Genomic DNA, 135,115 nt, shown 5'->3' with positions numbered 1-135,115 from the left:
CTTAAGGACTGGAATTGATCTTTTTTTTTTTTTTTTTTTTTTTTTTTTGCTTTTAAGGGCAACAGTATTAAATATTCCTCTTGGATTGTCAATCATCCATTAAAGAGCCCAAATACCACCTAAATAAGATAAACAACAAATTAGGCTTTAATTTTCTTGCACTGTTATCCATGAGCAAAACATTCGTTAGTGGTAATATATAAAGAGATTTGGTTTTTAAAAACAAAAAAGAAAATGAACATCAACACAATGTTATTTTATGTGACACAGAGTCCTGAAACCTGGATGATTATTGTTTCTTCCTTTTGTCAGCACATACACATTGTGCGTACCAGCTTTTCTCCACATCCTTTCGATCTGCTAGACAACAGCTTGCAAAGGACTGTTTTTGGGAAACGACAGTGAAACATGGAACTCTGGATTAAGAGGAATAGACCTCCGGCTCGTTAAACCCGATAATAAAATAAAAGTATTACTATCATAATGGGCTTTAAAGATCTGACCCACATGCAGAGAACCACTTGGAGACCAAGGGTAAAAGTTTAACAGGTTTATTGTAGGTTAGCAAACACTGATGAAGATTGAAACTCTGTGGGGAAACAATGCTGGAACTCAGTGGACTGGTGAACCGGAAACTTTGAAGGGGAGATCACAGTGATCAGTTCTGGGACATTGGGAAAATAGACTGAGGCTTGAATATTACTGGAGAGCCACCACTTTTGGGGTGCTCTTGGTTTTTCATTGGATCCAGTTTGTGGGGGTTTAATCCAGAGAAGAGGAAACTCGTTGGAGAGCAGACAGGCAGACATACATTGGACATACCCTTCCTCAGTGAGACTAAGTTAATCCTTCCAGGAATAGAAGGTCCAGGCTTACCCAGTAACACAGGAAGTCTTCCTGCCGAGGAACAAAGACAAAAACAAGTCCAGACTCAGAGAAACAATGCTAAGGTTAGACTCTGCTAATCTCAGTTTGTCTAGAGTACCCAATACTGGCAAACACTCTGGCGTCAAGGTGGTGACAGCCCGCTGCTCTAGTACTCCTCTGGTAATGACCCAACGAGGCGCAGGTGTATAGTGGAAAAATTGCAACTCTTCTTTTAGAAAGTAAGGTTGTATGAGCAATGCAAACAGAAACTTTTTAATAGAGCGTTCACAAGGACAAATGGGCTCGTACTTGCCCTCGCACTTGTTTATTAGACGTTCCCTCTTGGGAGCAGGTACCGGGGTGTGAATGTGCTTTTTTTTTAAAACTGTATAGGGTCAGTCTTTTCAAAAATTCATGAAAATACTTTATTACACCTTTAAGATAAGAGATAAGTTAAAACTTTATTAATCTCACAATGGGGAATTTGCACAAAATAAACTTTATTTAAAAAAATAGCCTGCCAATCAGTATGAAGACAGTATTGCTTTTGTGCCATTTCTGTGCTATTACAAATAATTCAGTAAAGAATGAGCAACTTCAACAAAGATTTCACCAAAACTTGATATGTGATTATTTAAGGAAAGTTTTGACGTTATAATTTTTTTTATTTGGGTCCAGTAGTAGGAAATATGTAATTTATATCATTCTATTAACTTTATTTGAAATGGGTCCATTTGTACAAAGGTATCACCAGCATGGTAATGTCCTTGTGTCTCTATGCTTTTAATGCTCTTAATGATCTGTGTACATCTCAGATCTCTGATGTTCCACTGAATGACGGTTTTGTAGATGTGGATAAAGCTGGGGAGCCAAAACCATCTGAGTGTTGGGATCTGGAGGTCTGTCCACTTTTCTCCACCAGAGGGCGTTCTAAGTCTACTGGAGCTGGAGCTGACTACACCACCTGCGGCTCGTTTGCTCATCAGGAGACCAGTACTTAAGGAGGCGGAGAGCTACACTCCGGCGCCAGAGTGTTTTGCCAGTTATGGTTAGCAAGCCTGAGCCAACCTGCCTGTCTGAATCTCTGACTCCCAGAAAGCCTGAACCTGAACCTAATCTGTTTTGTCCTCTCTGCTTCCCAGATTGAACCTGCCTGAAACCTGAAACCTTGAAGAGTTTCTCTGTTGGAAACCTGTCAGTCTGATCTCTGAAGAACCCTGGAGAATCAAACCTGTCAAAGACCTGCCTGCCCGCTCTCTGAAGAACCTGAAAGAGAAACTCAAATCATAACCCGCCAACTCTCAAACCAAGCTCTGCCTCCACCAAGCCCTCAGCCTGCCGACAGCCTCTGGACCCTCCTGGTTCCCCCTCTCTGCCGCTCTGCTCAAACTCCAGTACAGGTACAGACCTGCACTATCTCATCCTGCAAATTACCTGGACTTCAGCTAACCACTCTGTCCCCCTCTGCAGTGAATCCAGTCATGACCAGTCCTGGATCTGATAATCCCTTGGATCAGTTCTTTATTCAACTGTGTTGTTCAATAAACCTTTGAACTTTTTCTCCTGTGTCCGTGTGTTCTGCATACGTGTTAGAAACCTAAAACCAAAGATGACACTGAGCCACTCTGGTGTGATTAAGCCACATCTAGTGTTTGTTCAATCACAACAATCATCAGTCATAGGTTGCTGACTTATACCAATCTGTTTCGATTTCTGCTTTCAACCTGTTGACATACTGAGGCAATATGTAAAGGTAGCACTCAAAACAAGTATCAAAACAATGTGGGTAAAATAAGCACTTAACACGCAACCACTTTTCTCAGTAAATATATTTCTAGAGGTGCTATTGACGTGACATTTTCACCAGATCTTGGAACCGAACCATGCAATCTACACATACAAAAAATAAAATAAAATTAAAGCATAGATGTGACACAGGGAAAAAGTACTGAACACACTTGCTGAAATGTATTCAATACTTTGTACAAAAGACTTTGTTGGGAATGACAGCTTCAAGATGCCTCCTGTATGGAGAAATTACACATGTATTGCTCAGCTGTGATTTTGGCCCATTCTTCTACACAAAAAGTCTTCAAATCTTGAAGGTTTTTATTGGCCTCTTCTATGAACTCTGATCTTTAATTATTTCCATAGATCTTCTATTGGATTCAAATCAGGTGGTTAGCTGGGCCATTCCAGAAGCTTTATTTTCTTTCTCTGAAACCAAATGAGAGTTTCCCTGGCTGTGTGGTTGGGGTCATTGTCTTGCTGAATGTGTCATCTTCATCGTCCTGGTAGACGGCAGCAGGTTTTAATCAAGGATATCTGTAAATTTTTCATGTCATCCTTCTTCAGTTATTTGAAGTTTACCAGTATCATATGCTGAAAAACAGCCCCCCCCACCTCCAAACTTCACTGTTGGTATGGTGTTTTTGGGGTGATGCCGTTTGACCTCGAAACATGTGTTTTATGGCATCCAAATAGTTCCATTTTGGTCAATTTTGTTCTATATTCAATAAATGACTATTTTCTAAAAACTATATAATGAAGGGAGATATTCAATTAATCCATGGATTTTTAACATTTTAAGTGTTCCTCAAGCTTGACTTAATGTTGTGCAGCAAACTTTAAATGAGCTTCAACATGCTTTTTCTTCAGCAATGGAGTATTGCATGGTAAGTGTGCATACAGTGCATGGTGGTTGGGTACTAATTACTTAATGTTTTCTTTGAAATAATTGTAGCTACTAATTCAGGGTCTTTTTTAAAGCTCTCCACAAGTGGTTTTTGGTTCTTGGACAACTCTTCTGATAATTCCTTTCACTCTGTCAGAAATCTTGCAAGGAGTACCTGGTAGTGGTCACTTTATAGTGAAATTATGTTCTTTCCACTTCCGTAGCATGGCTTCAACAGTGCTCACTAGAACATTCAGAAGTTTAGTAATCCTTCTGTAACCAATTATTTTCAACAGTAAGGTTAAAAAAGGTCTTGAGAAAGCTCGTGGGATGTCTCTTGTGGGGCACCAGAGGCACCCTTTTATAGGCCATCATTTAGGATTGAACCAGCTGATATTAATTTGCACTAATTACTGAGAGAATTTAGCTGGTGTCTTGGCTTTCCGTGCCTTTTTGCACCTCCCTTTCTTCATATGTTCAATACTTTTTACCTGTGCCATTTCATTTTATTACACATAACTTCATTTATGGACATCTATGGATAGATTTCTTTGTGTGGGTTGCATGGGGAGTGGCGGCCTAGGGGTTAGGGCAATAGAACTTGGAATTCAAAGGTTCTGAGTTCGAGCCCCACTCCCACAGACTGCCACAATAGCTCCCTGAGCAAAACCCTTAACCCCACGCTGCTCCCCGGGCGCCCCACGATGGCAGCACACTGCTCCCCAAGGGGATGGGTTAAATGCAGAGGTTGAATTTTGTTGCGCTGTACTTGTGACAGCATAATGACAAGAAATTGCTGACAAGAAAACGTTGTATTGTTACCGACAACTGGTGAAAATGTCATGTCCATAGCACCTCTAGATATATATTTACTGAGAAAGATGGTGGCACCTTCAATACTTATTTTACCTGCTGTAAATATACTGTTTTTTTTTTCTTTGTGTTTTACTGTGTAAAAAAAAAAAAATATTATTATTTTTTTTTTTGCAGTGAGAGGGTCCTGGTTCTAATTCCTTATTCTTGTTGGCCTCTGGAAATAGGAGCTGGCCCTATGAACAGTACAACGATAACATTAGGAAATGACTGAATAGGTGCAAGACCACACCACCAAAAGTTTTACCTTAAGGTGATTTCTACCAAAATAACCAATAACTTTAGACAGCTCTTTATATAACAGCATTGGTATGTTATCTAAACTGATGATTATTTCATTTTAAAAACTCTAACCAGGTTTTTGGTCCAATGAGCAGCTTTATGGGATTGTTTTAATTTGTAAAATAGCTTGGCAAACAACTTCCATCTAAAAAAAAATGTAATAAAATGCAATATTCAATTAAACCATGGATTTCTTAACATTTTGTACCCCCTAGAACACCTTTCCTAAAAAAAGTATTCCCTACAGACCTTGTTCCTAATGGTAACCTGTTATGAGCTTTATACTAAAAAATAGTCAGAATGCCCTTTCAATACATGTCAAAAGACATCTTGTGTTTGACTTAATAAAAAATACAGTCAATCTTTGAAGAAAAAATATATATTACTAACGCTAACTAACTAAAAAAACATTTTTATTCAATTTTTATTCAATATACTTATTATTCAGTTCATTTCAATTTAGTTTATTTATATGGCGCTAATTCACAACACATATCAACACATATCAAACCAGTTGATTGCATCCACTCATAGACACTCTGCAATCCCTCACACCAAACATGCTTGTAGCAAACGTTGAGAGGAAAAACTCCCTTTTAACAGGAAGAAACCTCCAGCAGAACCAGGCTCAGGGTGAGCAGCTGTCTGGAGAGGCTGACTGGGGTTCAAGGAGACAGAAAAATTGTTTGAAACCTTAAATGTGAGCTCCAGTCTTAGTTACAGCTCTATGAAAACTGCAATTTTTGCACTTGTAGGAGAGGGGCCAAATGTTATCAATTTTGTGCCCGAGTAAATTTTTTTTCAACATGAATAGCATTTATTCTATATATCTTGAATAATATCCAAATGCAGGAAAGTAGTTTAAGTTGTTTTGGTTAAGAGTTAACAATGACCGGAAAAATACAAATATAACATGAGCCTTTATAATAAGGCAATATATTGAGACACTGGCTCTCCCCTCGAACAATAATGAGGCCATCATGGTCCAAAATGACTTCCTCAACGCTTGCATAGCCTATAGCCATGTCAAGTGATGATGAGGTTTATTTACATGTATAATTTTAGAAATACAATTTTGTTTTTATTCTGTGCCAGAAATAGATTGCATATAGGCCTAACTTGCTACAATCACATTTGAACTAAATGGCGATCTATGCAGTCACCATTTAGTCAGCTTTGTGCAAAAAGAAGATAATGCATTAGTCTAACTATGGCCTTCCCTGGGGGTCATGAAAGTTTTTTATATTGCCCCCCTGCAGTTTTTTCCACTAATTTGAACATCATTAGATACACATTAACATGAATTCAACACACTGAAGTAAACAGATAAATGGAGGCAGAAGATGTCTTCCAGTCATCAATGCACACATTCAGTGACACACAGGAGCTCTTTCAAGCTGGGCACTGTTTCATTCACAATACCCGTTACATCAACGAGGAATCAGAATTAGAAATACTTTGATAATCTAAGGGAAAAATTACTTTTGTTACATGACTCTCTGTCCAAAGTGTTTTGAATCAGGGAGTTAGTTACTGATGGTTCAAAACCTCTTTGGACAACCCCATACCAAAAAACAGGAACTTTCCCTTTAAGAAACTGAACGATCAACATTTGGGAATCTTCACACATTTAAAACCATTATTTTTTGTCAAAGAAAATCGTCTATTGCTTTTTTTGTGAAATTTGTAGACCACAACTTGATACTGTCACCGGATTTTTTTTGCTTACCGAAATACATAAGCGGTTTGAGGAGCTTCTGGGACTTAACTAGCGTCAGTTAAAAATGTCATGTGGGAAGTGGCATCTTCCTGTGACTCTTCATTAAACTACATCCTTATTCTGTTCCCCATTTCCCGACCATGAAGTTTCACTAGCAGCAACACATTAGTTTGAAAAAGGTTCCGACAAAAATAGAAACCTTTTAACTGACCAAATAACCCATAGTTTCTGTGCTACTTCTGAGAACCTATAATTGAAGCGGTTAAGATGGCAGAGACACGTGGATCAGGGAGGTTGACAAAATTCTGACAGTGCAAGATTATTTCCAGTAAGCAATTTACAAGCTGTACTTTTTACTTGCAAAGTAAACAGTCTGTACCACTATATAGTTTCTGTTTGTGAGTAAAAATTTTTGGGAAGCCACAACATTTTTCTAGCTTTGTACGAAGAATTTAATTTGTGTAACAAAAGCATTAAGATATGAGCAACACAATGGGATTAAAAATGTTGAGTTGTTTGGAGTGGCTATTAGTAGTCAGTGTTCGACAGCTTCTAAAAGTTAAAATAGATTTAATTTAGGAGAATCCTGAAGATGAAACTGTTTGAGTCTCGATAGCAGATCAGTTCTGGCCTCTAATGTGAAGACACGTAGAGGGGAAATGATAACAGTTTGCTATGATGAAAAGCTAACGTTGTATATTCATTATCAGTTATGTCATCGAGTTACCTATAATATTATTTATACTCATTTGATAAAGAAAAGCTGGGCGGTTGGTGGGGAAATATGAAATATATATTGTTTGGTGATTAGATTTTGTGGTAGATGCAGATGCTGTTGCAGTAGAAACTGAAAATTTTTAGTGTGCAGCCTGATTAACTGCTCTCAATCTAATAAAAAAAAAAAAATCATCTTAATTTTAAGATATATTCTTGGTCTGAGTAAGAGCCAATTATTGTAAATGGGGTTGAAAACGGAATGAAATAATATGAATAATAATGCTATTTATTTATTTATAAACCACTTTACATTTGCAGATAAAAGGTACAATAAAGCTGTAAGCTGATGGAACAACCGAGTCATTTTAATACCAGACGTGATCAGTATGAGTGGAATCATTCTAATTATTGAGTTGTATCAGAACTCAGAGGGACAGATAGTTAAAAACTCTTGGTATTAAAATTTTCAAAGTCCTCAGATGCTACATTGAATGTACAGAAATACCTTAATAAATAAAACTTTGTGGCATTTCTGTTTCAGTCTCTGTCATGATCGGTACACTAATGTGACCCAATTATGCAGAACACCACGACACAGGAAACAGATGAAAAGTTAACAGAGTTTATTGAAGACAATCCAACGATAGTATGTTCTGGTTATGGTCCTGGGCAAACGGGTTCACCGGAGTCTGTGAGGAAGACAGTTAGTTAGCTGGGCTCTTAGCGGTTTGTCCTTTGATAGTCTCTGGTTTGTACCTTGTGGGTCCTTGAATTGATCTTGGAGAGGAAGGTTGTTGGAACTGGAGAGAGTCTGACTAGCTGAGTCCGTTAGCTGCTTCAGCGTCTTGCTTCTGAAAGGTAGCTGACCTTGACTTAGGATCTCCAGCTCTTGGTCCAGAGCTGCAAGAGAATCCAGGGGAAGTCTTCAGGTTTGGCTCTGAGGGCAGGCTCGGTGGGTTAAGTTCTTCCAGAGCTTCACGAAGGAGGATCAGATTTTCCTGGAAAAACAGAGACAAGATTAAGATCCTGTCAGGATCTCAGAGCAAGCAAAGTTCTCAGAGGTTCAGGGCTTAGGTGCTAACCAACTGGCTCAACACTGCGGCGTTGAGGCAAGGTCTGAAGACAGCTTAAGTAGAGGGTCCTCCTGATGATGGTAACGAGCAGCAGCTGTGCAGAGGGCTCTGCTCAGGAGGATCCACAGCGGACTCTGCTGGAGAAGAGAGGTACTTCTCCAGCTTCCAACAGTACCCCCCCCCTCAACGACCGCCCCTTGGCGGTCCGGAGGAAGTAGATGGGCAGGAACGCTCATACTCCTCGATCAGGGAAGGATCGAGGATGTAAGAGCCGGGAACCCACTGACGGTCTTCAGGTCCGTAGCCCTCCCAGTCGACGAGGTACTGCCAGCCGCGACCTCGCCGACGGGAGTCCACGATGCGACGGACGGTGAATGCAGGGTGACCATCGACTTCCAGGGCGGGTGGTGGGGAGTCGGATGGCGGGCACAGAGGGCTAGAGACTACGGGCTTGACCTGAGACACATGAAAGGTGGGATGGATGCGTAGACTCGGAGGTAGCTGGAGACGGACTGCGGAGGGACTGATGACCTGGGAAACCTTAAACGGACCGATGAATCTGGGAGACAGTTTCCGAGACATTCCCTTGAGGGGAATGTCCCGGGTAGACAGCCATACCTCCTGTCCGATGGTGTACTCAGGAGCGGGACGTCTCTTAGAGTCGGCAAAACGTTTGGAGGTTTCTGATGATCTGTTGAGAGTGGTGATGGTTTCCTTCCAAACCCTTTGACAGCGGCGGATGTGTTGGTTGATCGTCCTGACTGATATCTCCTTTTCATCTGCGGGAAAAAGTGGTGGTTGGTATCCATGACTGACCTGAAATGGTGACTGGCCGGTGGAAGCGGATCTCTGGGAGTTATGGGCGTACTCAATCCAAGGGAGATACTGGCTCCAGTCGGTGGGGTTGTTGGAAGTTAGGCAGCGGAGGGTGGATTCAAGGTGCTGGTTCATGCGCTCGGTCTGACCGTTGGATTGTGGATGATAACCTGAAGTCAAAGCAGACTTACAACCCAGAGCTGAACAGAAGGCTTTCCAAACTTGTGAGATAAATTGAGGACCACGGTCTGATAGGATTTCCTGGGGAATGCCATGTAATCTGAAGACGTGTTTCACGAGAAGCTGAGCAGTCTGGAATGCCGAGGGGAGCTTCCTGAGAGGGACTAAATGACAGGACTTGGAAAAACGGTCAACGATGGTGAGTATTGTGGACATACCTCGAGAGACGGGGAGACCAGTGACGAAATCTATGGCAATGTGGGACCATGGACGTGAAGGGATCGGAAGAGGTTGAAGCAGACCAGAGGGTGGCTGATGCGAGGCCTTGTTTCTAGCACAAATGGGGCAGGCCAGCACATATTCCTTTACGTCCCTGTGGAGAGTGGGCCACCAGAAGCGTCTGGTGATGAGAGCGATGGTTCTACTGACTCCAGGGTGAGCCGAGAATTTGGCAGTGTGCATCCATTGAATGAGCCTGGACCTGACGGAAGACGGGACATAAGTTCTGTTAGCCGGACCGTTACCTGGGTCGGGTTCCGTGGCCAGGGCGGAGTTAATGAGATCGGAGATCTCCCAGTTCACGACTCCCACAGTACAAGAGGCCGGGAGGACTGGCTCTGGAGTCTCGGGTTGATCGACGGAGTATAGGCGCGAGAGGGAGTCTGGTTTCACATTCTTTGATCCGGGTCTGTAGGAGATAACGAGATTAAATCTGGAGAAGAAAATGGACCACCTGGATTGACGAGGATTGGCCTGTTTGGCAGACTGGATGCTAGCAAGGTTCTTGTGGTCAGTCCAGACTAGAACCGGGTGCTCAGCTCCCTCTAACCAGTGTCTCCACTCCACCAAAGCCAACTTAATGGCTAATAGTTCTCGATCTCCAACACCGTAGTTCTGTTCTGCTGATGAGAGTCTGCGGGAGAAAAAAGCACATGGATGAATCTTTTGATCTGAGTCGAGTCTCTGGGAAAGGACGGCTCCGACGCCAGAATCCGAAGCATCAACCTCGAGGATGAACTGTTTAGAAGGGTCAGGCTGAATTAACACCGGTGCTCTGGAAAACAAAGATTTCAGTTTGTCAAAAGCAGACTGAGCTTCGGGAGTCCATTGAAAATTCCTCTTAACCGAAGTTAAAGAGGTCAGAGGTTGAGCCGTCTGGCTATAATTTCTAATGAAACGACGGTAAAAATTGGTGAACCCCAAAAACCTTTGAAGCTGTTTTCGAGTTTCAGGAATCGGCCAGTCCAATACCGCCTTTATCTTGTCCTCAGCAGGCTTAACCTGCCCGCCCTCGAGCACAAACCCCAAAAAGGTCACTGATGGTTGGTGGAATTCACATTTTTCTGCCTTGACGAATAACTTGTTCTCCAGTAGCCTCTGTAACCCCAGGCGGACATGTTTCTTGTGATCAGTTAAGTTCCGTGAATAAATGAGTATGTCGTCTATATAGACAAAGACAAACACATTTAAAAAATCTCTGAGAACATCATTCACTAGTGCTTGAAAGCAGGCGGGGGCGTTAGTTAAACCAAAGGGCATCACCAGGTACTCGAACTGACCTAATGGTGTCTTGAAAGCAGTCTTCCATTCATCACCTTCTCTGATTCTGAGGAGATGATATGCGTTTCTCAGATCCAGTTTGGTGAAGACTGTTGCCCCCTGAACTGGTTCAAAAGCTGAGGCTAGGAGAGGTAGAGGGTACTTATTCTTTATAGTGATTTGGTTCAACCCTCTGTAGTCAATGCATGGTCTTAATGAACCATCCTTCTTGCCAACAAAAAAGAAACCAGCACCCAAAGGAGAAGAGGACGGACGAATAATTCCAGCAGCTAAAGACTCGTTAATATACTTCTCCATTGTCTCTCGTTCTGGTTTGGAGATGTTGTATAAACGGCTGCTGGGTAACGGTGCTCCAGGTAACAACTCAATTGCACAGTCATATGGTCTATGTGGTGGAAGGGACGTAGCACTGACCTTACTGAAGACCGGGGCCAAGTCATGGTACTCAAAGGGGACTTAAGATAGGTCAGGGGAGTCCATCTCCTCCCCCCCTCTAGGAGGCCCCACCACGGGGGCTGCCGACCGAAGACAAGTCTCATGGCATGACGTAGACCATGCTTCCACGTGACGTTCGATCCAATTAATGCGTGGATTGTGTTTCTCCAGCCATTCGAATCCGAGCACCAACGGGGAACATGCGGAGGGAATGACAAAAAATGTGATAGTTTCACGATGGTTACCTGAGAGGAGGAGCTCGAGGGGTTGAGTTTGATGAGTAACTTGGTGGAGATTTTTCCCATCAATGGCAAAGACACGGAGAGGTTGAGAAAGGGGAACAGTTTCAATCATCAACTGTTGAACAAGGTTAGAATCTATGAGGTTCCGTTCACAGCCTGAGTCAATAAAGGCAGAAAAGGAGAGGTTCTGATTATCACAAAACAAAGTGGCAGGAAGCATCAATCGAGGAGATTTCTTAGAGTTGGTTTGGCCCGCCAGACTCCTCAGATCCTCTGGCGGGCCCTGCCTTTTGATTTAGCCGGGCAGGAAGCAATGAAATGTCCACTTTCACCACAATAGATGCAAAGTCTGCTCAAAAAACGTCTTTGCCTCTCCTCAGGAGTAAGCCGAGTGTGTCCCACCTGCATAGGTTCGACCTCCATACCATCAGAATGTGAAGCCTGAACAGGCAGAGGGAGGGCTGGGCTTTAGGTCGCCCTGTGGGAGGAGAAGAAACAGTCATAATATTTGAAGCAGATGTAGAGGCATGAGACCCAGAATTTCTTAACTTGGAGCTGCTTCTGGCTCTAATTCTGTTGTCCAATCTAATTGTCAGTTTGATTAGATCCTCAAGGGAGGCTGGCTCGTCGAGAGTTGCCAGTTCGTCTTTAATATTCTCATTTAAGGCCATGAAATAAGCTCCCTTCAGAGCACTTTGATTCCATCCGGAAGCCGCTGCCTTAACCCGGAAGTTGATCGAAAAATCAGCCACAGATGAGTTTCCCTGCTTAATACTGAAAAGAGCACGAGAGTCAATTGTTTGATCAGTTTCTTGATTAAAAATCTGGGAGAACTCAGAAATGAAATCAGAGTATCGGCAGTTGAGACTTTCATCTGAGGGGAATCTGGCCTGGGCCCACTCCAAAGCTCTTTCTGTTAGTTGAGAGAGAATAAAGGTTATTTTCTTAAAGTCCGTCGAAAAACTGTTGGGAGAGTTCTGGAACAATAATCTGCACTGAAATAAAAATCCTCTGCAATCCTTCATATTACCGGAGAATTTTTCAGGGAGGCTTGGGCGGAACTCTGATGACGTCACTGCTGGTGACCGCGGAGGTGGAACTGGACCCGGAAATGGTTGCGCTGCCGGTATGGCGTTAGCACTATTAAAGTAATTAGCATAGCCTTGAATTACCTGGTTCTGCATTTCAATGCGGGTGTTTAGCTCACGTAAGGCCAAGGCATGTCCATTTAGTTGGGCCGCCTGCTCTTCCAAGTGGCGGGTGAAGTGATCTGCTGGGCCTTGTGTTTGGCCGCAGTGTTCTGTCATGATCGGTACACTAATGTGACCCAATTATGCAGAACACCACGACACAGGAAACAGATGAAAAGTTAACAGAGTTTATTGAAGACAATCCAACAATAGTATGTTCTGGTTATGGTCCTGGGCAAACGGGTTCACCAGAGTCTGTGAGGAAGACAGTTAGTTAGCTGGGCTCTTAGCGGTTTGTCCTTTGATAGTCTCTGGTTTGTACCTTGTGGGTCCTTGAATTGATCTTGGAAAGGAAGGTTGTTGGAACTGGAGAGAGTCTGACTAGCTGAGTCCGTTAGCTGCTTCAGCGTCTTGCTTCTGAAAGGTAGCTGACCTTGACTTAGGATCTCCAGCTCTTGGTCCAGAGCTGCAAGAGAATCCAGGGGAAGTCTTCAGGTTTGGCTCTGAGGGCAGGCTCGGTGGGTTAAGTTCTTCCAGAGCTTCACGAAGGAGGATCAGATTTTCCTGGAAAAACAGAGACAAGATTAGGATCCTGTCAGGATCTCAGAGCAAGCAAAGTTCTCAGAGGTTCAGGGCTTAGGTGCTAACCAACTGGCTCAACACTGCGGCGTTGAGGCAAGGTCTGAAGACAGCTTAAGTAGAGGGTCCTCCTGATGATGGTAACGAGCAGCAGCTGTGCAGAGGGCTCTGCTCAGGAGGATCCACAGCGGACTCTGCTGGAGAAGAGAGGTACTTCTCCAGCTTCCAACAGTCTCATACGGACTGTTTGCTTTACATAATCAATATTCCATTTCACAGTAACTTTATAGAATTCTTAGTGTTTATTTATTTATTTTAAATATTTTTTTACCTGCTGGTTTACATTAATCCCCCATCGGTGCAGCTTCAGTGTAACATTTCCCCTTCTCCTTTAGGGGATATCCCTTTGGCTTACTATTTAGCTTCATATCAATTATACAAGAAACAAGCAATGTCAATGGTGCATGAATACATTATACAAGAGAAAAAAAATTAAGAATAGTTAAAGGTTGCTATGTGAAAAGGAGGAAAAAGAAATAAATACATTGAAAACTATTCAATTTGTTGAGAAAGTCTTTTGTTTTAACATCTCAACGTGGGATTCTTATGGTCTCTGATGTTAAGTTACCTGTCTACACAACAAGTCTGTGTCATTCAGGATTTAAATGAGTCTAGTGCTGAACCAGAAAGGATGGCCCAGCTTCCCACTCTAATAAATTAGTGTGATCAACGCTGTTGAATGCTGCACCAAGGTCTAATAATACCAGCACTGTTGGATTTCATTGAACACATTGACAAGGACAGTCTCTGTACTGTGGTGAGCACAGAAGCCATGGCTGGAACACACTGAAGAGGCTGAGCATTATTAGGAAGGTGCAGTGCCATCTCTGACTAGTGACCTTTCAAGGACTTTGAACGTTCCAAAGTAACCAGCCTCGGTGTCACTGTAGACAGAGAGAGAAACAAATAAAAGGCGTTTTAAAATCATGCTTTTTAATCATCTCCGTCTTTTATCTAAGGTGTAAAACCATTTTTATCTTATAACCTCTTTGAACAGGTTTTACACTCTTTAATTTCTATTTGTCTGGACTACTGCAATGCAGTTTATTAAAGCACTAGCCAACAAGCTCTTCGCATCTGCAGTTAGTCCAAAACTCAGCTGCTCCTCTTTTCACGGTAACCAGAAAACATCAATACATTAAACCAATTCTTGCGTATCTGCACCTGCTCCCTGTTCATTTCAGAATTGATTTTTAGATTTTATTTGTCTGTGTTTAGAGCTTTAAATGGGATCGCTCCTCATTACATTACCGACCTCCTCCAGATTTACACGTACTCTGAGGTCTGAGGGCCATCTTTAGCTAATAATGCATAACACAGGCTTAAAACCAAAGGGGACAAAGCCTTTTCTGTAATTGGCCCCAGACTTTGGAATATTTTGCCCCCCCATATATGAACAGCCTCTACAGTGGAGTGTTTTATGTTTCGTCTTAAGACCCACTTTTACTCTTTGGCTATTAACACTGCATAGTTGTATGGTCCTTGTGTCCTTTTTGTTTATCTGCTAATTTTAAACTCTTACTGCTTGTGTGGGTGGGGGTGGGGGGTGGGTTCTTGTTTTACCTACAATGTGTGAGAAGTATTTTGTAAAATATCCTACATGCAACAACTTACAAGTACATATGGGGACATATAACTGGTCCCTATATAGTAAAGTTCTGTTCTTAGAGTTGGGGTTAGGTTTAGGACTAAGGTGTGAAGTCAGTTTAGATTAGGATTATGTACATCTTGGTAATATTTAGGGTTAGGATGAGAGTAAGGGTCTGGGTTAGGCCATATAAAATGAATGCAAGTCAATGAAATGTCCCCATATGTCATGAAAACAAAGCTGTGTGTATGTGTGTTGTTGTTGTTGTTGTTTTTTGCTTGTTTTTCTGTACAGCACATTAGAAACATTTTTTGTTGTAAAGTGTGCTATATAAATAAAGTGGATTGGATTAGGTGTTTAATAGTTGAAACCGTTTTTTTTACTGATCTTACTGATGTAAGGGTGGTTTGAAATGTCAGTTTAATTTTGCAGTAGCTAATTGTTCAAGTTGCTCTTTTTCAACAGATATTTGATCATTTATATTTTTAGGGCTTTGGGGTAAAACACCTAACCAAAGTGATGTGTTTATTATTACAGAATAATGGTGTTTGGGATTGCCTTCAAGTCAGTGAGTCGATTGGCAATTTCATCCACTGCATATCCTATATTGATTGTAGCCAACAGAAAATTAAACTTATTTGTCTACTTTTAATTCTCTATTGTGGTCTGATAAATAAAGATTTGCCCGGGCATCAAAATATCCAATAATAGGCTGGTCTTCCTAAACCACTCTGATAAATTTATTGATATATTTTATTAGTATTAACTGGTGTGCTTTAACCCCCTTAAAATCTAATTAACTGTTCTAAATGTGATTTAAAAATGTATTGATTGATTGATTGATTGATTGATTGATTGATTGATTGATTGATTGATTGATTAGCACAAAACAGTTGGAGAATAAGAGCTTTTTTTTTTCAAAACGACAAGAAGCCTCCACCTTGTGGGGAGTTTATTTATTTTTTCACCAATCCCGTGTCTTGCCACCAGAGGGCAGTCTAAGGTAAAGTTTAGAACTCAGGGCTCTTATCTGTACATTGAGTAAAAACGTCCTTATTTAAGGTCCTAGTAAAAAAACAAAAAATGTCTCTGCTTTTTCTTGAATAGGCATGCTTTCACTTAGCAGACAATGAAAAAGATACAGATATAAGCATTGTCCAAATAAGAAAATTGAGTTTTAAAGTGAGCAACAGGTTTTAGGTTAGCCAAAGGGAAAAGCCAAATGCAGTTGAAAATCTAAATGATCAATCTGGAAAAAATACTCTGTTTAAAACACACTTTGATTTAATTTCAGCATTTACTCTTTTGTCTGAGTCTACAGCATAGCAATTCTGGATATTAGCCAGCTCCTCCTTGCAGATATCTCAAAGAAGTCTCCGATTGTGAAGATATCTCTTGTCCAGAGCACTCTGCTAGTTTACAGTCAGATTAGGTTCTAGCCTCTGTCATAGTCATGCTACAATTTCAATTTAGATCAAATCAAATTTAAATCCATTTTTTATATATACCGGTATATATATATATGCTCTCACCCATTGACAACTGGAGATAGGCACCAGCACCCCCTGCGACCCCAGCAGGGATAAGCGTGTCAAAAAATTGATGGATGGATGAATAAGGGTATGCTTGGACTCACTGAGGAGATAAAACATATAATTCCTTTTCATAGTTTTTCTAAAAGATACAAAGGTCAATTTTTACTGCAATTTGGAATGCATTTTCTTCCACCCTGTCAAAACCCTCAGTTCTATCTATGGAAAAAGCAATCACAGTGCATGATGCTGCCAACACCATGTTTTAAAGTTGGCACAGGACTTCTTTGGTGTTTCTGTATTAAAATACCTGATGAATTTGCAGTCCTTTAGATGTGCACCATATGTTTATTTTGTTCCTTAGTGCTAGTTTTTTTAACACACATGCGGAACCAAAGGCCGGACACATGGCTCCAAGCTGCTGTGCTGAATCCATACAGCTTTTAGCAGCTGAATATCATTCTGCAACAGAACGCACAGAGATGAAGCTTCTAAAATTGAGACCACAGTCTTCTAGAAAATTAACAGAAAAACCAAAGTTGTACATATATAATGGAAAGCTGAAGCTCTCCATTCTGAAATCCAATCTTCATGTGTCAAACAGAAAACACAAGATGAAAAATTGTATTTTACTCCTTGCTGTGGCCTATGCTTGTACTGATACAGCAAAAAGCAATGTTGGCAACTGCCTAGCTCCTCCTTGGTGGATATTAACACCAGGAGGTCCCTATGGTAACTGAACTGTTGATAGGAACATTCCTATCCTATGTTTCCTCTTTTGACCACTTTCCTTACAGCCAGCACCATTCAGATAGCACCATGCCAACCGCAGATGAACTTCACCTTTGGTTTAAATTTTCTTTCTGATTTCCACTAATTGGATGGACCTTCAGATTCCACACAGGATAAGAAGCATCTACAGCAGAGGCGTAGCCAGAAATTTTTTATAAGGGTGGCCAGGCAATAACCAATGTACACTGAGGGGTGGCCGAAAGTAGATAGGCACCAGAAACTCAGGGTCAATCTACACTGTTCCAACAGGAAAATTAATGAGCAAAACATCCATATTTTCTAAATAAAGACAAACTGTACTTTCCCACAGCCTTTGCTAACAAATAGATGAATATATTCAAAGATCCGTGCTTTGTAGATAAAATTGTCATTCGTTACAGTTTTTGCTAGCAAGTATTTTTTAACATATGCAAACTTTAAATGTTTTGATTATTCCACTTGAGAGTATTACTGTTGCCACCATCTGTATTAGAGGGAAATAAATGGTAGGGGTGGCCACAGGGGTGGCCAATGATTGGCTAAGGGTGGTCATTGCCACCCCTGGCCCCCCAACTAGCTCCGCCGCTGATCTATAGAGATGAAGATACTGTTACTTGGAGCAACAGAGGGGTGTTTTTGCACAACCACCAGAAAAAAAAAACCCAAATGATTTCTAAGTTGCCCCTTTATTATGTTGCTTAGTTAGGGGTAAGACATTTTATATATGACTTAGACTTAGGCAACTTTTATGGTATATATAAGTGTATACAAAACAAAATGTCGTTTCGATCAAATGTAACTATATATATATATCTATATATATATAGAGATATATATTTATATATATAATCTATATATATATATATATATATATATATATATAGATATATATATATATATAGATCAACAGCATTGGCTGATTTATGGAAACTGATTCACCAGCTTCCTTTATTTTTTGCTTTTTTCCATTTGTTTAATTTTTCCGTAAATGTGGGCAGAATTTTAGAGGTGCAAAATGAAACCGACTGTTTAACTCCATTGAAAATCTGGGGAAATTTAAAAAAGGTATGATTATATGCAGGAAAAAGTACTGTCATATATTCAACCGCAACGGATGTTGTCTTTATAGCACCTCATAATAACGGTTAATTTTAATAAAACAAACTTGAAGGGCGAGAGGAGAATGGAAAATTCTTTTTGTTTATCAAGATTATGAGAAGGAAAGACAATGCTTTAAGGGACCAAAATAAAAATAGCAGAGCAAACCAAGGCTACAGAGCGGCATGGTCCAGGAATGGAGTAGTTCATCCGAAGAAAGACTGTTTATAGTGTAGGCCATACAGTAGCTAAGTGATGCAAAGTGTTAAATTAAAGGAATAGTACACCCAAAACATGATTAGCCTTCATTTTCTACTCACCCCCATGCTGAACAACACTCTGGAGTACTTTTTTGATATCTCAAATGCATCTGGAGATCTGGGAGGCTTCTTGCTGTCTGCTGACCTTCAAATAATGGAGGTCTATGGCGCCCGAGACAGAAAGGTCCATAAAAGTCAACAAAAAACGTGTCAATATTCCTCCATACTGCTTGTCCAATGTATTCCAAGTGTCCTGAGTGGGTAGCGTCCATAATTTACTCGAAACGAAGTCATTTAGAATGTTTTTAGAGCCTAAACAGTAATGTATAGGATTTCCTAAAAGCGCGCGCCTGCGAGTTCACGACTCTACGGAAACCGCGGCAGACCAAACCAGATGAAAGTTTTTATACCTCTGCGACTCTCTGATCTTCTGGTTTGGACCCCTGCTTCGTCAACTGCTCTGGATTCAGCCTCTGGACTCCTCTGCTCTTCAATGTCTACTGGCTTTCACCATACGGCTGTTCTGCATGGCTCCGGGAACTCTCTGGGCAGCTCCTGTCGTGTGTGGAGAAGTCATCCGACTGGTTCCCACTCCTTCCTCTGGACACTGACTAAACTGAGAACCAGGTTAGTGTTTCAAATGCTTGTTATTGTTCCCTGTCAGAGTCTATTGATCACTAACCTGGGAACCTGTCTATAGAAAGAATCCAGCAACTCGCTCCCAGCTGACGAGCCGCATTTAGAGAGCTATCAATAAAGTGTTTTTTCTTTAATCTAACCTGTTCTGTCTGCCTGAATTAATCTGAGCCCTGACAGAAATACCAATATGTGCATGATCGTGATGAAGGAATAGCATTATAATATAGTAAATAGCTGAAAAAAAGTTGATTTGGCATTTTATTGACTCTTTAACTTTCATTTGGTTTTGCTATTTGCAGCATTTCTGCTTTGCATGTATCATGTGTTTGCGTATTGGCCTCATTAATGTGTTTGAAGTAGGTTTTGTATTTGAACCACATTTATGGATTTGCAGCTCGTTTTTGATTTCAGTATTTCTCATTTTGCAGTGTTTTTGCTTTGAATGTCCATTGATTTAGTTCTTTGGTCAGATTTGTGTTTATGCTAGCCTTTTGTTTTGTTTATTAGTACTTTATTTGCTTTGCGTTAATTTGCAGTGTGTTTCCACCTTTTTGCCTCTGAATTAAAGCTTGGTTGCCAGCAAGGCAAGCGCTTTATTTATTCATTATTTAATTTGGCTGCATGAGGATAGATGTATTGATTTTTCCAAGTGCCTCAAGGATGTATAATTGTTTTATAACGTGCTAAAACCCTTAGAATGAAACATCCTAAAGATGTTGACCAAAATCCGGCTCTGGACAAAATTGAGTTAAGTTCATGGTTTTATATATAACAATAAAGAAGCATTGAACAAGTTTAAAAGTAAAATATAATATAAATAAAAAATAAATAAAGAAATACTCTAAAGAAAAAGTATTTTTATTTATATTATTTCTTCTGATACATACCATTCATTTACACAACAGCCTGACATGTGAAAATAGTTTACCTCTATTCACTGCAGTTGTTCAATTAATCAGTTTAAGAGTGAATGATTTTATGGAAGTGACATTTTTTTCTTCTTTTTTTTTATATAATAAATTTGATTAGGAAATACAATGCAGTATAGAACTATGTGATACAGTGAAATGAAAACAAATAACATCAAGGGACTGCAAGCATTCAGAGGTAAAATTCCAGAAAGTTAAATTACATTTATACATTTAAGAGAGAGTGTCATAATTGAAGGTGACTCTGAACGAGAGCAACTACAGAGGCAGGTTGTAGGTTAAGAGGTTTATTGAAAACAAGATAGTGGGTAAGAACAGGAAGCTGTATGGTCTGGTCAGGTTCTTCTGGGCTTCTGTAGAGAAGATGAGACTGGTGAATGTATAGAAACAGTGCTGGGCTGACACTCGCTGTAGAGAGGCTGTGGTCTGATCTTGAGGGGAGTGTCCCCCAGTGGTCCGAATGCTGACCAGTACTCTCTCCCTGGTTGATGTTTCGAGGGTGGACAGGCAGGTGAGAGCAGGTAGGAGGGCTGAGCGGTGGATTAACCCGAGATCCCTCTCAGGTTCCTGGTTGTTTTCAGATGGGGATCCAAGGTCTATGGTTCCAGGCTGGGTCTCAGGGTCAGAGACAGGGGTTCTGCAAGAAAGTTTCAGAGCAGGGTTTAGGCAAGGGTTAGAGTCACAAGGACAAGGTTTGGGTTTGGTCTGTACTAACGCAGTTCCAGCTCCTTAAGAAGGGTGGTAATCAGCTCAGATGTACAGTAGTGCACCTGCCCATCCATCCCTGCTGAGGAAACAGAGAGAGAGAGAGAAAACCTGGCCTGCACCCAGAGCCTGGAGTGTGACAGAGAGTTCATACATAAAAGTCTTTATTGGTGGAATATGTAATTACTGTGATATATTGTTTGACTTCATTAAAATGAGTTTTTCTTGTTTATTGTTAAGGCCTATGTAGATATGTCCTTTAAATACATATGTAATGAGGTTAATCATATGAAATTGGTTTTCCTTGCAGAAGAATATTCAATAATAGACAAAGATATGCTTTTCTACAAGTTGAAATTAAGAGGAAAATATTGTTCCATAAAAATATAATACGAAAATAATTGGATAAATATCTTTAGATGTCCTTTACTGAAAGAGCAATTTACATCTATATATTTTTAATAACGCTTTAAAAAAATGTATTGGTTCAATATGTGAAATAATATACAGGATACTTTTTTTTACCTTACCATTTCATATATATTAACTGGTTAATATATATTTCAGTAAAGATTGTAAATGTTCCGATAAGATATCAGATATTAACACCATCTGTCCCCCGGCGTGAACAATATGTCACCAACAAGCCAAGAAGTGTAGAATTGTACCTTCCTCTCCCATTAGGCTGGCATGAGGTTTGCACACATCTTCTCATTAAGTTCATTTTTCATCTGATTTTGCATAACACAGGCATATGGCATGTTTTATGCATATGCACCATTTGTAGGAGGCCCTATGAAAAGGAATCAAATTTTGAATCAATTTTTTTTCTGGGAACTTTGTTTTCATTAAATCAAATGATCATTTTTAATAATTCGAAAATAATGTAAATGAACTGTCCGATAGATATATAGAAAATAAAAATTTTACAATAGTCAATTTTGTTTTTTCAGTGTCAATAAAATAAGTTTTTGAATAAAGAAGTTATACAAAAATATGCAATGACAGTGGGTATTTTGGTAACCATAGGAACCCTTTTTTTTCTCTCATTTTCTTGAAGAAGTTGAACTATATTGTGGTTTAATACATCTAAGCAAAGCAAAACCACATTCAGACAGAGACAAGCTTCAGTTTGTTTCCAACTGAAAAAAATAAAACGGAACCCACAGCAAACCATATTTGCAGCCAAAGCCATTAGCCAGTCAAGGTTTCAGTTCATCAGAAAGTGTTCTAAAAAGGAGGAAACAAATATGTCTATAAAATATATTGAGCAATTTTGAGAAAATGAGAGATGTGTAGAAACTTGTCCATTTTTAAGCTCTACCTTGTGCTTTCTGCGGAGGTAAAACAGGATCTGAGTATATATTTTACACTTTAAGTCTAGAGAAACAGTGAATAAATACAATATTTTAGCATAATTGTTATTTGCTGGGTTCAATACAAAACATGGGTTGGTTTAACAGGCCATTGAGAGAATTCCCTTTGATGGTTAAACTCCATTATTGAAGAACTCTCCCCACCTGCTGTACTTCAAAGGATACAATCACATTGCACTTTTATATGGCTCATCCGGTAAAATTATTCACACCTTTCAAATGACATGATATGACCTATCAATGTCAGCATCTGAATTATGGAAAATTGCAAATTATCTCAAAGAGGTACAGCTCTCACCTGCTGGAAGGGAGAGTTTCCATTGCAAACGCATGGTGGTAGTTTCATGTTTTACAATTGTTATGCTGCAGCATGGGATGAGGCACTTTATAAAATGGTTTGCATAATGATGAAAATACGTGATGTAAAATAATGAAAGAGCTTTAAAAGACATCAGTCAGGAAGTTAAAGATGGGCCAAATGGTTCTTTCTACTAAATAATCATCATAATCATACCACAACATACTGTAAGTAACAAAATGTCTAAATGAAACAAAAGCCCAAAGCTTTTGAGAGGGCTGGGCTTTTCAAAGCCCATGTAACATTTCTATATACATTTACTCTGGTAATATCACATTCCTTGGGATTTAATCCCTCCAGAGAGCTACAGGAGGTCTAAGGAAGCTTTGTTGCTGATGGGTTGGTGTTAAATTTTGTACAGAAGTTTACCATGCAGTGCCCTTTTTCAACAGCAAAAGCAGAAACTGAAGAAGCTGAGTGTGCTTCCTGCAATCAACAGTCCGATAATCACTCAAACATCTGTTATAAGTTTGTTGGAGCTTGGGCAGCTTTATATACAGTGTCCTGTAAGTATTCATCTAGACTGCTTAAAACTAATTTAAAAAACTGGCATGCAATTTATTTACAGTGATGTGATTTAGTTTATATTTTTTGGTTCCAATTGCAACAGCACTGTACAAAAAAACATACAGTGCAAGAACAACAACAAACAAATAAAATAGCTTTAATTTTATAAAAACAGACATAGTTGAAAGAAATGTTTTCTAAAGAGGGGTTTGTTTCTATACTGGTCCTTTCTTGTCGGATTGTTGTTTTGGTGTCCAAATTAATAATTTTCATGAGTGATGAAAAAAAAAAAAGCATACCGGTAACTTTATGTTAAAATTGTGTGATTTTATTGCTATGTTTATATAGAAATAGTTAAACACAAAACCCAGATAAGTAATTATAGTTAGGGGGCCTCTACCTGCCATGGGGCCCTAAACAGCCACTGAGTTTCCCTATGCCTTGGGCCGGCCCTGTTTACAATTATTTTCTTTCATTGTTTATTTTTGCACAAAATAAGTTGGGTTTTTTTATTTTTAAAATGAGAAAATAGAACTCCAAACATTATTTGTGCAGTTGATATTTTGAAAATTAGCCTTCTTTAAAATCTGTGTCAGAGCTTCCAAAGCAGCAGAGCTCTGTGCAATCAGGCCCCTCTGGCTCCTGGCTTAGCTGGGTATGGGATACAGAAAGATATTTCCCCTTTATCCGCTGCTTTAATGTTGAACCGTCAGTTAGTAATTTCTGGTTAATACATTTGTCACAAAATTAATTTTGAGATGCTTTTAAGCAATAAATTACTCATCAAAACACTGCAATCAGATCTTCAAGATTATAATCCTACTTTTAAATGTGCTATATTTGTGGCCACAAAACTCATCAAACGGTCAGAACTGGCTGCTAGGTTGCTGAATCTAATAGGGAAATATAGCATTTGCAATCCCCAGTTAAATAGCCTTAACTCAGCCAGGTAAGATCTCCCACCTTTTAAGTTTGCAGTGTCTGAAAGTCAATATAAAGTGGGGAGTAGGTATTTGATCGAAAAAGCAAATCCTGAACATAAAACTTGATTTTTTTTTTTTTTTTTTTTTACGTTTTCACATGTTTACTTAATGAAGATAATAATAATAATAATAATAATAATAATAATAATAATAATAATAATAATAATAATAATAATAATAATAATAATAATAATAATAATAATAATAATAATAATAAGTTTGATAAGAAAACTATTTTAATTGGGTGGTCAAACACTGCACTCTCCCTTTAGTTTGTGTGCTGCCTCCCAGCTCCAGGAGATCCTTTTTTAATTCCTAGCAAAGTCAACTTGATGTGCAAAACATCCATAAAATGATATTGAGAAGCTTCTGGAACGATAGCTACCCACATTTTAAAGGTCGTGCCATCAGTTACAGATGCATTTCAAAATGAAACTGTAAAATGAAACCTATGACACAAAAAACTTTCTTAGTTATTAAACCATGAGCATTATGGTTAATGGATGGTATATTTTGAGATATGTTTTCAGAATAGGATACTCTTGAAGGATAAACTTCAGGTCTCATAATAAATAATAAAAATAAAACTGGAGTTCAATCAGAAAACTGCTAGAGATGCTAGAAGAAAACACCTTCCTGCTTTTATTCAGGAAAATTGTCACAAGGCTCATGTTCAATGGAGCTGCTTCTTCATGCCCCACAGATGGTCTGTGTTGAGCCCTGTGGAGAAACTCATGAAAAACGTCTACATTTGTTTGAGGAAAAAGCAACATCCCTGAAAGCTCAGCTCCCCCTTTCTGACTCCTCCACCCCACCCTTTGGTCTGCTGTCTTCCACATGTTCAAGTCAGTTTCTCTTCTTTCTTTACAGAAGAATATTTCCCTCTGAAGCCCTCAGTTTCTCCATAGGATGTTATTCTTCCTCTTTAAAGAGGTTTTCCTCATTATTGAACCACCTCTACATTTAATATAGTAGTCTGTCTTCTATCGTTGTTCTTTTTAATCTTAAACAGGAAGTAATTCATCCTCTTCTTAAGAAACCTGGTCATTTAAAAGCTTTACGCAGCACTGATACTGCCCTTTTAAGCATTTTTAAGTATTTAATTTTACCAGCTGACTCAGGGGACGGTATTATCATTGTGCTTCTAGAATTAACTGCTGCCTTTGACACAGTTTGTCATGAAATTTAAAATTTTTCATCTGGAGCTGTGAGTAGGTGTCAGGGCTACTGCATTGCAGTGGTTCAGGCCTTATTTAGAAGAGCAAATTTTCCTACACTGCAAAAACAATCCAGAAATAAGTAAAAAATTGCTTAAATTAAGGATATTTAGCCTTAATTTGAGCAGGTAAATAAGATGATTTGCCAATGGAATGAGTATTTTCACTCTTAAAATAAGATAGTTAGATAATATGCACTTGAAATAAGAAGAAAAAATTGTTTTTTCTTATTTTAAAAGGAAATTGTCTTGTTCCATTGGCAAAGTGTCTTACTTACCTTCTCAAATCAAGGAAAAACACACTTATTTTAAGAAAAAATAACTTATTGAGATTTCTATTTTTTGCAGTGTACTTAAACTTGGTGACTTTGTGTCCTCTGGTTCTATATTTTAGTAAATATGGGGTTACCTTCCACTTTACTGTTGTTACGACCAGTGGCCTTTTCTGTGTTTGTGTTTATTTTATTTTTTTTCAGAGGCCTGATCAAATTGACTGCACCTGGAAGCGGATGTTTTTCTGTGACACACCTTGGGGCCTACCGTGATTGGATCACCAATTGCCGGCTCCACCAATCATTGTTGAGACCTCAATTTAAAACCAAAGGACTTCCTAGGGGACGGCGTGGCTGATCCTTTGTTCAGACAGCTTGCCATTTTGCGGGGTGTAGGTTTGACTGCTGTAAAACTTGTGTTAGCTTTGATAGCTTAGTCCGCTCTAACAGATTTTGTCAACCTTGATTTCTTGTGTAACTTGCTTTGTCCCGGTGGGGGAACTTTGAAACGCCGTTAGAGATTTGTATTTTAGTTTTTGTTTAACTTGTTTTGAGAGGTCAGTTTTGTTTGGTTAAGTTCTTTGATTTACACCTCTGTTTTGTGGATTTTGTTTTAGTGAATACTCTGTTGGTGAGAGTCCCTATGTTTTGATTAATAATTGTTACCCTTTTTTGTTTATTTTGAAAAACTCCAAACAATAAATCCTTAAATTGTTAAAACCTTACCACCAGGGTTTCTTTAATGTTACTTCCTTTTTCCCTGGCTGAGCCAGGTCGTAACACTGTGGATAACTCCAAGGTTTAACTCTCTTTTTAAAAAGCAAAGGGCTTCTCATTAGATCCATTGTTGAAATTACTTAATGATATAAGTGTTTGGATGGCTTCAAACTTTTTACATTTGAATGAGTGAAAAACAGAGGTGATGGTTTTGGGAGGAACACCCAACATCTCCAACATAGATCTTGGTTCACTGCTACAGTATGTTAGGCCAGTTATGACAAACCTGGGATGATGATGAAGATAATTAGGGAAGTCCCAATACAACTTTCTCAAATACAGATATTACAGCTTTGAGACTGATACCGATATTGATCTGATATGATATCAGCCTATTCATACATACTATTCATATTTACTTTGCAGTGTGGAATGTCAAAAACAGTTTAAGTCATATCACTCAAACAGGGAACAACTGTTTTTTTTGCTTGATACTGAACCGATATCTGATATTGATATCAGATTGGGACATCCCTAATGCTGACCTAAAACATGAAGCTAGATTAAAGCGTTTGCTAAATCATTTATTTACTTTGATTCATCTAGCTAACATAAAGCAATTTATATCAAGGAAGCACTTTGAAATAGTTATTTCCTACATTTTATACCATCTATGCTGCATCATTGTAACTCAGTCCTTCTTAGGGTTAGAGAGGAATCCATCAGATCTATTGAAATTTATCACATAAATGTAACTATGCTTTACGTAAACAGAAACTTTACCTACATTTGCACCATAAACTGCAATTGTGAGGAAGTCGCACATATTCCTGATTTGAATCTTTCTCAGTGCAGAGGATGCAGCAGCTCAGTTATGGTAAAGGAAGGTCAGGCTTTTGTTTTTTTTATACGAAACCTTGATATACAACTAAGGTGGGCGTTAGGTTGATTCTGCAAAGTGCAAGCACATAATTTGCTTGTGTTCCTGTATAGGGTGCAGCATCAAGCATGCAAAAGAGAGGAAACAAAGCTTATTTATTTCTACACCGAGGTTGGGCAGCACATCAGCAACTAAAGTCAATTATTTCTAAACTCTTTTCTCCAAACGTGCAAAAATATTCTTGCTTCTTTTTTTTGTCAAACCGAATCTGCTTCACAAAGTCCTTCTCTACACTGAAACAACTGTGTTTGTGGTTTGATGCACAATGCATTATAAAATGGTTAATGTCACTTTGACTTTATCACATTGTCTACTGTTGCAGCTAAAAACCTCTGCATTTGACACTTTTATTTCACACACCAACATAAACACATTGATAACTGTGAGGTGAAATGCAAACGATGTATGACTCTTTTTTTCTTACAAATAAAATTCTAAGATGTGTGGGAAGTTTGGGGTTATTACATGCTGGCTTTGCACATCTTTACACATTTTGCTTGATTTGTCTTTGCAAAAACACTTTCACTCCTGCTGATTTGGGAGCATAAATGTACAAGTCATCACACTGATTGACAGTTGGATAGAATAGATATCTAGGTGTTGTCTTAACTATACAAACTCATGAATTTGCTTTGATCTAAATGCCTCATTTAGCCTAATTTTTCTCTTATGATTGTCTTGTATTTAGCTCTGTGCATTCTTCCAACACTTGACCAGCTTCTTGTTTCCAGCTAAAGAAATGCTCCCTCACAGTATGCTGCTACCACCTGCATTATGTACTGTGGGGAAGGTATGCTGAGGTGATGTGTTGTGTGATTTTTCCACCATGCAAACTATAAAAGGGAGTTGAAAATTTGAAATAATTGTGTGTGCGGGTGTAACTAAAACAAAGATACTCACTCTTTCAGACTAAGACAAGTTTAACTATTCACCCCCCCAAGCTAGAAAAAAACTGCAATGTTAAAATAACAAAAATGTCAACATGTTGCCAACAAAATGTTTAACAAACCTTTGACACAATGTCGTGTTTTTGCTGGATGGTTATTTCCATAACAATAATAAGTGAAGAAGCTAACAGCTTCATCCACGAAGGGTTGAACCTTCACAAGTCCAGGGGCTTCATGCTAAAAAAGAGTCAACTGCTTTTATACCAAAACTTTGCAGTAGCAAGAAAATTCAAAACTTGTGCCCCACAGAAAAAAAGTTAGATAAAAAAAACAATTTGTAAATGTCTCACTGTACACTTTACTTTCATAGATCCCAACTTGGCTGGAAACGATTCACAAGTTTGTGTGCATTTTGTCCATCCTTTCCCCACCCCTAAAAACAATGTAAATCAGTATAAACACAGTATAAAAACCTAAATAACTATAAATACCCAACCACATGTCGAACTATAGAAATGAACAGAGACACCTGCTGTCAGTAACATGTCCAGTCTCCTCTTACCAATAGGATACAATCACTTGGCATTGTTGCCCACTTCCTGGTGATGTAGTTGACATTTTTTTAATTGGATTTTAGAATTTTTTTTTACCAATTTAATATTTTATAATGAATTTGATCTGTTTTTATTCTCCATAATTTGTGGTTTTAAAGTTTGTACTCTTTCTTCAACACGCTTATTTACTATTATGGGGGAATAAAAACCCTGTCTCATTATTCAGTCTCAGAAAACAAAGGAAATATTCAGGAATAATTAACGCCTTGGTGTCTGCTGTTTCAGGATAAACATTGAAGAATTTGATGGTTGTGTAGTGAACCATATCAGCATTAATTCTGGTTTTATTACTAAAATACTTATTCATCATTAATCTGTTTTCAGTTCTCTGGCAAAGGCCACTAGATACAGTATTTGTTCAAAGTCGATTCCTGATATTTCAGAGGGTTCATGATAATGATCACTTATACAAGCTTCCCAGAGAATTGCAAAGAAAAACAGCACCTGAGTCAGTCTGCGTCGGACAGAAGACCTCTGATGTCATCACTCTAAGCAGAGTGAGTGTCATCACTCTAGGCTCCCCTCAGGGCTGCATCCTGAGCCTCCTGATTTTTACTCTGATGACACATGACTGCGTCCAAAGGTTCAGTACCAATCACATCGTGAAGTTTGCAGACGAAAACCACAAGAAGTTTCACACTAGAGTCACCTTCTAATGTGAGCCCGCTAAGTTTCTAATTTAAGCCTGTTTTGTGGATGCCATAATCCGGATGACTGAGAATTTGCACGGGCGCATTAATTCATTTATTTTTTTATACTCTAACAATCTCAGACGGAAGGTACTTGACTGCATTTAACCAGTCCCCTTGGGGAGCAGTGAGCTGCCATTGTGCGGCGCCTGCGGAGCAGTGTGGGGTAAAGGGTCTTGCTCAGGGTGGCAGTCTGCGGGAGTGGGGGATCGAACTCAGGATTCAAAGCCCTATGCCCTAACCACTCCTCACTCACATCATACGTTTCTCACCAATTGCCCATGTAATTTGGACATAGTTAAATCAAAAAGCAAGCATGTAGTTATTAATCAAAAAGTAAAGAATCAACCTATTTTTCATGGAGTAATAAAGGCTGGATGATGCTGTAACAGAAACCCATTTCAATTAATTTCAATAAACAGAACTATCAAGTGTGTCTAATTTTTTTGATTATCCTTTTTTTTATCTGTGCATTATAGTTTTGGAAAATATTGAAAAGTAACAGCATCTCTGGATTGCATGGATAATGGCTTGGAGGCCAAAATGTTGCCTTAAAAATTAAGCATTTCTATTTTCTTTTATTTTCCTGACACTCTGTGATCTTCTGATATAAACTCTAGATACAAACTACTGAAACACCAATCATGAAAAGTACCTTGAACTTTTTCTAAGGAAAACAGAAAATAGTTATTACTGAGAAACATGAAAAAAAGAACAGTGTGTTTTTCAGTTACAGCTTTAGGATGTTTTTATTACGTCTACAAAGTCGCTGAAAGTTCTTAATATATATTAAAGTCATGACACTGATTTACAGTTGCATAGAATAGATATCTAGATGTTGTCTTAAGTATTCAAACTCATGAATATGCTTTGATGTACATTATTTTGCTGTAGCTCTAGTTTGTCTTTGTGTCTCTTAGCTTCATAATTCTCTCATGCTTGTCCTGTATTTGGATCTGTGCATTCTTCCAACACTTGACCAGCTTCATGTTTCCAGCTAATGAAATGCTCCCTCACAGTATGCTGCTACCACCTGCATTATGTACTGTTGGGAAGGTATGCTGAGGATGATGTGTTGTGTGATTTTTCCACCATGCAAACTGTTAAAGGTGTTGGAAAATTTGAAATAATTCTGTATCTAACTAAAACAAATATACTAACCCTTTCAGACTCAGACAATTTTAACACTTCAGGATGTTATTATTAGGTCTACAAAGTCCAATTTAAGCAGGTCGGATTTGAGCCTATCTGAGTGACACTGAAAGTTCCACATGTCCCTTAACTGATAAAGCATCTGCTGCTGGAGACATGTATGCAGCCTTACCCATGTAGCACAAAGAAAGCAGTATAGTAAAGCAAACCATTAAATATGATTGCAGAAGTGCAAGAGCTGCACCTGAATTCATCATTTAGTCTGAATTTATATTTAAAAAAAGAACAGAAAAAAGCAGAAAGACAGAATCATGTACAGATAAGTGGAGCAGCAGCTTTATTTAAGGCAGTTTTAAAAACTCAGCATGGATATTTTTATAACAAAACACAGGGATACAGTACATTCTACTTTTCTTTTTCAATTTAGTTGTAACCTTGCGAAAAAGGTTTCACATTGTAACGTGTGACCCTCCACGTTCGATGCATTGTCTCTGAGACCTCTCGGTTAGAAAATCCCAGTGTGGCTGCCTTACACACAGTCAATGAGGTGTAAAGATCAGTCACTGTATGACAAAGCTATTGAAAAAAATATGGAAAAAAAATATCAGCACCAGCAAACAGAGAACTTTCAAGACCGTCCTTGGGGAAAATGACAGTGAGATAGTGTCAGATAGCGGCTGCATAAATACATGCTGCTGTGGATCCAAAGAGAAGGTGGAAAATGATACCGTTGAACTGTAAAAATTAAGTTGATGGGCTGTACTGTCATTCTACACACAGTTTGCGTTCCTAAAATGGTTTCATTTCACCACAGATCTTCAGTTCTGATCATTTGAGAAGGCAAATAGAACCGCCATCACAGCAGTGTAGGAAACAGTGACTAAAGAGGTGGTTTTATGAGGCCAGACTGTTAGGGTTGTTCTCTTTATTATTCCGTTTTCTAATCTACATCTAGAAATCTTGAACATTGTTTTAAACTAAATAGAATATATCATTTTGGATGCACATAAAACATTCATTGTAGCAACAGATATCTTAATTGCTGTTCTGCCTGGTATTCTTACCCTTGTTATAATTGACTCCACCTATTTGTCTTTGCCTTTCTTCAAAAGCTGTTTTTTTATTAGTTCACAACTTAAAAATGTTCCACCAACCATTGACGTATTTTGGGGGTTTTTTGTATTGTCAGTCCTGATATGGTCTGGATCAAAATAAATACTCAGAAAACAGCCAAACTTATCAGCACACCTGCTAAAGAATGATTTGTCTTTTAGTCTCTGTAGTGTGAGCTCATGCTAAAACTATATGTACATTTATACATGGGTTTAAAAAATACAAAAACGCATGCTAAGACCACAGTGATGGTAGCCCAATTATCCTGTTAGAATAAATGTAACCAAACAATTTAATGTACAGTATAATTTTTCAGTCGATTAGACTAATCTCCTCCTATTTCTTGGGGCATAAATAAATAAGACAAGACAGAGATGCCAGTCACCCATCATGTCTAAAAATGAGAAGGACAAGAGAACATAAAAGTCTTAATGACAACCCCATGATGCTGTTTGTATGCCAGAGAAGACCACAGGTCTAGGAGTTATGTCAGCAAACCTAAACATGAGATTAAATAGAATTTACGGACAACCATGCACTATGGCCAATGATACAAAAGATTTAGATTTTCTGCTATAAACACTCCTGGGGTCCCATCGTTAAACAACATATTAATATGTAAGGAGAAGCAAACCCTACCCACTGATAAGTACGCTGAATATAGGAAAACCTTCTAATAAATTCCTTAAAATACTGATATAATTTGATACAAAATCTTGTGGTGTTTTTTGTTTTTTTAAAGAACTATACAAAATATACTGCTAAGTCAACACAAAAATGGTTCCAACAGTCCCAAAATAAGCCTTGAATCCCCAGTTATAAATCCCATAGAAAGACTGGGAAGCTGAAAGAAAATAGCAGGCAAGTCAGGCGTCCATTTTTTTAGACAGGTTGTGCAGTACCAAAGGTTCTTAGTTCACTATCTATGAAAGCTCCTAAAAAAGAAAGAGCTCTCCAATTGGGAAGGGGGCTTATATCAAGTATAGCTTAGAATTCCACCCACTGAACAAATGTTCTCAAATTAAAAGGTTGGATTTTTCTAAATGTTTCTGCACACAAATACGCTACTGCAATTAGATGCTGATGTTTTTCCCTTTTTAATGTCTTTCCAAAAAAATATAATACCTGAAGAAGGATGTTAAACTTACTTTTAGTTGAGTTAGCTTTCATAAGAATAAAGTAAAATTACATTTTGGGTGCTGCGTCTGAACCAAATCTTTTTGATTATAGCAAATAGTTGGTAAAGGTTTTAAGTTCTGCTTATTCCTATGTGTTGATAATTATACACAGTGACATCTTTTATACATATTTTAAACAAAAAAACATACCCTGTGCAACATTGCACTTACAGCACAAGGTATCATATATACATGAAATATATTATTATTTTCTGGGGTATTAAAGTCTTTCATTGAAACTGAAACAAAGCATCTTCCAATTTAAACCCTCATTTATTTTTGTGGGGCCTTGGCTTCTTTTCTGGGAGGTAGCTGACAGTGGCGTACTCTGTATCATTGGGAGCAATCTCCATGGCTGATGGGGGTCTCTTTGGGAAGTCTAGGACACTGTAGACCAGTGACGGTTCGGGGGTTGTAACTGACACCTCTACTGTTTCCTGTAAATAATAAGAAAAAATATTTTTTAAAAATGTATGTGGACATCTGACTTATTAACTTTGACCTGCATGTGTCCTGAAAGTGTAAAAAAAAAAATCATACCTGCATGGTGGGATTTGAGGTTCTTCGTGATGCGTCTTGAGTTTGCGCTATAAAAAAAAAGGAAAATTAGAACATTTTACTTTTTAAGATTTTCTCCTGTCTGTTTAAATAATCAAAGGTATTTTCAAAAAAAAATTAAAAACATTTTCTCCTTATTAATGCTGAATTTTTCTTTTTAATATCTAAAAAAAATCTGTTAACACATTATTGTAAAGAAAGTACATTTTAACGGTGGCGGCTGGTCAATAGACAGCACCAGGGCACCACCCCACCTACCCAATGACCTTGATTAAAACATAATGTTTATTTTAATAAAATTCTAAACTTAAAATATTTCAAAATATATTGATATATAATTTTTTTTAGATGTGCAATATGAATATTTAATGTTTAACCACAAGAAAAGCGTCATTTCATTTTTCGGCGGATTGGTGACATATTTCCACCCTGTGGGGCAAAAATATTTTCCCATTGACGTTAAAAGTTGCAGATGTTCAGTAGGTCCTCTGCGACACAGAAGCATAGGAGAGGTCTGAGGTCTGAGACCTGGTTTAGCTACAAGGCTTGGCTAACTGCATGCAGCGAGGCTAAAGCTCTATCCTCTTTCCTTGATTGAATGCCTCCTTTTTTAAATGTCAGGATCTGACCTAGCATGTATAAAGACAAGTAGGACTGATTTAAAGCACTTTTTAGAAAAGGCAAAGCAGCATAATTGGTGAATGTACGAGCATATGTTGGTCCCTTCTCCCACTTAATCAACAGGGAAGACTTAGTGCTGTTTATAATATCAAATTGGTTTGGAGCCCCAACAAATACACAGCCAACCATGTTGACATCTAGTCATGATTTGAGCACTTGATTAAAAATACCATTAATTAAAAATATTGTTCTTTGGAAGACTTATTTATAGGGGAATTCGACAGGAAAAGAAGGAAGAGGAGGGAGAATTTATAGGAATTAATCTCAAATATACTAGGAAAACAAGATTTTAAAAAGTTGTTTTTTTTAGAGGGAAGGGGCGGTTATTAACATCAATCAATACACCAATAGTTAATTTTGATAAAGTCAAAAATATGCACCAACATTTTAAAGAGATTTAAAAGTTTTTTTTCATGATACACTGATTCTTAAATTGAAAGTTTTACCTGATGAGAGACCTGTAGAAAAAGACACATCATGCCCAAAACCAGCATGGTTCAAAGTCTTGTGGTCATTAATTAAAACATGATTTCGGAAAAACTAATTAAAGGAATATTACTAGTTATTCTCACCCGTTGAAAGGAAGATTAAAAAAGGAAAACAGAAAAGAATCAATAGAGCTTAAGGCTTGTTGTTTTCATTCTTTTAAACCATTCAACCTTAAGCTCCGTCTCTCGGTGGGATTCCTCCTGTTCAGCTCATAAAGTACATACGAATCTAATCTTTAGCTGGTTTTAAACCACATTTCTTTTTTTAATTTCTAAGAAGAACTAGTAAAAATTGTGGTGGCTAAAATAAATGTACTGACCCTCTTATAATTGGTAAAGTATGGTTTTGGTTTTGTTTCATGCATTTCTAGAATTTCTTTTTATCTCAGGAAAAGATTTGTTCTTTTTGAAACAATAAAATAGCTAAAATAATATTTACACTTCTAATTATTTGGTTCTTTTAAAGATAAAAAAAAAATATTTACTGTCAGGGCTGACTGTTGATCCATTTATAACGTTGGAAGAGTTTATTTCTTGTTTCCAACTTTATATTCTCAATTCAAGAAAAACGGTCAACTGAAATTATCTTGCTGCATGGACAAATATCTTGTTTTGGATACCCCTTCCCTTAAATGTAGTTTCTTATCTTGATTTTAGACACCCCTTTTTTGCTTTGCATGACCCTGAGTCGGAATTGGACCTGTGACAGCGGAACACAGAGTCAGCAAAAGCTCGCATTTGTTCGCACTTAGGAGAAATGATGATCATCAGTGGTTTCTGAGGTTAAGATATCTCAAAGCTGCAGTGCTCCTACTCAAAGTAGGCCAGAGGGGCTTACCTCTGAAATGAAAGCACATGCACAACACAGCCGTTGTTTTTTTCCACCCATATCTCTCTGTGATAGTACGTACAATTACATTTGCATGCAGTGAGACAGAATTCCTTTTCGAAATATATGAATCATCGCTTGCATTAAAAGGATGTGAAACTGCAATCTGGTTTGCATTTTTCTGCATCTAACCACACAATTGCATTTTTTTTTGTTTCCATCAAATAAACATTATCTTCCCATGTGATGGTTAAAAAAAAAAGACTCTTGTAAAAACATCCCTGTAATTTTCAGGTCTTTATGCAGATCAAGCTTATAGTATATTATCAAGAGATCTTCCAAACAGCCCAGGTCTGATTCCCAATAACATTAGAATAAAAGAAGGAAGATAAATGTTGGTTAATAAATTAGGCAAATGATATAAATCATGATATGTTAAAAATATACCTTTTGGTTTGGCAAAACAGATGACCATGAACAGCAGCAATGCAGCAAACAGAAGAAGAGGGGAAAGCGCTACTACTGTGACAACACGGGAGGAGAAGAAACTGGAACTTCCATCGGTTGTTGTTTTGGTGAAGGTGCACAGCACCGGAGGATCTGTGGGAGTTAAAAGAATACGAGAATATTTACTCATCTACAAAAAAAGAAAAGCGTTTCATTATCGAGCTATTTTTATCAGAAAACACCGAGTAGTGGTTTTACAGAAGATGATGTGGGTCCACGTGAAAACAATTGGCAATGACTCATGAAAGCCGAACCTTTTATTTTTTTAAATGTGTTCATGAGATAAGACTTTTAATATACCAAAAAAGTCATTATAGTTGCTGCTGTGATTGTTAAGGTTTTCCAAATGTTTTTTTTTATTTATTTACTTCTGGGAAATTATATAATAATGGAGGACAGTAACCCTGTTTACCCAAAGCATCAGACATCCTCCAGCTGTGTATATCACACAATCATTCTGCATATAGTCCGTATCTAATGGTCGTCAGACAAACATGGTGACCCCAACAATTATAATCATTCATATAAAGTGAGATTTGGAGTTTATCTACCTCCTTATTTTACTGTTATGCTCGTTTTGTTTGGAGGCAAGATAACATGGGTCTTCATCCAGTTTTGTCTGTCACTGTTCCAGCTGTTTTAAGCTTTAAAACAGTTTGTTATGAAATCAAATTAGTGAATTATCCATGTTTTTACAGACATGAGATGAATGTCAAATCTATTTGAATTAAATGACATGCTCGATTGTATTTCCGATTTTAAGAAAGTGGCCAAGAGTCACTACGGTAATATAGTGTATCTGTGTCACACTATATTTATTCCTAAGGAAACAAAACGTTATTGATTACTTATTCAAGTTCATAGCAGTAAAAGAAAAAAAAATAAATAAATAATATGTATATATATATATATATATATATATATATATATATATATATATATATATATATATATATATATATATATATATATATATATATATATATATAAGGTTAGGTGTTCTGATTAAAAGGCGTAGGGAGATTGTTTCTCACTACTTGATTCTTTTCTTCACTAAATAGATTTACTCAGAAAGGTTGGATTTTTTTAGTGTATAACTAAATTATGACCTATTTTTAATGAGGATTAACTGACATGTGAGAATAAGCCACATTTACCCATGTTTTAACCCAGACTCATACACAGTTCAGGAAGTAGCAACACTTTCTGAATTGTGGATTGTGGACAGAGGCTGGAGTCAGCATTTTGTTAAAGTAACATGGAGGAAATGATTGTGGAGGGGTCAGAGTGGAAGTTTCACATATTGCACTGCATACTGTTATATGAAATAGTTCTAACAGATCTTAACAAATCGGTCATTAAGCATAAATGTAGGAAGATTTAAGCAGGACCTTACCTGTTGTGCTACGGTCGTCCTCTTTAACAGTCAGATTCACTTTATTACTTAATGCTGGAAATGAATCTAAAAAAAGAGTGGCCCAGTATATACTTGCATCATCTAGACTCAGATTTTTGATGTGAAAACATATGGAGGAATTTACAGGATAAATCTCAAACTTCTCTTTATGTCTTGGATATTCAGAGATCTTTTTTTCACGTAGTCTATAGATACCAAATGTACTGTTTTTACTGATGGTAGTGTTAAATGAGAAGTGAAGTGAGATGTCTTGGCCGATGAAAGCAGTAACATCCGCATGGCTGGAGCCTGTGAAAAGACATAAGATTTACACGACATACTTAGAAAGTAAAGAAACAATCACAGCAAAGCAATTAAAACAGGGTTGGTGTAACTAGCTATATAAAGGTATGTATATAAATATGGAGGCAATTCTATTCTTTTATAATACTCAGAGAAATTACCACTTAGTAATATACTTCATGGTAAGTTATTGGCCATCAATTCATCGTGTGCATCTATTTTCTCTGGAGAAAAGTAAAGTTAAATAAAATAAAAGGAAATGTTGCACAATCCAAAACTCTAACATCTTATAGAAAACTCCAAATGAAACAAAGTTGAAGATTTTCTTTAGAATTATCTGTATCTATGTCTGTTTCCTATTTTACACCAAATATATATAAATATGGTATCATATTTAATATATAATACGGTATAATATAATATGGTATACTATTTTATCTTGGCAATCATCATTTTTTTTAATATGATTTTAAACTATAGGAATTAAAATGGTATGTCAAAGATCTGATGAAAATGTGGTTAAAGCATTTTATGAACCACACATTTATCGGACCTCATAAAAAAAAAGAAAATCAATTAAAATAATTAGTGGACTTCTCCTAAGTGGTTTTTGATTCCTGTTAGAGTTGACAACATGAATATCAACTATTTGCACATAAAACTCCTGAGTCTGGAAAGTAATAATTATCATCCCCAGTACAATTATCGAATAGATTTGAAGATATGTGACATTTATTAAACACAGACTGTCCCACTTTTAAATATATTCACAGAGTTATAAAAAAAAAAAACAGCAGCAGAAACCACATCCAAATTGTTATCACATCCCTTCAAATCTACAGTGAGAAGTAAAACTTTTGCACGAGACTATCTCCACGTAAACATGTCACTAAATGTCAATAAATATCTCATCCTCATAGAAAACATATAAAGGATCATGTTAATCTTAAGACATAAATCAAAACAATAGTCATGAATAAGATGTCTTACCATAGAGAACCATGTGAGCTGTGATGATAAAAACTAACCCTATAGGCTTAGGGAGCCTGTTTTCACCCATGATGAAAAACCTGTTCTGTTTGCAGGCCTGGCGTTGCGGCCTTTCCTGTTCTTGATCCTATTGATACTGTGATTCTTGTTGATGTTCTCAAAACGTAGCTTTTCTTGTCAAGCAGAACATTTTTCTCCCTGACAGGGAGGAAGCTGTAGGCAGGAACTTGCACAAACACCAACAGATATCTACCTACAGCATCAGAAGCGCCTCCTATGACGAAGACTTCAAAGAGGTTCATGGACATGTGGTGTAGACTGTGTGGAGAGGAGCTAAAGAGGATGTCTCGCTCATGATGCAGGCAAATTGAGGAAGAGTAACTACTTAGTTCAAATTTTAAATAAGAAACAATCAAAAATGTCTTACTAAAAAAAAAACTCATCTTGTGTGGTCATTTTTAAATTGGTGTTTATTTATGATTCTTATTTTTTTGACTTCACCAAAAAAGCTGCTAGTTGTTGAGGGATTTATCCCAATTTTGTCTTTGTTTAAAAAAAAAAAAAATCTAAGTTAAATCTGCCAGAAATCAGCCTATGTCCATTTAACTGCGTTTCTTTAAGATCTGATAAAACAGGACAAAAAAGTTATTCATGGTTTATTTCCTATGTGAGCCATGGTGTCACATGGCTCACATAGGAAATATGTTATCAGAGGTTTGACTGAAAAGACGAACTTCAAATCAACTTTTGTTTCCTTTCATTTCACTCCCTTGGAGCCAAACCAGTACTTGTCATAGATTTTTTTATTTTAACCTTTCAAACGTGTTTCAGTGTTCATTAATCTAAACATTGGCTCTCGTATCTCACTTTTAGTTCCTCCAAATTTCCAGAAAATATTTTTAATAACTTTGACATTTTGAATCACTTAGACTATTAAACAAGTGATCTACAACCATGATGACTATGAATATCAGAAAACGTAGAAAATAACCACTTATAGATCCGTCTTTAGGTAAGTTAATGTCATGATGAGTTTGAGTGATCATGCAGAAAACACACTCAGAGAGCTAGTTAAAGTTAAAGGTTTATTGGTGAGGGTTACAATGTATAGAGAGAGAGATAGCAGGTATTTCTAAGCAGGGAACCCAGCGGTCTGGTGAACTGGAAACTCTAAGGGGGGGATCACAGGATGAGTTCACGGTCCGTAGGTAAACTAAACAAGGGCGATGAATAGTTTTGAGTTGACTCACGTTTGGGGGTTCTTGGTGATCCTTGGGTCCTGTTTGTGGGGAATAAGGCCAGAGGTTACAGTACTCAATGGAGTAAACATCTGCTGAAAAAATGTACAGTGGTTGATGAACTGAAGGGTAATGCTGCCCTCAGGTTCAGGTTGGCCAGACCATACAGCATTTTTCTTGTGCTGGAGATTTCTATTTGCTCTGACCCTCCGGAATTTCTCTTTTGCTTGTCCCCTTTTCCCATGTTTCTAATTTAATGTTGCAGGTGCACAGGACTGAAACAGTTATAGAAACAGCAATCTTCAGGAAATTACTTTAAACAAATAACCTTTCAGACATACATAAATAAAAGGGTAAAAAGGGATCGGTTTAAAAGTTTTGCTCAGTTTAAACAAATAGGCTACTATGGACAAACACTTCTATGATCCACCGGTCAATGTTTAGATTCCAACAACACCACAGAATGATGGATGGGTCAATAATTTGCATCTGAGTTGGACTCTGCTTTAGAGGCTGGGTCTCCAGGTGCTGAAAATCATCCATGTTCCAACTGCAGGTTGTAAGGGATAGAACAGACAAAAAATTCTGAATAGGGGTTGGAACAAGTCGATCTATGCAGGATGGGTCTTGGTCTCTTTCAGAATCTTCTAATCTACTGAAATGTACAATGACAAATATGGCTGATCCTGGACAGGAAATGTCTGATCAGTGGCAGCTGTCTGAGCAATACCACCTGGTCTTTGCAGGAGTCACAGCATCATTGTCAACTCCACAGTCTCCCTAGTTAGCATTGTTGCTGACCATGTCCATACATTTATGAGCACATTAAACTCATCTACTAAATGCTTCAAAATCACAAAGCTCTAACTATTTCAAACTGTTTTTTTAATAGGATAGGGAGTTCATAGTAATCCAATGCCTTCTACACTCTGCAGGTTTCATTTTGGTGGATGGGAAGCAAACATTGCAGATGTGCAGATGGCATAATGTATTTGTAGTAACAGGGTGACCAGAATCTCTGAGGCAAAAGAGGAAAAGCAATCGCAAAGCGAGGTTTAACTAAAGCAACTGAGCAGAAATCAGTTCCTCTTTCACAATCAACCTGGAGGATTTCATTCAGTGTACAATTCTGCAAACTCTCGAAACATCATCAGAATCCCACAAGTCTTTACGTTATGATACAGGAAGGCCAATATCATGTTGACAATTCCCTTTTCTAGCATAAACTCTTAACTTCACTAGAGTATTCTAGGTGGAGTCCTTACACTTGGTCAACCTGACTTAATAAGTGCAAAATGTGCATGTTAACTTAGACACAACAGTGCAGTTGCTTTCCTCTTCATGCCGAAGCTGTGGGCCAAGTGCTCATTTAGTATTGCTAAAGCAGTTTATCTTTCTAAAATCGTGAAATCTTGATCCTGACTGAAAGAACACAGGGAGGCAAGGGTTCTCCCCTAGTGATGGAGTGAGGAGCTCGGCCATCTGGGAGAGGCTCAGTGTAGAGACACTTAACCTCCATAACGAGAGGAGCCAGCTGGGGTGGCTCAGACAGATGCCCTCTATATGCCTCCCTTGCGAGGTGTACCAGGGTCATTCCACCAGGAGGAGGCCCAGGGGACGACCCAGGACACGCTGGAAGGACTATTTCTATTTCTCTCGTCTGGCCTGGGAGCACCTCAGGCTTCTCTGAGCAGAGCTGGAGGACGTGTCAGGGGAGTCTGGGAGTCTCTGCTGAGATTGTTGCCCCCGCTACCCGTCCCCTGATAAAGCAGAAGATGATGAGTAGAAATACTTAATGTGGAAATAACAGACATAACAGCTACTCATTCTATGCTGAACTCCTCTTATTTGTATTCAAGAAGCCCAATGTGGTAATAGTAAGTTATACCATGTAAAAATGTGTAAAAATGAGGATCCTGTAATTCTTGTTGCAAAAAGGAGATACAAAACCATATATTATTGTTGTTTTAAACCCCAAAACATCTGGGTACCTTTAAGACATATGCCCTTTAAAAGTTATGAAACTCCAATATTGTTGCGTCTCAACAAAAGAAATGGTAACATTAAAATGTCAAAACATTAATCAGATTTGATAAACTATGTTTTTTTTTCTCCCCTTACTAAAAAGGCCCTTTCCCTCTCTGCAGAAAAAAAGCATTGACGTATATTTTTATTTCTCATTATTAATTTTATTTCTCTGGTTTAACTTAGGTGATTTTTTATCGTGTCTTTAAAATCTACAGTTAGTATTTAGGACTCAAAGGGGTTTGCCTAGTGTTCATTTCTGTTTCCACCACCAGAAGTGCTTCTAGGAGTAAATCTGATTAAAAAACCACACATGCAAAGGTTGATCTCAACGCACTTGGCCAAAAAGAGTATGCTCAAAGTAAAAAACGAGCGTTGATATCTTGAAAATTGATCTAGATCACACTTTGCTTTTGTGCTCATTTTCTGTCCTTGTGTAGATTTATTGTGTTGTTTTTACAGATTTGTGGTCATGTAGCAAAAGTTTCCTCAGCAAGTGATATGGCCAAAAATCTCTAAATGTCTCAAAGAAAAAAAAGCTACATACTGTAAATCACACATACTACATTTCACCACCACACAGGAAGTGGGGGTCTTTGAAGATAAAACACTTTCAGCTGCCTGAGGGGGAATTTGTCGGTTGGATGTCTAGTTTCACAATCACCGCACTGGAGGTCGTCTCATTGTGGAGGAGGAAGTAGAAACTGATTATTCAGCTGCAAATGACATTAAATTTTCATGCATTTAAGGGTTAATTTGTGCAGATTTCTTTCAGCTGGGTTTAAAATTGACAAGGGCTCCATGGTAAATTACATTGCAATCTTGTAGTCTGTTTAGCTAGTGATGTATACAGAGTTTTGCAAACGTAATGCCACGTGGTTCTCCATCAGTTCTGTTAGATTATTGTTTTGATTTGGACCTTTAGATCTTGCCATATCCTCTTATTTTTGCAAAGTGGGGTTTTTCACATAGATTCTGTTTGCCAGGTGTTTTCTAGTTTATTTCTTTTGTTTTTTTCTTAGTACTTTTGTTGGATTTGTCTTTAATTTCTCAAGCCATTTATTAACTCACTTTGGTTCTTCTATGAAAATTTCCATGTTAATTCCTGTTTAATCATTTCTTCCTGTGCCAGTCATCAGATAGTCAGTAGATTCCATTCTTTCTCTTTTTGAACTTTTGTTTGCACCGGTTTTCTCCATTATGTCAGGCTTCACTTAGTTGTTAGTATTCAATGAGTCCTCAGGTTTACTGCATGTCTGTATGCATATTTCCTTGTTCGGTATACTGTTGAATTCTCCAACTCACCATGTTGTTTCCTAGCATCAGTCTGCACTTTGGTCTAAACCTTGAAAAGGCTGGAGTTTGAAGGCACAACTCCAGTTACTTAGGGCCAGTGACCTGGATGTTTTTAATGTCTTTCGACTATTGTTTTGTAGAGGCATGCTACTGAACCATCATTTCATGCAGGTGTGTTTAATCAGGGTAACAGCTGAAATATATTAGGACTTGATCCAAATACCTCAAATTGTAGCTCATAGCTCCTGTTTCTAGCTGCTAACCTTTCATCTTTTGCAGGGTCAACAGTAACTATACATTGTAGGATAGGAGCTCCAAACCCCTGTACTGAATCCAGACACCCTTCAGCTTTACGGCACAGTTATGAATGTTGCTGGTCAAATTGGGCCTACAGCCTTTGGGAAAAGAACAACAAAAAACAAAAGTTGCAAAAATATATCAAGCGGACAAAGCTCTGTATCATAAAACCCAAAATATATGAAGGTGAATAGGTGTCACTCACAGTACATGTTATGAAATCATGTGGGGGTTTTTTTAACTCTGTGGTGAGCTGTGGCTGTAATATGGTGTTAAACTGCTGCTAAAAATTAGAAGAGCGTATTAAGCAATCACGATAGTGCAATTATTAATCACAACTGCACATTTAATAACCGAAAGAGCGCATAGCAGGGATCGCGGGCATGTATTGTTATTCAAGCACTCTTGAACGCAGCACCACATGCAGAAAAACGCCCCCCTCTACCCATCTGTCTGATCTTGTAGAAAAATTATGCTCCCTCTCTCTGTTTGTGGGGGTGTTTCTGTCAGTCAGGGGGAGTGAAACCCTAAAAACTTTGTGTGTGAAAGACATGTGTACATATGATGCTGCTAGGGACTATACGATTGCCCACAAGCCTTTGCATGACAGACCTTACAGTATGGTGTTAAATTGCTGCCAAAAATTAGAAGAGCGTATTAAGCAATCACAATAGGGTAATTATTAATCATAACTGCACATTTAATAACCAAGAGAGGGCATAGCAGGCATTGAAATGTTGTGACATGACACTAAAGGTCCTTATTGCAAATGTAAAGGATGCAGTTAGATAAAAGTTAGATAATATATTATAACTTCAAGTCTACTCTCTTTGACATATGCAAATGTACACACCTTCACATGTTTTGGGTTTTGTAATGGAGAGCTTTAGCAGTTTCTTACATTTGTGTAACCTTTGTTCTATGTGGCTCTTGACTAGAAGACTGTATCCCAATTTGACCAGCAGTTAAGGACCACTGGTGGTATCTTTGCAAGCTAAACACTAGCAAACATCATACTTCCTGAATCCAGCTCCTTCCTAACTGCAAGCACTATTTGGATATTACTTCTTATGATGATCATGCCTTAAGTGTCCTTACAGATTTAAAGTATTCAGATTGAGTCTATGACTTAAGTCCCTGGGGACTTACTCTGGACCCACCTGCTTTATGTAGGTAGTGATAGCAGAAATAAATCGTGTAGCAACTAAAAAAAACTAACATTGAAATATACCAGTCTTCATGTAAAACAGACTATTGCTGCTGTTTTATTGCTTTTATTGCTTTTATTGTAATGTCTATACTTCATATTTATCTTATCACTGTTACCTGTCATGTCCCGCACTTTATGTCAGATTTTAAATGTCAGTCTTGTATATTTCTTGTATATTTGTATATTTCTAGAGAGTAAACATAATTTGATTTCCCTTGTATGTCTTGTACATATGAAGAAAGTGACAATAAAAGCTAACTTGACTTGACTTGACTTGAAATCGCAGATATTAGCATGTTGATAAAAACACTCCAATTCCGCTTTTGTTTAAAGTTTGTGAAACCCATTAGTTAGTAATAAATGGATCAGTTGTTCTCAAATATATTGCTGCTGACAATTGTTCCACTTTGAGTAATATCGCTTGATCAAGCCTTTTCTAATAGGTCACACTGCAAAAATGTGTGTATAATGTGTGTTTATTCATGAAATGTATTTATGATTCAACCTGATGTTTTGTGAGGTTAATATGGGTATTGGTCAATATGCAAAGCTGCAATATCAGTTTCATATTACTGGAAATGAAAACGTCGTATCCAGGCATCCCTAACTTATATAACCTGTTTGTAAAGTTTTAACAGGAGAAAGAAATGTTTGTATAAAGTGAATTTGGCAATACAACTTACTACGTTACCAACTGCTTACTGACAGAAGACATTCATTTGGGGTTGGTCCTTCCAAATACATCAAAATGTTGCTTCTACCTCCTTTTCCTAGCTTATATCCCTTCATCTTTCATGGGATAAATAGTAACACTACCCAGGGTAAGAAAAGAGCTCCGGACTGCTGTGCTGAAACCTTCAGCCTTAAAAACATCATTGTGTGACAGACATGTGCACATATGATGCTAGTAAAATTGGGACTACAGCCTTCTAGTCAAGAGCCACATGGAACAAACGTTACACAAATGTAAGAAACACCTAAAGCTCCCCATTAGAAAATCCAAAACATATGAAGGTGTGTACATTTGCATGTGTGAAATACAGTATACTTGAAGTTATAATGTATTATCTAACTTTTATTTAACTGCATCCTTTACATTTGCAGTAAGGACTTTTAGTGTCATGTCACAACATTTGAAAGCCTGATACACATTCTAGGGACAAGATTTGTGAATTTGACTTTGTGTTGCATTCTAACGCCATCTTGTGGACTGATTTGAACAGTCACAAAAATTAAAAATGTAACCAAAACAACCTCATGTTTTTATCCCCTCCTCTGACACTGACAGTGTTGGGCACGTTACTTTGAAAAAGTAATTAGTTATAGTTACTAGTTACTTCTCCCAAAAAGTAACTGAGTTACTAACTGAGTTACTCCACAATAAAAGTAACTAGTTACTAGTAAAAGTAACTATTGCGTTACTTTTGCGTTTCTCGCCCCCGTAAACCTCACCACCCAGCCCCCACCTTCTCACCGTGTGTTTCCAAAGCCAGCTGAATAGAGCGGACGACAAAGACAAGAACCTGCAGAGAGTTAAGCATTTATTGCAACTCAACGTAAATGACATCAGGGGGGAACGCGATGTAAAGTTTTATAACAGGACATTCAGATCCGGTGAGTATATGAAATTAATAACTGGGGATGTCTAATTCTGAAATCCTGTGTGTTTGGGTTGTTATAGATACTGCAACATCTATCTATCCATCTATCTATCTAGATGTATACTCTGTGTGTGACATAAAATATGGATCTCCATCCCTGCCACAAAGGCCATCAAATAATGTTTAAAATAAAAAATACAGTAGGTTGAGAAGGCAGAGTATCCATCCATCCATCCATCCATCCATCCATCCATCCATCCATCCATCCATCCATCCATCCATCCATCCATCCATCCATCCATCCATCCATCCATCCATCCAGATTTCTCCCTTTCTCCATATAGGCTATCATTTCTGGCTGTTGTCAGGTTCATTTGATCGTTCCCGCTCTCCACAGTTCTCCTGTGGCGCGAGCACAGAGCGACTGTTGCGCGCCTTTAGCGAGCATGCGCGTTTCATGTCGCTTGCGCGGTGACTCTTGCCGCCTGCGCTGTGTGGAGATGCAGAGGAAACCGTTATGTGATGGGGAAACGCAGCTCTACGGTATTTCCATGTGGAAAACGCTGTTTTGCTGCTGGAGTCATCATCACTCTCCATCTCTCTGTGTGTGCTGTACGTTAACACCCACCAGCAGAAACACCAACCTATTCAACTGACAGACGGATTCTCATCCTCCCCTCTCTCATGACAAGGCGCGCACCTCTGGATGACCTAAAATAAATCTTTAATATCTCTTAAACAAAAGTAGCACAAACAATATTTTTTTCTGCACAAATCTGCACTAACGTTGCACTAACCATTCAGTCTATTTGCAGAGTTTTTTGACGTGGGTGGGGTGTCAGCTTCACGCAGCTGCGCAAGAGTCCTATCATGAAAAAAGGTTCATTGTGCGACCTGAGTAACGCGCAGTAACGGGGTGTCTGCAATGGTAACTGCGTTATAGTTACAGTCAAAGTAATTAGTTAGATTACTCGTTACTAAAACAAGGTAACGGCGTTAGTAACGCCGTTAGTTTCAACGCCGTTAGTCCCATCACTGGACACTGAACAGAAACCTTTACATTTATAACCAATGACTTCCTCTGTTATTTTGCACACTGCAGTGCAGGATACTAAAATAATGTCATACTTTGGATTCTTAAATGAACTGTTGTTGTTTAGACGAATTCAGTGTTAGAGACAACATTTTAAGCAAATTATTGACTTTAATTAAAGCAGCGGCTTAGTTTTAAATAATTGTCACATTTCTTTAACTCCTCAACTCAGCACAATGTTTTTGCCCATTTTCTACACCTACTGTTAGGGCATTGCATCCCTGACACTGGATTTAGATGGACCTTATGCTACACACTTTGGTTGTTGTCTTTCAGTACAAGCAATTCAGTTTCTGCTTTTTTTTTTTTTTTTTTTGTGCTTCCAATTTGTTCATGTCATTTATCTCTAGAGCTCAGCAGCCGGGTTTTCTCCTCTCTTCCTGTGCAGCAGCACTGACTGAAACCAAACCTCGCCCCTCACGTTTCACAGGTTTCGCTGCACAGTGAATCCTACTCTCAAAGATGTCTGTGGCTGAAAGTTTGCACATGTGTAAATATACATGCATTAGTTATATTGAAACCTCCACTTTTGATGTCTGGAAAAAGATGTCTTAAAAGTCTTACAGGAAAAATCTTTCTGTGGTCATAGTGCAGCTGTTCTGCTTAGCAGCAGAGCTGAAATTAAAACATGTCAACAAAAGCAGCTTGGTCTGTGCAATCATGTAGTGCATTCAAACAACCGTTAAAAAACAAACGATTGGAGTTTATTCTCACATGAGAGGTTTGGCATCGCAGACTAAACAAAGGGTGATGTAATGCTGAGAATCTGATTCAGATGCCATTTGGTCGTGCTTTGAGCATTTAGCTGAGCTCTATCTTGTAGAGGGGAGGTGGGAGGAAGAACACAGACTGATGGGAAGGGAAGAGCAGGAAAGCCCTTATTGCCATGGCAACTGAGAAATACAGACTCTGTTGTTAAACGCTGCTTTAACAAAACATTCGGGGTATGGGATCGCTCAACCATCACTGTAAGCCACCAGCAATTACCCAAGGCGCACAAAAATAAAGATACATAGCAGTTTGCAAAAAACATGATGAAATAAGGAGTCAATGGGTTAACATGCTGCTGCAGAATCACACCCTGTGTTATCACAGTAAAATATGTGGTATGCATGCTCATGTGACATCAAAATATTGGCAGATTGAAGATGATATTACTTAACTTGAAATACACCACTGATGATGAGTTGCTTCTGTTCAAACTCTCACCTCACCCACATCACCTTTTGTCTTTGTGCAAATAGGGCTTCATCTGCTCAGCAGCAAAAAGCACACAACTAGTCTTGATAAAAGTATTCACACCCTTTCAATCTATTCAGCTTTTTCCTTGCATAAACTTCAGTATTTGCAGATTTTTTTTTTTGGTGATAAAATCCTAAAATTGAATTATCAGTGTCAACTAACTGCCCTCTTAAACCATGTGATAAATGCATTTATCACAGGGTTTCTAACAGTGGACTAAACCCAGCATAGAAGGTTTGGCTAGAATTGATCACTTGATGATCACATTGAAATAATGTGTATGTGAAAATAGAAATGCTCCACCTTGTGTCAATTGAAGGACACAGCATCCTAATTCAACTCTAAGAGGCATACAATACATCATACTATTTATACAATGAAATCAGACAAATCTATTTCAATGCTATCGCTTTAGAGAAAGGCAATATAAAAACAAATAATAACAGCTCTAAAGAGAACAACACAGGATGCTTTTAGTTAGGTGTGCAGGATAGATTTCTATGCATGTCTTTGAACTCAACTACAGGTTAAAGTGGGACAAACCAGCTTGGGTAAAAAACGGTCAATCTACTGATCACTCTGACCCAATATATGTGGTTGGAAAATGTTGTTTGCACGTTCAATTTGGAAACATCGCTTCCTTTTCTGGTTGTTAGGATCACAGAGAAACAGAATGATGTCCTAGAAAGTGGTGGATGCTGGACTGTGAACGTGCACGCGCAGAGAAGACAACCATCTCTGCTCGCCGTGTGCACGTGCCAGGCTCATTCCTATAGCAACTGGAAGGGCACAGGTGCATGCCTCATCTAAAACGAACCGGGCGGGGGAGTAAACATAGAAAAGGAATTATAATTCCCACGGTCTTAAAAAATGCATAATCGCAGCATGTTAGAGGGGAACGCCAATTCTTAACAGTTTCTAAATGCCATTCTGAGTTTTTATCAAAAGGGAAATACTCTTTAAGCATGGGGTGCCTATGGAGGTGCAACGTGCAATTTCCAACTCATGCAGTATTGCGCGCGCAGGATCAAAGCAAGCGCACGCACGCGCTCAAGTGAGAAGCGCATCTGTCACGTTTTCCAGTGAAGGTATTCCCCAGCTTCTTCCTGAGCAGCAGTGGATGTGCACACATTTAAAGCTACAAATGTCTAAATGAATTAAAACTTTTAGGCGTATATGCTTCTGTTTAGAAATAGAAAATACATTAGAAATATTTTCTGTGAATGAATTTGGATGCGTTATTTATCAAATATGGATGCTTTAAGTCTCTACTAACGCTTCTCGCCTCCACTGAGTGTCACCCAGCAGATTGATTTGCTCCCCCTCTTCCCTCCCTTCCCACCAGTCACATGGCGGTGACCCGCCGCTCCCTTGCTTTCAGCGGCAGTCTCTCCGCGATGCGCTCTGAGCCCACATAGAGACGCGCTTCCCGGGTTTACAACTGCGCTTTTATCCTGTCCTGTTTTTGTTTTTACTCTTTTATTTTTTTCCTCCCCGCTGAATCCGCTGAAGTCATCGGTAAGCGATACAGCCGGTGTATTTATAGTGAGCCACGGCGGCGATGAGAAGCTGGAAGCTGTCGGTGAATCCGATCGCTGCTGCGCTCTGTGGGAACTGAAGCTCCAGCTACGACAGAATGAAGTCCAGGCGAGATAAACTGAAGATCCCCTCTCTGACTTTAGAGTGAGTTCCGCTTTTTACTATTACTATATTTGTCTTTGTGGTGCAGCGGTTTAAGAGCTATGAAACTACTATAATTAAAACTTGTTGCAAAAAGGGGAAATAGGGGCGCGTATTAAAAAAAACACCAACATGTTCAGTTTAAACCAACAAACATTTTTATTCCAAATCAATGAAAGACAGAAAAACAGATGTTTACATAGATAGATAGATAGATAGATAGATAGATAGATAGATAGATAGATAGATAGATAGATAGATAGATAGCATTTCTGCATTCCATAAAAACTTTAGGATAACAGGTTGATGATGCTCTACTTTTTCTTTTTTTAATCTGTAGCCTTTTTTTTCTAACACAAAAGTAAAACAGAAACCAGATTAAAAAAAAAATATGAAAACACACCAACGTATCGGTACTCAGACACTTTCAAATTCAATAAAAGTTTACCTAAAGGTTTTTGCAGAGAGTTTCAGCTACAGAAAAAATAAGTGCTTTATGAATTTATGGTGAACATTTCTCCAGTTGTCAGGCTTTTTCATTTGAAATCTGGATGGATGGATGGATGGATGGATGGATGGATGGATGGATGGATGGATGGATGGATGGATGGATGGATGGATTGATGATGGTTGGATGCATGGATGGATGGATGATGGATGGATGGATGGATGGATGGATGGATGGATGGATGGATGGATGATGGATAGATGCATGGATGGATGGATGGATGGATGGATGGATGATGGATGGATGCATGGATGGATGGATGGATGGATGGATGGATGGATGGATGGATGGATGATGGATAGATGCATGGATGGATGGATGGATGGATGGATGGATGGATGGATGGATGGATGATGGATGGATGGATGGATGGATGGATGATGGATGGATGCATGGATGGATGGATGGATGGATGGATGGATGGATGGATGATGCATGGATGGATGGATGGATGGATGGATGGATGGATGGATGATGGATGGATGGATGGATGGATGGATGATGGATGGATGCATGGATGGATGGATGGATGGATGGATGGATGGATGGATGGATGGATGGATGGATGGATGGATGGATGGATGCAACAAAATTATTTTTCAACCATTTTTTTTTACTGAACTCTTATTTTCCTTTGATTTGGTGTAAAGCTAATACCACCAGTTACATGTTAACATCTTAGAAGATAAATATTAATTTATCTGAATGCTGACAGACCACCTTTGCTTTCTATTGACACAAGATAATACACCACAACATGCTTCCAAACACCCTGCAACAAGTATTGGTCAGTTGGTGAGAATCTATCATGGAAGTGACAGCCACAAACTTCTGAGCCCACAGGACAAACCTGTGAGGCCAAAATGTGACGAGCCACATCCTGACTCAGCTCCCTAATCCATGCCGCCTTGCCTTGCAGTTTGTCCCCCACTTGCCAGAGCCCGACCCTCCTGAGCCCCTGCAGCCCCTGCAGTCCCTGCAGCCCCTTGCAAACCCTGCATCCCTGGAGGTAAGACAAAAAACTATTTTATTCAAAGAGATATTAAATTATATGATCAGACTAGACAATGCGTCTTATGTTGAAATTTTGATGACAGAAAAGAGAAGTTAACTGTTTAGCTCAATTTCTTTAATAGTGTGGCATGTGTTTTTTGTCTTGTTAGGGACTATATAAATATAAATATGTATATATATATATATATATATATTGTATTTCTGACCCTTTTTCATATAATTCATGTCCCCAATTTGTATGTCAGAAATTACTTTAGACAAATCATGATATTACAAATTACACTATTCAATTATATACTTTATGACTTTAACTTTATCTATTATATATTTATTACCGCATAATTGTTTTTGTAATTTAAGATTAGTGTTTCTCTAAGCGGGGGCCACAGTGGCGTCAGGTGTAGGAGTTTGCCCTGAAATCGAGGGATTGATGGTTGGAGGCTTTCAGTGTCGTTGTGTCCTTGGGCAAGACACTTCACCTGCATTGTCTACTAGCCTCGCTTCTGTCAGTGAGCCCCAGGGCAACTGTGGCTACAGTGTAGCTTGCCAACATCAGTGTGTGAGTGTGTGCATGAATGACTGAATGACTGAATTTAGTGTAAAGTGCTTTGGTCAAGTCTCCTGACTTGGAAAAAGCGCTATATAAGTTCAGGCTGTTTACCATTTTTAAAGGAGGGACAGGATATTTAATACACTGGCTGGTCTTGCATTTTTAGTTAAAAATATAAATGTTTTACCCTCTTTACTGTGGCTTCTAAGTCATTTGGAATAAAGAGGCACTCTTCTTCAGGAAGGACGGTGTGTTGTGTCTTTTATACTTAGGGCCCTTTGCCAAAGTAGACTGGCACAAAGACAGAATTTGCATCCATTTCTCTATTTGCATCTGTAAAATGTCTGCAGCCTATCACCCTCGCGTCATTTCACAGAGATGTGGATTCATGTGCATAGATGTATCACATATTAGTGTGGTGCTCTAGCTGCAATGTGACAGAGGGGCACTAGAAAGGTCTTCATAGTGTCACCAGCCTGCTTCCAGGACCAGTCTCAGAGCCGCTGCTGGACTCTAAACATTGTCTAAAGTTCACACCCCCTCCAATGAACCTTTTAAAATACAAGAATAAGGCACACAGAGCAGAAAAAATAAAATTAATCATACTACTACATATCTTTTAGTCAAAAGCTATGACAAAATGTGTGACTAGAGTTGTTTGTTTTGCATATTTTATTTTTTTTTTATTCTCATCATTATCATAAACTTTATTTGTAGAACACTGTAAAACAGCTGCAGCTGAAAACAAAGTGCTGAACTTAGCTTAAAATAATAAAACACAATAAAAGAATAATAAATAGACTAATGATTATTACACTTTCCCAGAGCCAAAAGAAAAGCTGCTCTGTTTTATTGCATGTTAATTAGCATACAAAAAATATAAATGATATAAATTTGACAGGATTTGATACTCTTAATAATTATCAGAAAAATGATGCATCTCTAAGGCTTTGTCAGTTTTTTTTCATCACTTTCTTATGCTGTTTATCTGCTGTTGTTTTTTTTCTTTTTTTTTTTTCTACCAGACTTCTGTGCTTTCACTTGTGCACATAGACAGTATGTTGTCATGGTCAGATACAAGAACTTAGGATTATCAGTGAATCAGAACCCCCAGGTAGTTGCAGGGGTTTATTTTTGCCAAAAAACAGAAGCGATTTTAAGTTTGAATCAGGCTGGATTAGACTCAAATTACTGTTGAAAAAAGAGAAGGCTGAATAAAGTAAACTTTTGCATCAAAAAGAAAAAACTGGGTAAAAATCGTAGAGTTTTGTTTTCTGTTTTTCCTCAATATCTCGAGGTGCCTCTATTTCGACCTATCAGTTGTGCCTCTGTGGGTTGCTTGGAAACAGCGCTGGGTGCTGTGGAGGAAGGCAGCCCTGCAAACAGTCTCTGCTGCATCCAGCATGTTTCTGAATGTTTGGGCTGTGCTTGGCTGTCACAGCACGCTCTGTACTCTAATGAATCTTATTTGCTCTGTGGGAAGAAAAATGAAAAAAAAAAGCAAATTTCATTTAAGCTGCAAAATCTGTATCAGACAAAATGCCAGCGCCCTTTCAGGCGGCCAGACGGTCGCTCCACAGCATGACAGGAGGTGTTTGTTCTTCATTCACACTATTTCACAGACAGCCCCCATCTCCATAATTATATATAGTATAAAGAAATCCGAATTTCTTCACAAATCAAGAAACATGTTTATTCTTTTCCATCATATTATATCTTTGGATGCAACATATTTGCTTTTCTACAGCAACTTAGCTCAGCAATACTGATGTCTCAAAGTAAATATGACTACAGTCTGTCTCATACCTGGTGATAGGGGTATTATTCAGTATGGTAGGGTGCTATAAGTCATTATAGTCTTAGGCTGATATCTGGAAAGGAAAGGTTATCAGTTGACTTATAGCAGCCTACTGCAATGACTTATCTTATACCAAAACTAGTAAAAGGGATTTCTGAACAGTAGGTAGAGACAGTTTAGAAATTATGTTATTATTATTACAAAAATAATAGACCAATTTTGATAGATGAATTTTATTACAGACTTGTAGTCCAAATCACATAAAGAAATAAATGACAAAAAAGGTGAATAAGAGTACAAAAAAGGAAATGTATAAAAATACTCATAACCTTTATTATAATATTAAACTGTAAATAAAATAAAAAATACTTTGTTAAGTAGAGGCAATATATTCTACAAATTGTGTCCAAAACCCTTTGCAAAATCTGAGAGCATGAGGTAAAGTTTTACTGATGTAAAATGTTCTATCTATTTGTTTGTCTCTGAATACTTGTAAAAAAAATTTGTAGTAAAATGTATATATATAAGTAAAAAAAATGGTTGAAGCAAGAGGAAAAAGAATGATAACAAATGGAGCTTTAAAATATGGAATATACCTATGTTTAAACCTTAACTCTAACCTCCCTCTACCTGGCTCCTCATGGTATGATCCACCTTCTTATGATGCTTTCATGTTCTGTGGGAAATTTTTCCACTACAAAATAAGTATACGCTACACGTGTCAATGCACTAGAGTTTGTGATCCTTCTTCTGATGTTTAAAAGTATGTATTTTGTATGGAATGAAAAAATAAATAAAAGTGCTAGTTAAGTGAGTTAAATGTAAAGAAGTGTATTAGATTTTCTAAAGACATAGGACACAACTTTGTGTTTCATTATTTGTCCAAATACTTATTAATTACTTTATATATTCACACAGTATCGATGTGTAAAATATTCATATCCCAGAAGAACTGTTTGGATTGCAATGATTGTTGGCTAAAATGTTTCGAGTGTAATTAACTTTTTTAAAATGGTAATATACTATTTAGCAAGTTTGAGAAAGTGTTACGGCAGTAAAAGTACCCTGTGCAAATCACGTTCGCCATAATGCATAAGATCACAGAGTAAAGTAATCATACATGAGTCTTCATAAGAATTAGTAATGTAATATATATATGTATAATGTAATATATAGCCTGTAGGCTATATATATATATATATATATATATATATATATATATATATATATATATATATATATATATATATATATATATATATATATATATATATATATATATGTATTTATTTTCTTTTAGGGATATTTTTGCTGTGTATCTTGACTAACCTGTTTGTTTGGATAATTCATAAATAAAATAAAGAAAAGTGAAAGTGTCCAAAATTGACAAGTTATAGCTTGTTGAAGAGACAATGCACATTAATCTACATTACCTCTTCAGTCTGTAATATAAATGTGCTAAATTTCCATTTTTATTGATTGATATTGAACAGGATCAAAGTATGGGATCAGTTTATTTGTTTGATTTAAAGCTATTTATAAAAAAAACATACACAACGTATAATAAAAAGTGTTGAAGCAACATTCTTTTATTAGTAATACATGTTAATTACGGTTAAAAAAAACTGTTATACTATCCTGCTGAGGGAGATTAAACAGGAAGTAAATTGATATCTCTGTGTTTTTTTTTTATTTCAGCTTATTACATTCTATTTATTTATGTTCCCCTTTAAAGTGAATTATGAGTGAAATATTCAGCAGTGGCGCGCAAGCGAGAATACCGAGCAGCACCTGAACGCAGCCTTAGTCTCCAGCTTCCTCACACAGACGCACACGCAGCTAGCGGCTGCTCTGCCAAAAACTATTGTGTATGGTTGTTGTTATTGTCGTCAGACGGAGCAGTCTCACGCGCACTTGACCACCTGCCATGGAGTGGGTTATCCGGGGGAGAGAGCTTCTGTGAGCCCAGCGGACCCGGAGGATGTGATGGCAGCTATGCAGCCGTTTGGACCGAGCAGCACGCGGCGCGCTGAGTGAACACAAAAGGAACCCCGAGAAGAAGAGACGATGGAGGGGGGCGGCAGCAGCAGCAGTAACGGCGGGAGGAGGAGGCGAAGGAGCGGGCTCCACATCCACCACAGCTAGAGTTTTCTAAAATATATCTAAATGTTACGTTGGAGCTAGGGTTGTTAACGCTTCAAGGTTCTCCAGAATGTCGGATCCGAGTCACTGTTCTGCGGTTCCGAGTCAGAACAAATCCCGGTTTGTTCCCGTTTCGCTGCTGAAACGATCCAAAAGGTACTGAATGCAAGAAGTTCATGTATGATGGGTGAAACTATTTTAAAGGCTTGGATGTAACCACAGGCTGTCTTTAACATTGATGTTGCTGCTCTTGGTGAAGACTAGCGTCTTATTTTGCATTTAGTTGTAAAAGGAGTCTCAGCTTTTTGTTATTAAAAGCTCAGAAATGTAACTGACGTCAAAGGGCAGTTTGCTTGTTTATACAATCAGGGTTAACATGAGGTTCACCTCTACATGATTGGTTGCTGGGTTCTGCAATATTTCACATAATCAAACTCATAATGAGTTTTCTTTTATTTGGCTGGATGTAGAGACATTTACATTATATATTTAGTTTTTTTAAATTATACAGTAAGGCAAGCGGAATAGATTTTTAGAAACTTTAAACTTTCCTACTGCTACTGGCTTTAACAAAAATGATAGGGATTTTAGACAAAATTATTTTAGAGAGTATGTCTGATAAATAATCTCTTGTTTTTCAGCAAGTCAGAAAACGTAAACATCAAACTCACTAAAAGTCAGTATCATTCAAAAACCCATCAGTGTTTTATACTTCAAATATTTCCTGTGAGTAAATTAGAAGTATGCTTTTTTTCAGAGTTAATCTTATTTAATCAGTCAATTGGTAATAAGTTGGGTAATAAATTAGATTTATAGTAGTGTTGCACCGATACCAGTATCGGACAGGGCCCCGATCCAATGGTGGTATCGGTATCGGCGAGTACCAACAACTAGGGCACCGATACCATTTTGAGAGACAAAAGTTTATTCAACTATTGTGGCCCATTCCAGGTAGGCAATAAAAAGTCCTAATGGATTTACTTTTAGTATTTTTCCTGCTTCACAAAAGTAAGCAGCAGCTTGAGAAAGCCACGATGGCAATTATTTTATAGTTCTTTTAGACAGAATCTAAAGAAGTTCAAACTAAAAATATGGTACCTAAGTAGTAAACTCTACATTATGGATTACTAAATAAGCTAATGACTATTTCAATAATCAAATAATGACGAGTATTGCTGAGCCCTGCATTGTTGTAGAAATGTAATAAAGATCCGGTAAATTGTGGGCTGACATGTTTGAATGTAAAAAAAAAAAAAGATGATAATCACATAAAAAGTGTGAACTGATCACAAAGAAAGCTGAACAGTGTAGAATAGCCTGATCCATGTTTTTATAAAAATAAAATTGCAGTTAAGTGACGCGTAGCTAAAACCTGTTCGGATGATGGTATCACTTTTATTGTGGGATTGGTTCCACTTTTATTATTGGTGTTACGGTCAGAGGCTTAAAAAAGCAGAAAGAAAACCAACAAACAGGCGGTTCTAGACATCTGTCATTCCAGCTGGGCCTGTTGATGCACACAGCTCCCTCCCCCCTGCAGCCTTGAGCCTGTTGATAGTATGATCCTTTTTTTATGTTTTGGCTCCCTATTGTCCCCCCCCCCCCACTTTTCATCTGATATGGTCATGCTGCTAAGTCCTGCATTCGCCTGTAGCTTTGTAGTTATCGTTACATAATCTTTCTCAAGGCAGAGCAGGTCTGAAGGCGGAAATAATCTCACAAGTTAAGGTAAATCTCAGTGGGCAGAGATGAAAAGATTTCAGTTCCACAGGCTAAGAATTACAAGTATATCTATTTTGGGTGATTAGGAGCTGCAGATGTTGTTGTTCCTGTCCTGTTTTTAAACTGTCACGTCTCTGAAAGTGAAAAGATTCTTTATAACTCCACTGAGCTGTGACTGATATCCTCTATTCATCGGTTATATAATGATTATATCCTTGGTTAGTCTAGGATAGCCTTTTTAGTGGAAAACCCTGTTAGACGCTGTAAGGTGCTGTCGTTGTTTTCCAATAATTGTTTATTGCTTTAGGTAATTGCATTATCAACTTAGTTAAAACTGAGATAACTCAAATAAACCAAAAAATAGAAGGGAAACCAAATCTCAGGTTTAGGGTTAATGTAGTGGAAGATCTGACATTTAAAGACACCCATGGAAATCCTAGAAGGTCTACTCTTTTTTTTATGACAGGCTTTTAGCAAGCAATGCATACGCCGTATATTGTACGCCATTTACTAAAAAAAAAGACAAATTTTACGCCCTGTTTTTCGCCAGAAACTTTGCTCAAGTATTCAAAATTGGAGTTGGAAAAATTTAACTTTTGCTGCTCAAGGTGCCACATCAGCCAATGAGAGAAGCTTATCTGGGGACTTGCAGGGAAACAGCCAGTGCTGCTCATGCAGAGCGATGTGATCACTCCATTAAAACAGTTTATTAATGCTTAAATTAACTTAAAATTTTGAATCCTGCTGGCAAATTATATTCGCTTTTATTCTGGTTCTTGTAGTTTGAGCCACGTACATAAAAAGTGCTAACATCTACTTCCTGACTGCACAGACGATGTTTTGAGGTGGACTTTCTTGCATAAAATATATTAAAACTACTTTTTAACCACTGATCTTAGCAAATATAGCAAAGCCGCACTCTGCCATTGAACACATGAGCAGCAGAAGCATCAGACGCATCTGGACACACTTTACTGAACTCTGACCTTAAAGGAGAATTCCGGTTTTTAACACTTTTAGCCCATTTTCTGTAGTGTCCAGGATGAAATCGAATGATCAACACCAAAATTTTGACAATTGGTCCTGTCTCTGCTTTTTGGCTCATGCAGAATCCCCCCCTGGCTGCTTCAGAATGGCTTCCATTGTGCATGTCCGATAATGTCCTTAAAACAACCTTAAACGTTCTTTTTTTAAAATATGCTACTCACCGGGTCGTCAGTGCTGTTCAATGACGTTCCAAAAAAAGTTTCGTAAAGAAAAAACATTCCTGTAGTGTTTTATTTAGCATTTTGTAAATCCCATTGAGTTCTGTTGGAATAGTCAATATTCCCCTGGCACCGGAAACGGAAATGGGGCCTGTTTACACAGTTGTAGTCTTTTCGCTTCACTCGGTGTACTCCGACGTCGAGAATCAAGAATCCACCTTTCGTATTCCATTTTCAGAGTTTTTTAAAGTGTTTAACAGAGACGTTAGCACCTCGACGTCGGAGTACACAGAGTGAAGCGAAAAGACTACAACTGTGTAAACAGGCCCCATTTCCGTTTCCGGTGCCAGGGGAATATTGACTATTCCAACAGAACTCAATGGGATTTACAAAATGCTAAATTAAACACTACAGGAACGTTTTTTCTTTACAAAACTTTTTTTGGAACGTCATTGAACAGCGCTGACGACCCGGTGAGTAGCATATTTAAAAAAAAGAACGTTTAAGGTTGTTTTAAGGACATTATCGGACATGCACAATGGAAGCCATTCTGAAGCAGCCAGGGGGGGATTCTGCATGAGCCAAAAAGCAGAGACAGGACCAATTGTCAAAATTTTGGTGTCGATCATTCAATTTCATCCTGGACACTACAGAAAATGGGCTAAAAGTGTTAAAAACCGGAATTCTCCTTTAATGTGTTCAAGCATCAAAAATGAAGCAGCATAAGCAAGTGCGGTGCGAACGTAGCATTACACTTTCTGAGCGTTTGAATTAACCTATGTAACATAATATTGCACCTAAAAATGATCTCATGTCTTCCATATGAAATGCACACATACTTACTACAAAAGTAGTGTTGTAACAAAGATAAAAAAATTTAGCTGCATTCCACTTTGAAAGGCAGGAAATGGTTTCAGAGTCTAAATTTCAAAATTTGATTATTGCTCACGCCTGTAAAACCTAAAGATGGGATACACCAAGGTGTACGCCCTATGAAATATTCCTCTCTAGAAGTCTGGTTTCTGACTAAAGAAGCAACCAGAGAAATGCGAAATAGTTGTGTACACCTCTTAGAAAGACAAGAGTTAAAACATGTCGACATGTCGTCTGCTGCGTAAATGTAGTAAGAAAACATAAATCACATTGCAGTCATTGCCGTTTTCCTCTCTGGGTGTGTTGCACATGCTCTGCTCTTTAAATCCACCACTGGAGCTAATATTACTTTCAACACTGAATATGTTATTGTGATGATGACAGTTGTGATTCAGAGTTGTGCAGAGGAAACACAGACTTCTTCCTTTTCCTTAAAGGTAGTGGAGGATGTAATTTTTCCAGGTGGATCTTAAAAATAAGTCAATCTCCTAAGTGTCAATCATTCTGGTGATATGTTTATGTAACGCCATCCTACGTGCTCGTCCCCATTTTCACAGGTGGGGAGTCTGACAGGATAATACAGGAGAGAAAAATTTCGAATCCTGCTTGCAAATAGTATTAGCTTTTATTATTCTGGTGCTGGAAAAATGGCAAATCTTCTTTTGTAAAGTAAGCTTGTATGAGCAATTCAAACAGCAGCTTTTAAACAGAGCGTGCACGAGGAGAAATGGGCTCGTGCACGGTCTCGCAGACGTTAGATAGGCGTTCCCTCTCGGGAGCGAGTACAGGGTTGTGCGTGTGTATTTTTATTTAAGTGGAGAGGGCGTGTCTTTTCAAAAATTCGCGAAAAATCCTCCATTATACCTTTAAGGGTCTTAAACAAACTAGGGATGTAAATTTGACTGATTTTAATCTTAACTGTGATAAAATGTAGTATTTCAGTAGTTTAACCATTCTAAAATGTTTGCTGCCAGATTGTGTTTTTATTTGGCTTTCTAATCCAGAATTATAGATTATATTCAGTAACAAATATAGGCAGTAACAAATATTCCCGTCTCCAAAAAGCACCTACAGAACAATACCCAGCTGTATTTTAGACTTTATAACCATGTGAGCAGGAAGGCTTTTACAATCTTCAGAAGGATATGGTCTGTCTGTTTGACTTGTCACCAGCTATTAAATATCTCAGACAGGTCTGCTTAGACTCTCTGGGGCAGTGGAAATAAGGGTATGAGGCTTTTTGCCAGGGGCAGTGAGATATGGTCTATTTTACAGCGTCAACTCAACTGATTAAATGAGTCTAAACGTTTCCAATCCTTCAAAGTAAGAGCCTCTGGCATTCTGTGCCCTGAATCAACAAGAGCAAATATGAATGATTTTTAAAACGGCTTTAAAAATAGATTTCTGACCTAAAATCTGTGTTCAGAATAAAGACATCTGATGTATTTTGATTATTACATTATGAAAAGTACAAGATAGATAGAGAGCTATTCATGAAAACACTGTTACCATTGTATTGCAATATGCAGAAATCATAAGACATATCCTTTTCCCATGGGGTTTGTTATTTACATTTGAAACTTCTACCTAATTTGTTTACAGTCATAGTTATGGACAATGTTGATCAAATCTTAAGTTTGACAACATATTTATTAAATGTAATTATGCTTAAACAAGTTGGCACAAACTGATTTAAAATCTTTGACCCATGTTTAATTTTAGAAAACTGTGATATTGAGCACTCCTAAGAACTCCTAAGAATAGCCTTCATCAACATAAAGAAAAAAAATGCAAAAGACTTTTATAACAAAATTTTAATAATAGTGTAAAAAATTCGCATTTTATAAAAAAGCGTAACATTTTTAGTGTTTCACAAAGATATTTTAAAACTAGGCAGTTTGACAACTCATCAATAAACTATAACACAGTTGCTGGTTATTTTTAATCGCACGTAGACGCTGGGCAAAACCAACTACAATAAAATATATTTTCCAGGTGGGAATGTTCTTTTTATTTTTGCAGCAGCCAGATAAATTACTTATCTGCAGTGTTTGATATGAGCCTGAAGCAGAAAAAAACATCATAGTTTGAAGCAGCTTATTTATCAAATTTGTATAACTTTAGCATTATTTACTAATATGTGTTAATATGTGTTTTGCTAATATTGTACGTCCCTTTCAATATTACATTATTAAGCCGAATACTGATCTCACTTCTAGTCACTCCTGGAATAACACTCCTTGTTTAAGGAGATATAACCTGTTATTTTACTTATATATTATCTCTGAAATTGTATTTAAATTAATATTAAATATTTTTTAGGAGAAAATTAATTACTGGAGCTAATCTGTACCAAATTTCATAGCCACTTTTTTATTTTCTCGCAAGGGTACAAACGAGGATTTGGCTTGTTGCATTGACATGGTTTGTGGTTTGATATGATTAGTTTAAAATTGTTTCATGGTTTTTACACCACAGGTATAAAGTTGCAGATTAGTCCCTGATTGTTGGAATCAACATTAGCAAGGCGGGCTAATGCTAGCACTCATCCAGGATTGATTTCAGTGTGTAGAGCGCGCTCATTTGGCCATTTCTGGTTTTACCAACGAGCCAACATGAAAAAGCAAAAAAAAAACAACCACATTCACAGCCCGGATTTGACATTTTATCCCAACGCAAACATCCATGTTTTAACATGCAAAAATGTCAAATTTCCAGCCAATGTTTCTGTGTGTTTCCTGGACAGGGCCGCATTTTACAGCTGCTTTTTATATCTCTGCTTCTGGTTCCTTAAACCCCAGTCGGCCTCAGCAGATGGCCGCTCACACTGAGCCTGGTTCTGCTGGAGGTTTCTTCCTGTTAAAAGGGAATTTTTCCTCTCCACTGTCGCTACAAGCATGCTTAGTGTGAGGGATTGCATTCGAGTCAAAAAGTCGATGCAATCAACTGGTTTTCCAGTTTCCAGATAGAAAACTTTGAATCAATTTGAATGTATTATCTGGTGAACTGTAAAGTGCCTTGAGATGACATGTGTTGTGAATTTGGCGCTATATAAATAAACTGAATTGAATTGAATGATTCCTTTAGATCTGTGAACCACCATGAAGCAAGAACTAAGGATTATAGTTCTTTTGTTTCTTATTCACCTTTTCAAAACATCAAATGTAGTTTTAATGGCCAAACAGAAAAATAAGTTCATTTTGTTCTCCAACACTAAAGGACTTAAATAGATTCAAATTAAACTAACAGGAAACTAAAAGTAATTGTCTACAGCTGATTTCACATGCTCTGCTTTACTGGAAAGATAGTTCCAGTGGCCTCATATGGGGACATTTATTTTATTCCTTTTTTTCTTTTTTTAAGTCTGTTTATTAAACTTATTTTGTCCTACTAATCGTATATGCTATATAAAAGAAAAATATGCTCCTCAAATTACGTTTTTTGTCTCAGGAGGAAGAAAGAAATTGTCTGGAAATTGCCCCCCCCCCCCCCCCCCCCCCCCCCCCCCCCCCCCCCCCCCCCCCCCCCTTAAAGCCCAGCTTTTTCTCATACAGTTTATACACAAACAGATGTGTTTGTGTCATCCGGTGCTTGGAGGATAATAGTCTACTACCGTACTTTAGAGGTCAAGTGTCTTTTAATCTACAGACGATTCTCGATCTTAAAGCCTTTGTATCTTCAAGCTGCTATTCTACACACAAGCGCAGAGTCTGACTCTTGTGTATAAAGACAACCTGAAGCGCTGCATTAGTCAAAGACATGATTATAGGTGAATACAACCAGGGACACTACAATTATGCCCGTTTTCAGTGAATACACTGGGGTTATTTCTCTCCCACCTGACATTATCTCAGTTTTAACCACTGGTTGGGATTTAAATCAAAGACTTGAATTATCTTTCTTTGAAAAATAAGATATAATCATTTTATGTGAACAAGATGAGTGCACACAATGCACTCGCCTCCCAAATACAGGAAACTGATTTCATTTGCACAGATTATCACTCGTAGCTGGACCTGCTCCACATTGATTTGGTGTCCTTTATTTCTCAAGTCTTCACATGCTGCTTACTGAGTACATTTAAAGGTTGCAATTACCAGGTGATTAGACTTAATTACAGCTATTCTTCTCTACCTTGTTCAGTTGGTCAGTATGCAAATTCTCACAGTCATTTTCATACCAATTTTGTGTTGCGAAGCAGATAAGGTACATGTGGTGACTGTGTTTCTATGTGCTTGTTCTTCAGCTGTCGCAGCAGCAACAGGAAGAGTCTCGGTGTTGGGACACCCTCACCCACGCTCTCACGGCCACTTTCCCCACTTTCCCTCAACACAGGTAAAATAGGTTTTGATTTAAGGTTATGTCTTCTGCAGAGCTGGAGCATTGGCAGGCATTCTTTCTGCATAGCAATCATTCAAAGCCAATTTATTTGGTTCACTTAAAATTCTGCCTCCACAAGGATTCAGAGCAGTTTGACTTTAATGTAAATAGTCTGATTTCAGCTGTGAAAAGACTTTGATTTCCTGAAATCATCCTGTAACATGTTCGCAAAGCGTCCTTAAAGGGTTAAATTTATACTGCTAATCATTGGAAGCTGTGAAGCTGCTGTGACCTTATTTTTTTCCCCAGCTAAATCTGATATGATTTAAACTTGGATTAGTCATCAGATTTTATTTTTTTTTTTAACTTGTGAGATTATGCAAGAGAAACTGTTATAAAATAGATAGATAAGCAGTAAGTCATCTGCATAGAATTGCGTAATGCTAATACAGTGAATTTGAGGAAGGCAGGGCAATGAGCTACAGCTTTTGAGTTTAATTAGGATGTGGTCATGCTGAAAAATGTTTCAGGCTGAAAATATAGATGTTTAAAAGCTGAATCCCTAACCTCGTGTTTATTTTATGTTCCAACTGTTGCTTTATCTGTAGATGCATAATGTAAACAATAAATATGGCCTTTATCAATTTGTGTTCAGACCATTTTTCAAGCTTAAGCCCCTGTAACACCTTGATCATTTAGCCATCGTATGCCTGACGTCCCAGAATCTCATAAAACGCTGGCATACGCTGAACTTTCAATGCATTTTTTCAATTTTGGACAAATGCATAGAGTATTCATAATGAGTCCAGAGCGTATGTTCAATGACAGCCTAACTTGTGCTTAATGCACGGTAGCGTAATGCCCATGAAAGGATGCACAAAGCCAGAGTCCTGAAGGGGGCAGCGATGCGCCTGGAGGTGCCCGGCCTGCATAAAAAGATTTCTTTAATCGCTGTATTAAGTTAGAAACGCGTTCAGCGGTCTTCTGGAACACGTTAAATACATTGATATGCGTTGGAGATAAGTTCTTGATAAGTTACGCATAAGTTATGCACAAGTTACTCATAGGTTTTGGACAAGCTAGACACCATGACTTATGAGTTACTTACACTTAATGTATGTCAACGATCAGATAACTTACCCTTAATTTATACTTGCCCCACGTATTAGCATACCCTGTAGTCTCGATTTACTTGCCGTATGTGGACGTGTGCCAGTGTACTTCAGTGTGGTCATCACTTATACAGAACTGACCAATAACTTATAACGTATGCCAGAGTTTTTGCCAGATTTTTCCTACGTTAAGCATACGCTGGCTAAATCGTCAAGGTGTGACAGGAGCTTTAGTCAGGGCCAGGAAAAGGTTGTTGAGTTTGTTTAAAATTTGAATGCAACAGCACAAAAGAAAACTGGATTTTTTTTTTTAAATGTCGTAATTGTATTCACAGTAAAATATGAAGACAACATTGAAAACCTTTGAAAGAACAACAGAAAAACTGGGGGTGTACTGCAACCGAGAACTTAAAACAGACTGCTAAAACATCTGGGTTATTGTAAACAGAGGTATACAGAAATAAGGAATGACTCTGTCATCAGTTCAGTTTGAGATTTCTCCATATTTGTGTTATATTTTTGCTTTTTCAAACAGCACTGTATGCAGCACACGGCCCCTTAACACTATCAGGCAGCTGCGCTCGTTTAGAACAGTTTGGCTCAAGAGCTCTTCATAGCAGCAGTGTGCAGATGCGCTCCCTTTTGAACTCAATCATGCTAAGGATTATCTAATCACTGAGAAAAATCAAGCTGTAATTGGCCACTCAGGTGGCTGCCTGTAAACAAACACAGTCTCCAGGGTACCCCTATCGCTACACCCCAGTAAAACCATCCAGGCTGAGGCTCTCCCCTGAATTCATTCTTCACATACTGGTATTGTAATGTGTTGAAGAGTAATGTTAAGCTCAAATATTGGCTCTTAAGAGTGCCTGTCTTTAAGGTTTGAAGAAATTATCATTTTTATTTTTTTGGGAGGGACATAACCAAATGCAAACAGAAACAAGACATTGTTTGATGTATTATTATGTGTCTGTTTTTCCAGCTGAGAATTGTTCGGCTAATGACTTTGTGTTTCCTTGTTTAGCTGTGAGCAGCCCTCTAGACAGCCCTCGAAATGTGTCAACCAGTGCCTGTCTCAACTTTCCATTTGCCCGAAGGTATGCTAACTCTTACTGTAAAGCTTGTTTTTCTTGTTGAGCTGCATCCTAGGTTGTTCCCAGCAATAATTTTTCGGTGATGCTGTTGCTTGATTTAGTTTTTGAATCAACTGCATGTGACTTTTTTTCTTGTTTGGTGGAAATTGTGTTTCTTTTTCTCTTCCTTACCCTTAAAACCTACAGTCTGTAAGAATGCAGAACCTGTTTTTCCCTCACTGTCTGAGATAAGATCATACAAAACTTTTTTTGTGTTTTAGATCAGTTAGTATTGCTAAACAGGGTTTGACGTTACGGATTTTTCACATTTCATTTGCCCAGAAACAATTTTTACTTGCCCACTATAATGTTTGATAAATATAGTTCCTAATATTTATTTTTATATATATATCAATGAAACATGTTTGTTTTTTAAATGTTTTTTGTAATTCAGTATTTTTTAAGTTTACAGGTTCCTGGTGTGTATATGCATGCGTCAGATAATGAACTCAAGCCTACATTACCGTGTCAACTTGCTTTTCAATCCTTCCTGCGCATTCTTTTCAAATTAAACTTTGCTTTAAACTGTTGTGTGCTTGGAAAAATATAAATTGTAATGTTAAAAATCTAAAAAAAAACTTCACAGGTTAAAAACTTAAGATAAATCATAAGACAGAAGTTAATGTAACAAATGAATAACTTTCATTTTAGAGTCACGGTATGTTTATACAAGATAATACTATTAATATATTGTGACTTTTCTAGAGAATCATTATACATAGTTATTTTATACAGGGTTTCCACAGTCTTACATAATTTCAGATTTCCCTGACTTTTAACAGACTCAGGATTAGTTTTCCCTGACAAAATAAATGCAGCAACAAGACAATAATAATAACATAACAGGTCACCAATTTAACGTGTTTAGCTCTATAACATTTAAATGCACCACTCCAATGTCTAAGGAAAAAAAATTAATGAACATTTTTTAATGTATACCCTGCATCACTGTACAGAAGACTGCCATATGATGGCGCTTTCTAGCTTGTTTGTCGTTTTGGTAACTACATCAAAATTACCGCTAGGTGGACAAAAATCATGCCATCTGGCGGAAAATCACCCAGCTTTTTCAAATCACGCGAGAATGTGTACATAACAACAAAAATGGGTCGTTTTCATCGAATGTTGGTGATTTTAAAGTAATTTTGAGTGATAAATTATTTGTTTTTTGCCATCTTTGCACTTGCCCGGCGGGCAAATGCAATGAAATTTGTACTCTCCGAACAATAAAAACTACTTGCCCCGGAAGCCCCTGCTAAAATTGTTTAATTTACATCCTTGCTATCTATTTTGTGAAGTGCATGAGTCCTTCCTGTTCCAACAGCTATGTTATTAAGTCCTCTTATAATACATAATAAAACACTGTCATTAGCTGCTCATTTCAGTCAGATAAATAGACATAAAGGACCAACTTTAGGAGCTTGATGTAAATACCAAAACTCTTCCATGAGATGACATGCTGTTTGTTTACATTAGCATGTTTCAATAAGAATCAATCGATTGAATAATAATGAAGTCTTTATACACTAAATTGGATGTGCCTCCAGTTAACACAGCTGCTCTAAATCAGAACCTTGTTAATCCAGGAATTTATCATAATTATTCTTAGTGTATGTATTCCCTCTCTTATCTAATCCTGACTAATCTAAAGCAAGTTTAACTAGAGTGCACAGCCTACTGCCCCTTATTGTGACCGACAAATATTAGTAAAACTCACGCATGATCTGGCATATTACTCAAATATAAAGAATTACTTCTTTGCATCTGGTAAAAATCATAAAAAATGCTTTCATATGTAAGGCACAGCATGTCTCTGCAGCCTCTGGTGTCTGTTCTGCTCTCAAACTGCACTCTGCTTTCTTGTTTGATCACAAAATCAAGACTTTGAGTGAGGCATGGCTACCCTTTCTGTTTATTTTTTTTTTGTAATTTATGTCTTTATTATAATAAGTTCCTATGCTTTAGTTGTCAATTTTCACTGCTGTTTATGGGGGAACTGCTTTTTCTGCCAAATAATATTAAAGAATCCTTTCAAAAATTGCTGTATCAGGATTATGATCTGGATCAACACCAGAATTTAAGGTATTATTCCTTGGACTGGGTTATGCCTCTGTTAAATATCTAATTAAAATCCGTAACTTTTCAAGTAAACCATAACCTCCTTGGGGAGGTAATAGTAGTTGACTATTTATCGTCTGTATAGGTTTATATGTATGCGATCACCTAGCTCAACTTAAAGCAGGTAAACTGTTTTTGTAGCTTTTTATAACTCATATAAACCCATTAAACACGAAAAGAGATGAAATAAAAAGATTCTGCTTTAGAGGGTCTTCCTGGAAAGATTAGGTGTGTCCTGCAGCTGAAGAGGCAGATAGCCTGTAGGACAGACGGAAAAGGAAAGGAAGGAAGGAGGGAGCGGCAGCAGAGCGGTGACTGAGGCTGACTCAGCCCAGAGCGCTCACGCACCCCACCCCCCGCGTATGCCAGGTCTTCTTACAGTTGACTCCCCCTCAGCAGGTTGCGTGCAGGCAGACCGAGGGTACCCCTGTAGCCGGCTCTCACATCATTCAATCTTGTTCCCATGGTAACAGGCTTGTCTCGCTGCAGGCGTGCAAGCCCATCAGGAAAGCTGTACCTCGCAGAAACTGGAGAGCAGTCATTAAAGGCTGATGAGAGATTTCGGTGCCTCCCCTTCAACCCTTCGGCTTTAGAGACAATTTTTGTTGAGTGAAGTGAAAATTTGATCTGATATAAAAGCAAACAGATTAATATTTAATTTGGACATTTTGCCTTTTAAATACCATCAAACAATTCAGTCGATGATTGTATTCAACCATCGATAATATCTACACCCATTTATAAATGTCTCTGTTCTCATCTCCCTAAGATGCCATCATTTCAACGTTAAAAAAATTATTCCTGTGTTGTCTGCTCTTAAAAGCAATATTCTGAAATTAATTTGTGCCGTCTAACTCTGTATGTGGACAAATGAGAGCTGGCAAGGAAGGCAGCGTTGTCAGTGCTAATCCCTCAGATGAATGCCAGAGGTCACAGGATCACTTGTGCAAGAGTCGGCAAACTCACATAATCTCTGTCTTTGCTTTTCTCTTTTCCTCTTGCTGTCGTGATCTCAGTCACTTGGCTCGTGCTGAAAGGTAGCTTCTTTTTCTACTGAATCCATCCATGTCTTTTCTGTTTGTTTTTAAAACTGGTATTCCTCTTGCCAGACAATAAATGCTGTAAATAAAAAAAGGATAATGAGAAGAACAATTCTCATGTGGGAATATGAGCAATAATATTCTGCTCATATAGTAACAGGGTTGTATATTATATAGAGATCCTCGTGTCTCAGTCACTAAATATCTATGTATGTGTGTATGTATGCTTCTGAGGCTTATATAACACACTTCTTGTGTTTCTCAGAGCTGAGGGCCGACGATGGTCTCTGGCTTCCCTTCCTTCATCCGGCTATGGAACCAATCCACCCAGCTCCACTGTCTCGGTAAGTTACCCACAGATTCACAGCAATGTTCCCGCCGGCTGATGCAAGGAAGCCAAACCGTTTTTTCACACTTCAGTCAGCCCAAGTAGCACATTTCGTTTGTGCAATGAGGGCCAGAAAATGCCAGGCCCAAGATGACAAACCGCTAATTGTTTATCTGCATCGTCTGCTTCAGTGAGTCACTCTCACAGTCTTTGAACGCCGGCATCAGAAGAAGAACACTCAGTCTGGATGGGGAACAAAAAAGGGCCTTTTTAAAGAAGAGGGTTTGTGACAGCTTTTCATGAAAACCCTATTATATACAGTGATGGGACTAACGGCGTTGAAACTAACGGCGTTACTAACGCCGTTACCTTGTTTTAGTAACGAGTAATCTAACTAATTACTTTGACTGTAACTATAACGCAGTTACCATTGCAGACACCCCGTTACTGCGCGTTACTCAGGTCGCACAATGAACCTTTTTTCATGATAGGACTCGTGCGCAGCTGCGTGAAGCTGACACCCCACCCACGTCAAAAAACTCTGCAAATAGACTGAATGGTTAGTGCAACGTTAGTGCAGATTTGTGCAGAAAAAAATATTGTTTGTGCTACTTTTGTTTAAGAGATATTAAAGATTTATTTTAGGTCATCCAGAGGTGCGCGCCTTGTCATGAGAGAGGGGAGGATGAGAATCCGTCTGTCAGTTGAATAGGTTGGTGTTTCTGCTGGTGGGTGTTAACGTACAGCACACACAGAGAGATGGAGAGTGATGATGACTCCAGCAGCAAAACAGCGTTTTCCACATGGAAATACCGGTGTTACGTAGAGCTGCGTTTCCCCATCACATAACGGTTTCCTCTGCATCTCCACACAGCGCAGGCGGCAAGAGTCACCGCGCAAGCGACATGAAACGCGCATGCTCGCTAAAGGCGCGCAACAGTCGCTCTGTGCTCGCGCCACAGGAGAACTATGGAGAGCGTGAACGATCAAATGAACCTGACAACAGCCAGAAATGATAGCCTATATGGAGAAAGGGAGAAATCTGGATGGATGGATGGATGGATGGATGGATGGATGGATGGATGGATGGATGGATGGATGGATGGATGGATGGATGGATGGATGGATGGATGGATGGATGGATGGATGGATGGATGGATGGATGGATACTCTGCCTTCTCAACCTACTGTATTTTTTATTTTAAACATTATTTGATGGCCTTTGTGGCAGGGATGGAGATCCATATTTTATGTCACACACAGAGTATACATCTAGATAGATAGATGGATAGATAGATGTTGCAGTATCTATAACAACCCAAACACACAGGATTTCAGAATTAGACATCCCCAGTTATTAATTTCATATACTCACCGGATCTGAATGTCCTGTTATAAAACTTTACATCGCGTTCCCCCCTGATGTCATTTACGTTGAGTTGCAATAAATGCTTAACTCTCTGCAGGTTCTTGTCTTTGTCGTCCGCTCTATTCAGCTGGCTTTGGAAACACACGGTGAGAAGGTGGGGGCTGGGTGGTGAGGTTTACGGGGGCGAGAAACGCAAAAGTAACGCAATAGTTACTTTTACTAGTAACTAGTTACTTTTATTGTGGAGTAACTCAGTTAGTAACTCAGTTACTTTTTGGGAGAAGTAACTAGTAACTATAACTAATTACTTTTTCAAAGTAACGTGCCCAATACTGATTATATATGTGACAATACCAATTGATAGAAATGTTGTGCTTGGAACGGAGGACTTTTGACAATGTCAAAATGCCAAGTTCTGGTGGAAACTTTCGGTTAGCAAAGTTGATCATATAATCTGAGTAAATCCTTTTTATTAAGGTCATTTATTAGTCAGGGTCAGACAGTTTAGACCCAGATGCCTCTGAGGACAGATGATGTCTCCCTGCCCTAAATGGACAGAAAAAAATGTCCCACTTCCTGCCCAGTCATCCTTTTCTTGTTATGATAATCTGTCCTTAAAACTTAACAGATTGGAGACATTTTACACCATTGTTTATTAAAGTTGGAGAAACTTTAGTCTTTCTTTCAGTAGGAGTAGTTATGGAGTTGGTTCAGGGCTTTTGAAGTAAATTATTTTACAAAGTTTGAAAAATTGCGTTGCCTTTATTTATTTAGTGCTCAACATAAGGAGGTATATTTATTTTTCTGTTTGTCCTGAATCCCGGACTCACAATAAAAGGTATTCGTTCCTCATTTTTGAGTTCATAGTTCATCAGAAGTCCTCCACAGGCGCCCTGTGAGCGAAGCAGACAGGAAAGGAAGTCCAACCTGTCGGTTCATGTTTGATGTTTTCAGCATTATTAGCTCCGAGTCATGCCTCTGAGATGGCGAGACTAACAAGTAACAGCAGCCAAGAAGGAAACACTTTTTCATGACTCTCTGATGTTGACATAAATTTCTCCACAAACATCTTGTCGAAATGTTGGGCTTGAATCACAATTCCCCTCTTTGCACCGTGACTCAGTCAGTGTGAAACAATCAGTTTCCCTTTGTGTTGTTTTTTCGTTGCACTTCCTTATCCCCGCTGATGTGTTTGGAGTCATAAATCAACCCCTTCTTTTTATTTAAATAATTACTGTTTAAAAAGTTTGCAATAGTTGCTTCTGGCATCAGCACCAGACGAACTACGTCTGTTCGCCTGGGGAAGACATTTGTGGAAGTAGAAGGTAAATAAAAGTGAAAGTAGGATCTTAATGATGATCTAATTTTGTTTTGGTGTGTAGTCATCCTCGTCCTCCCAGGAGCGTCTTCATCAGCTTCCCTACCAGCCGACACAAGATGAGCTTCATTTCCTCTTCAAGCACTTCCGCAGCACAGACAGCATAACTGATGAGGATGGGAGGCCCTCTCCGGTCATACGGCCTCGTTCAAGGAGCCTCAGGTAAACGATCCCTAAAACATATGAGGGACCTGCAGACATGATGCAGTGAATGAAATTACATTTTGATGGAGGAGATTTTTAGATCTGAATTGTGTCTTAAAAAAATAGATGAATGAGAGAAAAAAATGTTTCCTCTCCAGATTTTATATCATGTATTGTTCGACTTTAGCTATGTTATTAGATTAGATTAGATGAGCTTTATTGATCTCACAGCGGAGAAATTCACTGGTCACATATTGGCATATTAATAAAAGAAGGTGCAAACAAGGAGGAAAAGGTGTATTAGGAATAAAAATAAATAAAAAGAATAATAAGAAATGAAAAAATATAAAAAATTACAAGGGAGTAACAGAGATTTAAGGTGACATATAACCAATCAGGATGGCTTATATACAGTCCATCGATTATTAAAAAATCGATCCATCCTTCCAGTGATTTATTTTTTTTTTTTTGCATGGTCAGTCTTATAGAGAGAGCAATACATCACCTTGCCAATATTTTTGGCTGATATTAGTTTAGTTTTTTATGTTGATACATGCATGCATTTACCAATTCATTAGTGCATTCAGAAGCCATGCCTTCTGATCATGTAGGGGAGCGCATTACTGTTCCCTTCATTCACTATCCTTTGTTCTAGTGTAACATTTATTATAATTATGTAATTTTTATCACATAAATGGAAGAAGGGAAAAAAATATCAGCTAAAAGAATCAGCTGCACATATTGGGGATCAATTAAACTGATTTCAAAATAGTCCTTAAAAAACCAAACTATCTGTTGTTTGGCCTCTGTAGAAATATCTGCGATAAAATGATAATATATTTTTGGTTATATTCTTCAGCACATATGAGTCTGGAGAATTTAGAAATATAGCCCCATTTACACTACCCTTGAAAAACCGATCCAGGCCCAGACCGGTCCGAGCTTGGATCGGTAACCAGGCCAAGCTCAGTTTTGACGACCGTTCACACGTCACACTTATCTCGGTTATCTCGACTCCTCGCCTCCTAGTGACGATGTGCGGTATTACTGCTAGGATTGAAGGAGGGACTCAAGCAGCTGGTGGCGGTAATGCACCAAACGCTGTTTGTCAACCGCCGTAAAACCCAAGAAGAAGAAGACGAAGGAGGAGGGAATCAAGCAAATCAAAATGGCGGCGCCCGTCACATTCAGAAAGTTATGCTTGATTATTATTGCTGTACTTCCGTGTTTGCGGTGGGTCAGGCGAAGACGGCAACCTTGCGCGGATGTACTTGAGAAAGTCGGCTTTTGGGAAGCCGACTTTCTGGAATGGAGTGTGAATCGGCATGTTCAGCCAGTCGGCGATGACGCGTTCTGCTCATGCGCTCTTGTTATCAGAGAACCGAGCCAGGAAAAAACCGAGCCGAACCCACCTCGGGAACTGGTCTGGAGTTAGCGCGGTCCGGTTATGTCTATCTCGGTTCAGTTCAGGTTATTTCCGTTCACACACGACAAGTTATCTCAGTTACTGAGCTCGGACCGGTCTCGGCTCAGTTTTTTAAGGGTAGTGTAAACGGGGTATATGTCATTAGAAAATGTGAGTTTTTTATTTTATTAATAAGAGACAAAGCTGTCCGTATATTGAAAGAAGTAAAGACAAAATGTAAAAAATCTTTAAGCAAATACCATCCAAACATTCATCTGAGCAGAAGTGTAGCGACAGCAGCCCAGCTGAGGAAGTTAACATGATAGTTTTTAATCCCTTGATGTGATGCTGTTTTTATTTTGTTTTTCTGTTGGTGAAAATATGAGATTGATATTTTATGCAGATGGTAAACTGTAATCCCTCTGAAGCTGCAGAGATATTGCTTGTGTTATGCAATGAAACCTCTGGGATTAGTTTCAGATAGAGCCTGCAGGTTTTAGACATGTTTGCAGACCGCCGGATGTCATGGTGACCTGAACAAACTCGTCTTTTAGCACCTCTTACCTCCCGATGTCGGCACGTTCGTGTTGGGAGGCAGGCAGGTGGGGATCTGACTGCAGAGCAGTGCCATCTTGACAACTTTTGTCTGTTGGCTCTGCTCTGCGCTGTTTGTGCTCTGCCTGAGTGCTCCATGTTCTGGCACCATGGTGTGCAGTACGTGGGCGGGCTAGCTAACAGAGCGCCTCCGGGATGAAGCTGTCGATCTGTATTTGAGGGTGGGTTGGTTTTTTGGGAAAGGGGAGGTGATCGGAGGCCTTGACAGCAACAAAGCTGTCTTTTCATGATTAGAAAATAAATAAATAAAAAGAAAACATAGATAAAAAAAATGGCCAGGGGAGTCTGTGTGCATGTCATAAGTTTCCCCCCCATCTGTTCTGTTTAAAGCTCCTTCAAGCAAGTATATGCAGTTCCAATATGCTTATCTCATAGGCTTAAATGCTGAAGTGGTGTTGCAGTACATGACTAATTGATTGGTGTTGATGACTCACACAGTTTGGCAGAGAGGAGCCTCAGCTGCTGGAAAAGATATGTTTCATATAGAAACATTGAAGCTTGTCGGCTCAATCCAGTTTGGGTGCAGCTTTTCCAGCTTAGCTGCTGTCAAATTGAAATCCCGGCTCAGCTTTTGACAGAACACAATCTGAGGCGGTTTTGTTGACCTAGTAAAAAAAGCCTTCTCTGTCACACCTGTAATAAGTTTTGTTTGTGTGTTTAGATGAGCTGAAGCTAACAGAAAGCTGGTGTGTTTAGAAAGGAACGACCTGACTGTAACATCAGGTTCAGTGGATACATGTCAGCAACAGACATTAAACGTATAGTGGAGGAATTTCGCGTATTTTAAAAAAAAAGCCGCCCTCTCCACTTAGAAAAAATACACAACCCTGTACCCGCTTCCGAGAGGGAACGCCTTTTAAACGCATGCAAGAGCATGCATGAGCCTGTTTCTCCTCGTGCACACTCTGTTTAAAAGTTGCTGTTTGCATCGCTCATACAGGCTTACTTTCCAAAAGAAGATTTCCACTTTTTCGACTGCCGCTAAGTGAAAAGTGGGACAATCACGTAGGACTACTTTCGTAAACTTACGTAAATGATTGACAATTAGGAGGACCACTTATGGTCTGTACTTATATAGGGCTTTTTTTTAAGTCAGGAGAAATGACCAAAGCGTATTACACTACATTCAGTCCCTCTGACCACCATCAGTGGACAATGCAGGTGAATCGTCTTATCCAAAGACACAACGACACTGAAATCCGGGGCTTGAACCGTCAGCTCTTCGATTTCAGGGCAAACTCCTACACCAGACGCCACTGTCGCCCCTATTTTGATGATCCTCCCAGAAAAAGAATATTCTCCACTATACCTTTAAAACTGACTGAACTCTTCCTGTTGTATGTCGATTATACTTACAGAACATTATTTACTATTATGAGGATTTTTTATCACCTTTACTTTAGATGCTCAGGGAAATCCCAGATGATGTCAGGTGTTACAGTTACAGTCCACAACCTTTACTTAAACACAGACACACCTTTTGATGTTTTTTTTTTTTTTTTTTTTTTTTATGGCAGCACCTCAAAATCATTGCTTCCCTGAGGGAGATCAGGAAAAAAAAGAAATTAGCATTGATCTGTTAATAGATTTTCCAGATTTCTGAAGTGGGTAAGATAATCATTACCTACCGTAGAAAGGGTAGTGCTGACATGAGCCGACAGGCAGCCCAGAGGGAGACACCATAACATTAAATGAAACAAAAGCCAGACGGCATCTTAGAGACGCACCCAGGACAAATAGCTTTCTTTCTTTTTCTTTTTTTGCCGACGCGTCCTGTTGTATGATAAAACTAGGTTTGAAGTGATTCACCGTAGCCACCTTTTAAAGGGAAAAACATCATTCCAATCATTTAGTGTGGCCATCATGTCGGTATTTAGCTGCATAAAATATAATAAGTAATGATTTCGAAATATTAAAGTGACATCTTAGAAAATACCAGTTAAATATTGTGAGAAATGTGCTCTGAATTGAAAATAAAATTCTGCCAAACACCTGAGAAAATGTTGAAGCTGAAAACAAGCAAAAAAATACAAAATAACCAAATTTAGTTTGATTAGATGAATATTAGAAAACAGTTATATATATATAAACAGTATATGTAAATATCTTGGTCCAGCTGTATTGACTTCCCCCTTTAATCCATGTTCTGCTTCAGAGGACAATCTGATTTAATTATGTATTGATTTAAAAAGTAACAAAGTCGATCAATAGCCTATTATTCACGTTTTTCTTTATTTTTCTTGTAGTCCTGGAAGATCAACGGTCTCCTTTGATAATGAGATAGTCATGATGAACCATGTTTACAGAGAGCGTTTCCCAAGGGTAAGTATTAAAAATACCAAACACACTTTGCTTCTGTTACACACATTCACATCTAAACTTAGCTTGTTTAATCTGTATATAACAAAAAGCAACTCATTTAAACATCTTGTCCTTAGACTTTTTCTAGCCGAGATGCTTGGTCCTAAGTGTCACAAGTCTGAACAGGTGTTAAAAAACTTGTTTAATGAATCACTGGTAAAGATTTCAGCCATATGAGTCCACCCACAGGAAAAAAAGGACATTTGCTACCATGAGAGAAAAAAAAATCAATTACTGGTCTGTTGATATTTATTTATTTATTTTTTTAAATGTGTTCTTGTTTTCTTTTAAGGCCACGGCCCAGATGGAGGAGCGCTTGTTGGAGATTGTCACCCATTACTCTCCAGACAGCTCCCTCCCCTTGGCGGACGGCGTGCTGGGCTTCATCCAGCACCAGCTGGTGGAGCTGGTCAGAGACTGTCTGGACAAGTCTCAGAAAGGCCTGGTTACTTCCCGATATTTCGCCGAGCTGCAGGAGAAGCTGGAAAAGCTGTTGCATGAGGTGAGACGATAGTCAGCTGATTAAATGTCACTGCTGAGATTATGTCACATATTGTTCTGGTATAAAATAGACCTCGCTGATTTTTACCCTTCATATTTAGGCACTGATTAATGAGCTGAGGGTGAGCTTTCTAACTCGTGCTGAAGTTCTGGGAGCAAATTGATTGGGCTTAAGCGAACTGTGCACCGAGTCAGGTCACTCAATAACCATCTGATAGCCAAACGGACACACAGCAGATCTGCTAGCAGAAAATCTGTAAAACAGCTGGAGGTGTTTTAACTCTGGGCTTAGTGTCATGGAGAAAAACCTTTATCGCTTTGAGTTTAACACATGGAAATGATTTAAATCTAAGATATAGACCTTATATTACTGATTAAATGGTGACATAAATGGCATGGAAGTCAACTCTAATCCATCGATACACAAACATGTAAAAGCCTAGAATTTAAATCTAGTTTAGCTTCATTGTACTGACAACATCCCATTAACCAAAGCAGCTCCTTTGTTTTTCTGCCTGTTGCAGACAGAAGGCACGGCCATCTCGCTTTATATGCAGCTGAAGTGATAAGTCTGTTCTTAAAGAGTGCTGCACATTTCCTTTCTACAAACATGGATTCATTTTCCTTTTTATTGTAGATAAAGATTAAGCAGAAAGGAATTACAGAAATCTAACACCGTGCCTGCACCATTAGAACAGAACCCCATGGGGCCATAGTTGCTAGACTGGTTTCAGAACTGCTGAAACCTTCCGTCATATAATATCCTTTTCTCCTTTTTTATGGAGCAAAGACTGGAGCTCTGCTTCCTTTACCAGAGGTCGCTGTGCACTGCCTTTCAGCTGTTTCCTCTGACTGATGTTTCTAACATGGAGAGCCATGCTGTGGGAACTAAGAGAGTGCTGACCCATTACTGTAACTAGGCTAATGCTGCCTCAGAAATACAGTTAACAAGCCAGAATGCAGCAGCTTTTTTTTCTTCTAAAGAAACAATATTAGAACAGTGAACAGTATGCAGTTCAGTGGAATTAATTAAATTGCTTTAAACCTGCTTGCTTTCACTGGAGCGTTTGTCAAAAGCAGACTTTTTTTTAAACATGTTTTGTTTTAAATGTTAGTGTGAATGCCGTGTTGCCTGATAACACGATAGCATTTTTCACTCCAGGTTTTATAAACCATTACAATCCAACAGCAGCCCAGCTGGGGCAGAGTAACCAACTCTTTCCAAACTTTGGTTGCCTGTATCTTCTCCATAATTGTCCTCATTGGTACTTTTCAGTTAAATGAGCAATTTTGGTGATGACCTCAAAACTTTATTGCTTTATACATTTTGAATTGCCTGCTCTTCTAAAACTTGTATTTTTCTTTTAAAGATTACAATTTTTTTTAGATGAACTGGAAAAAAATCAAAATCTAGATAAGTCATTTTTTCTTAAAATAAGTGCATTTGTTCTTGAATTCAGGAGATAAAAGAGACATTTTGCCAATGGAACAAGATAATTTAGATTTAAAATTAGAAAACAGAATTCGATTGTCTTATTATAAGTGCATCTTATCTAATTATCTTATTTTAACAGTAAAAATACATTTACCTATTTAAATCAAAGGTAAATACACTTAACTTTAAGAATTTTTTCTTATTTCTAGATTGTTTTTCCAGTGTGGGACTTAAAAAAGTCGCTCTTTCAGTGTTTCATAATAAAGTAATCATTTCAATACACCTCCTTAGAGTAACAAGTTGAGAAAAACCAGATGAGTTATTTGTTATTTTATTTAAATTTTTTAGCTACCTTGTTTGTGACTGTCCCCTCTCTGCTCCACCCTTCTATTTCTGTCTCTTCTCTTTTTCTCAGGCCTTTGACCGCTCCGAAAGCGAGGAGGTAACCGTCATCACCCAGCTGGTGCGGAAGATCCTCATCATAATCTCTCGGCCGGCTCGTCTTCTTGAATGCCTGGTAAGTTGCAGAAGAGGATAATCTAATTGAAACTAAGATTATTTTGGTTTTAAAATGTCTGTTTTTAGATTGATCAATGCAGAACTGAGATATCCTGCCCTTGTATTTGTTACAACTTCCTTTCTATGTTTAATAAATCAGTAAAAAGCCTCAAAGCCTTTGATTGAGGTTCTAATTAAGCTGCTAACTCTGACAGAAGTTTAGCCTCAGACTTTCCTCTTTGTTACTCCTGGATTCTGTTGACAGGAGTTTGACCCGGAGGAGTTTTATCACCTGCTGGAGGCAGCAGAGGGCCATGCCAAAGTGGGTCGGGGGATTAAGACAGACATCCCACGGTACATCATCAACCAGCTCGGTCTGACCCGAGACCTGCTGGAAGGTAAAGGAAAGCTAATTTATGGAATGTTGCTCACATAACATCTAATATTTATGGATCCGTTTTAGTAGCTTGCTCTATAAGAAATTCAGAGATACACTATATTGCCAAAAGTATTTGCTCACCTGCCTTGACTCACATATGAGCTTAAGTGACATCCCGTTCCTAATCCATAGGGTTCAATATGACGTCGGTCCACCCTTTGCAGCTAGAACAGCTTCAACTCTTCTGGGAAGGCTGTCCACAAGGTTTAGGAGTGTGTTTATGGGAATTTTTGACCATTCTTCCAGAAGCGCATTTGTGAGGTTGCACACTGATGTTGGACGAGAAGGCCTGGCTCTCAGTCTCCGCTCTAATTCATCCCAAAGGTGTTCTATCGGGTTGAGGTCAGGACTCTGTGCAGGCCAGTCAAGTTCATCCACACCAGACTCTGTCATCCATGTCTTTATGGACCTTGCTTTGTGCACTGGTGCACAGTCATGTTGGAAGAGGAAGGGGCCAGCTCCAAACTGTTCCCACAAAGTTGGGAGCATGGAATTGTCCAAAATGTCTTGGTATGCTGAAGCATTCAGAGTTCCTTTCACTGGAACTAAGGGGCCAAGCCCAGCTCCTGAAAAACAACCCCACACCATAATCCCCCCTCCAACAAACTTTACACTTGGCACAATGCAGTCAGACAAGTACCGTTCTCCTGGCAACCGCCAAACCCAGACCCGTCCATCAGATTGCCAGATGGAGAAGCGCGATTCGTCACTCCAGAGAACGCGTCTCCACTGCTCTAGAGTCCAGTGGCGGCGTGCTTTACACCACCGCATCCGACGCTTTGCATTGCACTTGGTGATGTATGGCTTGGATGCAGCTGCTCGACCATGGAAACCCATTCCATGAAGCTCTCTGCGCACTGTTCTTGAGCTAATCTGAAGGCCACATGAAGTTTGGAGGTCTGTAGTGATTGACTCTGCAGAAAGTTGGCGACCTCTTCGCACTATGCGCGTCAGCATCCGCTGACCCCGCTCCGTCAGTTTACGTGGCCTACCACTTCGTGGCTGAGTTGCTGTCGTTCCCAAACACTTCCATTTTCTTATAATACAGCTGACAGTTGACTGTGGAATATTTAGGAGCGAGGAAATTTCACGACTGGATTTGTTGCACAGGTGGCATCCTATCACAGTTCCACGCTGGAATTCACTGAGCTCCTGAGAGCGACCCATTCTTTCACAAATGTTTGTAAAAACAGTCTGCATGCCTAGGTGCTTGAATTTATACACCTGTGGCCATGGAAGTGATTGGAACACCTGATTCCAATAATTTGGATGGGTGAGCAAATACTTTTGGCAATATAGTGTATTTTATTAAACACAGTGAGCGTAAAACTGGTCTTTCTACATATTCTATTATTTTGGTTCTAATAGCACATTCATGATCACTTATATCTAACTATACAAGGTTGATACATTCGTGCTTACTCCATATGAAGAGGATGATCATACGCCTACATAAATTAGCATTTAAATGAGACATTGCCTAAATTCCCTAACACTTGAAGCTAATAAATTTGAGATGTAAAGACATGCTATGCCCATTTAGATAGATGTGTTGGTTTAAAAAACAAAATGGTGCTGATTTAATGAATAATTAGCTTAATTAGGTAAAAACACCTTGTCTCTTTTTAACGCATTTACTTAGCAACTGTATGCAGAGAAGAATTCATCCTTAGACTTCATCCATATGGAATAGAATACCTGATAATGGCCTGCAATGCCGTGCCGCATGAATTTACATGTTAATGTGCTTAATTTTATTGACGGGCTTAAAGCTCTGGGAGCATTTATGCTCTTATGTAATCAGGGTTGTGTTGAAGTAATGAAAGCCCTTTCCTTCCTGGTGAAAACATAATGCTTTTACAAGTGAGGTCACATCTTTGATTATCCTCTGGTTTAATTTTGGCCTTGAAGCTGTAGCTGTTTTGTTATTTTTCATCTATTCATTCCAGTTTGCTCTCTACAAACCTCTCTAAGAAAGTTTAGATGGGGTTTGCTTAGAGGTTTAGATGTGTAGAGCTGCACAGGATAGAAACTGAGATTATTTGTTGTGTTAACGATGGCTCTCTTATTCTGGTATGTGTAGACATGGTGCAGCTCGAACATGATGCCAGTCCTTTAGCTTCAGTGGAGCCAGAGGCTGCTGTAGAGGTAAGTCCTCAGTGTTTGGAGATGCAGATGCATTGACTTTTTATTGAAAACAAACAACTTAATAACCTCCAAACAGACTTCTTTAAACGTGCTTCTTGATTTGATGGAGATTATATGAAATGCAATCAATTTTTAAGTCTCATAAGGTCACAACAAACTGATAAAATGTTTTTTTTCAGTTAGCAGTCATTAGCCTGGGCAGACTTGGTTGTTTATACAAACTTTTGCACACATTTCAACTGATTAATCATAAAATGGAGATAAATATCTTTCTATTATATCTATATTCTCCTCTTACTACCGTTAAAGTCTCAGCTTGTCAAGCCAAAGACTCTTTTGTTTATAATGTGTTGTAGTATGTGGCACCGAGCTGTTATGTGCACGTTCTCGAAGGTCTGACATGTTTCCCACCACATCAAACCGATGCTTTTTTTGGGAATAAAATGTGAAGAATTTCAAGTCCAAACATCAAACTTCTAGCAGTTTTCCTCAAAAATTTAAAAAAGAATCACTTTTCAGAACCTTTCATGGTTTAGATAACATGAACAAGATAATTGCTTTAAAATCACTGGAGCTTTGCTTTTATTTATTATTTATTTATTTTTTTGACTGGTTTACCTTTTCACAACTTTTGAGCAACGCAGACTAAAGATATTTTATTGAAGTTAACTGTCAACATTAGGGACTAACAACTTTCTTAATGAACCAAAATGAAAAATCTATCTTTATATTTTCTTTTGCTGCAATAATTATTTTTATAAATATCTAACTTTGCACTTAAAGGCATTTCATAAATATAAAAACCTTAAAATTATTTTAATAAGATCCTAATTTTTCATGTTCATAAGTAACAAAAAGTGAACAATATGAAGAGAAACCCTTAAGGAATAATTATCTGCTTTTATTAACCAATTTATTAAAAAATCTCATTATAAAGGCTGTAACTCTTCCCTGATCTTTATAAAGGACTATTTATATATTTTTAGAATTTTAATCTTTTAGATATCATCATGCAGAAAATAGCTTTGATGTTAACAAGCTAACTATGCTCTGTATTTCTCTTACTTGCTGTGAGAAGTTCATAAAATGTTGTTTAATTTCCATCATTTGTTCAGAATAAAGCCCCCCAGACACTGACTCCAACCCGAAGGAAACCTCTGGAGAGTGATTTTGAGACCATCAAACTCATTAGTAATGGAGCTTATGGGTAAGAGCTTTGAGCTTTTCTTGCTTCTCCTAATAATTATTTTCCAAGTAAAAAAAATTCACATAATCCTTACATCAACTTGTTACAATATAGTAAGCTAAGCACTATTCTATGGATTGTGTTCTGTTCAACCAGGGCGGTGTATTTGGTCCGCCACAAAGAGACACGGCAGCGGTTTGCCATGAAGAAGATCAACCGCCAGAACCTGGTGCTGAGGAACCAGATCCAGCAGGCGTTTGTGGAGCGGGATATCCTGACTTTTGCTGAGAACCCCTTCGTTGTCTCCATGTTCTGCTCTTTTGAGACACGCCGCCACCTCTGCATGGTCATGGAGTACGTAGAAGGTAAGTGAAATTTTGCAGTGGAAAACATTTGACTTAATCTGAACTGGGCTAATCTAACATTAGGACTGTAGTGATACATCTTGGGGTCAAGCATCCAAATGGCACATCTTGTTTAAACAGCCTGTGGTGTAAACTATCGGTTTTTATGATCTTATGTTTTCTTAAGGTGGAGATTGTGCTAACCTGCTGAAGAATATGGGCCCTCTGCCTGTTGAAATGTCCAGAATGTACTTTGCTGAGACAGTTCTGGCACTGGAGTACCTTCACAACTATGGCATTGTACACCGCGATCTTAAACCTGACAAGTGAGAAACAACCTACCGTTGATTGTTGGGAAAATATTAGAAAGACAAACTGTTTGGTTCTTCCACTCTTTATCATATATGATTAAAATTAGAACTTATAATATTAAGATATTTGTTGTTTTTTTTCACCCTCCAGTTTGTTGATCACATCCATGGGTCACATTAAGCTGACCGACTTTGGCCTGTCCAAAATCGGCTTGATGAACATGACAACCAACCTGTATGAGGGTCACATAGAGAAAGACACAAGGGAATTCATTGATAAACAGGTGAAACTTATTGAAGGGGGACGAGCAAAAAACCATTAAAGATTAAATGATCCATTGCTGAACCGACCTCTGTGTTTCTGCAGGTGTGTGGCACTCCTGAGTACATCGCTCCAGAGGTGATTCTAAGACAGGGCTATGGAAAGCCAGTGGACTGGTGGGCCATGGGGATCATCCTGTATGAGTTCCTGGTTGGATGTGTTCCATTTTTTGGAGACACACCGGAAGAGCTTTTTGGGCAGGTCGTCAGTGGTGAGTGTTGATATTAACATGTATAAAGCACAAATACATGCATTACCACAGCAGTAATCACATGAATGTAGGAACCTGTCAGCAAACATTTGTTGTGCTCTTAGAGCTGGTGGCATTTAAGCTGGGAACTGGGAGTGCCTTGTTTATAACAGAAATTATTGGCTTCTACTCCAAAGATTAACTTATTATTTTCTAAATAAGGGAATTTAAGTTCAGCTGTTTAGTCACAAAAAAATATTTGCTAAAGATCATTTATACAGTGGATTCCATCTGTGATCTCATGGTTTTATTGCTTAGATGAAATCATTTGGCCAGAAGGAGACGACACCTTACCTGCGGACGCCCAGGACCTGATCACTCGCCTACTGAGGCAGAGCCCTTTAGAACGACTGGGAACAGGTGCTGAAAATAAAAATATTAGTTGACCCTATTTAAAAAGCTGTCAGAGAAACACAAGAGCTCTGATTTTTACCTAAGTTTGTGACTGGGTACTGTCTGCCTGTAGGTGGCGCCTCTGAGGTAAAACAGCACCCTTTCTTTGTGGGTTTGGACTGGAACGGGCTCCTCAGACAAAAAGCAGAGTTCATTCCTCAGCTGGAAGCGGAAGACGACACCAGTTACTTTGACAGTAGGCTCCAGTTCTGTATAATATGTTGTTTTACTCCAACATTTAACACACATACACTGCAATCCTACAATATTTTCCTCTTTTAAAGAACGAATGAAAGCATCATTTAGTTATTAAGAGCAAAATCTATATATTTTTTAACATTTTAATCTGTCAAACACGCATCTTTCAACTACATTAACTGTCTTTGCCTCAATTTAGACACATTTTGCTTCACTTTTTTATCTTTTGAACATAATGATTCTAATAAAAGACAGCTAAAAAAAAATCAGTGTCACCTCCCACTTCAAACCTCCACACTAAATGTTAACCGGTGTAAGATCAGTGAACATGTGACATTTGAAGACAAAGAATAAAAATGTTTGGCTTTTTAAAAAAGTAATGATGGCAGAAACCAGCCATTTATTTGCTGTTTAGAGTAAATAAATGTTTAGATTAAATAAAAGCAGTTTAGCATTTCTGATGTTTTCTGGTTGCAGTTTCTGCTTCGGGTGATTTTTAGTTTCTTCTCCATTTTTTTTTTTTCTCCATAAAGCTCGTTCTGATCGCTACCATCATTTGGCATCTGATGAAGATGAGGAAACAAATGATGAAGAGTCATCTTTAGAAATCAGGCAGTTTTCTTCCTGGTCGCATCGCTTCAGCAAGGTAAGCGCTGCTAAGTTCCACTTCATAGTAGGAACTAGAAGGGAAAGTGACGCTGAATATCCAGAACTGCTAATCGGTGTACAGCAGCTTCTGGTTTAACACTGTCTCTGTTGTTTCTCTGTGGAGGTTTACAGCAGCACAGAACATCTAGCAACACCGTCCAACCTCAGCTTCTCTTCAGACCGCAGCCACAGTGAAGAGAAGGAGGACCGTGGTGATATTGGAAGTCTGAATTTGTCTCTGAGTCCAGCAGATGGCTGTTTGGAGAACAGACACTCTGCACGCATGGCCAGGTAAAAACTGCTGGAAATATCCCAGCTGCAGATAAATCATCTTGATTTAAGCAGAGATCTGTGTGAAAAAGGGTGAAAGTTGATTCCTTCATTAAGTCGCTGTTGTGCTTTTTGTAGCCTTCGCCCGCGGGCCTCCTCCAGCTCCTCACAGTCTGAAAGGAGCGCCAGTCCACTGGTGATGAGCAGCACCCACAGCCTGGAAACGATGCCCCGCTTCGCCCTCTCCACCGATGATGAAGGTAGTCCCTGACTTGACACAGTCGATGCTTCATTACCAGTGGAAATGGTATTTACCTTCTGCACTGTGCCATCTGCAGCTGAAGTGGTGGTGTCAAACCTCAGGAGGATCAGGATTCGCAGCAACAGCACCGGGGCAAAACACTCATCCCCCAAGGACCCAGCAGGGCCTCGACGCTTCGGTAACCAGCTGGAGACACCGGACAGACAGAGGCCTCCCTGCGGGGGAAAGGTTCCAAAGTCTGCATCCGTCTCAGCCCTGTCCCTCATCATCACTGCAGGTAGACGGCAGTTCAGCTAAACATCAGCTGCTGACTGGGATTTTAATCCTAGGAAAACACAAAGCTTAAAAACAAATGCTTAGATCACTAGAATATGGTTTAGACCTTTGAATAATAAAATAGAGGTGAACTCTGTGTGGTGTTTGTTTCAGATGACTCGCCGAGCGGCCTCCAGCCCAGTCCCATTTCACCACGTTCACTGTCTTCCAACCCGTCGTCTCGTGACTCGTCTCCTAACAGGGACTTCTCCTTCAGCCCAGGTAGCTTAAAGCCTCCCATCATCTTCCACACCTCAGGAAAGAAGTACGGCTTCACTGTGCAAGCCATCCGAGTCTACATGGGCGACAGCGACGTCTACACCGTCCATCATATGGTGTCGGTGGGTGCTTTTGTTTTCTTTTTTTCTGATCTCAATTCAAAGTATTATGAAGAGGTGATTATGTAATGCTCAATTGAAACTCCTCTGCTGGTCGTTTGAAAAGAGTGTGGAGGAGGGGAGCCCGGCTCACCAGGCAGGCCTCCGCACTGGAGACCTCATCACCCACGTGAATGGAGAGTCCGTACAGGGCCTGGTCCACCCAGAGCTGATAGAGCTGCTGCTGAAGGTACAGTAACCTTGATGTTTGCTTGACGTTCACTTGAGCAAACTGTTGCTTAAAAGGCTTTTATTCTTGTGAAATGAGCAGAGCGGAAACAAGGTGGCTCTGCAGACCATAGCTCTGGAGAACACCTCAATCAAAGTGGGTCCAGCCCGGAAGACCAAACACAAAGGGAAGATGGCCAGACGCAGCAAGAAGAGCAGAAAAAGGGATAACTATGACAGGTGCTTTTCTAAGATGCTTATGTCTCCCTCTAGTGTTAGACTGATAGTGAAGTTTATTCTCATGCTAAATGTTTGCAAAGGGCAAAAATATTCCTTACCAATTGTTTTTAAACATATTTCTGTTTGATGAATTTATTTGGTGAAATTCTTTCTAATCCTGTTTTTTTATTTTTATTTTTTTAAGGCGACGGACCATCTTAAAGAAACTGTCCAAGCAGAGCACGGTGATGCACAGCCGCAGCTTCTCCTCAGGTCTTCATCACTCTGTGTCCTCCAGCGAGAGCCTCCCTGGCTCCCCGACACACAGCTTGTCCCCTGGTCCCTCTACGCCCTCCAGGAGCCCCGCACCAGATCATCAGGGCTGTGGTGAGTTCCTCATTTAGAATTACAGGCTCTAATTGATGTATTATAGTTTTTTATTCTCAGTGGTTATTCCTTTAATGTTCTTCGCTGTTTTGATCTCTGTCTCTGCCACTCAGACAACAACTCTCCTCAGAGCACATCACCTTGCTCCAGTTCTCCCAGTTCTCCCGCTACACACATCAGACCCAATTCTCTGCACGGTCTCGGCTCCAAGCTCAGCACTCAAAGAATCACCAAAGTGGGCCGTCGGAAGTCGACCAGTAATATCCCACCATCTCCTCTGGCCTGCAACTCTTCCTCATCCTCCAACCAGCCTCTGTCGCCGCAGCGCTCTCCGTCCCCTCTGCCAGGCTTTGCCAAAAATCTCCACACGTATCACGGTAAAACCTTATCGCCGCCCACCATCGTCAGGCACATCGTGCGGCCCCGCAGCGCAGAGCCCCCTCGATCTCCATTGCTGAAGAGGGTGCAGTCAGCTGAGAAGCTATCTGGTGTTTACCTCAGTGATAAAAAGTCATACGCCCCCCGCAGGCATACATTGGAGGTGCCGTTTTATTGCGAGGGTGACTTTCTGGCAGACTCTGAGGTAGAGGGTGGGAGCTTTTACATCGGTGCAGACCACAGCAGGCTGGGAGGTTACATGAGCAACCAAAGGTTGAGGGACTCTGGCAGCGAACGGTCGGAGCAGCTGGTGGTTATGCGGAAGCTCAACCTGTCAGAGCGACGGGACTCTTTCAAAAAGCAGGAGGCGGTACAGGAGGTAAGCTTCGACGAACCGGAGGAGAAAAGCAGCAGCTGCTCGATGGCGGGAACCGCCACAGCTCCAGGACTCCAAACGAGGCCCCTGCAGCAACAGAATAGGACAGGCTGGACGGGGAGTCGGCCACAGAGCAGAGAGGAGCTGGAGCCGGAGGCGCCCGTCGTCAGGAGGTTCACCCTCGTTCCTCAGATCGCTGTGCAGGGGTCGACGGAGAGCGAGGAGCAGGACGAGTGGGAGCCCTGCTCAGATGGAGAGGAAGGAAACGAAGACCCCGAGCCGGACGTTTCTTCATCCCAGCTGCAACAAACGGAGCGTCCTGCTTCTGATAAGCACCAGGCAGCAGGAGCAGCTCCGGCGGCTCATCAGAGCGAAGAGAGGAGCGAGGAAGCCCAGCAAACACAATCACCCAGGAAGTGACACTTTGAGGGGAAACTTCAAATGAAGCTGAGCTGTTTCCACTCAGACCCAATGAACTACACTCATGTGAGGAGCTCCTACTTGAATTTTGTATTGTAAGAAAATAAATGTGCAAACCTTCTCATCATATTTATTTGTTACCAAAAGAGGATGAGGGAAAGGTTCTCATTGTATGAATAGCCAAGGTTAAAGCTTTTTTGTATCCATAGAAATGTGCTTTTATGTCCTCTGGATGGATTTTAATTTCTAAAAATGTCTATTTTTAATTAAATTTGAATGATTGTAGGACCAAAAGGAGTTTGAAGTCTTCATAGAAATCATGATTCTTTTCTTTTTTCCTTTCCTTCCTCGAATGTCTAAAAAGGGCAGCTTTAGTTGCACTGATGATGATTATGAGTGAATTTTTAGTTCAATTCATAAGAACTGGATTAATCAGTGATTATTTCTGCAGGTTTGTTTCCAGCTGCTCCTTGGACATTGTTGCTTTGCATTTGTGTCTTTCTTTGTTTTGTTTTTTTGTTGTTGTTTGATTATTCTTGTTTCCTGCTAAGCACTGAAACAAGTTTGATCAACATTATACAAATCTGAGCAACGGTATCTCTTTGAAGTGCAATCCTTTACAAAGATTAAGTCCAATCATGGCTGCTCCAACTAACAGATCTACATGCAGCCGTTTTTAAGTCACTTCTTTGTTCGACCCCACCCTTTAAATTAGACAGTCATGAAATCCTTTATAATGCTAGTTTTTAAAATGCGCCAAACAAGAAAAGATTTAAAGGAAGCAGCATTCCTTTTTTTTTATTATTTGAATCCTCATCATATGCATATTAAATCTATTTCCTTAGCTGCTATAGCTATAGTTACTTTTCTGCGATTTTCTGAAAGAGAGAGAGACCAAGCATCATTGACCTGTTCTACGCTTCTATTGTTCAGTCATGTTTACATCAGAAGAGGGAAAATGCACTATTTTGACGTACTTTTTGTAACTAAATGTGAAAGGCCCCCCCGGAAATAAGTAGAGGGGTGTGTTTTCAGTGAGTCCAAGCCCCGGGGTTCTTTCAACTAAAAACCGTTTTGTGTCTTTGTTTTGTACAAATATTGATGTATATTTTGATATTGAAGCTTTTGTGTATCCGATGATTCGGATGAGGAAATAAAAGTATGCACAATGACAAATAGTGGAACCCGGATCTTGAGGGTTTTTGTTCAGTTTTCTTGCAAACTTGTCTGTTTGGTTTTTGACCCATGTTTGTTGTATTTGGAGTTTTTCAGGTTGTCCTTTATTTTTTTCAGCAGCTCTGGTTTGTACTGACTTGTCCTCTGTTTGTTGCTGATGTGTCAATCCAATCTAATGAAAAGCGAACCTATTGCTGTTGTTGCTGAAGTGGAGCGGTCCCTTAATGGCTCGGTTATTTCTGCTGTCCGACCCAGTTTATAACAGCAACAACGAAAAAAACATGCAATGTACTGTATTTGATGAGACGCTCCTCTTTGATACCATGAAAGGAAAATCACACCAGTTGCATATCTGTTTTTTCTATTTGTTTCTACGGAGTGATTTGGTACCAAACCTTTTCTATGTTTACATTTGCATAAGTAGAAAGATCATCCTTGTTTTTTGCTGCCTCTTTTCAGAAAGTTCTCTTAAAAAGCACAGCAAATTAGGTAAGTGGTTATGGGAGATGTATTTCACACCACTAAGTTGTGCAAGCAGGAAAAGTCCTTTTTTTTCATTTTAAAGGATGGTGTAGAAAAATTACTTAAATTATTAAAAAGAAGTCTGGAACTTTAAATTATCTTCAGCAAAGATCTCTTCACATGTTTGCTGTGTATTATCACTGTGCTGTTCTCCTATTGAGGGTTTAATGCAGCTGCTTTTTAAAGTACTATCAATGAACAAACCGGCAGGTTTAATAAGCTGTTGTACATGTGCACGTGTTCTCCTGTGGACTCTTCTGTTCAGTGCATGCTGCATGAGACAAGCACACAGCTGTAAAACTTGACTGCATGGTATACCGGCGTCTTTGCCCTGTACTGTGTTTTCTTGTGCAAAGAATAAACTTTGTATTTCTCTTTGCTTTCTGGAAATCATTGATGTTTAAATGCAATATGAGAAACTGGATTGAAGGATTGAAGTTAGGGTTAAAGTTAGACCTTCTTGATGTTGCTTACACATGTTTAATGTGTGAAACTGCTTAAAAGAAATAGAGGAAGTTGGTACATTTGAACTTTGCAGACTTTTCTTTGCTGATGTTTATTCAGGAAAACAAGAAACAGACTATAATTGGGAACTGTTGCTCGAATAAAACTAAATTATCAGCAAAATGCTTCAGTGAATCCAAGGCATTCATTCAACTAAACACTTTTACCTGTCCACCCATCACCTCTTCAATGGCTCAGCTCCACCTCTGCTTCAGCTAATCATTGCTCAGGACTTTGCAGGTAATACAAGGACTTTTTTCTGCTTTCCTACTAAAATGCAATGTCCTATGTACAGCTCCAATGCTTTCTGAACTTCAGCAGCTCATCTGTTTCCTGTCTTTCATTCCTGGACAAGCCAATTAATCCAGGTGTGTCTGTCTTTTTCTTCCTGCCCTCTTCTGACTTCTGTCTGATTTACTTTTCTAAGATGTTTCTCTCTTCAACTTTTCTTTTCATCAGTGTTCCCATTTTCCTCCTCTCATTCAATCTTAGTCAGTCTCCCTATCTTCTTCTCTCCTCTTATATCACCCTTATACTTTTCTAAAACAGAGACATAATAAAAATCACAATCCCTTCCAAAAACATTAGAATGCAACACATGCAACATGTTCAATTGAGTAGTCAAATTTAAGTAATTTATTCTGGAAGTCGGTTATTTTTAGATGAGATACTGGGGGTTATTCTAGAACAAGGGCAAAGTTTAAAGTACATTTTCTATACAAAATTTTATAAAATCGTAAACAAATATAATTCCTCAGGAGTGTAGTTCTCCTTTATTTGTCTTAAAAAGACCCCTTGAACGAATCCAAGAGAAGTGATTCCTTTTTTTTTTTTTTTTGGTAATTTGTTATTTACTCTTGCCATAAATGTAAATCCAGCAGTTCTGGCCTGTGGCCGCTAGGTGTCACTAATGTACGAGACTTTTTCTGTAACACCACAGAAGAAGTCCCGTGTCCTTCACAACAACAGCTAACATGGCTACCGCTACTAAAATCGTTCAGAGGCTTCGAAATTTCTTGGCGGGGGTAAGTCATTAAGTTTCTATTGGGAAATACAAAAATAAAGCTCTACTTTCTGGGTCTTTGGCTTAAACGCTGTTCTGGTGAGGGTGAACCCGGAAGGTTAGCTCAGCTAAGCAGCAGACCTGCTACCTAACGCTGATAATGTAAACTGTAGCTTTAACTATGATGCAGATTCGATGTAAATAAAAATGTTATTTTTCGTTGTTTATTTTCCAGCGTGATCTGCAAGCCAAGCTGCAGCTGCGTTATGAGGAGATAGCAAAGAGGTAATGTTTATTCCTCCATAGGAGCATCCAGGACCTCTGTGTGCTGCACCTTTACAAATGTTTGTTTAAACATAAGCGTTAAAATAAGGTCGTTAGCATACATCTGTAGAACCAGACTAGATGCTCAGGATGAAATTGTGATTTGGTTCATGTTTGTTGGACTGTAGACACATGGAGAGGTTGCAGGACACTTTCAGGACTACAGTCTTAGTTGATAGATTGTCCTCTTGATCTCAGATTTCTGGGTTTTTATTTGCCTTTTAACTTTTCCTTGATTCAGTTTCAGAAGTCTTAACAGATTTCAATAAGAACACATTGCAAAGTATGTTTATGTTCGCTATTGTTACAGGTTGGAAGTCTGTCTGAGAGAATAGAGTAGAATAGAAAGTCCCTTTACTGTCCCACAATGGGGGAAATCTGGTGTTTACAGCAGCAAAAAGATTATAGAAAAATGCTCACACAATTATGAATCTTAGAAAGATGTATGAGAATAACAATAGTCAAGAGTTATAAAATAAACACATAAAATACTGTACTGTAAAGGGTTTTAACAATATAAATACTGTGCTTCTGGAGAATAAATAACCAATATACAGCTATGGACATTTTTACAGTAATGGATATCTTAAAATAGCAGCAACATCGGATATGTGCAAAATGACAGCAGCATGTTATTTAACTGACTAAGATAGAAACTTCAAAATCAGCATGAATGTAACAATTATTGAGGTTGTTTCCAAAAGCTGTTTAGGTTTGGACATACATGAGGGACAGTTAGAGGAAGCCACCTTAAATTCTGATCTCAAAGTAGATTAACAAATGAAATGTAAAAAAAAATCAGAATCAGAAATACTTTAATAATACCAGAGGGAAATTAAAGAAGGAAGGTAGATTGATCAGAACATTGATATTTCTTAGCAAAGCATACAGTGATGTTAAAAGGAAAGTACAGCATCCTGTCATTGATGATCTATCAGACTTCTCAGAGATACTCCTAAGAATGTTGTCAGCATTAGATTTGAATAAACAAAAGTATTGTCTCAAAGCTTTCCTGAAGTTATTCAAGCATTGGAGTCTCACTTTAAGCAAAGTGTTTAATATTTAGCTTCAGTCACAGAACTGATTTACATTTTGCTGAGTCTCAAAGATGATCCTGGATGACATATTACAAAATAGGCAACCAAAAAAAATGTACTGAGTCTCAACATGTCACAGTGAAATTGTGAAAACCTCAAGATATGTTTACATCTGACACGTTTATTCTTGTGTGGTGAATGCTTAATGTAACTTAGTACATTAATGTAGTTACTGCAGTTTCCTTTTTTGTTCAGATCAATTCTTGGTGAAAAAATGTGACACATTTCATTTTTAAGTGAGTTGTGTTTTTGAAATGCTAAATTTTAAATGATTGCATCAGCTGTAGATTCTATAGAGAAACCAAGCTTGGGGGGGGGAGGAAACATCAACTCTTGGAGGGAGATGAGGCGAAAAAAAATATATTAAAAGGAGAGCTTAACCCCCACCTTAACTAATGTGGACAAGAAGAAAAACTATGGTGGGGCATCTCATTGATTTACTGCATCTTATGTCGCCTCCGTTATCTGACTGTGAAAAACAATTATAATGTTCTCTCAAAAAAGCCACACAGAAATTTACCTTCAAGTCCAACTAATATTTGCCTTTTGTCTCTTCTGTATTTCATGCCTAAACATTGATTCCCATCTTATTTTGTGTCATTTTTATACAATAGCTGATAATCACACTCATATGAAGGAACCCAGGCAAGCCACTGAGGGCAGTTTCTAAGGTGGTGCAGCTTATTTGTTTTGGCGTAAAATTCTGCAATATTTAGGGTCAGGATCCTGCATTAATGAAGATAAAACCTTTATGTGCAATAAATGCAAGGTTTTCTTTTCTTTCTTCTCTTTATTTTTGTGAGTAAAGTTAACATTTTAAAACCTTTGGATCCTTTCTAAAAGGCTCTCAGGCATATCTTTTCAGTGCCAACATAGCTCCCCCTAGTGGCAATTCCTAACTAGACACGAAAGACTAAATGAGAATTATGATAACTTGCATTTACACTTCAGTCAATATTTAATGCTAACATTCAACTTTGAGAAGTTTAATAAGTACAGGCTTTTGCCTTTACTACCCTAGGAAAAAAATAAATGAAAATAGGATGAAATGACTACCAATGAACAAAACTAGATTCCTTCATTTTCTGTAGCTTAAAAACAAGTCACGTTGGCGTAGTTGCACACAGATTGATGATGAAAACCTGTATGCTGCTGAAGAAACAGGCAGTTTTTCTGACCTCTGTTCATGTTTTTAAAGGACACAGCCTCCACCAAGTCTGCCTGTAGGCCCCAGCCACAAGTTTGCCAACAACTACTATTACACCCGAGATGGCCGCAGAGAGTCGGTACCCGCCACAGTAGTGATGTCTTCACAGAAAGCTCTGACTGCTGGGAGGTAAAATGAAATATTTTTCTGACAATTTGAGCATGTTAAATGTCATCATTGTCAAAGTAAGTCATTACTAGTGTTCTTTGCATCTTTGGGATATCAAATGTAGATCTATTTTCTTTCTTTGTTTGTGATATTTAGCTTAACATTGTTTGATCTGTTCTAGTGAGGTTGCAAAGACCACGAAGTCTCCTGTGACACCGGGAACTGTTTATGAACCACCTCCACTGTCCACAGACCAGCCGTACCTCTGAGCAGCACCCTGAGCCACTTCATGACTTCTGTTGGTTGTATCTTGTACAATAGAAAGTGTTAATAAAATATGTTATTGTTTAAAATTTTTGTTTCTCATTATATTATTCGGGTCAATCAAAAAAAGAATAAAATGAATTTTTAATTCTGTATCTCAGACCTAAGAACATATCCAGTTGAAATGCGTCACCTATGTTATTTATCCATGATTCAAAGATATCCATATTAACCTCTGATAGATGGACCTCTAATGTCTGTCTGCAAAAGGAAACTGTACTATACACTCAGTTTTTCTAATCTAGAAAAGGTTTAAATGTTTCCATTATATTTCTGGGTTTATTAAAAATTTATAGTTTAATTTTGATTAAGAAAGATTTTACTCCTTTTTAAGCTTGTGAAGTTTGGCAGCTTATTTATACTTTTATTGTCAATTTGTATACACAGTGAACTGTAAAGTGCCTTGAGATGACATGTGTTGTGAATTTGGCGCTATATAAATAAACTGAATTGAATTGAATTGAATATACAGAACGAAATTTCGTTTTATACAGCTTTCAGGATATTTTCATTTCTTAAAGTGCAGCAGTGATCAAATATAAACGGTGTGGGAGAAAATACATGGTGCGTTTATACGTGCAAATATGCAGCATTTATTCAGTTTCTCTGCAGGGGTTGTACCAATTCCTGTAATTATACTGTGCAATATTATATGGAACTTATTCACATTTGAGCACATGAGAAAAAAATTTCTATTTGTCTATAAATCATTCAAGAAATGTTGTAATTTTAAAATTTTCTCTTAAACCGCATAAGAGAAATCAGGGGGAAAAAACAAGGTAACATCATGTTGCCAAATTTCTGCTAAATAAAGATTTAATTAAAAAGAAAATTAACAACAGTTCATCAGAGCTGAAGGTAGCCAAACATTGTACTCAAGAGTAGTGATCATTTTTTTACAAGAGAGAAAAAATATTAGGAGAGAAGGCCATTAAACGTTCAACTAATAACTGATTTAATTTTTTACAAATTACATCTTATCTGTAAGATGAATATAAAGTTCTGTAGCATAAAAAACAAATTATTATTTTGTAAAAATGTAGGCATATATAAACACTTTCTACTTTTGCATATATGACACAAATAAAACCTATATAGCAGTTAATGTCTATACAGTAGGTTATGATTGCAGAGTTCTACTGAATATAAACAGCTTATTGTATGTTTGCTTGATTTCCAAGTGGCTCAACAGAGAGATGATAATAAAACATCAAAGCTTGTATATAAGCAAGGATTCTAATTTTAAACTGTGTCTCTCTGGTGCGATATTGGTTAAACCAAGTCTGTTCTTTATTAAATGAAGTTGGAAGAGTAGCCAGAGATTAAGAGTAGTAATAATTATCAATACTATTACCTCAGTAAAAACTAAAGTGCAGTAAAACTAGTACATCTAACTGAGGAGATGCAGTTACTACCCACCTGTGCATAACTATAAGATGTTTTAGAGCAGATTTTATGCCCACATTTAACTTTTTTTTTTTTAAGTTAGAGTCTTTAATTCTTTGTTAAAAACCAAACAAAAAAGGCAAAAAAAAAAGAAAAATTACAAAAATAATATAGAAAAAAATGTAGTTTAAAGGTTGCATTTTTTAGTAACAAAGTTCTTAATTGTGAGAAGATGGGTGGAAGTTGGTTCAGTTTTTTTTTTTATTTGACAGTTTATATCAGCTGCGGCTCTTACGTCATATTTCCGCGCCACGCGGCTCTACGTTGCGGACGAGGCATCCAGCATGGGGCACCTTGGAGGCTTGTTTTTATTGATCGCGCCGTTTATCTGTCTTCATCTTTCGGGTACGAGTCAACCTTTATGCATGCATATAAACTTCCTTAGCTCTGAGCTGCGGTCTTTGTGGGTTTTTTTATTCTCTGTGATGACCGGCTGAAAGTTGTCAGCGGTCCTACTATCACCGGGCTGCTGCTGTAACTGCTGCAGCACATCTGCTGCAGGAAGTCAGGCTGAAACTTTATGCCTGTGGTTTACAGACATGCATCTGTTAAAGTAATCTCTTTATGTTGGTGATAAAGAATATAAAAATATTTTCCACCAAAGCCTGAGCATTAGGATACCATATGGTAACATTGTGTTGATATGAATGAAATTAAGGTGTAATAGTTTGAGGTTCATTTAAATTATAGAAAGCGATTTTTTGTTCGGTAAAGCTGGTTTTATTTTTATTTTATCGTTTTTCATTAACAGTTTTTAAATAGTTCTGTAGAATAATATCAAAGTTACATTTTTATAATTTTATTTAGTCAGTATGGGCCCTCTCTGTACTGATAATACTCAGGGGCCCCATCACTGGCACCTGGTAGCCCCCCTTCTCAATTATAGACCAGGACGTCTACAAATACATCGTTCTTTTGAGATCTTTATTGCGGTCCTAAACATATCTAAGTGCATTTTTTTTATACCAACTATCTAATGAACTATACACAGTTATTAACATAGTAATTAAAAGTACCACTGTCTGTTTTGTTTAAACGGCTCACCATCATGTTGAAATCTGCCATGTGTTGGGGTATAAATAAGATCCGGTCAATCATAATAGTATCAGGTGGGTGTGAGAGAACTTTTCGCACCATTAAAATTATTTCACTGTAGGCTGACTTATCTGCTGTTTTAATAAGAGGCGCACCAACCAGCATTCCCCTTCTTGTTGACAGGTAGCTGCTGAGCTATTTATTCCCTACTTCCAATTTTAATTAAATTTCTAAAATAGATTTTACATTAATTATGATTGACAGTCTTTTCTTTCTGAAAGGCTTGTTTAAAAGTCATAAAATATTATGGCTGTTTTTTCAAATGTCTTGTCTATTATTATTATTATTATTATTATTATTATTATTATTATTATTATTATTATAATGAGAGAAAAACCAATGATAATAAAAATATTTTCCCCAATTTATCTAATGACATGCTTCGATATATCTCTTTTGTTGTTATAATAATTATTATAGTGCATTTTACTAATTTATTTAAGGTTATACGTAGAGAAGTTACAGCTTTTCCTCTATTCAGCTAAATAAATGGTTTGTATTTGCTCCAAGTTAACAAGCCCAAACTTTGGGTTTAAGACGAGGGCAGCCATTTCAGTTCCTGAGGGCCAGTATCCTGTAACTTTTAGATGGGTTCTTGGTCCGACGTATATTAGATTATTAAGAGGATCGTAGCGAAAATGACTGCATACTGAGGTGTTTTAGTCATTTGATTCATATGTTTTGCACCAAGTATATGGAGAGCCATTTCATTAAACATACAAGTCGATAAATATTCCATTAGATAAAGAGATATCACCATAAAATAAAAATAAATAATTATACTTCACATCCAGTTGCCATAACTGAACCTTTCAAGCTTGTACATGACCTGGATGACTGAAAATCTTCACAGATAAATATCTTAAAATAATTTTTCTTATTTTATTTTACCATATTTTAAGAGTTATTGATTACGTAATTTATTTAATTATGTATTTATTTCATAATGCAGTATTATTTTGTGACACTTTAATTTTTAAACTCATTTTTCAATTTAAGCTCCTTTTTATTTCATGTTCTTATATTTTAATGAGTTTTTTTTTTACATAATAAATGTAAAAATATAATAAAATATTTATTTTCACATTTTCAGTTTTCATCAGGATGTTTATTTATTTAATAGAGTATTTATTGACAATTTATCGATCGCAGTATTTACTTAATTTTGAATGAAATGGCTCTACATACCAGGACATCTCAAAAAGTTTGATTGATGTATCATTATCAGGAAAGCTTTAGTTTTTAAAAGGAATAGATTTCTAGACTTTTTTTTGCAATTTCCTGAAGATAAATATAGCAACTGCTTTTTCTGGCTGTTAGAAAATAGAAAAACAATAGAATCAAACTGAAACTAGATTATTTAAACAAAACAATTTCTTCTGTGTAACTCATTCCTAATCTTCTCAAATAATTTGCTCTGTGACTTTTAAACTGTTCTGTTTCTGTGTTCCAGGTGCTGCGGCGCACTTTCCAGCAGCCTGTAACCAGCAGCTGGAGTTTAAGTGCAGCGATGGATCGTGTTTGTCGAGGATGAAGCTGTGCGATGGCCACATGGACTGTGCTGATGGGTCAGATGAACACCACTGCGGTGAGTTCAAGGTCTGATGGGATTTTAAGCACTTCTAGGGTCTTATTTATCAGGACATGATCAAACTTTTACCAGGTTTTTATGGTATTTTTGTCTGACATTAATATGTAGAAGCACTAACAGACTGCAAATTCATTATTGAACAAACTGGAGCCAAATCAGATTTATTATTTATTGTGATTAATTGATACTTGGAAAAAAAATCAACAATTTTAGTCATTAAAGGATTATCAGCTGGAGTATACAGATTCTAAAATGTAGTTTTCATGAAAAATGAAATACTCAGAGAAGTAATTAAGCCTAAACTGTACAAAAAATAATTTGGATTTGTTAAAATGCTCTCAGCATTGAATTTTACGCATTTTGTTTTTACTTTGAGTGCATTTAACATGTGAAATCAATGTTTGTTTGATTTTTATTTATTATTTTTATTATTATTCTTTGTCTTCACAGTGTAAAAAATGTATTATGAATAATATCTTTAATTTTGAGGGGGGTTGGCAAACATGGTGCTATCTATTGTGACCAATCATCTCTGTTTTGGTCTTATTTGTCAAGAGGATATTGATGGAGAAGTACCTTCAGTTCGCTCAGATAAATCTTTGTAAAACTATAGTATTTTCAACTAGAGAACAACTGCTGATTTAAGGTCACTGCTGATGTCTGTTCTGCTGGGCAGTACGTCATACAGTTGTATAGTTGATACCAACCAGCTGATGGATTAATCAAGCACATCCGATTAGCAGCTCTTATTCTTAAATCATGTGGAAGCAGCACTTAAGGAGTCCATCAGATACAAAATTGATAAAAAAAAAAACAAAATCTTAGAAATCAACATTTTGTATTAGGAGAATGCAAAATAATCTTTGTTGGTTTTGATGCATTTTTGTTAAACTAAAAAAAAAAAAACTGATTTCTTTCAGCTAAAGTCCAGGTGGGATGTAAAATATTTTCAGAATCAGAATCAGGTTTATTGCCATTGTTAGTGAAGGAGTTCACAAACTAGGAATTTTTTTATGGTACAATCTTGCAACATGAAACATATAATATGGAATAGGTAAATAAAATTATAAAAATATCTAAAACACTGTGGGTATAAGGCATGCAATAAAATAGACTAATATATCTATAAAACATGATTTAAATAAAACAAATAATTCAATCACTATGTATTCTAACAAACATAATAACCAAATGAAGAAAACCAAACGACATGGAATAGTTAATTGTTTTTGCCCAGTTTAAGTAACGTTTTTACTGAAAAAGTTTCCTAATAAAGCAGATAACAATTAGCTCCCTGGTAAACTGATATTTGTTTTTTTTTAGTCTAAATTCAGGGTCAAAATAGGGATTTAATGCAATTAATTTTGAAGCAAAAAAGAAAATGTAGCTCCAGAGGGTCGTGGGATTCGTGCTGTGCCTCCAATTTATAAGGTCTGACTAATCTGCTCTCAGTTCAAACAAGTGCTGTCAGGTACAGATTAGATAAAAGATGAATTCCCAGAATATTCCCACCCTCTTCCAGATCGTTAGTGACATTTTAACAAGGGCCTCAAAGTCTCAGAGGCTAACATTAAAGCTTTACCATATTATTCTGATTATGGTTATTTAGAGCTCAGTCTTGCTTTTGTTCTTTTAAAGGACTCCCAAAAAATATTGCATTCCAACGTTTCTGCTAAATCTCTCAGGCAACCTTTACATGAAATATTTAAAATTTGAACTTCGAGTTAATCTAACCTTCAAGGTGCATGTCAGGCTAAGTGTTGCTTTCTATGAGCAGCAAAGGTCATGGAAGTGATAGTGTTTGGGATTATCATTTTCCTAATCGTGCTGAGGTCATCGGGGTCTACAGTACTGATGTCAGAAGGAACTTATGTTAGGTTCAAACTTCAGCCCTGCAGAGTAGAGCTCTACAGGAGGGAGACATTTTTACAGCCTTCAGCTGTTAAACAATACCACTGATCTGTTTAGAGTCAGCAGGTTGCAGCGTGATACGTAGCAACGAACCCATAGAGATGCTGGTGTAACTGAGAGATCAGGAATGTTATACCTGCAAGACAGTGGAGGCTCTGTTTAGCCACAAAGCCAAATAAATGGATGGAAGATTTAACAGCTAGCTCATAAATGTAGGACCACTGTACCAGCTGTCAAGCATGGTAGTGGTAGCATCATGAGTGGGGTATTACACCCTTGGATTCATCAGCCTATTTTTGGTCTGTTTTTTTCTGTTTTTTTCTAAAAACAAAAACCAAAACACACAAAAAAAAAAGAACGTAGGAGCAGCAAAACTAAAAAAAGAAAAGTTTAACCTTTCAGAAAGGTGCTTGGAAACATTTACACTGTGTGTCACTGATTTTTCTATCCAAGGGCTAAAATATGCACCAAGTTTTCTAATGAAATGCTGTAGATTCTATCTAGAGTTTTAAAACTAGATCCTTGTGTCCCCATTTTATACCTTCACAGGCCACAGCAGGTGTGGAAAATATGAGTTTGCCTGCCACAGCAGAGGCTGCATACCAACAAAGCTCTTATGCAATGGCATTGACAATTGTGGTGATGGGAGCGATGAGGATTCCTGTCGCAACTGCAGTGGAGGGTCTTTCTCCTGTGGGCCGACCGACGTCTGCCTGCTTAGAGACAAACTCTGTGACGGCCAGAGGGACTGTAAAGATGGACGAGATGAATCCCAGGTCCTGTGCGGTTCAGTACAAGGCTCTCCTCAGAGGTCCATGACTTGTGCAGCCTCAGAGTTTCAGTGTGGAGACGGAGAATGCATCCGGCATGCATGGAGGTGTGACCACTCCCCCGACTGCTCTGACAACAGCGATGAGGAAAACTGTGGTAAGGGACACCAAGCAAACGACTCTTTTATGAATTACGATGTAGATCATATTTTTACCTTTGATCAGTAAAATTAGATTGAAACGAAAAAAAATCTACTTAAAGAAAGTAATATGTTTTCTTCAGAAGCCATGAAAATCATGTCTGTACTGACAGACTGTCCTTGTTGGTACTTTCCATTGACTTCTATTTAATAGTGCTGATCTTAAGCCTAATCATTACCAACACATACCTAATCCTTAGGTTGTTGGTCCCCACAGGTAGCATATTTCTGGGAAATTGTCCCCACCAGTTAACAAAAACAAGGCCATATACACCAACCTAAACTGAATTCACATCCTAGGCTTAAATCTGACCGCAAATGCAAGAACTTTTCCATATGGGAACCAGCTGGGTGGTCCCCACAGGTGCCCGTAACTCCTCACAAGATATCAAATACAAATTCATACCCACTCATAGACAAACACATTTAAAATCCAGACAACGCCAACACCTAAAGGCCAACACCTAAAGGTAGAGATGGTATCTGTATTAGATCTAATTAATCTAAATGTCTTTAAGGGAATTGATTAGTTTAAGTTTTGTGGTTATATAATTGATGATGCGCCATAGAAACGAATAGAAACCTGGTTTTGAAGTTATAGTATGTTTCAAAGCTCACCATTTTTTTCTCTCAAGGAGCTCATCTAAGAGAGAGAAAAAAAAGTTTTGAAAGTGGCTCATAAAAATAAGGATGGTGATGCTTTGCTCACCACCATCAGATGGCAGTAAAGTGCTTCTGCTGAGATCTGGCTTTACAGACATGAACCATAATGAGATGCTAAACTGGCTTCTGGGATCAGCTGAACAATAAGCGAGCAATAACTGGACATTTCCATGTGCTCAAGTTGAAATGTATTAACCTTTTTGAAAAAGGATCGCACGGTTGAATAATTGTTTGCTTTTCTTTTGATTATAGAACACAACAATTTTAATTTAAGTTGTTTTATGTCATATAGGGCCATGTAGGTACCATAAATTTTTTGGGTTAGCTGTATTTTTTTTGTTGAAGGCACCAAAAGATACTGAGTACTGGATTTTTAACCAGGAAGGAGTGACAGGAACTGACCTTTTTTTTTTTTCTATACAGCCTCGTAACTTAAGTTTTAGTTCACACTGGCTCTCTGACCTTATTTTTATTGTATTTTTGTACATATTGAAAGAAAGTGAGAAACTACAAGCAGAAACTATCTTAATTTGTGGATATGTTTGTAGACTTTTGGTAAGATTTAACCTTCTCAATAGTATCAGCTCCTTTAGTATCACATTATCTAGATCTGTTTCTGCTGCCACAAAACTCACTCATATATTCAAATCAAGTGTTCAACGATGGCTGTGAATTTGGATAGTTGATAACGTGCCATGCTATTGGCTGATATGTAAAATATTAGGGTTGTTTGGACTGGAGGTATTTTCATAAATTAATCTGAGACATTCACAGTATTTATTATCTCAAAGCCGGTAAAGTTTGTTACAAACTAAATTTTATTGTTTTAATAGATTGATAATAAAAAAGGCTTCAGTAATAAAAAGAGCCAGAAATTCCTAAGCACTTGGACGAAGTGGCTCCCCTTCCCTAATACCATAGATGTGGAACAATGCCTTGATGATAAACAATATTTTACTTCATGATTTATGGTTACTTGGCAACTGCTGTTTAATAGTTTATCAGTCTGAATGAATGTAGCCGACTTGGACTGAATGTGGTGGAGGAGATCCAGATGGACCTGTCCTCCGATTGTTTGGGTTGGTAATGAAGCGGAGCGTTAGTCGAGGCTTTCTGTGTAACGACTTAAACCTTATCAGCAGCAGCTTCTTATCAGATGGGATCGAATGGGACTGGCTCTTTCATCTAGCTTTGATTGACAGTTCGACTGGATGCTTCCTCCACATTTCCAGACCATCCACACCCCGTCCTCTTCTTCCAATTGCCCAATCCAACCGCACGACAGCTGTTAACCAGACGAAATAGAACAGCTGAGTTTCATAACATTTAATAAACATAGAAGGCGTGTTGCTTGCTTAGTGTTTGTGCCTCTCCACTTTTCTATTTAACCAATGACTAAAAAGTTAAACTAAGACTCTTCCAACTGGCGAAAACTGGGAAAACATTTGAAATAAAACATAGGAAAAACAAAACTGATGTTCACCAGCGATCCAGGATAAATAATTTAGTCATTTTTTAGGAAGGAATAACAGATTTAAACATGTCTTGTGTTTTGTTAAATACAAACTTTACCGAATGTTAAATTATCCTTGTTTTTTGTTTGACAAGACAATAAAGTTTGACTTAACTTAATTTTTGAATATGGCAAGAATAAATTGAGATACAGTTAACTATGGTGATGAAACAGAACTTTACTTTAGGTTTCAGATTAACATTTTGAAGAATAGAAGGAATTGTATCAATTCTCTGTATTATCAACCAATAAGATATGAGATTTTTTTTTTTTTTTAATAAAAACAACATAAATATATATAAACAGGATAAAGCACCCGGCTGCAATCTTCATAGGTTTCAATTAAGCTTTCTGTGCCAGTAACAATTTATTATTTTTTTAGTTGCACTTAGAACTGCAGGATAAAATCACTTATGGTAAATTTATACGTTTTGGCAGTTTTTTTTTTTCCAATATTTGTTAGTGATTTTGTTGTTTAAACTCTGCCAAGCCACTGAGCCGTAGAGTTTATCTGGAACATTGAATACTGTGAATTTACACAAAAACCAGTTCCCCTCTTAAATGTTGTGGAGCTAAGCATCCTGTGAGCGTATCTTAAAGGGAAACACCGTTTTTTTTTTTTACATTGGGACCTTGATTTTACATTATTACATCATTTTCTACTCACCCATATGAGTTTTGTGTCATTTGGAGCCGTTCTGATGATATTCTGTTAGGAATACACACTCATACACACTCTGCTTTGTTTAAAAAAATATATAAATATAAAAAATATAACCACGGATGTCTGGGGGACAGTGATTCGCCTACATGTTATGAATGCTGGCGTACCATAAAGAACACATTATGAACAGTTTAGTTTGTGCTTTCAAGTCGTTGCCCATAGGAAGACGTTACTTGGATATAACCTAACTGAATATCTTCAGAACGGCTCCAAATGACACAAAACTCATATGGGTGAGTAGAACATGATGGAATAATGTAAAATCAAGGGCCCAATGTAAAAAAAAAACAAACAAAAAAACGGCGTTCCCCTTTAAGGAGTATGACATTCCTTTTGTTATGTGCTGAACAAAAAATAGGAAAGTGCTATTGGGGAGAACTGGGAGGAAGCTGCTTAACAGGGTCACCTTTCTTTTTCTCAGATTGTTTCTCCTCTGCTTTACAGCTGAACTTTAGATTTTCTTTAAAATTCTCTTGTGTAAGTCTGCTCTCTTCTACCTACATGCTTTAGTCACATTCAGATTTTCCCATTGTTGGACCACAAAGGTATTTTTTTTCTATCCTATTTAAAGTGCCTTGGGTTGGGCTAAAACCCTCGCAATCTACATAACTTGTTCACCATCGCTCCATTCAGTCTTGGAAGAGAAGCGAAATAACCTTCGATTGGCCTCGAGCCGACATTCAGGTGTATCAGTGGCAAAGCACTGGAAATGAAACAATTCAGGTGCACTCAGGACTATTGAATATGAGATACCAGAAAAGTAACAGAAATAAAAGCGGAAGAACAAGGAGGAAAAATATCATTTATGTATTTATATGTATGCATCTGTGCATGTGTGTACATTGAAAACATAGAAAAATGATCAAGATAGGGGGAAAAAACGGCAGATTATTTACAGAAATGAAATAAACTGTTCAAGTGGCATAAAAATGAAACCATTTATAGAGCAGGTGAGAACTGTGCAAATAGGTATAAACTGTTCAAATAAATGTACAAAAGAATTGGAGGAGCTAATAAATGTTGCAAATAAAGGAGCACTTAAGAGCAGTGAGAATTATAAAGTTTAACAGCATGTGGGAGGTAGGATATGCGATAGTGCTCCTTTGTGCACCTAAGGTGGAGGAGTCCATAACCAGACATGTTCACAAGTCATTTTTTGCAAGTCCAAGTCAAGTCTCAAGTCTTGAGAGCTCAAGTCCAAGTCAAGTCTCAAGTCTTGAGAAGGCCTGTCGCAATAATCAATTAATCGCACAAAAAATTCTAATCACTTGATTAATTAAAAAAAGTGCAATAATTTTCGTGCTTGCTTGTTTCTCCTTGTGTTTTCATCTTCGTCACTGAGACGGTATAGCTTAAAGGCCGCTATTATATCTATGGAATTATCATTATCTTGAACTGCTAAATGAAAAATACAATTAAAGAAAGCACACACGCAAAAAAATTTTCCAGTTAAATTTTGCATTTTTAGTTTTTTTTCTTTAAAAAAAAACTTTTTTCTTACAGTATTTACCTGATGTTTATGGTTACAACTTTTTCTAGTTTTAGCGAGTATTTTCAATTCAATTCAGTTTATTTATTTAGCGCCAATTTACAACATTATTCACAACATATTTCTCCTCTACCACTGCCATGAAGCTTTTAAAGCTGGGCTTGTCGATCAAAGACAAGGGGAGGTTGCATGAAATAATAAGGTCCTGAATTATTGCCTTATGTCTGTGATGTCCCTGGCTGTAAACCTGCACTAGATGTGGTGGACCAAGCATTGTGTATTTTCTTCTAAAGAAGCTGCAGTTTGCTGCTCTTTTATTCCCGCCTTATGTAAAGTTTTTGTAGCCAAAGGTTATTATGAACGGTGGCACCGAAACAGGGGGGGTTATCATCGCTTCCATACCTGTATGGGTTGCATGCATGCATGCGCACGGGCATATATGTCACGTACTGTTGCGTCAGTGTGTTGCACAGGGAAAAATATGATTTATGGTTTTCTTTCATTTAAATGTTAGTTTTATGCTTTGCATGTTTGGAGAGGAAGATATGATTTGTTTTTCTTTGTATTTTCTTCTTGAGCTTTGCATGTTTTGATGTTTCTTTTTTATGATTGTTTTCCTTTATTTTAGACTTTTGAATTTTTCCTGCATGTTGGATTGTTTTGGTTTGTTTTTCCCTTGTGACAATCCATGCGCACTGGACTGAAGTAGTTGTCTGAGGAGGCGGAGTGCATTAATAGCGCTGCGTAATTGCTGCGCTCAGGTGTGAGCAAGGGCTGATTAAAGCCGACATAAAAGGAGTCTGAAGGAAAGGAGAAGGAGAACGCACCACAAGCAGCAGAACAAGCGGAGCCCAACTTCCAGCCTCTGATTTTTAAGGAAAACTTTTGAATTTAGGTTTTATCAGGAGAAGAAAAGGACTGTTTTATTATGCCACTTTTGCGGTGGCTTTTTGTATAAATAAAACACTTGAACTTGAGCGCTTCACGGTTTGGGTCTTTGAGTTGTTTGCTCCCCCTTGTGTCAAAGATTGAGTGTGGGGCCATACTGGCCAGAATTGCTACTTTTTTTTCTTACCTCTTCTGTGTGCGGGTAAGGCGAGCGGCGATCAGTCAAGTTAGTAAAACAAAAAACACTTGAATAAGTGTTTTTACACTGGAATAAAATATTGTTCACAAGTCGGAAATCACGAGTCTCAGTCGAGTCTGAAGTCCTTCAAATGCAAGTCTAAGTCGAGTCTGAAGTCATTAAATATGCGACTTGAGTACGAGTCACAAACTCGAGTCCCCATCTCTGTCCATAACTCATGATATTTGAGTCATTCTGCTTCTGTCTCCAGCCACTTGCACTTAGTCATGTTGGCATCTTAGGAAAGAACTAGTGTTCCTAATAAACATTTTCTCACATTTATGAAAATATGGTTCTGCTCACAGCAGTATACAAAGTTCAGTATTGTCTGTCTATACTCTTAAGTTGTCCACACTGTTAGGATAATTATTAATGATGATGTGTGAGTTTATTAAACCTTACTATTAGCTGCCTGTTGCAGGTTAGAACTGATGTTTTCCAGAATAGTTTATCTAATTAAGGCAGTTTCTCTGTTTGGGTATACAGTTATAATCTTCATTCTGTACGTGCCAAAGATTTGGGAATGGAATGAGAGCGGTGTCCTTCAGAAGAGAACAAAGTGTAATATTTTGATAAGGCTGGACCCATGGATGTCTCCTCATCTGCTAATGTGTATGATGTAAAATGTGATGATGTTGCAGACTAGAGATGTATAAAATACCTCTTTAACTTAATTAAGGCCACTTCCTGAGAGGTGAGCCCGGGTGTAAGCAGCTGCTTTCTGTAACTCTAAGCAGCTTCTCTGATCTGAGTAAGATTACAATTTCTATCCAAATCTGTTGTCATGTCTCATGGTTATTCAATACAAGTTATGAATTGTTATTTAAAGAGTTTGTCCCGAGTGAGCTCTTACTCTTCACCCTGATGCATTGCGCCATTCTTCCTCATTCTCGGCCTTCGCCATGTTCTTCATCATGTCCTTCTCCCCTGTAATCATTTCCATCTCGTCTATCCACGTTGTGCGTCGTCGGCCTCATCCTTGTTTGGCGTGCGCATGGGCCAAGATCATTTTCAAGTCCAGGCTAGATGATGTCCGACTGATATTACCGAAGTACAGGAACTTTCTTTTGATGATCTTGTCCGATAGTGAGCTCTTTTCAGGTAAAAGAACCAGAGAGAAAAAGCTCCAAGGTGTAAAACAGAGAGCCTATCTTTAACAAATGGTGTTCCCGCCCCGTGAGGCGATGAGGCTGGCTATGGCAGAAGTGTCTGAGAACTTTGGGGCCATTATTCAAATAAATAGGAAATACAGTTTTTTTTTTTTTTTTTCTCCTGTTAAATTTGAAGTAATTAAGAACAAAGTTTTGGAGCATTCTTTAAATGTCTCCATTTCTTGACTAAGTGACTTTTTTGTTCACTAATGCATTTTCAATAACAAGTTATTCTTTATAACAGTTTAGTATGAAGAGAAACACAGACTAGGGTTTTTGCTGTTGGAATCAGCTGAACTGACTGCAAGGGGAAAAAAATCTGTTACATTAATGGAAAATTTGGTTGTTATGAAAATTTTTATGCATCAGTGTATTTTGAGTTTCTGAAAGACATTTGTATTTGTTTTGAAACAAATGTATGTTTATTAGTTCAGGACATTTCTAAGAAAACAAAGAAAAAATGTTTACAGATAAAGCAACAAGTAGCTCAGAGATACTGGTTAAATCCTAAGATGGTATTTAATGTAAATGACGTCGATCAGTGATCAACTTTTATGACATTTGTTCTTGCAGATATTAGTGATCAGAATGAGTGCCAGGTCAATAACGGCGGCTGCTCACATCACTGTTTGGACCAGCCTATTGGTTACCTCTGCCGTTGCCCTGACAACATGAAGCTAGTTGATGACAGCCGATGTGAAGGTAAGCGATGACCTCTTTTCACTTTGCCCTATAATAAGTGACAGATTATGACTAATATAGCTTCAGCATGTATTAATATCGGCGTTTAATCACACAGAGTTCATCCAGCAACCGTCTTTGTGTTTACTCGGCCGTCACTAATAGGCGTTCATGTAGTAAAATATGTTTGCTTGGTATCATAGAAGTGGATGTGTGCCTGGAAGGCGACCTGTGTGATCAGCTGTGCGTTCTTAAAAACAGCAGCATCACCTGTGAATGTCAGGAAGGCTACCACACCAACCCACTGACCGGAGAGTGCAAGGCCAACGGTAAGACCTCAATCCTTTCAATAACAAGCTGCTGATGCTGGTAATCTACGCCTGTCTTTCATCATGCCCCCCTGTTAGCGCTCTATGATGACCCATTGTTGCACTTACACAATCTCATATTATACTTCTTTTTTTTTAAGTCTTTTATTTAAATACTGATTTTGATTGTTATAGTTTCCCTTTTTTGGGACATTTTCCAGAAAATATGGTGACTGGTTGAGTAAAACCATTTATTCATAATGGCATCAGCAACGACCCAAATGTTCCACTGTACTGCAAATTCATGTCATCAGTTGCAGGTGGAAGTCTGGGTATCTGGATGAATTGATAAGTGTTCTCTCTCTCTCTCTCTCTATATATATATATATATATATATATATAAGTGATGGGACGATTTATGAAAACCGTCCGAACCGTTCGGTTCGACTGTCTCGGTTCGGTTCGCGTGTGTTTCGTTCGGTTCATGCACTGCTCCTTTTTCTCATAGGCGAAGCGTTTACACTCCAGAGCAGAAGGTGGCGGTACTGCGACCAAAGCCAACCACCAGTAGTAAACAAGAAGAAAAAGCGAAGCAGCGTAGCCTAGGGCGTTTCTCAATTCACGAGAACGCGAGTACGTACTCGCGTTCTCATGAAGTCCGTTCTTGGCGAGAACGCAGGAAGATCGGACTTGACGAGAACGCGAGCACGCAAGCACGTATGTGTATTGGAACAGAAGCGTACTCGTGACGTCATCACATGCAACGTTGTTTAGCATTTCTTTAACAGTCAAAACTATTTATTCCCTACACAAATCAGTTTGAAAACAATATTTTTTATTTCTAAAGCTTAAAAAACATAGAAAAAAATTACTGAACCGCAAAAAACCGCCATCAGAACGAGCGGTAGTTCACACATAACTAGACCGAGAGAAGTGCACTACAGACGGGGTAAATTTAGCCCTGGCTGCGGTTACCCTCGGAGGTGTGCTGGTCACTCTGGCCCGCTTAACGTCGGACTTTTTTTTTTTTTTTCGCACTAACTCTGTAAACAGACCACACAGGGAGGCTTCAATGTATAATGTTATCGCCTCAAACGATTTCAAAACGTACTTTTGAAGAACAACAGCAGCAGAAAAGGGAATGTTTAACTTAACACTGTGAGCGCTGTCTGGAATCAAGCTGCGGCCGCGGGGCATTCTGGGAAAGCGGTCAGTATGAAGAACGCACAAGTCTGCTCTGATGCATGCTCGATAAAGAGGGCGGGGTGAGAACAACATCTGGGGATTTGGTGCGTTCTCGACCTGGCGTTCTCGAGAATTGGAACGGTACTCGGGCTGAGGCTGATGACGTATAACGAGTACACGAGCACACGAGAACGCTCAAGAACGCATATTGAGAAACGCCCCTAGTGTAGCAGGGAAAAAAATCAGTTGTTGTGGAGAATTGTGTCGGAATGGCGAGTGGGAAAGAACAGGAGTTGGAAGACGCGCCAGCAGCACTTTATAGGTCTGCTCTATGGGAGCGCTTTGCATTTAGAGTGACCTACGATGACGGCGGAAAGAAAGTTGTGGATAAAAGTGCAACAGTGTGCAAGCATTGTGCAACACGTTTTGTTTATGCTAACAGCAACATGACCAACATCATTCTAACCCCGAAATCCCACATACTCTGTCAGCGCTCTGCTCCGCTGCGCTCCAGACCGGCTGCTCAATGCAAAGCCTACAGCCCCCACTGTGGCTCCCGTCCGCTCCCCTCTGAGTCCCTTGGAGATGGTAGAGAGCATGTGCGAGATGATTAAATTCAAAGCAGCAAAACATACGGAAATGATCCAGGGTTTCCGCGGATCATTTAAAATAATTACAATCCATTATTTTTGGGGGGATTTTTTCATTAATTTCAGACATTTTTATGGGATTTCGGTGTAACAATCAACATATACCGAATCGAACCGAATCGAAAACCGTGACCACGAAACCGTGAATCGAACCGAACCGTGGATTTTGTGAACCGTTCCACCCCTAATAAGTACAGAACATTTAAGATTAGTAGCAGTGATACTGGTGGTCACAAAGTTTTTTTTGGTCTCATCAATTTAACCCAGAGGTTTTGTATTTTGTGTTTATGCTGTTTAGAAATGGCTCCTTTTTGATGCCAAGCACATTTAGGCTATTTCTTTTATTTGCACGTATTCTTATTGTTCATTTTTTATGTTTTCTTCGTTTTCAAAACTTTTTCTTTTTCTGGCAGATGAAGCTGGAACGTCAGTTAGTCTATCCAACTTGTCAAATTCAGCAACACTAAAAATAAACTCGCCTTGTGGAAGAGTAATGTTTATCTAAGTCTAAATCTTCTGTCTCACACCATTGACAATGGGTTTAGAGGGCATCCCACCGAGTTTTCCTTCTTGATTAAAATTCCCAGTTATTTTCCGTCTGCTGTCTGGCAGCATATTTAAAAGATACACCCGGAGTCCAAAAGGTGTTTAGCAGTAGCCCCCTGCAATCCGATCAACCTCAGTTTCTTTAGCCGACAAACGTCTGAAAACTGAATATCTTTCTGTCCAGTTTAATGTTGAAATGATTAACCAGGAAATGTGTAAACTAGTCTGATACTGTTATCGTAAGTTCTAATAATCCAATAATGAATAGGCAAAGCGGTCTTCACAGGAAAAGTCTGGTTCCTAAATGTCAGGAAATCTGGAACGCTTGCTATGCTGTTGGGCTGAGGGTGTGAGAAATGGTTTCCTAGGTGGAGCCCTAGAATGAGCAAATGGATGCATACATAAAAATCCTCCCTGACACTGGTTGTAGCCCTCATTCAGCCCTGAATAGTCATGCTGCATGTTTATCAAAACATGTTTGACAAACACCCCAAGACTGTAAATCATGCAAGAGTTCTAGAACGCAACAACTTGGGTTACAACATCCAGTGAAAGGAATGAAGTCGTGGCCACAAACTTTTCCAACACTCCCAGTTATTAAAAAAGAAAAAAACTAATGGATCAGATACAGTTCTGCTTTCTTACACTTTGGGGCTTTTATTATTTAATCTTTTTGTTTTTAAGCAATCGTTTGATGCAAGAGTTTAAATTTGTTAGATTATTATCTAATTAGTCAAAGGTCAAAATAATAATTTTATTTATGAGCTTCTAATAATGAATGTTGAACCACTCCTCTTGTTATAATAGTTACAATTCCTGTATGGGGCTGTTTTATGGCCTGGATCCTGATTTAAGGGTTTCTCTATTAGGGTTGTCATGATACTAAACTTTTCAACTCGATACCGATACTAAGGAAAATATTCGATACTCGATACCATTTTCGATACCAAAAGGATAAAAACAAAGACTCCAAAATTCTACAGAAATATTTTAATTAATAAATAAAATACAATAAACAATAAGAACAATGTTTTGAGGTTGTATGCTGTGCACAATATTAAGCAAGCTTGATAAAAAAAACTTATAAAATTTAAATTAAGTTTTCCTTACCTGGCTATGCTTTGCACACATAACAATGACACTAGCCAAACCGGTTAAGAAACAAAAATCATTCTCAGCAGCTGCACCTCTTACAAAAAAAAGTGTGAAACTGAAAAGTGCACAGAATTACTCAATCACACAGTGTTCTGAAAGTGCGTTGTCCTCTATTCTGCACTTTAGATGAATGACTGCTTAGGTGCCACTGGTGGTGGCACTGTATCGATACTTTTAAAAACGAGTATTGTATCCGGATACAACGTTTCAGTATCTATACTTTTTTGAGTATCGATACTTTTAACAACCCTATTCTTTACTCATTTTATCACGGTTAAGGTTGGGGATTTAGAAAAGATTCTCAACACTAGAAGCTAATTTGCTGTGAGTCACAACAACAGTTGGTGTTTTAGTGTTCAGCCCCTGGCAGATAACAGGTCTTTCTGAAAAAGCTTTTCTGAAAAAAAAAAATAAAGAGCACCACATCAAGCCATTGAAACTTTAATACAGTGTGTGTGCAAAGTTTTTCCACCTGCTGCCTCTTGACGCAAGCGGAATTCAGGCTTCCAAGTATAGGGTTGTCAAAAGTATCGATACTCAAAAAAGTATCGATACTGAAACGTTGTATCCGGATACAATACTCATTTTCAAAAGTATCGATACAGCCATCTAAAGTGAAGAATAGTGGAAAATGCACTTGCTTAATATCAAACTTGCTTAATATTGTGCACAGCATACAACCTCAAAATATTATTCTTATTGTTTTTTATTTATTTATTGTATTTTTTTATTAATGAAAATATTTCTGTTGAATTTTAGAGTCTTTGTTTTTATTCTTGTGGTATCGAAAAGGGTATCGAGTATCAAATATTTTACTTAGTATCGGTATCGAGTTGAAAAGTTTAGTATCGTGACAACACTATCCAAGTATTAAAGATCTGGACTTTCCCTGCCCACCAATGGCTTATTTTCTTAGAGGACCTGGATTTATCTGCTGCTGAGGCTCCTCTACTCTAAGATTTAAAATTCATTGTAATGGGTTATAGGAGCTGACGGATGGTTTTCAGATAATACAAGATTATTAGCAGTTTTTCCAACTCTCACCACTCCATCTGGCACTGAAGTCTATCCCTCATTAAAAGTTACTGTACCTTCCTCCTCCTTGTTGTGATGCTGCTCTTGAACTTGTGCTTATCTTTGTGGTATTAAGCAGTTGAACTGTAGGACCTAATGTAGTGTTTTATTCATTTGTCTTTTGAAAATGTTTGCTTTACATTTTTATCTCCACATATGTAGAGGAGTTGAGTTTTGCTCACTATGGTGCTATTATTCTGTGTTCCTCTATAATGTAATGATTAAATTTTTCCGTTTGTTTCTAGGAAACGAAGCTCAGCTGGTTTTCAGCTCTTCAACTGGAATCCAAGTGAAAAATCTCACAAGCAAGAAATATAGGGTCCTGGTCCCTCCTTCACCAGGACCAGGTCCTATAACGGCCCTGGCTTCTAACCACACTGTGTACTGGGCCCAGCAGGGACAGGGATCCATATACAGGTGACAAAGCCCACACTGGAAAATATTTTTTTCTTCAAATAAGTGCATTTCCCCTTGGATTGAAGAGGTAAAAGAGACATTTTTCCAATGGAACAAGATAATTTACACTTAAAATAAGAAAACACAATTGCATTGTCTTATTTCAAGTGCATTTTATCTAATCATCTTATTTTAAGAGTAAAAATACTCATTCAATCGGCAAACTACTTTATTTACCTACTCAAATTAAGGGTAAATACACTTAGTTTAAGAAATCCAGTGCAGCTGCTGTTTCTCTTGGTGGCCCAAAAACTCTTCCTCAATTCTTTCAGTGTCTGATTGAATATGAGATTCTTTATGCATTTGATCAGAACTGTCCACTTATGATTTATTATGAGTTATACTCCTGAAAAGAAGTCAAAACGGCACCATCACAATAAAATTTAAAACACACATGATTTTATAAACAGAGAAATACAAAACTTAAAGCTTTTCTCTAATTGGTCTCTGTCAACTGAGGCCACACAAATGCGGGGATGACTGCTGGCAGGATAGATGTCCAGAGCGCAGTTAGTGACGCCTTTCACAAAGGGGGTGAGCCACAGAAAGTCTTTATTCAAGCATATTCATAGAAAGCTGAGGTTGGTAGGAATTGGATGCACCAACCACAGGGTCAGAGGATTCTGAAGCAAAATGCAGTATGAGGGTGGAATGGATGCATCAAACGGCACTAAATGCAGGACATTCTTCCACACTGAGTGCAAACGCCACATTCCTGATATCAAGCTACTTTCAACCAGAAAAAACAAAAAATTAACTGGACAGACTAACCAAATCTTTTTTAGTAAAAAATAAAGTTTGCATTTCATTCAGAAATTAAGATTGTAGAGTGTAGAGGAATGATGTACAGGCACAGAATCCATGTTGGTCAAAGTTGGGGGTGAAGTTTCGTAGGTCAGAGATGGTCTGTGATGCCATATTATCTACAGTCTGCCAAGCCACGTATCTGGACATTTTAAAGCATATTATTATTTTTCTTACGACAGGCTTTGCAGAGAGACACTGATTCTATTTTCTAGAATGACTTTGCACCTATCCACACTGCCAACGGTATCACAACCTACCGTACTGAATATTGGGCTAACTGACCTGAGCTTAACTAATGTTCTGTGGGGAAATGAAAGAATAATGAGAGCTGGAAGACCCAGCAATGTTACGCAGCATTGATTCTGTAGTTCATAAATAATCGCCCTGAAACAAACTTGATTTTCATAAGTTTAAATTTACTTATTAAAATATCCCAATTTTATTAAACTCCTGATATCCAAAAAATATTTACAGTGAAAAGAAACAAAAAGCTTTTAGTATTTTGATCTGTGTAAAGTATCAACATTAATGAAAAAGTATTGCACTATATAAATAGTTTACCTTTAAAACATAAGTTGAAGAAAACAAGGCGTCTAGTGATTTTTACTTTCTGAATCAAGTGACAGCTTATGGATGATTTTAAACTGACGAGAGCCGAAAGGTAATATCACAGTATTTACACTTCATTAATCATTAACCGAATCCTTTCACGCTTCTTAAAATTAACATTTCTCTGTGCACAGTTAGCAAACATCCTTTATGTTCTGCTGATCAAACAGTTCTCACACGCCACCTAACCAGTCCATTACTCATCACTGCTACAATCGGTGCATGTCAGCATTAACAGCCTGGTGGAAAAGTGATGTGATACCATTTCTTAAAGCAGGAAATAAAAAACCTTTATTGGCTACAGTAAAATTAACATATTTTAAACAGTAAAATGTTCAGAGGTTTTGTTTTTTTAAGCTATTAAAGAGGATTTTGCAAAGCATTCAACCTGGAAAACAATATTGTTTAAACTACTATTTTAAAGACAATTATGCCTGAGATGAATGGAAACAAACTTCTATTTCTTTTTTAATGTTTCAATATGTTTTTGTTTTTTTCAGGATGTCAGTAGCTGGAACCCCAAAGGAAGCGGTGTTGGTGTTTAAAGTCGCAGGTTCAGTGTCGGGGCTCGCTGTGGACTGGATCCACCAGCTGCTCTACTGGACGAGTGTGGAAGCAGGTTCGGTTAATGTGGCTCTGCTGGATGGTTCATCGCAGCATCAGCTCATCACGGGGCTCAGCAGACCTTCCGCCGTGGCTGTGGATCCTGTCCAAAGGTAGGAGGGGATAAGTAACAGATCAGTTTAAGGAAATATCTTTTAAGCTCTGTTTGATAAAAGATCATGTAACATGTAAAGCAGGCCTGAATGTTTCTGCTGCCTTTATTAGGTGACATAAAGTATATTGACTGAGTGACTTTAATATAAACTGTTAAAGTTGGAAGCTGTTCATGGACAGAATTCATTATTTAATATTCCAAAGGCTGAGTTGAATCCAGTTAGGAATTTGTAACTTCTTGACTAACACTAATGAAAAAGAATGAGAAGAATTTTATTTAATTTTTTTATCATGCTCAAACAAAGTTAATTAACTAAAGCCCAGTTTTAAATAATTTTTATGCCATTAATCGGAATCAAAAGAATGGGGACTTTCTTATAAACAGTTTTTATATAAACCATTGTCCCCACTGCCATCAGACTGCTAAATGTTATATAAAACAGGTTATTAAAAAAAAAACCTGAATGTTGGAACTGTAACTATAGTCTTATGTTTACATCACTTTTTTTTTCACCAGTGTTTTTTTAATCACGCATTTATCACTGCTGCTTACCTTTATCAAGGCTGCACTTTAAAAAATGAAAGTCTAGAGAGCTGTACTTTTTCTATACACTTGTATGTACAAAATGACAAAATAAAATCTAAGTCATAAAGTGGCGAAAAATGATTGAATATCAAATGCAAATATTAAGTTTTTTTTTTTTTTTTTTTTTTGACATGTTAAAGATTTTCTATCATATAAAAAATGAGCAGATCCTAGAACAGAGTCTATACTCCTTTGAGACATGTGGTTAAACCAACACTTAGTAATGTTTTTAACATGAAAATATTATCTTCCAAGTCCCTTTGATAGTAATTTAAGAGTACATGAGACGAGCGAGGGGTTCATCTTCTCCCCCAGCTCTTTCAGGTCAAAAACCATACTTGTAACTAACTTTTTTTCCACCCAGTGTCAGTCTTGTGGCTCTGTTCTCATTCTAAGAGAAGGTCGCTGCTTTAATCACAGGTGATCAAATCACTCTTTTGGATTTTGGAGTATAAAATGGCAGAGCTATTAAAAAAAAAAAAAAGGAGGAGGGGGACCTTTAAGCAAATAGGAAAGGAAGAGAAGCTGTAAATTAGATTGCGATAGGGCTGGAACAGACAAAACCAAAGATGCAAAACTGATAAAAACCTGACAATGTTGTTAATGGGATTAAAAGAGCCATATGTGCTAATCTCTTTTGGTGTTCTTATTATGACTTTAGAGTGATTGAAAGTGAGGGGGAAAAGCTTTAGGTCCCTGTTTCCCTCTGTGTTCAATGGTCATTATGATCCCTCTAAAGTTTTCAGTTAGCAGCTGAAATAAATACAGGCTGACTTCATTTACTGATCACGCTGCTACTTAAGGCAGTTGATCATTTACCACACTACATTACAGCCTTTTGCTTGTTAAAAAATAAAAGATATCTTTTTTTGTCTTCTACCACCATGCTCTACTGTATATTTTTTATCTACCATGTAATATGCAGGTTAATGTTTGTGGCTGTTATCTAACAGAATGGAAAATGCAATAAGAGTATGGAGGTTTTTTTAAAGGAAGTGTTGAAACAGGATCTTTTTTTAGGTCTGCGGATGTTTTCAGGTTTGTAGATTAAGAAACCTCACCATCTGATGGGTAACCTTTTAAAAGGAAGTGTAAAAGTGTGTTTTTTGTAATACTGTATTTTGCATAGATAAGGAAATACGACTCTAAAAAAAACAAAACAAAAAAACTTATTCTTTTTATTTTTTCAGTTTTCTCTTCTGGGCTCAGTGTGGCAGTTCTGCTAAGATTGAGCAGGCCAGCCTGGATGGACGGGATCGGATGGCCTTAGTCACTTCCTTATTACGCCAGCCTGTTGCCCTCTCTCTTGGTACGCTTAGAAATTTTGCATAAATAATTTTTCTGTGTAGAAACCCTGACTGGCTCACAGAATGCATAAGAGGTTTCCTGGTTTAATTTTTGCATCCGTTTTGCATGCCTATAAGTTCCGTCGAGTCGGAAAAAATTAAAATCTTGTTCCACAGGTCAAGCAGCTGCATTTAAAACTTATTTTTCAGCATTTTCACTTGATGCAGTGATTTAGATCCCTGTGAAATCCCTTAAGCTTGCATAGATAATGTTTTACTCCTAAAATTATTTGTCATACTTTATTTTTATGGATGTGGCTATATTACTTTCTGGGGTAAAAATATCACCACTGAACATGATTTATTAGGTTAGGAACAATTTCAACCTGGTTTTCGTTCCCATCAAAGCACTGAAAAGGCTTTTCTTAAGGTTATTAATGAGCTTCACCTTCCTGCTGACTCTGTCTCACTATCCAGTTTCGTTCTGCTTGATTTGGCTGCGGCATTTGATAATCTCACTCGCTATCATCCTGAACAAACTTGCCTTAATGCCATCTTAACTGGTTTGGTTCTTGCGTTTCAGGCCGCGATCAATTCATTGAATTCAAATGAAAAATCCTGTCTCTGTTACCTCAGGTGTTCCCATAGGACTGTATCCCTATTGTTTATAATCTACATCATCCCCCTTGGCCACACATTTCAGAAGTATTATATTCATTTCCATTGCTATGCGGAGGATATCCAGCTCCATCTCTTAGCCAAACCCAACTCCACTGATGTTTTCATTTTTATCTCTCTGCAGGTTGAGAGTCTCAATGTCATTCTTGACGGCTCTTTATTTTTTCCTCTTATGTTAATAATATTACCCGGTCTACTTCTATCTTGTAGCACAAACCGCCTCCATCCTTCCCTTTTTTACCCCCTGCTGCCCTTGTCCACATCTTGGTCATTTGCTCCCAATACTATTCCCTCCTTTTTGGTTGTATGCAAAAATCCCTTCATAAACTACAAATGGTCCAGAACTCAGCTGCTTGAACCATTACACGCACACCACCCATCACAGTACACCTGTTCGCCAGCAGCTGCATTGGCTTCCCATCTGCAATTCTATAAATTAACAAATACTTCTTCTCACCTTCAAGGTTATCCACAACTTCGCTCCCCCATATCTTTCTGAACTCCTCCATGTTGCCACACCCACCAGAACCCTCAACCTCTCCTATTCATCTCACCCTTCCCTCTGTCCGTCTTTTTATCATGGAGAGCAGAGCTTTTAGCTGCTATGCCCCCCTGCTGTGGAAACTGATCCCATTGGATCTCCATAGCATCAGTTCTCTAACACTTTTAAAATCTAACCTGAAAAGACTCACCTTTTTAAACATTCATTCGTTGTCATAGTTTAACCATTTCACCTCAATTTATTTGACTGTTTTAACTACTTGCCTTTCTTGCAGTTTTTAGTTGTGAAATATAAGGCGTCCTTGAGTGTCCTTTCTGGACATAAATAGATAAAAAACCTATAAATAAAATGTATTATTATTATTAGTATTACTTCCAGCTTTGGTTCAAATCATTGCAGGAGTAAACCAGAAGTAAAACAGTCCTCTGGCAATATATTTTTTACATTTTAAATGAATATACCCAATTACATATTTGTCACTCAGTGCTGCTGCTAATGTGAATAAATAATGTGGTTTTGTTTTTCCTAGATATGCCTCGGCGGTTGCTGTACTGGTTTGACCAGGGAATGAGGAGCATTTCCAGAATAAATTTTGAAGGACAGCACCGTAAAACATTGGTAGAGTCTAACGGCTACCTGGACCGGGTATTTGGACTAGCTGTCTTTGAGGTATGAGGCTGAAAAATTGGCTTTTTTTCCCACATTCCTGCTTTAAGGCCCAGCAACGGTTTCAGTTATGGTCTTAATCCACTATTTATTTAATGCATACATTTTTTTTCATTGGGTTAAATTAATTCCATGAAATGCCAGTGAGTTTGGAACCTCTTCACTCATGTGGGGAGTTAAAGCAAACTCCCCCTTCCTACTTGTCATGGTTTCATTCAGGAGACTGATGAGGGGGATTGTGGGAATAAATTCCCATCACTGACTGCCTTCTTTGAAAGGTCATAATGGTGTGGAATATACATTTTTACCAAACCACTAGGGCTAGCATGCATGTTGATATATGAAGTTTAGGTTTCATTTCAATCTGAAATGCTCTGCTAAGCCTTAACTGCATATTCTGACTGCCCCGTCATCAGGATCTATTCCTGTCTATTTTCAAGACTCCTTTTTAAACTGCCTCATCATGATTAAAAGTGTCTGCCTTTCCACCAAACCAAAGCCCACCTCTGTCCCCTTCATCGCACCGTTTGCCTCCAAAGACATCGACAGCGAAGACATCTCCATTCTCATTAATCCTCCTATTTTATCATCATCAATAGTGGCCTCAGTGTCAAAATACTTTTAATACTTCAAGTCAATAAACCCACTAATTTCCCGCTTATCTCCTTGCGAGTGTCTCCAGGTTGAAATTCAAGTAATGCCTCCCAAAGGAGCACAGAAACGGTGTTGGATCAGTTGTGGGTTCATTTGGACTATTGTTACTAAAAGACCCAGTGATAATTATGTTCTTATAGTGTGGGAAACATGTTTCTTCTAAAAAGTGCCACATGATAGTCATTGTCATTTTATTAAGGACCAAATATTAATCTCATCTGAATAATAATATTAGAATAGAAAGCATCCATAGAGTATTTTCAGTGCAGTTACTATCTAAGGGCACGGTTTGAGGATATATTTAATTTCAAGAAAAGGTCACACTCCAAAAAACGTAGTTTTTGACAATTCGCATCTCATATTAATAGTGAAAGGTATTTGAAAACCAATTGAAAGGTTTGAGAAGTGCTCAGAGCCACGTTGTTTGCCTCACTTCCAAGTCACATAATTTTCCATCTCAGTTTTGTAACAAGAGTCGTCATATAAGGAAATCAGACCAATTATATTTATATTATCTGCTTACCTAAGTTTAGATTGATGTAGCACAATCATAGGTGTAAGTAGAGTCGGATCTTCAAATATTTAAAATAAGGGGTGCTAAATTGCATGTGCAGTAAAAAGAAACTTTATTCGAGCAATAAGTGGAACATAACCTGCATATTGATAAAGGGACACATGAAAAAAATTGTTTGCACACCCTGTTTGCTGAATTGCAAGCTGAATCAATTTGCACCTTCTTTGATCACCTGCTTTGCAGGTTTTTCACCTGTATTAAGACATGCTAACATTCTGGAGATAAGGCCCAAAGTGTACAACAAAGGACTTGAAATATAACCCTGTGCCAAAGCGGAGTAAACAGTAAATTCATCAGAGTAGCAGTCATTAACCTTGACCCTTTAAGTTTAAAAAAGCAAAAATCTATTTACCTTTATCATTCAGTCATGGTGGATTCCTGTGAATAAACATTGCAGGGAAAAGAAAATTAAGAGCAGAGCTATAAACAATAAAATTAAACATGCCCATATTCACTGACCAGGAAGAGGTGAGGTGTGGCAGAGTGTTATCGTTTCTACCAAAAACTGAGACCGTCTCTTTTAGCACCTAATCTGCTCAGTGACAGCAACTGTTTTTTTTAATTTTTTTTTTTTATTTATATATTAAAACCTGCATTTTGGCTGCAGGAGGTCTGACTTTGTTCTACATATATAAGTTGAACTACGCTATAATCTGAAGAGCTTCTACTGAAAGATGGGGCTTTGTCAGTTCTTTATTTCAGCTCTGCAGGAGTTGAACCCAGTTTCTTCATTGGTTTTGAAGCTTCAATGTAGCAAACAAATGTCAAAATGTATCATATATATATATATATATATATATATCCATCCAGCATCCCATTTCATTCTGTACAAAAAAATTGTTTGATTTGTTTAAAAATCATTTAATAGATTAAATTAACATTGATCTGTGTCGATTCCATGTCAGGGATTTTTGTATTGGGGGGATCAAGCTACGCACTCCATCTGTCGTGCAAACAAGCACAATGGCGGAAACCTCCAGGTGCTGATGTCAAACATCAGCTTATCCCATGGTTTGGTCGTTGTTCACTCTGTGCTTCAGCCAAAAGGTAGGGCCATTTTAATTCTAATTCTTAACTTTTACGTTTCTAATAAACTTCTGCTTTCTGTAAGCGATTGCCTTCAAAGTAACATCTCGATGTAATGATTTCCCCTCAGCTAACTGATGCTTGTGACTTCCCAGGAGCTGCTGCATGTGGACGACCAGGAACGGTGTGCCAACATGAGTGCCTTGTTGATCTGATGCCTGAGAGGCTGCATTTCAGCTGTAACTCTAAACAAACAAGACCCAACCAACCTGAGATTCCATCCTTGTCTCGCTCTCCTCCTGCATCAACTTTATCTGATCCCACCTTTGCTGGAATCCTGTCCCTTATCTGTAAGAATAAGTCTTCATTTATCCAAATATTTAAACATCTTTTCTCTCTGGGAGAGGCAAGCTTCACAAACATTACACTGTAAGGCTATCAATGAAATGAATCAGCAGCGATAACAAAGTGACTGACGATCCAATATTGATATTTGTAATATTAATATTTGGTATTTGTCAGTTAAAATTTCCTCGTAGCATTTTAGAAGACTTAATACTGTTTTTTATGTTAAAGTAACTTAACTTTGACCCAATTATCAACTTCATTTGAGATATTTTCAATGAATTTTCTGGTTAATATAAAGCTCTTGAATTCAATTCAATTTAGTTTATTTATACAGCTCCAATTCACAACAAATGGCATCTCAAAGAAGTTTACAGAAACTATTGGTGTGTATTAATGCTCTATCTGGGCTACTCTTCTCAAATCTTCAGTTATGCAACTCTGGAGGGTTGGATCCATCTCTGAATTAGTCATGTGACCCAGAGTGCTGCTTTATGGCAGCCTGAGTTCCCCTTGAACCCAGAGCTAACAAGGCTGAAAGTTGTTTAAGGCAAGCACACAGATATGACTCTTATCTTATCAGACTTATATTTGGTTCTATGATTTAGGATTTAATCTAAAGGGATAAATGTGGCCTTGTCTTTTCAAGTAACTCCGTGATATCTCAATCTGCTCGTCCCAAAGCGCTCTGCTATGAGATTCCAAAACATGAAGGAAGGCCTTTTATTTCAAGGACAGTGCTGCTTTACCAACAGAAGCACTCAAATGATAACCAGTCCTGTGTTTTAAAGCAGGTTTGGTTCAGCTGCAAAAATGATCATAATCTTTACAATTCAAAATCTTATAGGATCAGTTATAAAGCAAGAAATGCAACTGGACGTTTATATTATTTTCTGTAAAACATCCTCAGCTGAGAAATTTGAAGTCCCATTGCATATTTTAATCTTTTTAGTTGCACTATTACTTTAAATTTTAACTGTATTTTAATGCTTTGATCCAATTATTAAAATTTCTTAAAAATTTTTACTTTTACTCTTTCTATCCCTTTTGAAAAGAATGATTTTGTGTTAAATGTTTGGAGTTTTAGTTTTATCTACTCATGTGAAGAAAAAAAGTCGATACCCCTCAGTTAATGAAAGAAAAACGAGCCACATGACAAAAGTAATGTTAAATGAAAATTCAATGAAAATGGATAAATGAAAATCCGAGGTTACTTTTCAATCATGCGTCAACAGAATGATTTAAAAAAATTAACTCATTAAATGGTCGTGGACAAAAATAATGGTATAGTTAAGTTCATGTCTTATATACATACGTTATATACAACCATTTAAGGCAATCAAACTAGTCCTGTAACTATCAGTGAGACTTCTACTCCTCTCAGCAGGTATTTTGCTCAACTCCTCATAAGCAAACAGCTTATTATCTCAGGTTCTAGGCTGCCTTTTCCAGACAACATGTTTCAGCTCCTTCCAAATATGCTCAATAGGATTTAGGTCCTGACTCATAGAAGGACACTTCAGAATAGTCCAATGTTTTCCTTTGGGCCAATCTTGGTTGTTTCACAGCTTTCTCGAAAATATTCCAGACCCCCTGTGCCAGACGAAGCAAAACTGCCCCAGATCATAACAGAGCTTCCTCCTTGCTTCATAGTAGGGACACTGTTCTTTTTTTATATGCTTCATTTTTCTGTCTGTGAAAAACAAACTGGAGCAGCAAATTTGTGTCCTTGAAAGGCCCAAGATCTGGACTGAAGTCCATTTGAGAATCTTTCACTAAACCTGAAAACTACTAAGTACAAGACATGTCATAGCACTCTGATTTCATTTAATTAGTTTAATGTAATTGTTAGGAAAACCATTTTATCCTAATCCTACTCTAAGCTGTTGGGTTTTCCCATTGCATCCTTCAGATAGCATAAAGACCCTGACGATTTTCCACTTTCCACATCTGAGATACTTTAACTGATGTAGGCCACGTAGAGAAGTTTTATTTTTTATAAAACAACCATCTTTTGATGAATCAACTGCTTTTTTTCAAAGGTTTTCTATAAACTTACACAACCTTTTGTTCACGCTTATCTTGCTTTACAAAACTGTCCTTCCTGAAGTCTGTGTTTCACTTCTCTAAGATTGTGTTTAGAACATGTTTTTACCAAAGCAAACGCCTCAGTGGGCTTGTATTGGCTGGTGAACATGAGTCATTGAAACTGAGAAACTTCACATATTGCAGCCATGCCCAGTGATGTTAACAGACTCAAAGGAGGTGGCTGACATCATGCAGAAACTTTACATCAGCCTCTCAATGCACCCCTGGCCCGCTTGGCACAGGCTGCAGAGTGTGATGCATGTCTGCTGTGTGTCTCCCAGTGTTCCTAAGTCTGCTCCTGGTGGGCATGGCTTGGTGGTGGTGGAGAGACGAGTTTCGGCCCTCTAGGTCTCTCACGTTGCAGAGCATCTCCCTCAAAGAGTCCCAGGACCCGCTCATAGCTCAGGCGCCACCTGTGGTCCCGAACACAACTTTAGACAAGGCAAGTATAAGTAAAACACAAAGTTATACACTTTTTCAAATTGAAATATTTGAGATAGAAAATAATTTTTGACAAGTTTACAAGATAATGCAACCTTTTTTTTTTTTTTTATCTTGTTCTTTCAGAAAAAATAAAGCTCCCTCAAACTTGCAACTGGTTGTTAAAAACTTTGGCAACTTGAGGTTTTACATCACTGGGAGAAAACTTGGGCCACTACCAGAGACTGAGTTTACAGCCTGCTACGATAATGCTGCTTCATCTCAAACCTAAAGGCCAGATTGTAACATAGTCAATTCAAAATAAATTAATTTAGGTTTTTATTGTGACGTTCAGAGGTGGGTTTGTTGGTATTTTTTAGATCATTGTTCTGTTCCATAACTTCCCTTAATGCAGCTAAGTTAAAGCAAATATGTTTAAGTCTAGCTTTATTTTCCGTTGCTTTTTAAAATGTTATTGTCATCAATTATCTGGCCTTCTATGATTTAGGAAGGCTGCAGCTCCTTCAATCATATGGTGGGCAGGTGGTTCCTAAGGAAATTCAAAGCAACATGAATGTTTGCAACATTAAAAAATATCAGTTTTTAGATGGCTGTAAAGACAAAAAATTTTCCTTAATTAATTTCCGGAGGGAGTCTTCCCAAGGGATCAATAAAGTACAGTCTAAGTATCTAAGTCTAAGAAGGTTTGAAGGCTACCTGCTGTGACCTTTTTGCCATTTTAAGGGATTTTCTTGCTTCAGAGTAGCCTTAGGAACAAAGTAAAGCATCAAGTTAAAAACCAGATAATAGGATAAAATCTGGATCCCTTTAACTAGTAAATGCACTTTGTTATGCATTTATTTAAAGTTGTATTTTTTACTTGTTTTAAGGTGAAAATTACCTTGATGTTTAAAATGTATTAGATTGTCATGGTTAGGTCACTTTTTACAGCTTAGAGGTATTTGTGTGTCTTCTCTGAGTTCTATTAATACAACGGCTCCCTTCCTGACAGGACATTCTTCTTAGAGTGGATTTGGACTCTGAGTGAAGGTCCAGCACAGACCAAGAGCTGACCATGCACTGCCTGCTGTTTTCTAATCCCAGCGGTGAACTCAGAGGAGTCACACCCGGGCGATCATGTTGGGACGTTCCAACTTGGTCTGGGTGTGAACATCACTGAAGTAATGACGTGTATGTCTGAGCTCAGGGAGTTGTGGTGGCCTTCCATCATAACTTTGTTCCCTCAGTTTGATGGGTAATACATTTTAGTCCTAATGGATCTCTGCTGTTCAAGACTTTTATAAGTCACTCCAACAGAATTTTTGCACAAATGAACTAAAGAACATCAAATAATTAGCTAGGAAAGTTGATTGAGTTTAGAGTTGCAGCCTGAAAGTCTGATAAATAGTAGAAATAGGACCTGTTTAAACTAATGACAATATTAACCGAGAGGCTGAATGGTTGAACAGATCATTTGGTGTCAGATTTTCTGTTTAATTGAAGAAGCTGGGATGTCGAGTTTTTGTTGGATTTTGCCTTTTTGTTTCATAGGGTTGAAGAATAATATATTTAAGTGCAATTTGACCAATTTGACTTAACGGATTTATAAATCTAAACTATTGAGTTATTTGGGAGTAACTGAATAAAACAGTTTATAAAACTTATTGGAATCAACTCTGAATGTATTGCGTCTTACCCTGCTGCCTGGTGAGTATTTATGTTATTTATGAATGCTTATTATTATTATTTCACTCTGAAGAGTGAAAAGTGAAAAATCAATCTAAACCATCTCTAATTTACTCTAATTGGACTTTATCACATTCCTTTTTTCAGTTATGTTTTTTTATGTTCAAATTCAAATAAGAAAGAAAAACAAATATAGCCTCAACTAAAATAGAAATGTTTCCACAAGAAATGACCTAAATTGTGTCTGATTTGTGGTGAGTGAAAGCTAAGAGGAAATAGTCCTACTTTAAAATACAAGTTTCAGTTAATGTTTATAATGCTTGTGTTAAAACTTTACTATCAGGAAATGAAAATATGGCTTTGGTATAACACCCTGACAGTTGGTCTACAAATTATTTACATCCAGTGCCTTGTTAAATAATTTATACCATTTGAAACTTTTTATGCCTTTTTTTTCCATTTTAATGTGAAACGGTAAGGAAACCGTTTTTTTTCCCCCCAAATAAATCTGTAATTTATTTTTCACCTGTTGCTTGTTCTTAGGTTTCCATTTTAAACTTTTAGCTTTGCCACAAATTCCCTTTAGAGTTAAGATTTGGACTTTGACTCGACCATTCTCACGGAAATTTGCTTCAACATAAAACATTCCAGTCTTAAATCCTCTGATCTCTGTTACTGGTATTTTAATTTTCCTATAAACTCCACCTATCATCCCATAAACCTCATTTACTCATTAGATTTGTTTTTCTTTTATGACATCTTGAAGTATCAGAGTAAGTGGATGGATCACTGGTAAGATATTTATAAATTTGGGGGGCTATTCATCATTTTCCTTTTCATTATTATTTCTTTCTGTCTGAAAAATTACAATGAAATTCAAGCATGTTTCTGATAACGTCTAAAGCCATTTAGCACGTTGGATCATTTTGCAATCAACTGTACAATGTTTCCTAATGTTTTGTCTCTGCTCTAAATATGCTCACCAGCGTTTCTTTAGGCTTGTTAAAGGAAAAATGGGCTAATAAGGTCGGCAGCACTCTCTGTTTATGTATTTAATGTAAGTAAATTAGGTTTCTTTGTTTGTTTTCTGACCTCTTGTCCGGGAATAGGAACAAATGTAGATATCAACATCTCCATGTCTGAATACCTGAAATAGTTTTTTTTTTTTGTTATTACTATTAGATAAATGTGTCTTTAGGAGAGATGGTGATACTGTACACGTGCTGCTGCGTTGCTCAGTCAGTATTTATGTATAAGGAGGGTTTTATTTGCCGTGGACATGATAACATGCTGTAAAAGTTCATTTGTACTTAGTGCAACACTGTCGATGCTATAAAAAACAATAAACAACTGTGTGTTATAACTTGAAGTTTAACCCACCCCCCTTATTCTTAAAACCATTCTACTGAGGTTTCCTGTTTTTTGCATTACCACAGCTATAGTTCATTAAATGTCTTATTTAAATTTATGTACGTTTGTGGTAAAGTAAAGAAGCGGAGGAGCATGATTCTCTTCACATGAGTAAAGTGAGACACCCATCTTCAGCCTTTTGAACACTAAGATTACCCGAGCAGGTTAAACATCCGCCTCTATATGTACCACAGCTTTAAGCTCTTAAATGTGTGTTCACTAATCCACTTTTACAATCCTCCCTCAAACAGTGCGGTGTGCAAAGACTAACGCATCCTATAGTTTATTTGCCTGCAATACTCCAAACTTAAACCGCATAAGAAATATGATTCCTCCTTCTTTTATCCTCTTAGCATAAACCAGATGTTCCCATCATTTCTTAATTTATGTTGAAATTATTTTCCAGTTCATCTTAATTATCCATTTATCTTCAGCAGACATAGTTTTCCATTAGGAAAGTTGTGCTTTTGTCATTTGCTCTAAATTTGTTGTCAGTTCTATATGAACAAAAGAAATGATTGTGTGTTATAGAAAGCCAGCACTGTGAAACTGCACAATGAATCTCCTTTTCTGTTTATAGCATGTTAGGAAATGTCATTGGAACCATTATTTATCATACATTCTAAGAGTTATACCACTCTTTGTCCCTGCGGCTCTTCAAAACTGATCAGGTCTTCAATGTATTCATCTGACAGAATACATAAACTTATAAAATATGCGGATAAAACCTTCTGCACATTGTCTAATCAGTTCATTGCATACTCCATTTATTTCATCTCTGGAGTCTACAAATGCCCATGAATAAATTAATACATATTTTCCAAATTCTCACTTCCTGCCTCTGTTTTTCAGTCTCCAAAAAAAGTGACTTGGCAAAACATCAGCGGACTCGCTGATAAAGTTGGTGCTGCTTGACCTTTTTGTTTTTTTTCAACCGTTACAGGGAAGCTTTCCTTGAAGTTTGGAACCAAACAGGAAACTGGGTGTTTGCAGCGACACAATGCCCTGCGGGAACACCCCTTTTTTTAATTTTTTTTAATTTTGGCTTGTTTGTTTTGCCTCCCTTTCTATGGCATGGTTGATAAAACCCTGGTAGAGCCTGCAGATATGTTTGCAAACTCATCTCTCCTCTATCTATTTTCTCTCAGAGGACAGAGCCCCTCCCCCGCCCCGGGTGTCAGCACTGATAAGAGTCTAAATGTGAAGTGAAATGTTTTGAAAGTCTTCCTGAGTGGATAAAACGGCTCGTAAGACACCAGCCCCAACGTGACCCTGACGGAGAAGCATGAAAGGATGCATAAAATGATTATGGAAGTGAAACAAAACTTAGCAAAGCCAAAGGCCACTTAAAAAAAATAAATAAAAAAAATTCAGTCTTGATTGAAAGCAACTGAAAGCGCTTTTAACATATCCCAGGAGTTTATTCCAGATTAGTGGAGCATAACTAAACACTACTTCTCTATGTTTGGTTCTGGGTCTAGGTTCTACAAAGTAGACTTGAGTCAGAAGACCTGAGAGATCTTTGTGGTAGATACACTGACAGCAAATCTGTAATAAATTAAGGAGCCAAGCCATGGGATTTTAGCATTGGGGTGACCAAAACTTTTTCTTGTTTCTACAAGAAAGAAAGATGTTATCCGATTTAATGATTATAAAAATTTGTCAAAGTGAATTTATTGAACATGTTTGTTTGCGTTACGTGAAAGTAGACCAGAAAAGCTTCGACCTAAATGCTAATTCCGACATTTTGAATTGAAAAAGCTTCCTGGATGGGAAGCGAAACGTCTTCAAAATTGGAAACAAACTCCAATGGATTGTTTTTTAACTTTTTTAAAATGACTATGACCTGGATAACTGGGAATATCCCCCAGCATAGACCAGAAAACTTTTAAAAACCTTTTAAAACAGCAACATGCAGGATCTGCTCAGATGTTAAATGAAGCTTGACTTTTCAACAGGTTTAGTGGGATATAACTCACAGTTCATGGAATTATTACACCCTCCGCCTCTTTTTCACCTTAAATTATTCTTCTTTTGGGCTTCCTGCTAATATTAAATTCTCCACTAAAGCCCAACATCAGTGGAGTTCTGACCCTTTTCCATTTCACCTTTACCTCTGTGTCTGCATTCGACAGAGAAAGAACACAGTGCATTGAAAGCAAGGGCTGAATGCATTATAAGGACATGGAGCCAAAGCCAAGCTTTCAGAAGGCAAACAATTGAGCTAAGGACTTAAAATAGATGTTTTCAAAGAAAAACAAATATGCAAACAAAGGTTAAGAGAGCTCCACAGAGAAAATGATCTGATGAGTAATATTATAAAGCAACATAGTCTATGATATTACATCATAATAACGTTAAAGTAAAATATGTTTCAACCAAAAAACATCTAAACTTGTGGGGGAAATGGATTAAATGAAACTTTGAATTTAACAGGCTTTGGATGAGAAATCCAGAAGACCTTGAATATAATTTTTGTTGCATGCTAGCTCTCTATTTTTTTGTCTTTAAATCAATAAGTGGAACATATCTCTGAGTAAATACTAAACGAAGACTGAAAAACAATACAGGATATTCAAATCCTCCTCCTAGATTGAATTACTTTATTACATAAGCATCAGTTATCTGATATATCATTTCTTTCAGGCTTTGTTTTCTTTTGTCTCAGATGTAACTAGATACTGTCTTGATTACTGGTTAAGCAGGTGTTTGTGTCGTTCCACAGAGAAAGGACAGTTCAGGAGAATTTACATTGAGGCGATGACATTTTTTCTGGATTCATGAGGTTTTTACTTCTCTGCTAAATAAAACACTGAAGATATTTCTAGAGTGTAAAGTTAAGGGGTATATATTTTGACAATGACCAAGTTCAAACTAAATGCTATGCACCTTTTCAACAGCCACCAGTAAAATGAATTACAGCAAAGCTATTCAGTGGTTTAATTACAGTAGCGTCAGATTTCTGTTGGTGGTTTTATTACTCCATGTTACCTTAAGTAGCCTGTGCTGATGCTGGGGTTACACATTAAACAATATTAAGCTTCTCTCCAGCATTTGAGATAATTTAATGTATATTTGCTGCATAAGGTTTAACCTCTGTTAACCTGTTAATCTCTTCATTAAATCATACCTTTTATGCTACAACATTTCCATCCAAATATAAATGTTCCGTAAGAGGTTGGGCCTTTCCTCTGGTGTCACACATCTAGGCTGCAAAGTGTGACGAGTGTTTCATAGTTATTAGCTGCCGCTAATCATATTTAACCAGTGTCTATATGATACTATTCCATCACTTTGTGGTGTTTGTTTATCTTTATTCAGAGGTGTACTTTCTTTGCATTTCCCATTGTGCCACGCTATGACATCACCAATGTATCAAACTGCTGAAAGACTAATAAATATGTGCAGTTTTAATACATTTCATTGAATTTCATAATATTCTTTAAAGGTGTCATATTCTAAATGCATAACATTTTCTTATCACATTACTTTCTTAGCACACTATAAGTAGATTGTCAAATCTTTTTCTAATTTACTGATTTTCTCAGCATCCGTTGCAGGATAAGTAGGTTTTGCATCATGCATTTTTCTCCTACACTGTTTACATTTGATCACTGCTGCACTCTATGGAATGGAAATGTTCATTTCACTGCTAAGCTGCTGCTCATTTACTGTCTGAAAGCTGTACAAAATGAAAATTTGTTTAGTAAACACTCTTTGTATACAAAATGATAATAAAAGTTGTCCAAGTAGCTATTCTAAAACCATCCTTGGAAAATAGCTTAATTTAGTTGCTTAAAGAACAAAACTGAAAATTTATGATATGACAGAAGGGGGAAAATGACCAGCAACCTGTCATGCATGTTAGATTTAGAACTTAATTATAAGTTACTGATACAGGAGCATATACAATATTTTTTTCTTGTGTATGCTGCTGCATTGTTTTTTTTAAATCTGATTTGTATTTTTAAGGACCTCCGTATTCTTTCAAATGAAATGAAATCAATCAGAGAGCCATACAGTATGTGACTTTGTATGCTGAATCATGAAAGGAAAAGTTGAATGGCCGTGAGTTCAGAGACCATTGATAAGAAAGGTAAAATGATGCATGCACCTATAAGTAAGGTCAAATATGTGGGCAACATGTTGACATTTAAACCTGCAATTAAAATAAATTAAAGCAAAGATTTTCCTTTAAAGGTTTAAACGTTACTGAATATTTTAATGCAGACCTGATGCGTTGGCTTTCCCTGGGAAATTAACGTTTCTTCCACTTGGATTAATGCGTACTCTTTACAGACTGGAGGATCAAATGAATAAAAGCACTGTTTGATTCTAGCTGCCATCTCTTTGTTCAATAATTTATGTGATTGTCCAATCTTTTACTTGTGGTTATAGGTTCCTCTCAGTAAATCAGAATTTCGATAAAATGTTGATCTATCTTGGTAATTTAGTTAACAAAAGGGTGGTTGTTGATAGGCTGGAAATCCCTAGAAACAGCTGAGATTTTTAAACTTGGTTTAATCTAACATACCTAGCAGTTGTATATCCACTTTCTTCCAAACCAACCAGTGGCATTTGTACATGCAGAAAACTGCTCAGCCTAAGCACAGGCCTAGATTTTACGCAAAATTTCCATATTTCCTTGAAGTGCTTTGACTTTTTAAGACATGTTGACTTGAATGCAGAGCGAAAGCTTGAATGGTTTCAAATTTCCCAAAGTCCTCAGTGAACCTGTTCATAGTAACACACCTTCATACTAATCACTCTAACCGACCATAAATCATCATAAAAAAATTCCACTCTGACAGGGTTTGCTACTCTCTTACACAAATAAAAGAAATAAATCCTAACAATATTTTTGAAAATCAAAGCTACTATTTTTACTGAACAAAGCCACACAACTATTAGGTTTTTATTAATGAATACTACATATTTTATCCTTTTAACTCATAACCTGATGGTTTAAGTTAGTATTCATGAATAAAAGCCTCCAACTTTGATCACATTCCAGCAGAACAAGAAGCAGAGGAGTTGCATCAGTATATAATTTCCAGCTTATCAGTTTGTCCCCGTCCCACCTATATTACATATAGGTGAAACAGTCAGAGGTGCTGTGCCTTGGTTAATAATCGCCTGTTACAGCTTTTCTAAATGTCTGAGTCTCTCTTTAGTCAGCCCACAATGGAAAACAGATATGCTGTTGCTCTTTGTTGCGGTCTGTTGTCTCTCTTTATCAAAATGTTGAAGTACAGCCGGCAAATGGAAATGATTTCATTATTTCCACATAATACACTCCTGTCATTTTGTATTGGCATTTAAACTGACATTTACCTTTCTTTACATGACTAAAATACATTCCGACATTTAAAAACTTAAAAATGGTTGAGTTTAAATTTCCTGTATATGAGAAACATTTAAATATCTATGAAACCCTTTTCAGAGCTAGAATTGTTGTTCTTTTTTATATAAAAAATTTGATCTAATCTATTACTGCTGTCAATTATTCTTTGTTGCTTGTAGCATCAATGGAGTCTCTGAGAATTTTACTGTAGTTTTGCTATTTCTGTCTGATTAACCTACCAGAATTGTAAAAAGTTTTTCCTTTTTCTATGTATTTTCTTTCATAAACAGACCTGTACTGTACAACAAGCTTTTAAGGTTGTACAAATAAATCCCCACTGAAAACTTCAAGATTTAAAGCAAATTATAGAGCAGGTTCCAGTCTTTTGCTTAGGCCCATCTGTAATTTCTTAAAATCTTCGAATCTTAAAAACAAAACATAACGATTTCCAAATAAAAAAAAAGACTCTTTCACTGATTTTTTATTTTTTATTTTAAGAATTCTGGTGAAGA

General features: G+C 37.9%; 4 protein-coding genes across 4 annotated transcripts; 3 read left to right on the top strand and 1 right to left on the bottom strand.

Moving 5' to 3' along the window:
- Positions 1 to 32,335: 32,335 nt before the first annotated feature.
- On the bottom strand, positions 32,336 to 38,835 carry LOC119787745. The gene is made up of 5 exons (XM_038291778.1): positions 38,545 to 38,835; positions 37,252 to 37,560; positions 35,796 to 35,948; positions 33,333 to 33,379; positions 32,336 to 33,229 (listed from the first exon to the last, which is right to left on the bottom strand). The coding sequence occupies exons 1-5, from the start codon at positions 38,612 to 38,614 to the stop codon at positions 33,062 to 33,064; spliced, it is 747 nt and encodes a 248-aa protein (XP_038147706.1). The 5' UTR covers positions 38,615 to 38,835; the 3' UTR covers positions 32,336 to 33,061.
- Positions 38,836 to 50,182: 11,347 nt separating this feature from the next.
- On the top strand, positions 50,183 to 89,206 carry mast3b (microtubule associated serine/threonine kinase 3b). Its single transcript, XM_038291633.1, has 28 exons — positions 50,183 to 50,229; positions 51,654 to 51,743; positions 64,285 to 64,373; positions 66,495 to 66,567; positions 69,738 to 69,758; positions 70,027 to 70,105; positions 72,841 to 72,998; positions 77,247 to 77,322; positions 77,654 to 77,863; positions 79,713 to 79,814; positions 80,061 to 80,193; positions 82,318 to 82,382; positions 83,498 to 83,589; positions 83,725 to 83,933; positions 84,100 to 84,238; positions 84,375 to 84,507; positions 84,591 to 84,756; positions 85,054 to 85,155; positions 85,262 to 85,384; positions 85,920 to 86,032; positions 86,159 to 86,325; positions 86,443 to 86,564; positions 86,643 to 86,843; positions 86,996 to 87,222; positions 87,326 to 87,448; positions 87,530 to 87,666; positions 87,851 to 88,032; positions 88,146 to 89,206. Exons 1-28 carry the CDS (start codon positions 50,183 to 50,185, stop codon positions 89,204 to 89,206), a joined length of 4,440 nt encoding a protein of 1,479 aa, XP_038147561.1.
- Positions 89,207 to 92,295: 3,089 nt separating this feature from the next.
- On the top strand, positions 92,296 to 95,496 carry ndufa7 (NADH:ubiquinone oxidoreductase subunit A7). Its single transcript, XM_038291615.1, has 4 exons — positions 92,296 to 92,433; positions 92,647 to 92,696; positions 95,031 to 95,168; positions 95,329 to 95,496. The coding sequence occupies exons 1-4, from the start codon at positions 92,383 to 92,385 to the stop codon at positions 95,414 to 95,416; spliced, it is 327 nt and encodes a 108-aa protein (XP_038147543.1). The 5' UTR covers positions 92,296 to 92,382; the 3' UTR covers positions 95,417 to 95,496.
- Positions 95,497 to 97,201: 1,705 nt separating this feature from the next.
- LOC119787590 (low-density lipoprotein receptor-like) lies at positions 97,202 to 129,218 on the top strand. The gene is made up of 13 exons (XM_038291546.1): positions 97,202 to 97,262; positions 99,466 to 99,600; positions 102,064 to 102,441; positions 109,724 to 109,852; positions 110,035 to 110,160; positions 114,995 to 115,166; positions 117,122 to 117,337; positions 119,115 to 119,233; positions 120,920 to 121,059; positions 123,190 to 123,331; positions 123,466 to 123,660; positions 126,025 to 126,185; positions 127,176 to 129,218. The coding sequence occupies exons 1-13, from the start codon at positions 97,202 to 97,204 to the stop codon at positions 127,209 to 127,211; spliced, it is 2,010 nt and encodes a 669-aa protein (XP_038147474.1). The 3' UTR covers positions 127,212 to 129,218.
- The last annotated feature ends 5,897 nt before the right edge of the window (positions 129,219 to 135,115 follow it).

Source organism: Cyprinodon tularosa, unplaced genomic scaffold, assembly GCF_016077235.1.
Source record: "Cyprinodon tularosa strain WSP-4 unplaced genomic scaffold, ASM1607723v1 ctg30, whole genome shotgun sequence".
Taxonomy (NCBI): Eukaryota; Metazoa; Chordata; class Actinopteri; order Cyprinodontiformes; family Cyprinodontidae; genus Cyprinodon; species Cyprinodon tularosa.
The sequence above is the reverse complement of the archived record's forward strand: the minus strand, read 5'-3'. Positions and strand labels throughout refer to the sequence as shown.

What these genes read in the sequence shown, in the direction of transcription:
- LOC119787745 (XM_038291778.1), bottom strand. Translation starts at nt 38,614, where the DNA reads ATGGGTGAAAACAGGCTCCCTAAGCCTATAGGGTTAGTTTTTATCATC. An exon ending in AGCTCACATGGTTCTCTATG is followed by an intron (nt 37,561 to 38,544) that starts GTAAGACATCTT and finishes GTCTTTTCACAG; the next exon opens with GCTCCAGCCATGCGGATGTT. An exon ending in CTGTTTTGCCAAACCAAAAG is followed by an intron (nt 33,380 to 35,795) that starts GTATATTTTTAA and finishes TTTTTTTTATAG; the next exon opens with CGCAAACTCAAGACGCATCA.
- LOC119787590 (XM_038291546.1), top strand. Translation starts at nt 97,202, where the DNA reads ATGGGGCACCTTGGAGGCTTGTTTTTATTGATCGCGCCGTTTATCTGT. An exon ending in CAGCGATGAGGAAAACTGTG is followed by an intron (nt 102,442 to 109,723) that starts GTAAGGGACACC and finishes TTGTTCTTGCAG; the next exon opens with ATATTAGTGATCAGAATGAG. An exon ending in TGATGACAGCCGATGTGAAG is followed by an intron (nt 109,853 to 110,034) that starts GTAAGCGATGAC and finishes TTGGTATCATAG; the next exon opens with AAGTGGATGTGTGCCTGGAA.
- ndufa7 (XM_038291615.1), top strand. Translation starts at nt 92,383, where the DNA reads ATGGCTACCGCTACTAAAATCGTTCAGAGGCTTCGAAATTTCTTGGCG. An exon ending in TTCGAAATTTCTTGGCGGGG is followed by an intron (nt 92,434 to 92,646) that starts GTAAGTCATTAA and finishes TTTATTTTCCAG; the next exon opens with CGTGATCTGCAAGCCAAGCT. An exon ending in AAAGCTCTGACTGCTGGGAG is followed by an intron (nt 95,169 to 95,328) that starts GTAAAATGAAAT and finishes GATCTGTTCTAG; the next exon opens with TGAGGTTGCAAAGACCACGA.
- mast3b (XM_038291633.1), top strand. Translation starts at nt 50,183, where the DNA reads ATGAAGTCCAGGCGAGATAAACTGAAGATCCCCTCTCTGACTTTAGA. An exon ending in ATCCCCTCTCTGACTTTAGA is followed by an intron (nt 50,230 to 51,653) that starts GTGAGTTCCGCT and finishes CTTGCCTTGCAG; the next exon opens with TTTGTCCCCCACTTGCCAGA. An exon ending in AAAAGGGATAACTATGACAG is followed by an intron (nt 87,667 to 87,850) that starts GTGCTTTTCTAA and finishes TATTTTTTTAAG; the next exon opens with GCGACGGACCATCTTAAAGA.